This window comes from Siphateles boraxobius, unplaced genomic scaffold, assembly GCF_051911475.1.
Source record: "Siphateles boraxobius isolate OS27281-9 unplaced genomic scaffold, OSU_SipBor_1 7, whole genome shotgun sequence".
In the NCBI taxonomy this organism is placed as follows: Eukaryota; Metazoa; Chordata; class Actinopteri; order Cypriniformes; family Leuciscidae; genus Siphateles; species Siphateles boraxobius.
The window spans coordinates 32,681,958-32,803,853 of NW_027509197.1; the positions used below are offsets into that span (position 1 = coordinate 32,681,958).

General features: G+C 37.8%; 2 protein-coding genes across 8 annotated transcripts; one reads left to right on the forward strand and one right to left on the reverse strand.

Moving 5' to 3' along the window:
- The first annotated feature begins 5,172 nt into the window (after window positions 1-5,172).
- gulp1a (GULP PTB domain containing engulfment adaptor 1a) lies at window positions 5,173-75,978 on the forward strand. 6 transcript variants are annotated; one of them, XM_077216001.1, is made up of 12 exons: window positions 5,173-5,376; window positions 61,211-61,293; window positions 67,487-67,548; window positions 69,836-69,907; window positions 70,750-70,848; window positions 71,189-71,326; window positions 71,532-71,648; window positions 71,747-71,833; window positions 72,020-72,244; window positions 73,109-73,241; window positions 73,396-73,490; window positions 75,150-75,978. In XM_077216001.1, the coding sequence occupies exons 2-12, from the start codon at window positions 61,266-61,268 to the stop codon at window positions 75,219-75,221; spliced, it is 1,128 nt and encodes a 375-aa protein (XP_077072116.1). In that variant the 5' UTR covers window positions 5,173-5,376; window positions 61,211-61,265; the 3' UTR covers window positions 75,222-75,978. The 6 variants fall into 6 exon arrangements, with proteins under 6 accessions (XP_077072116.1, XP_077072110.1, XP_077072113.1 ...); XM_077215995.1 differs by lacking the exon at window positions 72,020-72,244; XM_077215998.1 differs by lacking the exon at window positions 72,020-72,244 and having other exon boundaries at window positions 5,205-5,376; window positions 61,214-61,293.
- A 1,754-nt stretch (window positions 75,979-77,732) lies between these two features.
- col5a2a (collagen, type V, alpha 2a) lies at window positions 77,733-107,533 on the reverse strand. Of its 2 annotated transcripts, XM_077215959.1 has the most exons (54): window positions 107,198-107,425; window positions 94,354-94,569; window positions 94,231-94,244; window positions 94,092-94,124; window positions 93,964-93,996; window positions 93,461-93,514; window positions 93,268-93,354; window positions 93,101-93,178; window positions 92,299-92,343; window positions 92,145-92,198; window positions 91,435-91,488; window positions 91,291-91,344; window positions 91,145-91,198; window positions 90,026-90,079; window positions 89,760-89,804; window positions 89,544-89,597; window positions 89,385-89,429; window positions 89,237-89,290; window positions 88,969-89,067; window positions 88,795-88,839; window positions 88,615-88,713; window positions 87,789-87,842; window positions 87,503-87,610; window positions 87,347-87,400; window positions 87,172-87,270; window positions 87,002-87,055; window positions 86,809-86,907; window positions 86,673-86,726; window positions 86,293-86,346; window positions 86,153-86,206; window positions 86,007-86,060; window positions 85,853-85,897; window positions 85,665-85,763; window positions 85,228-85,335; window positions 85,079-85,132; window positions 84,571-84,624; window positions 84,430-84,483; window positions 84,280-84,333; window positions 84,052-84,159; window positions 83,911-83,964; window positions 83,779-83,832; window positions 83,523-83,684; window positions 83,336-83,443; window positions 83,012-83,119; window positions 82,880-82,933; window positions 82,682-82,789; window positions 82,535-82,588; window positions 82,312-82,419; window positions 82,121-82,174; window positions 81,931-82,038; window positions 81,550-81,856; window positions 80,248-80,429; window positions 79,836-80,078; window positions 77,733-78,534 (listed from the first exon to the last, which is right to left on the reverse strand). In XM_077215959.1, the coding sequence occupies exons 1-54, from the start codon at window positions 107,292-107,294 to the stop codon at window positions 78,388-78,390; spliced, it is 4,479 nt and encodes a 1,492-aa protein (XP_077072074.1). In that variant the 5' UTR covers window positions 107,295-107,425; the 3' UTR covers window positions 77,733-78,387. The 2 variants fall into 2 exon arrangements, with proteins under 2 accessions (XP_077072074.1, XP_077072075.1); XM_077215960.1 differs by lacking the exon at window positions 94,231-94,244 and having other exon boundaries at window positions 107,198-107,533.
- Between the last annotated feature and the right edge of the window lie 14,363 nt (window positions 107,534-121,896).

A 121,896-nucleotide genomic window follows, 5' to 3' on the forward strand; every position in this document is an offset into this window, starting at 1 on the left:
ATTTTCATATAACAGTTTCTGCAGCTTTGAGTCATTCTACTGCCTCCCACTGCAGAATGAGTAACTCAGAATCCTATTGTGTCCATTTATAACTGGTTGTTTGGTTCGTACGTATATTACATCACAAAATACCAACACAGACTTACATTAAACGGTATGTTCTGAAACCCTTTTAACTTTTATTACTGTAAGGATAATTTTTTCTTATGCCAGCACACTCAGTACAACTTTAAGAGAGTGCTTTATAAATCAGTCTTAATAAGCACCTGCAAAAGTTCAAATTCCGGCAGTCCAACAAATCACAGAACCGTGTAGACTCTCACTTTTCAACCCCATTATGTTGAGCATTAGCTTCATAACAGCAACATTTCAAACTCCATACTAGCCTGACATTTGTCTATGCCGAAGTGCTCTCGCTATGGTTTGCTGTGGGTATAAGCAATAGTGAGGTGTGGAATTCTGAGCCACTTTGAGCAAACTGTGATCGCCTTATCAGTGGACCCTTTTTAATGGGATTTTCTGCTCTGCCCGCCAGTGCTGTTTTGCTGCTTGCTGTCTGGGTGTCTCAACTCATAGTAACATGCAAAGTTTGTTCCTTGAGAAGGAGAAGATTAAAGTAAACAGCACATAGTTCAGATAGGGTCTTGGTCCTCTCTGTATCTCTCTGCATAAATGGACATGTATTATGTTTTAGGGAACATATAAGGTGGCAAGCAATACATTTAGAAATCTCCTATTCTCCATGTCAGTATGAAGAAGTTTCATTAATAATGTTACAGCAGATAAAGGAATAATGCCTAAAAATGTATTATTCTTCATTTATCTTTACAAGAAAAAGAGGAGGTTTAATGAGCACACGTAGCACTTACTAAGATAATGTACATCGTTAACCCGTCTCATGACAGGGATTTCATTTTAATTAATCACTGGCTAAATAGTAAGACTACAAACTTTTCCTGTTTGAAAAAAAAAAAAAACATGTCTAAAAATAAAATGTGTGACATGCAGTATAAATAAAAAAAGATTATTGGAGTACGTTTTATGAGAAAATACTATTTAGGTCTTTCGGTTTTAAATGTGAAATTAAATTTCAAAAATTAAAATTAAATTTTAAAATTTTCTTTTAAAAAACATTCCATAGCTTCATATTTTCAGTCAATTCTGTTTAGAACATTTTTTTTCTGTTTTGTGTAAAATTGTGGGTTTTTTAAAGGTAGGTTAGGCAATTAGGGATAGGCTAGCAATAGCAAGCTTTGAAAGCATGAGATCCCACCCTCCCTTCAGAGCGTCTCCAAAGCCACGCCCCCAAAGCACATGATAACACAGCAGAGTTTGCAAAGCGTCACAAGAAGAGAGACCGTTAAATTACCTCATGTCTCAAAACATATAACTTTACAATAATAATGAACGTAAACAACTTACAGACCTCTTGTCCATGACCTCTGCTGTGTGTCAACAACTCTGCACAGGCTTACTGAACGCGCTGATGGTATGTCTGCACTAGGAGGGTGCATGGAGGTATGGTAATACATATGTTGACAGGCAGGTAGTAGGACATCGCATCATTGCATTTGAACCAAATGCAATGATTAGACAAACATTTTTGGGGGGGGTTTGAGACTTCCCACAGTCTACAGAAGACATATGTACATGTTTTAATATTTAGACCACTTATATTATGATTTCTATCAGGGTGTGAAGAGAGTTTCAACCAGTATAACAAAAAGAGTTTATAAAAAAAAACTTTTTTTTAATATAACCCATACCTTTAAGTCACTGTGGAGAATATCCAGGAAGACGAGGGGAGCAAGGACTGTGTTTTGCAAAGAGAGTTGGGGGTAAATAAATAATTTTGCAAATGTCCTGCTGTTGCTGCTGGTCATGCAAATGTTTGTGCTTTGTTTCTGTTTGATATAATTGTAAATATAGGCCTATGTATTAAAATACTGATATTCTGGTCTATAACTCCTCCCCGAACACCCTGCTGTCCTGTATCTTGCTCTCTCATTGGCTGTCGGTCATCTCCGATGTAGTTTTCAGTCAGAACACTTTTCACACAGCAGGATTGTGAATCGCCGACAGGTCCAGATATTTAGCATGCCAAATATCTCACGGGCGTCGGCGACTCATCGGCGATTCTCTCAGATCGCGTTTTTGCTCATTCACACTGCGTGATTGTCACTCGCGTGAACGAGCACCAATTTGCCTGTGATTTCGGGCATTTGTCTGCGATTTCTCAACCTGTCGGCGAGCCAAAATCGGGGCTAAAATCGCGCAGTCTGAACTCGGCATAAGAAATGCTGCATTTTCATTCGATTCACCCTTCATCTTGATTGTCGTCTGTGAGCTAGAAAAGAGTTTAAACTTGATTATATTTTCTTGGAACACATTTGTTCATAATGTAGCATTTCATACCATTAATCCATTCATTTTCAAGTTTTTGAGAACAATATTGTAAATTTCATTGAAAAGACACGTGATTACATGTAAGTCATTTTGGTACTTTTGGCTTCATATATCCATGGTTTGCTACTGAATATTGTAATTAGTGTGATTAAAGCATAGTGTTTCTCTTGTACATTTTTACAATGATAGTAATAAATCTACAGCTCCAACATTTTATGTTCAGTCGTAGTTAGACAAAGCTGTCTAAAACCTCCCTTACACTTTGTCCCTGCACCACTTGGCTGGCACAGTGCTCAAAAGTCAGCGTGATCTCTTTGTGAGAGCTCCTTTTGTGATGCTAAAGCAGCCATTCTTATTCTCCTTAGACTCCTCACCTGAGCATGGCACACATCAGTTTTCATTGACAGTTGATGAGAGGCCTTTTTATAGCACTGATGGCCTTTTTTATTATAATAATGTGAATGTAGGCCTATCACTTGCACACATCATTTCCCTATTGAACTGTTTTATAAATTATAATGAATAGAAAATGAACTGGTGAATAGAGGGTTTGCACCTACGTCACGATTTGGTCAGTTACCCTGATGTGCGGCCAGAGATACTCGGATGTAAACAACAGCATGGATTACACTGTTTATGTATTACTTAACACATTGTTACACTAATTTATGATGTCTAAACTATGAAAAAAAACACATGGAAGCTGCAAAATCATATAGAAACGGACTTAGTAAGCAGGAAAGTGCGCAGAATTTTGACGAACTAAAGTTAATATGTGGAAAAGATCTGAACGAGCTAACGTTAGCTTCTCTAGCCCTAACTGCTATTCTTCCTTCTATTTCTTAGCCCGATATAGGCTACATTCAGATTGTTAGTCCAAAAAAAAACACATGAAATCCGTCTCAAAATACATTCATATGTGGTTTGAAATCCTATTCAAATCACATATCAGGAAATCCGCTTCAGTCTGAACGCACTGATCGGATTTCGCGTGGTATGTGACCTTCTCACGCCACGTAAAATGTAAACGCCAGACGTTGTTATAGGGTACATACTGAAAGTTACCGCTGAAACAAGGCTGTGTTGTTGCAAAGTGTCGGACAAGCAGAAAATGATTATTTTTGAAACGTTTTTTGAAACCGGGTCAGAAAAGAGTGCGGAAAAAAGGCTAATGCTGAGCCTCTCTCAACCACTAAAGCCTTCTTTCATCTGTTTTTTGCACTCTTCTCTTTAACTTTTGGCAGTCTATAGAACTCGGAATGTTTTTTCCTGCGGTGCGACGATTAGTGAAGACCAAAACACAACCATTGTTCAGCAGCAATAATCAACCAAATATGCAAGTCTATTCAGTTCAGTGGCATTGTTTACGTTCAGTGCCTCCAAAATGGCCGACTTACGTATTGATGTATAGTGTAGTGAAAACCCCCTATTCAAAAATGTAAGGCACATCAGTTAAAAACACTTAGTCAACATAAAAACCGAGCCTTTACTTTTTTAATGCACATTCATACGATACAGAAGCGATAACGCAATAGAAGTTATTTATTTCACGTTAATCAGCTTAAACACCTGAGACGTGTACGATGCTACATTTAGTTTTTTGCTTGGAACTGGTGGCTCACTGGATAGTTGACCCACAACAAAAAACATTGCACTGTAGTACCGCTTCTATATTGTAAATAAACTATGGTAGAATAGAGACTGATTGTGGAAGTTTAAAAGCAGATATTATTACAAACCCCTAAAGTTCCGCAAGGAAAACTATAAAAAGAAGGAAGTTTGGTGATGCCTCACAAAAATCATGAAAATATGTGTTCTTAGTTTTTCAGCTGGGATATAGGCCTACGATGTCTCATTTCACAAAAGTAACCATTGTAAAATTTACCGTTATTCTTGTGAAGTGTAAAGTTCAATGGTCCTATCCTAAATGGCACACTTCATATGGACAAACAGTCTTGTGGACTTACAATGGCCGCGCAAGCGCGTGATCGTGAAGTCCACAAGACTTTTGTCTCTTTTATCATTTTATTTTTCATTAAGGGTGCCCCCCTCACGAGCACCCGCTTTGCTGTCGACAGGTCCACAGAGGTGGAGCTGGACTATAAAGCTCTACCCATTATGAGATGGAAGCTGGACATCATTAGGATCTGCAGTGAGCACCACTTGCCTAGTTAGGACATTTTGTTAATGCTAATATAATCCACAATCCAATCAATTCCTATAAATGTCCTGTTTCACTGTAAAATGGGTTGTGACATTTCTTAATTTAATTACATTTAATGATAATTTGGATAACATTTTTATAAATTACAAAACAACAATACAAAATTATATAAATATTATATAAAAATATAAATTACAAATTTATATGGAAAAAATTATGTTATCAAAGACATTTTAATCTAGAAATTCCTAGAATATCAGATGAAAAGACCTGCTCGCGTGCTAGATATGTATAGGGGTTGTTGTCACAAGAGCTCAACCTCAGTAAAGATGTTGAGTCAAAAGTCTAGTTACACAAATGTGTACTTTCCTCAACAGTGGTTTTGTATATTGTTTTAAATACGCTGTTCAAAACCCTCTTGAAATATAATGCAGTTTTTGAATTCCGAAATCATTTTTGATAGCTGCTGGTTGAACAAGAATTTATTTGTATCAGAGTAGCACTCATGTCATAACCCATATTCTGGCCCTTTAAACCTCCAGCTGGTTGGCGAGACTCCTGCGGTGGCATTTAACTGAGTGGGTGACGTCACTAAACTTTCCAGCGGGTTGTGTGTGTGTGTGTGTGTGTGTGTGTGTGTGTGTGTGTGTGTGTGTGTGTGTGTGTGTGTGTGTGTGTGTGTGTGTGTGTGTGCGTGCGTGCGTGCGCGCTCGCGTGTATGAATGTGTGGAAGATGAGAGATTGTGTGTGTTGAAGACCGCGTGTGCGTGCACTGCTTGGGACGCGCAGAGGATTTCTGTTTTTCGGTGAGTGGATTGTACGTTTGTCTCGGAAAGTAAGCGTTTCGGGATCGTGGATTGTGTTTGTAGCATACGGCGCTTCTCTTTAAAAAGAAACTTGAAGTCCTGGAAAGTGAGCGAGTCAGTCCTTGTAGAGAGAACATAGGCTACGTAGCCTACTAAAACTTTCTTTTACATTCTGTTTGTCAGATGTAGTTTAAGCCATGATGTAAACATTAGTTTGTTTAAAGGTGCATCCAGGAATGGTATGAACGTCATTTGTAAGGATGAAATGCGCTCGAGCAGGTTCATTCTATAACATGGATGCACGAGTGTCAGGTGGCGGGATCTTTCTGCTCTTTCCTGTGATCTTGAAATTCACAATTGGATTTAATTGTGTAGTTGTTGTTTGTTGGTGGAACTAGATGCTGAATTTCATAAAGCTTTGCGTTGGTTTTTAATTTGCAGAAAAAGTGCAGGTTACTGACGCGTCTGACAGCTTTTTGGTGTTCATGTTTCAGATTGATAGAGTATTGATGCGCATCATGCGATAGATTAAAATTGGGTCGCATATAAGTTGAATATAGGATAAGTAGAACAAGTTTTATATATTTCTTCGTTTTTCCCCTCTGTGTTGTGTGAGGGACAAAGTAATTTAGCATAGTCTATCAGACAGTTTTATATTTTAACTGTAATAACTTGCGAAGGTTTATTCGCCTGTCTTTTTATTTGACTATCTGTCTGCTTATTTGTCTGAGCTGTTTACATTTGTCGGTCTAGCTGTATGTTTCCTGTCGGATGGATGTAGGCTACTGCTCTACCTGTCTATTTGTTTTGTCTATCTACTGTATCTGTAGGCTATGTCAATCTGCATTTTTGAGATGTTGTATTTTCCCTATTTGCCCATACTTGTTTTCCCGATCTGTTTATTCTATCTGTATATCTGTCATCTTCAAATTAATCTATTTATTTTACTGACTGTATGTAAATCATGTTCTGTTTTTTATGCTCTGGCTTATCCTGATTCCTGATCATATTATTTTGTGTTTTCCATAGCTTGTTGAAGGGTTTCCCCCGCTTCAGATTATCAGTAGGCTAGTTAAAACTCCTATTTGGCCATGTGACGCCCCTGGGAGAGACTGGCAATGCCTGCATGGATACCAAAGGCCATTTCCAAGATGTAATCTGCATGACAATGCCTTTTCCTTTAGTGTGAGAAAGTCAGACTTACTGGATTTACAGTCCCTCTATGGGAAAGACAAACTGATCACTGAAAGTCCTTGTGCAAATATTCTGCCAGCAAGGAGACTTCAATTAATTCCCCATGCCATCCATTCTCTGACCATTCAGTCATTTGCGCAGTATAAGGTGGCAGTGCATGACTTTTTAATATTTGCATTCAGTCAGCCTGTTTAAAGGGGTGGTTCAGGATTTTGGACATCAGACCTCATTTCCAAGTTAGCCTGGGTGTTATTTATCAGTGGAGACAGTTTTCAAAAATTTTAATACAGTCCTTCCAGTTGCATAGTTCGCCGGTGCTAGGCTAGCGCGAGTCAACGGTATCTGCTAGCCTGCCATTAAAAACAGTTTTACCTAGTGCTGGGCGGTAAACCGGTTCAAGCCGAAACCCGGTTTATATTTTCGTCACGATTTTGATTTTGAATAAACCGCCATACCGGTGTATTTAATTACACAACGTTCGGAACGAACGTTACGCTGCGCGACACTGTTTCAGACGGACCCTTTACAATGTTGCACTTCTAAGCATCGACGAGTGAGGGTAAACAAACAGCAGTGCTCTGTTACGTTACATGGACGATGGATGCGGAGTGCATTATTGTAGCGCGAAAGTACATTAATATAATGCGCGAGCGTGAATCTCTCTGCTTGCGCGCGGAATATAATGTGCCACGCTCTCAGATACACGCTGCTCTTGTTAAAATAGGTCTATTTTCTCTGGGCTCGCTCAGAGAATCCTGCACTTAAAACGTGTTCAGTGCAATCGCGAATCTCTCCTCTTCCTCAGCTAACAATTTTAGGTTATAAGAATGTTTTCATAACGTTCCCATTAAGTTATAAAAACGTTAACGTTATTTCTGAATGTTCTAGGAACATTCAAAATGTCCAGTTTTTTAGACGTTGTATTAACGTTATTTGTTGGTTATAAGAACTCCATTCAAAACATTATAAGAACGTTCAATTCTCTCGTTATATAAACGTTGTATTAACGTTCTTGCTTGGTTATAAGAACATCATCCCGTTATATAAACGTTGTATTAACGTTACTTCCTGGTTATAAGAACGTTATTAGAACGTTAAGAAATAACAATTCTATTCTACAATATTCACTAATGACAGTAAAATAGACCATCCTAAGTCAATTTACTGCAGTAATTCCTCTCAACCAGTAGAAAATGCTTTGAACACCTGATTATGCATGAAAAAAAAAAACGTCATAAACCGGAAAACCGGCATAATTTTGAAAAAAAACGTGATATAAATTTTTGGTCAAACCGCCAAGCACTAGTTTTACCCACTCCACAGTACACCAAAAGCAAATAAATTATAACGCCAGATTATCTATGTAAATGTTTGTTGAGAGAATAATGTTAGAAATCAAACTACTCTTGCATCTCAATGATCACATTACATTTACTGGAGCTAATTTCTCAGCAGCGGCGGAATTTTACTTTGCTCCGGTTAGTAGTACTGCGCCGAAAAGAAAACACAGAACAGAAGCGTACTACAGTCGGGACATGTAGCTAGCTAGTAGTACCCTTGGACAACGATATATAAACATTTGATTGTAAACGAAGGAATTAGCAATATGGTGATATACTCTGCTTCTGTAGTGATGAGTGTCAGCGGCAGGTAATACACTTGCGTGATTGTCATGTGGACCGGCTCTCTCGGTTGCCTAGGTAACTTAATATCACTCCGCCACTGCTGCTGTTTTAATAAATACAGGGAACAAAGTATAACTATTGCAATGCGATGAAAGGGTAAATTATTTTCTAACATTATTCTCTCAATAGACATTTACATCTATAGTCTGGCGTTATAATTTATTTGCTTATGGTGTACTGTGGAGTGGGTAAAACGATACTCGGTTACTAACGTAACCTCGGTTCTCTCTAGAGAGGGAACGAGTATTGCGTAAGTTTAGCTTACGCTACGGGAAAGATTCATCTTCACGAGATACTGAAGCCAAAAATTATCCTTAATTTTGTATAACTTGTCAACACAGTGCAGCAGCTAGCAGACCGAGAGCAGGCCATCTCGCGTGCTCATTGGCTGCCCTGCGGGCAACTGCTGCAGCCTACCAGTGCGCCCGGCGTGACGTCACGCCCAATGAGGGGCGCCCGCGCCTTTATAGCGTCACAGCCCGGCAGATAGGCGTGGCTTAGCATATAAAATAGGGGCTGTAGGCTGAATTCTCTGGTTTTTCGACGACTGAAGCGAAGTCGCTCGTGGCGCGAGCACGGCCGGTTACGCAATACTCGTTCCCTCTCTAGAGAGAACCGAGGTTACGTTAGTAACCGAGTATCGTTCTCTTACGAGAGGTTCTCTCGTATTGTGTAAGTTTAGCTTACGCTACGGGAACACTTTGTCAACGCCGTGCGCGCCAAGCATCCACATGAGAACCCCGAGCTTGAGGGGAACCCCATAAGTGGAAAAAATAAGGTGTCGTCAGTAAACGCAAACAGGTCGACTTCCGCTCTGACTTTTGACGCAAACAGGTCGACTTCCGCTCTGCCGAATAGGCGCCACAATTTCTGGACCGTTTGGGGGTGCAGGGACCATTCCCCTGGGGGAACATTGTCCCTGGACAGTCTGTCTGGGCCGTCGTTCAAATGGCCAGGCACATGCGCCGCCCTCAGCGAGCGCAGGTTCGTCTGTGACCAAATAAGGAGGCGTTCCGCCAGATTGCAGAGATTTCTGGATCTGACACCGCCCTGACGGTTTACATAGGATACCACAGATGTGTTGTCCGAGCGGACAAGAACATGCTGGCCCTGTATGAACGGGAGGAAGCACTTCAGCGCGTTCTCGACCGCTATCATTTCCAGACAGTTTATGTGAAAACCCTTCTCCTGGTCTGACCACTGGCCAAAGGCCGGTCTGCCCTCGAACAGCGCGCCCCAACCCGAGTTGGACGCGTCTGTCGAGATGACCTTCCGATACACAAGTTTACGCGGCAAATCGTGGGCGGCGCCATAACTCTACACATATGCACTTCATTTCCGCCGGAAGTGGTTTGCACAGCGTCTGCCGGTGTAAACACAGCTATTAAGATAGTAGCTTGGGAACACGGTTACACTACTTTAACTGGAGATGGCGTTACTATCCCCCACCCGAATTCAGTACAGAACTGGGAGGATAACATGATGACGTGGCCCAGGATAACGTACAGTAATATTTGCTCCTACTTTATACAATCCATGGCAATAGACGGAAAAGCAATGGACAATCTGAAAGCCTCCGAGGCGTACCAATATCTGCACAGCAACAAAGTCGGTTGTGTTATGTCATACAAACATGATCACTTTATTTATCTTAAAGCAAATGTAGAGCCTAGCCAGTGTTTGAACAATGCGTGGCATAATGCTTGGGTGCTGGTAACTGAAGCTGGAGAAGTTAAAACTACGGGATGTACGTGTGTTGCTGGACCAGGTAGATCTTGTTCCCACTCAGCTGCTATGTGGAAGGTAACTAGATTATTTGACCATTGTAGCCTAGGCCTTTTTTATTGTTGGTATCCGAACTACATCATAGGCGACTTGGCTAGAGTGCAAAGTGTGTGTGCCATGATGATAATAATTAGGCGCGTGAGATGTGCGGGCGCGAACGTAACTGTGTGTGTGTGAGAGAGAGAGAGAGAAAGAGAGAGAGAGAGAGAGAGAGAGAGAGAGAAAGAGAGAGAGAGAACTTTACAGGCATGTTATTTTTTATTGTAACAAATACTTTTTATTAATGTGAATACATTTTTATTCATGTGATGCAATAAATGTGTTTTTACTTGATTTTAATTGTATGCATTTTCATTGTAAATGTATTTTAATTAATTGTGTATAGTGTTTAGTGTATATCTGAAGTTAATTCAATAAATACGTGTTTCATACACCTCAATGTAGTCCATTGTTGATTATTATGATTATTATCCTATGCCCTGATTCTGTAAACCCTACAATATAGGCCTGTCTTTTTAGCGCAGGGGATTAGCTACTGTGAACGCGCAGCTAAAACAACAGGAAAAAAATTGTGATAGAGGGTCCTTTGAGATAATTGGCCCCGGGGATTATCCTTGGTTGGTTTTTGGTCAACAAAGTGATAGGAACAAACAAAAACGGTGCGGGGTGGTTTCTTTAGATTCAATGCCTTCAGCCAGGTCCTTGATTCCGAGTCGGTATCAGGCTTGCGAAAAAATGTAAACAATGGAGCGCATGGACATTGCCTCTTCGTAGCTGGTTTGTGGTCGTAACACTCTCTATCTAACCACTCGTTCAGGTGCTTTCGCGAGTTTTTGCACCCCACTACCGCACACGTCGTTCCCGAACCACTTTTATTCATGTTGTAAGTTAATTGTTATCCTCTTTGTCACTGCGATATCAGTGCTTTGTCGGCACAACGGAGCTAGGTAGCATTACCAGCCCGCCAGAACGGAAGTGGATTGCATAAACGGGAGGAGTTTAGGATGTAGAGCGGAAACGGCTCAAAAACTTGTGTATAAGAGATGGTTCCCATCATTACTCCCTGCTGGTACCAGTTGGCCACTAACCAGGGCTGCAGAGCTGTTATGCAGGTCTGAGTCACTCTGATTTTCTGGCCGCCAGACACCCAGGCTCGGCGAGGCGCGCGAGCGTTCAACCAGCGTTGGAGCGGGCGCATGCGCAGTAGGCCCAGCTGGAGCACCACTGCAGCTGATGCCATACAGCCCAACATCCTTTGAAATGTTTTCAAAGGGAGAAAGCTGCCCTTCTGGAAAGATGCGGCTATGTGGCGAACACGGCGCGCGCGCTGTGTCGATAAACGAGCCGTCATGGTCACCGAGTCCAGTTCTATTCCTAAAAAGGAAATTGACTGGCTGGGCAGTAATGAGCTCTTGGTCCAGTTGACCGTGAGACCCAAGCTTTCCAGATGACTGAGAAGCACTGTTCTGTGAGATAGTAGTTCTGTCTCTGATTGTGCCAATATCAGCCAATCGTCCAGATAGTTCATTATGCGCAGCCCCTGACTTCTCAGGGGGGCGAGCGCCGCGTCCATGCACTTTGTAAATGTACGGGGTGCCAGGGACAGGCCGAACGGCAGGACGGTGTATTGATATGCCTGACCGTCGAAGGCGAATCTCAAAAATTGCCTGTGACGGGGTACTATCTGAATCTGAAAATAGGCATCCTTCAGATCTAGAGAAATAAACCAGTCCCTCGGGCGAACGTGCGCGAGGATTTTCCTGGTCGTAAGCATTTTGAACGGTCTTTTTGCAAGCACTTTGTTCAAATATCTCAGATCTAGGATAGGTCTGAAGGCTCCGTCCTTCTTGGGTACGAGAAAATATCGGCTGTAAAAGCCTGACTCGCTCAGAGAAGGCGGCACCTTTTCTATAGCCCCTTTGCACAGCAGCTTTGCTATTTCTGCGTGAAGTAGGTGTGCTACTTCCGCATTCACTGTCGTCGCGGTCCGGGCTTGAAAGCGTGTTGAATGTGTTTTGTGTTTTGTGATAACACTTAAACGCACAGGCGGGGCCCGGGGGGAGGTTTGTGTTAGCAAGCGTGAGCGCTCTCTGGCGGGCACGAGACTTACGTTCATAACCTGCTTCTTTGATCGTGTAACAGAGCGGGCAGATAGTGGGCACAGACCTGTGGACACATTTCTTACATTCAACACTCGAGCGGCTTTTCTGCGCTTTATGAGAGTGTGCTCTGTGAGTGACACGGGGTTTGGAGTGCTTATGTGTAGGGGTGAACACTGGGGCGTGGGCACATTCACTACACTTAAAACACTGACGGCGTGAGCCGGACCAGACATTATACTCTTTTTGAGAATTCTCTGTGTCGCCGTGAAAACGGCGTTTGTGTGCAGGTGAGAGGGTGAATAAACCGGCTCGTTGGCTGCTAGTTGAACCACTGCAGTAGCCTGTTCGAAGGGGACTGACAGGGAAATGAACTTTGACGGCGGTCCGGCCGCAGCGGGACACGCGCGTCTTTTCTCTCTCGCTGTTAGGAGGGCTTTGCGTGCTCAGACTTCAGCGTGAGTCTCTGCCGAGGCCCTCTGGGGGGCGGCGGTCTGCGACGGCTGTCTGAGCGCGATCTAGCGGCCGCCCTGACGTCGCTGCGAAGGCTGATGCTGAGGCTGTGCTGGACGCTGGGTGCTGGTTCGCACAGAAGGCTGGCTTTGTCTCTCGCGAGAGCGGCCTGTAGCGGAACTCGAGCGTCGCGGCTGGAAGAGGTTCATGGCCTGCGTGGTCTTTTGCACCATAGAGAAGCGGTCAACGATCCCGTTCACCGCTGGGCCGAAGAGACCAGTGGGGGAAAGCGGCGCGTTTAGAAAGGTGGCTCGCTCAGTTTCCCTCATATCCGCGAGCGTTAACCAGAGGTGCCTCTCCGTCACGGTTAACGCGGCCATGGCTCGTCCGATGGCTTGGGCTGCGGCTTTGGTGGCGCGGAGAGAGAGATCCGTAGCGCTTCTCAAATCCGTAACCGCAGCTGGGTCCCGGCCCTTCTCATCCCATTCACGGAGGAGGTCGGCTTGCAGGATCTGAAGCACAGCCATCGAGTGTAGAGCAGACGCGGCCTGGCCGGAGGCGGTATAAGCGCGGCCGACCAAGGCGGAAGTGGCTCTGCAGGCTTTAGACGGGAGGGCTGACCGTGACCGTCATCTCGTGGAGGGCGGGCAAAGGTGCGCTGCGACCGCCTCTTCCACAGGGGGAATCGCTGTGTACCCTTTCTCGGCGGCGCCGTCCACTCGGGAGAGCGACGCGGAGGCCTGTGAATGAAGTCTAGCAGAAAACGGTGAATTCCACGACTTCGTCAGCTCCGCATGAAGTTCCGGCAGGAATGGAGCGGGCCTGGTTTCTGAAACTGCGCGGCGGCGACTTTGAAGGAAGCAGCCGTCGAGCCTGTTCGGCGCGGGTTCCTTCGGCAGCGACCACTCGAGCCCGAGACGGTCAACCGCTTGCGTCAGCAGGCGCATAAGTTCCGCGTCAGCTCCAGCGCGGGTACGGGCGGATTCCTGGATTGACGAGGAGGCGGAGTGGAGCGACCATTCCTCGCTGTCTGATGTCTGATGCCTTTTGTGACATGTCCCACGGACTCATCCTCCGAAGTGACGGCAGTGAGGCTCGTAAGCGGCAGCTGCGCGTCGGTGACGAGAGGTGGGGAAGGCGAGAGCGAGGCTCGAGGGAGGTTCTCCGGCGAGCGCGTCGCTGTGGTCACAGGTTCCGGCTGTCTCATGGAACGACGCTTCTTTCTGCGCGGTCCCACAGGAGGCGGAGTGACCGCTGTGGTGTTGAATGCTTCGAGTCGAGCCCGCAGGGTCGACAGCGGAAGCTCCTCACAGAGCTCGCAGCCCCCGGACGCGAGGGCGAGCTCTGCGTGTTCCAGGCCCAGGCAGAGAGCGCAGATCCGGTGGCGGTCTCCGGCGCTGAGCGGGGCTTTACTCGAGCCGCAGGAAGTGCGAGGCATCTTTAAAAAGACGCTCGCTGCTCTTTTAGAATAATAGCAAAAAAGGATACGTCGCCGGATAGCGTAGCTCGCACGGATGGCTGAAGGTGGCGAAGACGGCCGGCTTCCTCAGCGCTGTCCTAGGCTGGCTGTTCGCTGTTCGACGGCGGCGGTGGCTTCTCTCAAATCCAGCGATGCGAAGAGCTCGCTGAAGAGTCGAAAAATCAGAGAATTCAGCCTACAGCCCCTATTTTATATGCTAAGCCACGCCTATCTGGCGGGCTGTGACGCTATAAAGGCGCGGGCGCCCCTCATTGGGCGTGACGTCACGCCGGGCGCACTGGTAGGCTGCAGCAGTTGCCCGCAGGGCAGCCAATGAGCACGCGAGATGGCCTGCTCTAGGTCTGCTAGCTGCTGCACTTCGTTGACAAGTTATACAAAATTAAGGATAATTTTTGGCTTCAGTATCTCGAGAAGATGAATCTTTCCCATAGCGTAAGCTAAACTTACGCAATACGAGTGAACCTCTCGTAAGAGAACTGTTTTTAATGGCAGGCTAGCAGATACCGTTGACTCGTGCTAGCCTAGCACCGGCGAACTATGCAACTGGAAAGACTGGATGAGAATTTTTGAAAGCTGTCTCCACTGATAAATAACACCCAACCACCCCTTTAATGACGGTGCAAATTGACTGCAAGGCTTGAAACTGCTACTTTAGTTGCTTTAAATTCCTATAGTTTTGCAAAAATTGTATGGGTACTAGAGAACTACGAGGATAGAAAATTAGACTTATTATAAAAACGCCAAACAAAAACTTAATGCATAACTTTTGATAGTAAACAAAAATAGATTTTTATTTAACCTGTTAACAGAAATTAAGAACTAAACAATGCTCTATTTATTTAATATATATAACAATCTTTAACAAAATAAACTATGTGTGCATATTGTAATCCTTTAAATATAATTATCATGACCTTCAAAGATATTATTTAATGTTCCTCAGAGATATTATTTTTTCTTCCTTTTTTGAGCAAAAATTGCTTCACAGTAATCAAAATAATGGGCCTCTCACAATTTAAAATATGGTCAGAATTTATCAGAGCAAAGTGTTTACTGATACCATAAGTTTAATATTTTTAAACGGACGTGTTTCTTTTTTGCATTTGTTTTAAACAAAGTTCGTATATGTGGAATGGCCTGAAATTTAAGAGCAGAGTAGAAGATTTGCAGTGAATAGCAACTTATAATTTTGGTCTCTTCCTCACAAGAAGACCTGGAATATTAATCATATGAGTGCTATTTGGTGTATTTTCTTTTTGTGTGTGTGTGTGTGTGTGTGTGTGTGTGTGTGTGTGTGTGTGTGTGTGTGTGTGTGTGTGTGTGTGTGTGTGTGTGTGTGTGTGTGTGTGTGTGTGTGTGTGTGTGTGTGTGTGTGTTTGTGATTAATAGCTGGATTAACTTTTCTTGCAACTTAAAGGGGTAAATTATGAATTTATGAATGTATTCCTTTGAATAGGACAAATATTGCATCATATGAACATTTTGATGTTCTCTCTCTTTCTCTCTGTTTGTATGTAAATGTCTATTATGCAATCAGACTTTGTTAGTTTGATGGAAAACGTTTTTACAGCATTTAGAGATTTTGCAAGGTCTGCTGTCCTGCTTTTATGTGTACTGACATGTTTCCTTTCAGTCTGAAGCATGTTACTGTGTTTTTCTGTAGATTGCATTTGATGCATTACCAATCTAAAAATCATGTTTTGTTGTTTTTGTCAGACATGAGATTCCAAATCTCTTTTTAATTGCAAATACCAGCTGTAGTTCATTATTCAATATAGGTGTTTTTAAAATGTCCTTAGTATTGGGATGAAGTTTATAAATGGGCACACTGTTAATTTCCAGTGATCTACTTATTTGCATGTTTCATATAGCTCCAAAGAAGTGAATGTTTTGTTGTGCTACACACACAAACGGTAATCTTGCTTACCAAAAAGAGGACATAGCATATGGCTTATATTGTTTTTAAATACCAACTAATCTTAGCCCCTAAATTAAAACGTTTACACTTTTAAGATAAAAAAAATGTTTATTTTTTTGTTTATGTAAATGTTAAAAAAAAAAAATATTTTTACATGAATTCTTTTTACTCTTTTACATTGAGACTGCGGGCGTCCCTGGATATCCCCAAGGAAGTATTTTTCATATTTAGCTCACTTCTGTGGACAAATGTGTCCCCAAAGTATAGCTAAGACAGTCCACATACACACATCAGATGTGCATTTACTGGCATACATTAGTCCTTGAGGAAACCATGAAGAAAGGAAAAATCAAATCAACAATCCGTTAATAGTCCTAACACATCTTAGAATACATAATCGTAATTGTATTACACATCGATTATTTCAGGGATGTTCAGCTCTCCCATTCTGCTGTCCTTTTACCACTGAAATCATACTTGAATAAGAAGTATCTAACTTGTTATGCCCAATTCTATTCTTGACATGACTCTACTCTTGATTTCTCAATTTAAATTTGACATATTTTCTGTGTTCATGTACAGTGAAGAGCAGTTTTAGCGGCACAACCAGCTCCATTTTAATTTCTGTCATCACTAAATGTGAAAAAATAACAATCAGAAATCTTTCATCTGCTAGATGTATTTTTGAAAGCACCGAATTGCAAATGAAGGCACACAGAAAAGGATGAAGCAAACATCCAATGACCTCATTACTGGTACAGACAGTGAATTGTCTGAATATAATGGCTCTGTCATGAGCGGCATGAATAAAAAAAAAAAATGTACAACTAAATCTGTAGCTGAAGTCCAGATTAGAGAAAAACAATTAGAATTTAGAAGTGCAAGTTAGTATGAATGATTGATTAAAATTAATCTTGATGAAAAAACAGATTAGGGCTTTTCTTTAATTTATATTTTTAAATGGATCATTGGGTCAATCAGCAGAATGAGCTTAGACTGGGGCTGTGTTTTGTCAGTTTGAAAACGATATTAACTTTGCAATTGTGTTTGGTGATGATATAACACTTCATTTTTAGATAAATCTTTTATTCAGAAATGTATATTCTGTCATTTCTAATGTAAACCCGAATCAGCATCATTTTCTTTGTTCCATAGAAGTGAACAAAAAGTGTCATTTTGCAAAATGGAGCGCTTCAGCAATTAAATGTGGTGCTTTTGGAAGAGTCCTTTCAGGTTTGACATCAATGATATTTGGCCAAGAATCATTTATAAGCTGACTCAACTCTGTGTTACTCGCCTAAAGGTATGCATGGCTTTGAAAACTATGGCTTCTGTGGACCACTGCACTTTTATGGTACTTTTCATTGTTGTTTTGGAGCTGGACAGCACAACCAGGTTATTCAGAAATTCACCTTTTGTGTTCTATGGAAGTAAATGATGATATTTTTTTCGATTTTAAACAAAATTTTCCTTTCAAGATTCACCACTGAATGTCATGGAAATATTTTAATCTCTAATGCCAGGCCCAGCGGTTTTTTTCCCACAGACTTTGGGGTAATTTATGGCATTTCTCAGTATAACAAACATTTATTTACACAGCATTTTCCCTATAAATCTATCATATCTTAATTAGATTGCTGTCTTTGTTGACCTAAGAGGAAATGCACCCCTGTGGAAAAAAATTGATATACTTATACTTGTGTGCCCGTTATGGTCGCTGATGTGTTCTAATCTATTCTTCTTGTGGTGACTTTTACCAAATGACCGTGGAGGTTTGACGTTTCTTGCCCCCAGCACTTGGCTTTACTTCTGACTCTCCACTTTTCTCCTCTCAACTTTGGGAATGTTTAAGACAACTCATGGGAGAGCAATCTTATTACATTGGATGCTTCTAGGTGCAGCCACTATTTGGAGTTTCAGGATTTATTCATCTTTGAGGTTGCTGACTACAAAGGGTAGATATTCTGCAGCCCATTATTGTCCCTTGAAATACTGCGTCTACTTTGGCTTTTAAATTTGTTTGACGATACACTTTTAAGATTTAAATTAGAGAACCATGTTTCCCCTATACTTTTTCTTTTGTCATTCGGATTCAGTTTTTGTGAATTAAAGTTTCAAGAATGAATTTAGTTTAGTTTGTTAATTAGCTTGGAAACCTTTCTCCCATTCATTTTCTACTTGCAATGGTTTGCTGACATTTTCTAAAGAGCATCTAAGCATTCACCAACAATCTGTCAATTACCTTATAGCTGTGAACAAAAAGACAGTGGTTCTAATACTGCAAAAGTAATTTTCTTAACTCGCCAGCATTTAAAAGGAAAAAAAAAGCTGCCATCCAGCACCAGCATTTTTGATCATTTTCACAAAACTTTCATGGCCCCTAGAATATTTGGCGTATGAATACATTCAATATAAAGAAAGAACAGAGCCTATGCTTTTAAACGAAAAATAAATAAATACAAATTCTAGCTTCATGCATTTTTTTAATCAACACTTGAGTGGGTAAGTTTCATTTAAAAAAAATTCTGAACAAAAAGCTACGCGTTATTGTCAAAAACTACATACCTTTTCATGGGTTTAAAATCTCTTTCGATAACATTAGGCAGTTTTTATTTATATGCTGTTGAAATTATATTAGGAGTGGACGATATGACCATAATCTAATTTTGATATAGATCTTTCTGCTTTAAATAAGGTTTTAATGATATCAATTTCTGATACCATTGAAATTTCATAATTCTTGCCACCAATTTCAATATTACAGAACAACTACATGTAAAAAAATCTCAAGCTTTCTGAAGAAAAGTAATGTAAGTGATAAAATAAAAACAAAGAAACTAATGACAAGCAATAGGACTACAAAAAAACTACAATAGAACAAACATAATACATACATTATATAGGCTAAAGTAATCTAATGTATAAACAACACTGCATAGTCTTCACGGTGTAAATTAAATATACATTTATTCTTAACGTTACAAAAGTGATTCAGTCAAGAGCAGCGATAGATTTTCTCTTTTGTTGGTGGATTAACATTAATGACAGTTGAGAAACTGAGCCTAACATACCTGCTGTTCTGTTTACATTAACTTAAGACATAACTTGCAACTTGGTTCTGTACTCACGTGATCTATGAGCTGCGGCTTCATATGCGCATATCTTTCTGTGGTCGATTTACACGACACTGTTTTCAACTAAAAACATTTTTAAAAAAATGCGTTTTGGGTGTTCAATTACACGACATATGTGTATTGGGGGCCTGAAAACGCAAACTCAATGGAAAATGCAGAACAATTGGTTCATGAAATCAAGGCTAGATTATTGTAATGCTCTACTGGGTGGTTGCCCTGCACGTTTAATACGTAAACTACAGCTGGTCCAAAATGCAGCCGCTAGAGTTCTTACCAGAACCAGGAAGTATGACCATATTAGCCCGGTTCTGTCAACACTGCATTGGCTCCCTATTAAACATTTGTATAAATTTTAAAATATTGCTGATTACTTGCAAAGCACTAAATGGTTTAGATCCCCTGTACTTGAGCAAGCTCTTAACACATTATAGTCCTTCACATCTATTTCAATCTCAAAATTCCGGCCAGTTGATAATACCTAGAATATCAAAATCGACTGCTGGCGGTAGATCCTTTTCCTATTTAGCACCAAAACTTTGGAACAATCTTCCTAACATTGTCCGGGAAGCAGACACAGTCTGTCAGTTCAAATCTAGACTAAAAACACATCTCTTTAGCTTAGCATACACAACACATTATAGACTTCTATAATTCATTGTTAGGCTGCATAGTTTAGATCAGCTGTAACCGGGAACACCCCCTATAAATCCTGATGTACTTTGTACATCATAAGAAGGACGGAGTCTACGCTAATATTAGTCTCTCTGTTTATCTCGAGGTTTACCGCAGTCCGCCGGATCCAGGCCGTATCCGGATCTGATGAAGGACGCCTGGACACGACGACAACGCAGTCCTGAAGTGTCAACTAGTCTCTTCCTTGTGAAGGCCTCCTTCCCTTTACCTCTGTACTGATAAAACGTTGTCGGGATAATTCCGATTCACGTGGCTACAAGGAACCGATTAAAAAATTATCAGAGCCACCAGACACTATTTTATGCAAATGAGCGAACGAGTCGCATTAAAGGTTTTCTGTTAGAACGATGTCGTGTTAGCGCCCCCTAAGTTAATAACTAATGATCGTTGCGACGGAAATGAATCAATCAAAACTAACTTTAGCTGGACAATAACTTTATTCTAGAGCTGCTGTAAAGCCAAAACAATCTCTGTTACTCTGTTAATTTCCTATTATCACTGTAAAGCTGGTTTGAAACAGTCCATATTGTTAAAAGCGCTATATAAATGAAGGTGACTTGAGTATAAGTTGTACAGATTTCTACGTTTCTTTATTGTTAAAAGAAAAGAAAAAAAAAACGGTTTCCAAATGGTTTAAGGAAACTTTACAACAAAGTTTATGCTCTGGAATATTGTCAAGCAATTTGCTTATGACACTTAAGTAAATTTATCTCGCTATAAACATGTTTGTGTGTTTTTTTTAAGCCATGCACAATGTCCCTGCTATTCATTTATCTCTATATCTGTTCTATAAACTTATTTTCATTAATGGCTGTCTCCATTTACCATTAAAAGTATCTGGAAGCATGTTTTTGAAAATAATTTCATGAAATACTGAATGGTTTTTGCCATCTGAAGCAAAGTTATTTAAAAAGAACAAATAGTTTTTTATATAAAATATTTTGCTAGGCATGTATAACTTGATTTAAAGTTATTTATTTGTGTGCCCTAATCCAGTGGTTCTCAAACCTGTCCTGGAGGACCCCCAACACTGCATGTTTCCTTTGTCTCCCTCATCAAACATGGGTTAATGAGCTAATGAGTTGAATCAGGTGTGTTTGATTAGGGAGACAAAGAAAACGTGCAGTGTTGGGGGTCCTCCATGACAGGTTTGAGAACCACTGCCCTAATCAGTATGTGCCATGTTCTTCCCCAGCTAGACCCATAAAACTCATTCTCATGAAACCAAATAAGATTTATTTTTCTTCATTACTAGGCTTGTCTCCATTGACATTTGCACCAGAATGGGATTTGCTCTGATTTTATGCAGCTGTTGATGCCCAGTCTTGAGATGTCCACACAAAGCAATTTACCTTCCCTATCCTAATGCAATGAAGAGATGAATCGAGTGTGTCTCCTCAGAAAAATTTGACTAAATCACTCAAATCATATGGATTAGTTTTATGATCTCTTTATGAAATTTTCAAAGCATCAAAGTGGTAGTTGCATAGCTGTCAATCGAATCGCTCAGATTTCATTAAAAATATTTTCTTATGGGGTTGGAACAACATGAGGGTGAGCAAATGATGACACAATTTTCATTTTTGGGTGAACTATCCCTTTAAAATGTCACAAATCACAGTATTAGCAACCCTGTGATAAACTTGCAATTTCCAGTCGTTTTTCGCTGCTCTTTACCTGACTCTAGAAAATTCACATGCCACTATGACTTCATCTGAGAGCCTGTCCCACATAATTCCCAAACCAGTGAAGCCATTATCATGTCTAATGTCACGCTTTTGCAATAAAAGGCCAGGTTATATAAAGCACGGCTGAGTTATTTGCAAACTAAATTACGTTTGCAGCTCTGTTCTTTTAAAATGGCTCACACTGGTTATATGCTCACTTGTTGCCACTGAGTTCCTAATTTACATATTTGAAAATGCCCTTTTAAAATGGGTCTTTTGGATGAGCAGGCATACTGATTTAGCGCAGAGTTGATTAAGGTCAAGTTGAAGAGAGAACAAAAAAAAATTGTGATGTATAGGCTTATCTCCAAAGGGTGTGTGATTTGTGCTTGTGCAAGGCAGGACGTGTATGCAGTTAGGATGCTGGAGTGGCTCATGTGAGAAGGGAAAAAGGGCAAAGTGGTGTGTGAGGAGAATGTGTGACCTCAGGTGATGGATTATTGAAACCTCTCCCACAGGAGACTATTCTTCAGTGACAAACTTACTGTATTCCAGTCAGCAAGTGTGCTTCATCCAGTGCTTTAGGTATTATTTACATAAGCCAGCAACTGGAGTGGCTGGTTACAATGAAGGAATGAACAAAAGAAAGAGATTAAGAGCCTAGAAATTAAAGTTCTGTCATTGTTTTCCATCCTCATGTTATTTAAAACCTGTATGTTATTTTCAGCTGAACACAAAAGAGGGAATTTTGATGCATCTTCACGCTGCTCTTTTCCATACAATGATAGTGGCCATGGAAAACTCACCATACAAAGTAGTCCAGGTGACTTTTTATTTGCTATATTGCAATTTAAGTGTAGAGCTACATATTATATTATAATTTTTCAGAAATGTCACCTCAGGCTAATTTTTCCACAGAGCCGGTTGGCTTTGTATGAGGAAAGGAGCCAACAGACTGCATTTTAACCCATTATTCACTGATAATTTTCCCCTCCGTTGAGCTGTAAACTTAGTTCATCCAAAAATGAAAGTTTTGTCATCACTTACTAACCCTCATGTTGTTCAAAACCTGAAAGAGTTTCTTTCTTCTGTTGAACAAAAAAGATGATATTTTGAAGAATATGGGTAATTTTTCTGTTTTTAGTCTCCTCTGACAAAACCTTTGCCTTTGCCGTCTAGGAAATATATAATGAAGGTTGAAAAACGACATAGTGTTGCTTTAAACGCCAATGACGACAGCTATTAATTAGGCTATTAATTAGTTATACCAGCAATTTGAAGACACAGTTGTACAGAATACGTTGAATTGAATGACTCAAACAATCTAAGACAACAAGTCAATGATTTCCATTTGTTCATTAGATTATTTAGCATCGTGGCTAAAACCTTCATACCACATACTGTGCAATAAAAGAGTGGTAAACACTGTTAAAACTTAGTAATGTATAAAAATTAATAAAAGCAATAGCCAAATTGAAACAAATTCTCTCAGCCAGTGACCTGGAAAAAGTTGTCCACACTTATATTTTTTTCCCCGTCTAGATTATTGTAGTGTGACCTATGTTGTGACCTATCAAACACACGTTGCCCACTTGCAGCTAGTACAAAATGCTGCAAGGTTGTTAATGAATGCTGGGAAAATGGATCATGTTACCCTTGTTATTTTTTTAGGTTGGCTACCAATACATTTTAGGATACAATATAAGATTCTGATGTATGTTTTTAAAGCACTTCACAGATTGGCGTCAGAATACTGAGTTTATTAAGCCCTACAGTTCAGGCGTAAGACTAAGATCTTAAAACAGTTTCATGTAACTATTCCTTGTGCATGTCTCAAATTGAAGAGTGATCGTGCTTTCTCTGTCGCTGGTCCTAGATTTTTGAATAATCTGCCATTGGATATTAGATCTTCCTTGACTCTTAAAGGTGCCATGTGTCAGAATTGAGTTAAAAATAGGGCTGGACGATTTTGGCTAAAATCATAATCGCGATTAATCGAACAAGTTACCTCGATTACGATTGAACGATTATTTAAAAAAAAATCTTTCTCATGTGTCACTGGCAACGCTTATACTGTAAATATGTTCACGGTTATTTTTTGAATGAAAGAATGCATAATCCTATCTTGTGATTATTGTGATTATCTTGTGATATCATGTGATTCTAAAATAAGGAAACACACAGATAGCTTTTAATGCTTACTTATTAAATATTTCAAACGATTGAATCAAACAAAGCATACAATGCTTGAAATAAAAACGTCTAATAAAAAAGTAATTAAGTTTTAATGTAAAAAAAGTTTCCTCAAAATGTAGAAAATAGTTATTTTTGTAAACAAAATAAATTATTGTAAATATTGCCATTTTAAAAGTAAAATATAACTTGTATAAAACTAAAAACACTAATCCTTTTCATATTGTTTAGCATTTGTAAATGCTTGTGTTATCGAAACCTGCTTTGTTGAGTGGAGGCACTTGTTGCTGGGCGTTTGTCAGTCTCTCTCTTTTTTCGCGTGTTTCTTTGGTACAAGCGGCTCCTGTTGCTGAGTTGACTCAGTGTTTGAGTTCCCTTTCACACAGAGATTCCGGAAAATACACGGATAAAGTGGCCCGGGATTTGACCCGGGTTCGTTGGTTCATTCACACTGCCAGTGATTTTCCGGAATCAAGAGAAAATCTTGTTCACACAGACCCACACATCCCGCAAAGACACGTGAGATGTCCCAGCGGCGTCTATAGTTTGCTAATGAGCTGCGATTTCTCTCGAGAAACTACGCTTGTGCATTTTTTTTCTCTGATTCGATCATAAACTAGCGCATTACGAATCGTTTCACGCTAGGGAAACGATCCCGGCTTGGCGCCATCATTACGACACGGCATTCATTACGGCTTTTGTTCACACAGCGCGCGTTCCGGGACTGAACACGGCAATGATACTATGTCCCCAACCTGGCATCAATCCCGGGTCGTGTTTGCGTTCACACAGAAGGTGTTTGTTCTGGCAATTTCCCGGGATCAACGCGCTGTGTGTAAGGGGCTCATGTTGCTTCAATGTCGCAGACTGGACAGGGCGGAGTTACGTGACTACACACACGGTAATATGTTTTAAGGGGAAAGTACATCAACACACAGTGTACGGAAATATTAATAGGATTAAAAAAACGAAATAAGCGACATGGTAAAATTACGTCGGTTATAGGCTCTGAATTTCGGTTTCGATTATTTTTCGATTAATCATCCAGCCCTAGTTAAAAATATACAAAAAATGAGTTACACGGATCAAAAGAATGAGAAGAAATAAGGGCGATGATGTTATTAAAAAAATGAAAAGTTATTGTGTTGCAGAGATATCAACCTGAATTAGCATGCTAAATTACTAGCCCCGGCCCGACAGATGTCATAATACCAGTTTCGGCCATGGGAGGCGGTATGCGAGCAATACCAGCCAAACTGCAATACATGAATAAGTCGCACGGCTTGTGGGGGTATTTGAACCTGATGTCAATCGTGTGGAAAGTACACCCCACTACTACAGTTCAGTTCAGGGAAGAGAGCGGAAGAATGGCGGAAGCCCTTGGTAAGAGACCCTTACCCCAACCACCCGCTGCAGGGAAAAAAACGCGCTCGGAATCACAAATAAAATCGGATTAAAAAAAAGGAGCAGAACCAGAGTTAACATTGGCACTGCTTTCCATCGTTGGAGACAACTAATGGAAATGAAAGAAATGAGGTTTGACTCCGAACTTGCAACATTTCTTTTGGATTGGTAAGATGCTGTTAGTATTTCACTAGAAGTTTGTTTTATATGTTTGTTTAGTTTTTTCGGGAAGTTATAACATAGAAATGTATCGAAGGCTGTTCGATATAATTCCTTAAGTTAGCGATGGCTACATTGAAAGGTGTAATGAGAACTACGTGAGCTATATAATGTTTACTAAATTGCTTTCCTGAGGTAAATCTGACATATTTGTTCTCCAGCTATGTTATTGACCTCGGTGAATGGTTCACGTGCGCTAGGGATCTGTCGTGTAACGTTAACATTTACAAGCGCCAAAACGGTATTTTTTGTTTGAATTGTGTAATAACATTGACAGAATCGGTGACGCTGAATTCGTGAGAGTTGGCAGCTCTGAATGGCGCTAGCTTGGTCAACAGCAGCGAATGCTGTCTGTCAAATTAATGTAATTCAAACTAACAATAAAAATGTAATTTGAACAAAATGAATATGAACATTCACTGGTGAAGGGGAGTAGCTTGAAGATGTTATTTAAAAATCACTTGACATCAACCAACGTTCCTCTGGACTCAAAACGTCCTCTATTAGGAGTTGGCTCGGCTTCGGCTATGGCTCTAGGGTTGTTGTGAAGGTTGGGGTGGAGCATAGAGACTATGCCGTTTCTCGTTTGTTACTCTAGAGTAGATCAATTCACTTTCTGGAGGTAGACTGCCCCCATCTGGTATGGAATGTGGAGTATGAATTGATTTTTTTGCGGATATTACACAAGGCACCTTTAATGTTTTTAAGGACCGCTTAAAATCGTATCTGTACTCTTTGGCATTTTAGTACATAGTACATGGATGTTTTTATGTTTTGTCTTATTGTTCTGTTGATTTTTATTGCAATGTACTGCACTTTGGAACTATGGGGTAGCCTGTAAGGTGCTATATAAAGAATAATAATAAAATAAAAAAAATCTGATGTTGGCTGTTAGAAACCACTCAGTTTTCACCTAGATTTTTTTTTTATGCTAAATTGTGCACAAATCAAAAGATGAAAGCTTTACATCAAATGCCATGTATTTGCATTTGCTTTTCAAGACGAGTTCATGGGAATTTATTTTCTTGTGCTTAGGGCTGGGACGGTATGGATTTTGTCTAACCGCGGTTGAAAAGCAAGAAATTCCCGCGGTATAGCGGTTATAACTAGAGCTCGTCTCATAAATGAAACGAAACTCAGCGTATAGGCTACTTGCCTCACAGGTGCGAATGGATGGAAGATGAGTTTTGTGAAGTGGTTGCAAATGAAATAATAGCCCGTCCGCATCTCTAATACGAATGGAATGTTATTATGATCTTGGAACATTGCACTCACGAAAGGTCAGATTTGCTCCATCTTTTGATACATTTTGTTTAGAAAACCTTGAATCCATGTAAGACACAATGTCATTAGACATAATCCATGTTATTAGAATCAATGAATCCATGTCATTAGACACAACGTGCACAAATGTGCAGGCCAATGTTTTTTTGCAGTGATGACGGTGACGAGCTCAGACCTGCGGAAGGCGTCACGTGACCACGGTATTGCGGTAATGAGGTAACCGTCCCAGCCCTAGTTGTGCTCATATTTTACCCTTATTAAGGAGCCAAAAATGTTTTAGTCAGTCAGGACCGAACTTAGCTGACAAGCCACCAGTGTAAAATGTACTTTGTGTGTACAGAGTATTAGTCTAAACTGCAGCAATAATGTCTTTTCAGGTTCATATCTTACTCAAGGCAAGAGAGTCTCATAGCTCTAGACACTCACAAAGTTATTAGAATCATTCAACCCTGAACTTGAGCTGTATTTACCTTCAAAGTCTCTCCCAAGAGGCTATAAGTCATGCTTATATGATGCCACATGATTCAGTTGATGTGGAGTGAGTTGGACCATTTTGCTGTTTCCATAACAAATGCTCTCACCCCTACTGAAATGTAATCATTTTAAGATATCCATTTGATTCTTACCTGAGGCACGTATCATTGATTAGTGGTATTTAAAACTAAATGAGGTTTTAGCCTGAGGAGTTTTTTGGCTGAACTTTTCCTATAAGAGGTGCTTATGTGACTAATTATGAAATGGTATATTGATTGAATTTTGCCTACTTTCCTATTATGCATGAGTATTTTTAAATATTTTTTTTTATATATATAACCTCATGATCAGTCTATTTATGTTTTAATCTTGTGTATTGTAGAGGAATATAGAATGTATATGTCACTGTGCTGTAATACCACAAAAATAGCAAGCACAATTGTTTTCAACTTTGATAATAATGATAAATGTTTCTTGAGGACCAAATGAGCATTATAATGATTTCTGAAGGATCATGTGACACTGAAGACTAAAGTAATTATGATGAAAATTCAACTTTGCCATCACAGGAATAAATTGCATTTTAAAATACATTTAAAACAGAAAACTGTTTTACTGCAGTTTGGTCAAATAAATGCAGCTTTGGTTAGCGATAAGATACTTTTAAAAACATTTAAAACCATCGTACCAACCCCAAACTTTTGAACTGTATGTCTATAATTGTTGTTGTTGTTTTTGTTGTTGTTGTTGTTGAAGTTTTGAATATAGCATTTATATAGCAAGTGATGACCACATTGATTCTTGTGAACCCGGTCAGACTAGCCAGCATAAGAGAGAAAAGAACCTCAAAGGGAATAGGCCTGGAGTTAGATGGCCAAGAGCTTGTGAGAAAACTGCATGGGACACGGTAAACACAGATCTATGCTTTGCATTGGAAAGATTAACTGGTACAGTGGAAAAGAAGCTGGATAAATTTGGGGACATCATTTACGCATATGGAAGTGAGAGGTTTGGTGTGTAAAAAAGGAAGCAAAAAGTACAAACTACTCCTGGAATGTCTAGACGGCAGCAGAAAATTGAAGGGTTAGTTAGAGAAAGGAGACAGCTGAGGAAGCAATGGAAAAGAGCAGAACAAAGTCAGAAGGAGGGACTCAATCTCTTACAAAGGGCAATAAAAGATAAGCTTGCAACATTATGCCGAGCTGAGCGCCCACGGAAACGCTACAAAAAGGCTAATTTCTATAAAGATCCATTCAAATTCGTAAAGCTGTTATTCAACAGTGAGAAGAATGGCCCTTTAAAAGCATCTAGGGTTGAGCTAGAGAGATATTTGGAGGAAACGCATACTAGGGGTGTGCCATATCATACCGTCCACGATAATACCGGTATACATTTTTACATGATAAAAAAGTGTCATATCGCGATATCAATGATATAGCGACGCAATGACGTATGGCGCATTTACGTTCCCTAGCACGCACAACAACAACAACACCCGTCTGAGCTCGAGAGCAGCCTGTCAGCCTCCGATGACGATTTAGCAATTTCACAAACAGCTTGAGTGTTCAGCGGGGCTGCCGACGCGCGTCGCGTGCGTTTAGGAGTCGGGACATGACTGAATGGTCTCTTGCGCAATCGGGCCATCAGTGCATCGTAACTTAAGTTTATAATTTTCAAGTCTTCTTAATTCTTATCAGTTTAAACATTCAAGCGGTTTTAAACTATCCAGTAAGCTACTCGCGCACTCTCTGAGAGAGTTGCACTGCGTGCATACATAGAGTAGCCTACAGCTCGCGAGAAACTAAAGTTATTTTTCGCGGATTATATCGCTTTAATGGGGGGAAAAAACGCAAAATTGTGTAAAACTTCCGGTCTTGGTAAGTATACTCATAAACACAGTCGGTTATGTATAAAACGCATGTGACAGTGTGACAGACAGTATAACGAAAACAGCAATGGATCCGTGCACTAGCTGTAAAAGTGACAGCAGCCATAGGCTATGCAAGTCTGTCATTAATGTTGTCGTCAAAACAACAAAAGATAGCTTTAATTGTAATGAAGGAGAATTATTAGCCTATGTATTTAATTTAATCAGGAAACAGAACTAAAAGACTATGTGTTATTTTACATTTGATTACTTTATTATGTTTCTGTAGTATTTCTGAATACTGGTGTTAGACCTACACACATTTAACATTTAATTCAAAGATTGAAATCAAGCTTCCTTGTGTTGTGTAAACTCTTAACAACAAAATTACCACATTTTAAAAACGCAATGAGTGAGCAAACATTTAGGCGAGATAAACATAATAAGAAAATTTTCAACAACAACAAAAAAAATGTCTATATCGTCAAAAATATCATTATCGCAAATATTCTTGAAATATCGTGATATAACTTTGAGGCTATATCGCCCACCCCTAACGCATACAGATGCAAAAAGGCAAGAGCCTATGTCAATTCCGTCAGACATCCCACCGATCAATCCGCCAGAATACCAAATGGAGGTCTGTGCACCTAAGTGGAAAGAGATAGAGCAGGCTGTGAGAAAGGCAAGGGCTTCATCATCTCCAGGGCCTAATGGAGTTCCATACAGAGTGTACAAGAGTGCTTCAGGAGTTCTACGAATTCTGTGGAAATTGATAAAAGTGGCATGGGAAAAGCAGGTTGTACCTAGAGCATGGCGCCGAGCAGGTGGAGTCTTTATACCTAAAGAAAAAGATGCTACAAGCATCAGTCAGTTTCATCCTATTTCACTATTAAACGTCGAAGGTAAGATTTTCTTCAACTTTATTGCTCAGAGATTGTCAATCTACCTATTAAAGAATGGCTTCATTGACACTTCAGTTCAAAAAGCGGGCATTCCAGGGTTCTCAGGATGCTTAGAACACATCAATGTAATCTGGCAACAATTTCAAGCAGCTAAAAAGGAGAGGAAGGAGCTCCATGTGACATTCCTGGATTTGGCTAATGCATATGGTTCAGTGCCACATGAGCTTCTTTGGGCAGCATTTGATTTTTTCAGGGTACCGATGTCGATAACAATTTAGCCGATTTTGGAGATTTGCAATTTAGTTTCTCAACTCCAGAATTCAGCACTACATGGCAATGCTTAGAGGTTGGAATAATGGCAGGATGCACCATTTCTTCACTGGCTTTTACCATGGCAATGGAAGTAATCATTAGGGCATCAAAATGGGTAGTAGGAGGCGGGCGCTTGGCTTCTGGGATGCGACTACCACCAATCAGAGCATATATGGATGACATGACAACCATGACTACAACAGTAGCCTGCACTAATCGGTTATTGGGTAAGTTAACCGATAACATTGAATGGGCACGGATGCAATTTAAGCCCTCTAAATCAAGGAGCATCTCGATAATTAAAGGCAAGGTTGTAGACAAAACATCGTTCATTAATGGTGAGGCAAAACCAACAGTTTCTGAGAAGCCAGTGAAGAGTCTTGGGAGATGGTACGATGGGGATCTAAAGGACACGGTTCGAGTGGTAGAAGTTAGACGACAAGCAGTGGAAGGGTTGAAGAGCATAAACAGCTGCGCTCTACCAGGCAAACTAAAACTCTGGTGCTTTCAGTTTGGTCTACTGCCGAGGTTGCTGTGGCCACTGACTGTGTACAAGGTTTCTTTGACAACAGAGGATAAGCTGGAAGCGTTAATAAGTTCATATATATCGTGGTTGGGAGTTCCACGCTGCCTCAGCAGAGTGGGACTTTATAGTAAAGGGATATTGCTGCTGCCAGTCTCTGCTTTAACCGAGGAGTTTAAGTGCGCCAAGGTCAGACTGGAAATGACCTTAGTAGAGTCACGCGACAAATGTGTAAGGGAGGCAGGACCTGTGTTAAAAACTGGTAGAAAGGGGTCAGCAAAGACATCTGTGGAAGAGGCAAAGGCGTCCCTTCAAATTGGGGATATCGTGGGACAGGTACAGCATGGAAGAGGGGGTTTTGGGCTCAGTTTAGCTCCTCCTAAATGGCACAAGGCAGCCCCAGCTCAAAGGAGGAAGCTGGTAGTCAACGAGGTGCGAAAGCAGGAGGAGAGGATGAGGTGTATAAATGCCATTTCCCAGGCCAAGCAGGGAGACTGGATGAGATGGGAGAGTGTGGAACAACACAAGATGGGCTGACAAGACCTTTGGTCAATGGAAGAGAGTATGATCAGTTTCCTTATCAGGTCAACATATGATGTTCTCCCGTCACCACAGAACCTAAACCTCTGGGTAGGAGAGGATCCCTCTTGTCCTTTGTGTTCTTCACCTGCCACATTAAGGCACATTTTGACAGGATGTTAGGTGGCTCTTAGCCAGGGTCGGTTTACTTGGCGCCATGACCAAGTACTGCGATGTTAGGCTTCAGCATTGGAAGATAAGCGTAACATGACCAATAAGTTTCCACCTGTTCTAGCAAATCATTACACACAGAAGACAATATTCCTCCGCCCAGGCGAGCAACCACCAAGAAAAGGTGTTAAAACCAATTCTATTCCAGGACAACTGGAAGCTGCTAGGGACTGGAAAATGCTGGCTGATCTTGATCAGCGGCTTATTTTTCCACCTGAGATTGCCACCACTAACCTCTGACCAGATATTGTTTTGTGGTCTGGATCAGCACGCATTGTTCAACTGATAGAGTTAACAGTGCCATGGGAGGATGCTGTAGATGAGGCATATGAGAGGAAGAAACTGCGGTATGCTCAGCTGGCCACTGAAGCAGAACAGCGAGGATGGAGAGTCGGGGTTTATCCAGTGGAAGTGGGTTGTCGAGGATTTGTGGCACAATCTACAACCCGGTTCCTCAGAGACGTACGATTTCGGAGAATTCTTGAACTCGAAGAGTCTGTTGGTTTATTTGTATAGTTTGCATTTTAATATTATGTTCCTGTGTATTTTGCGGGAATGAGGATTGGTGTCTAGACAGGTAATATGCCATACGGAACCGTTGCCACTGAACCTGCTTTAATGACGGCAGTGGGGCTCGACAGCCTTAGTCAAACCGGTTGGCGCGTAGGGTCGGGTTGCGGAGAGATTGTGAGAGATTGTGGTTAGGTCACATGTGAACTATGAGGAAGGAGCAACCTCAGCAGCAGGAGGGAGGTAAAGGTCAGTAAGCTGGGTTGAGTTGAGTGGGGGACGGAGGGGGGTGACTCTGGGACACCAGAGTCACTGTCGAGCCCTCTTGAGGTGTCGTGGGCTAGTCGACGAAATACTGAGGACGGAAGGTGCCCACTTGAAGACCCTAGAGTGTTCCCTACTCAGCTAAATCCAGAGGGTTGTTATGGGGGGACCGCACTGTGGTTGCAGCCATTGTGTGTGCTGGCGCGCAAATACACTGTATCTATTAACACCAGACAGAAGGAGGTTCACATCACCATATGGAAAGAAGCGTAAATGGATGGAGAAGCATAGGTTACTATAAAGCTACATTTTAGTTGGTGCTTATCTTGGCGAAAGCTGAGTACAAATCAGCATGAAGTTTTAACATCTACTCTCGTGTAATGGAAATCATTTATAGTCATTTCTGGCATGTTTCGTCTAGAGATAAAATCATTGTTTTGTTAACCTAGTATCTCAGTGAGGTTTTTGGCTTTTGGCATTTGTTTTTCTGAACTAAAGTATAATTTAAGGATACACACACTCTCTCTCACAGTGTGGGAAAACCTTAGTAATGCATAATCCCAGCCTTTATGCACTTTTTTAATGTGAATACCCTTTTATTCTCTTGTTTGAACTACTAGAAATGGGACATGAATCCCGCAGCTGCCCTTAAGAGTTTCATCAGAACTGCCGTATTTCACCTTCAGAGGGTCCTTAATTGTTCAGTGTGATTTATGTAATGTTATAATACTTTCTCCTTACTCAACTTTATGCAGAGATAACAAAAAAACATCTTAAGCTAGCTCAAGCTTCTTTGCTTGTCTCCCATTTAGTTTTTTAATCAATCCGACTAGCCTTACAAAGCAATGGCTTGGTTTAGAGAGGTACTGTCTTTTTGGCTGACCAATGAAAATTCTATTCTGGTGACACTGGTAGTGCAACAAAAAAAAAAAATAATAATTACACACTTAAATAAAACACAGAGACAGAGGGGATGTTCAGAAAGACCTATAAACACTTGTGTTCTGGAATGTTCCAGTCCATCAGCAGAATGAAGTTGAACCACACGACCTGTGCTTTTGACATCTGCTATCCGGCTGCAATCAACCCTGTTACTGGGCAGTTTTCTCAAAGCAGAAGTGTTTAGTACAGCATGGCCTTTTACTACCTTTGACACAGCTAGTATTCTGTCAGAAAAGTAGATCACTTCTGGCATTGCTGATTCTTTATTGCAGAGTCAAGATAAAGAACCCATCACCACCCACTGCTGCTTTGTGCTTCCAGCCTTTCATCTCACTTCTGGCCCCATGCTCCCTCTAGCTGGCCTGGCTTGGCCTCTCTTCTTTTGTCCTGTTGTTCCCCTTTGTCAAGATAGTTAGACAGGGTGTAAATACATTGCTGTGGAATTGGATTTATATTCCAGAAATTTGGTTGGACATGTAGATACTGCATGCATGCTTATGCTTGTATCATAGTTTAATTTTGAAAGCAGACCAGGATTTTTCTTCTCTTTTTGAGGACTGAGGGAGCTTATAAAATGGGCTTTGTGATTGAAATCTATATTTTAATGTGTTGTTTTTCTGTTCCATTCCAACATTCTCAATACCATATTATGCAAATGAACGTATCAAAAAGAACATAAATAATAGGAGAGATGTACAGTATTGCAGGTTTTTTTTTTTTTTTTTTTTTACCTGTTCTGTCTTGTGAAAGTGCTGCTGTTGTTTTTTTTTCTCATTTTTAATCTCACATTCTGAAACTCGGTTTAAATTTATAAGCAGCACATGTTTATTAGGACTTTGAATAGATTTTTTTAAAATGTAGCTATAGTGACAATTAGCAGTTTCACTGTACTGATCGTGTGAACTTAGACCCCAATGATTTGAGTTTTGAGACAAGCATATGTTGCTGGCAAAATCAACCAGGCTGCCAGGAGGCAGCTGCTCATATAGGGCATTTGTAGACTACCGTTTTCATGCTGGATAAGTAGTGTGTAATTAGTGTGAGCATATGACACTAGGCACAGGAAGTGGGGAAAACATTAGTAGTGTCTGAGGAAAGGGGGGGAAGGATATGCTGCTTTAATTGTTTTTATGTTGTCCACATTAATCTCAGAAAAACAATGTGTGAATTTTCTTCCCATTAATTTTCAGTGATGTGATTCTGTGATCATGCCTGTGATGTAATTTCAAGAATTATATTTGAGTTCTATCTTATTTTGTTCTGTTGAGTTTTTTTTAATCTTTGCGCTGTTAAAGTCAAAGCTTAAATCTTGAGAAATTCATATTTTTTCCAGTCATGCTAAAAAAATGAAAATTCTGTCATCAATTACTCACCCTCATGTCACTCCAAACACGTAAGACTTTCTTCGGATCACAAATGAAATCTCTTTGATGAAATCAGAGCGATTTCTGTCCCTCCATTGACAGCTACGCAACTGACACTTTGACGCTTCAAAAAGTTTGTAAAGAGATCGAAAAACGAATTCATATGAGCGGTTTAGTTTAAATTTTCTGAAAAGAGTCGATCGCTTTATATGATGAACAGATTGAATTTAGGCTTTTATTCACATATTAACATTGATCAACGAACATAAACAGAAGATTAACCTCAAATGTGCTGCGTAACACACGAGAATGAATCTCATTGGTTCTTGAAGCTCAAACGTTCTGCGTAACACGAGAATGAACCTCATTGGTTACAGCTCGTAGCTGTTAATAGAGATACAGAAATGAAAGAATTTGAATTTTTGGGTGCACTATCCCTTTAAAAGCCTGTTCTTTATTTACATTTGCTCAAAAAAATTAAGCAAATATATGAATTTGTGCACAGCTGCACAGATATTGAGCAAAGCAATTTTAATTAGTTTTTGAAACAAATTTTTGTTTCATTCCTTGAAACATTCCTTTTTCGTATTGAATAAATTATATTTAAAATCATAATTAATAGGCTAATCATTTTTTCACTTAGCAGTTACATTACATTATGAGATGGCCTTATCTGCTAAGGATATATGCAATGCTATTGGCCTAAAGTATGTGCTACATACCGTACCTTTTATATTTATTTTTTGCTCTCTATATAGACTGCTAACCAAGGGTGTGGAACATCAAAACAGCAGATTATTTTAATCACAGGATTTTTGTTTTTGCAAGAATTCAAATGTTCCAGTTTATGTCAAACCATGTCAACTAATGGATCAAATCTCTCATCAATGTCTCCTCAGTTGTAGGTCTTTTGCACTCTCATGTTTTGACCTTGGGTGTTTTCTGCAGCTCCCGTGGAGACAGAGCTGCAAGCAGCTGTAGGACATCTTGGCAGCCTGGTTTTATCTTGTAAGCTGTGGTCTTCTTTTTCATTATTGCCATCCAGGGCTATGTGCCTCATTATTGTCCTCTTCATCTGTCAGAGCTCCACCAGTGTTTGGGATAAAAGACTGTGATTGATGGTAATCATTCTGTTCATGTGACCATGTGAGTCTAGCAAAATGGCATGTTCTTTCTTACTCTTGTTTTTAAATTGCAACCCAGACTCATTGGGGAAATGTGCAAATGGCAACATTTCGGCATAATTATATTACAATACTGCTTGTATTTTTTTAGGACACTTTCAAAGTGAAATGTCCAGTGAAAGGTGCTAAAAAAAGTAAGTTTTATAAAAAACAAATTCGGCAACAAAACAGGCAACATTATATTACACTGGTTGTAGTACGTAACGTGGTAGTTTGGAAATAAAATGTCTGGTAATTGGTGCTAAAAGGTTAATGATGATAGTGTTAACAAAAGCAAATGTAAGATAAATGCATCAGCTAAAGCAACCATGCCATTTTAGCTTGATTCTACTCTTTTAGTGTTTGAACTCTTTTATTGTGATTTGTTTCACGGGACTCATACCTGAGTGCTCAGCAAAGGAAGTGCAATGCGGTACCAACCGTTTGTGTCGCTGTTGTCACGTTTTTTTTGTAAACAGTAATGTCATCATATTGCAACTGCAATGAATGCAGTACTAACTGATCTATCAAGCAAGTTCACTATGTCGGAAAAGACAATGTTGCCTTCAAATGGAACTCAACTGGTTATGTGATGCAAACATCAAAATATATTAGTTTGCAATTCATGCACTATGGTAAAATTGTCATAGCATAATATAGTGCAAGGAACCATGTGAAAATAAGTGTTTGTTAATGAATTATCTGCCATTGTAATCATAATTGGTGAGGAGTAAAATTTGTTGGTGTTTAACTGCCTCAAGTGTTCAATTCAGCTGAAAACTGCAGTGAATTCAATGTATTAGTAAGTTTTGGGTGGATTGCAAAAATGTAGGTAGATGCATGTTTTTCCAGTGAGCTTAGGTTGGTTTATTACATGTTTCTGGTAAATCTTTCCATGAAGTTATAATGAAAGTACCCAAAAGCAGCATAAAAGTAGTCCATATGACCTATGTGCTATTTTCCAAGTGTACTGAAGTCATTATGACAAAATGGCAGTTTGGCACATTAACTGAGAGTGTGGTCAGAGGTGTGTGACTCATCCAATCAGAATTTAGAACCATTTTATAATGTATTTGTTTTATAATTGCTTAGCCAGGATCAACAGATTTACCACACCACTCTTACAATAACACTTTATGGCATACATGGAAATCTGTTAAGTGCTAATTCACTAGGCCTATACATACAGTGCCTAGCATAAGTGAACACACCCATGCTAAAGTTGACTAAAATAAATAATAAAATCATCTTTTGGAATTTGATCTTAATGCCTTAATTTAAAAAAAAATTAGGAAAAATCCTACCTTAAGGACATCAATTTTCTTTGTGAATGAATAATGTATCGTAAATAAATAAATAAATAAATGTTCTTCCTTAAACAACAGGTTGCATAAGTCAGGACACCCTATGTTAAAGTCCCGTAGAGGCAGGCAGATTTTTATTTTTAAAGGCCAGTTATTTCATGGATCCAGGATACTATGCATCCTGATAAAGTTCCGTTTGCCTTTGGAATTAAAAATGCCCCACATCAGCACATTCCCTTCACCATATCTAGAGATTGGCATAGGGCACTTTCCATAAGATCATCTCTCAATGCAAATCAAACCAGGTATTAACCTACATGAAATTACACCATGTCAATCTCTAGGTATGGTGAAGGGAATTTGATGATGTGGGACTTTTTTAATTCCAAAGGCCAGGGGAACATTATCAGGATGCATAGTATCCTGGATCCATGAAACAACTGGCCTTTAAAAATAAAAATCTGCCTGCCTCTATGTTCACTTATGCTATCCACAGTTAGCAAGTATTTTGGCATCAAACTCTGATGCTTGGGGTTCCTGTATTTCTGTGTGTCAAGTCTCTTTGTCTTTTTCATATCTCACTCTCATTTTATGTATTGATCTCAGTTTCATGCAGTCTGCCTTTGCCTGTCTTTGTAGTGTATGCCAGAACATTTTGGAAAATTCATTAGGGTGAGAGGACACCCATCTTCCATGTTGTTAGGGTTGAGCCTTTATCTTATCCTGTATCTCACCCGGAATATAGACACTTTGAAGAAAAAGTGAGAGGCTCCGCATAGATTAAATTATTAGAATGTCACACAACATCATTGGATTATTAACACGGTCATTTTCAGTTAAGGTCTGTGTGGTACCATGAAAATGTTCCACATTTGCCCTGGATCATGATCCTGCTCACACTTGCCATGGATCTTGGATCCCCAGTATTCTTTTGGAAATGGTGTTTCAGCAGTTTTTTTGTAAACCGTAATGTCATCTAGTTATACGGGATATGGTGTCAGTTCTGCTCTTTCTGACTGCTGTTACTGTTGTTTACTACTTTGTCAGTGGTTGGCACTTTTATCCAAAGCGTCTTTGCAGTACATAGATGGCAGCCTTGGGTTAAGTGACTTCCTCAAGGGCACAGTGAAGATAGTTTATTGATTGGCCCTTTTGGGGGTTTGAATCAACAACCTTTCAGTTAATAACTCAGCCATCCAGTATAAGTGCACAATGTATGCACACATAAAGCCTCCAACAGAAGTTTATCATTCAAGTATTTAATTATTTTCCACTAGGCATAGACCATAATTAATCAAATTATGTCTCTAATTAATCTAAATTTTACCAGACCAATTAATTTCCTCCAGGAAATAAAGCTTTTCTAACTAAACTGGTATTCAATTTGTGAGATATTACGTGCTATGTGTGCAATTCATTGCTTTAGAGTTTTATAAAAGAGCCCCTGGCAAAAAGAACAATAAAGTTTTTTTTTTTTTAATGCAATGTATTCCAGGTTTTCCTTTGACAATAGATGACTTTAATTTATGGATCATTATGAGGTTGAGTGAAGACGACTTTGGTAATATGGTCATTTTGATCTCCATCTCCGCTATATATGACAGCTTTAATATCACAAGACTGACATATGGGGTAGCGTTACTGACTAGGGTTGGGCGGTATTTCGGTAATATCGTATACCGCGGGGTCTTAAAATAGCAACGGTCTCAGTTTCAATACCGTCATTACCGGCACTTATATATAATATATAAATATAATTTATTCAATGCCTAAAAATGCTTATGTAGTTGTCATGAAGTGACAGTGTGGAGGAGAAAGAGAGAGCGAGAGAAGGGAGAGGCGGTAAATACTGACGAGGCAATTTGTAAATGTTGCAATAAAAAAGGTGACCGCGAGAGATGGAAACACCTCTAACCTAATGTCACATCTCCGAAACAACCACCCACTCACTGCTGCGAGGATGCATTTTGCCCCGAGTTCATTAAATAAGCGCATTAGTTTATATTTGTTAAAATATTATAATGTTATTTTTTTTACGTTGATAATGAAAACTGAACAGCACGAGTAAGATGGGATGCATCGGGAGTCAGACATTGACCACTTAATTAAGTTTCATTTTGTAAAAGGCCTTTCTTTAAAGTGAATTTCGTTTTGTATAAATTGTATCTTAATTTTAAGAATTTTTTTATCAACCAATAATAAATAAGAATCAAATATAGCAGACAACATAATCATGACATGATCGTGCGCTGGCGCGCCGCGGTCACTTGCATTGAAATCTCATCATAAATTAACCGAAACTCAGTGTATGTCTCACACACATGACAGATAGGCCTATATCTAAATAAAGTTTGAAATTTCATTAAACGAAACAATTAAAAACGAAAAGAAATAGGCCACTCGCAGATTATTTAATCCATGATGTGCATTTCTCTCTATGCACGTTCATACGGAAATGGTGATCATCAAATTAAACGAAACTATTCAAAACGAAAAGAAATAGGCTAGCCTACTCTCTGATTATGTAATCCATGATGTGCATTTCTCTCTGTCGTTCACTATGGAGATGGCGATTCGTCAATTTCTTTAAACGAAACAATTCAAAAGGAAAAGAAATATAGGCAGCATACTCTCTGATTAATCCATGATGTGCATTTCTATCTATAGGCGCGTTCACTACGGAGACATCAATCGCCAATTTCTTTAAACGAAACAATTCAAAACGAAAAGAAAAAGGCTAGCCTATACCTTCTGATAATTTAATCCATGATTTGCATTTCTCTCTATATATGCGCGTTTACTAGTTGATGGCGATCGTCAACTTAATCTTTGCAGCACTGACAGAAAAGTTGTATTAATAAAAATCAATGGACGCGTGTCACCGGATTTACAAATTAACTTCTTGCTTGTTGCTTGTTAATTTAATTTAAATTAATTAATAAAATGAATACAATTGTCATAATTAAAATAATTAAATATTATTAATTGTCCCATTTTTGCTCATTTATAAATAGTATTCATATCTACCACCCCCTCAGCACCTGGGTTAAAAAATTATTTGCCGCCACCATATTATAACGGCCCACGTATTAAAAATAGTCGAGTCTAAATAGGGCTACGGCTCATATTACATTTAATGCCGTCAGCTGGGATCAGACACAACGTGCACGGGTTGGCCTTGATTTTTTTTTTTTCAAAAAACAGTTCAGTTTCTGAACGGGGTAGGTACAAGCCAACAGTTTGGTGACGCTGTCTGAGCCTTATGTCATAATTTTTAATTAGTCACGGTAATACCGTATACCCCGGTAAAATAGGGAGGAGGTTTGACGGTATCAAAATTTGGATACCGCCCAAGCCTATTACTGACACAGAAAATGTCAGTGATTTTTTTTTTCCACCATTAATTTTTTGACACACTATACTCAAGATAAAGGGCCCATGGGTTAGTGTTCAATGACTCTTTATTCGATTATTATCACCAGCTTCCATTGAGAGCACAAACATCTAAGCTAAGGAAATGTGCACATGGCTTGTGAGCATGTAAAACAGAAAATACTATAGCTGTACACGTCTGAGTGATCAGTTAATATAGCGGGTTGCCAGTCCACCACATGGGAAAATAATAGCTCTAATTCCAGCTTTATAAGTCCGTAATTAATACAATACCTATTTTCTAGTTGGATAATGTTCTGCTCACATCAAAAGCAATGGAGAAAGGACTGCAGAACGTGATTGATAGATGCATTTAAATGGCTTTTCAGTTTGAATGGCTCAATCACCAATAGCTTTTGAAAATATAGTCTGATCTTGCATAGTACTGTTGTACTGTTAATTTCGAGTGCTTTCTATTTATAGAAGCTGGAATAGTTCTGGAACCATTGCAAAACAAAGCTGAATGCTGCTTTCTTGTTGTTCACCGCAGTTTAGAGTTGACCGCCCTGCTGTGAACAAGCAGACAGACATACTGCAGAAAGGTTTTAACTGGGTCCATTTAGGGTCATCAACAGAGACTGTATATTGAATTATTTGAGTCATTTTCTTTGCTATTTGCACCCGTATTCACAGAAGCATGTCCATTCAAACATAATGGATTATGAGTGCCATTTGCAGCAAAAGTGCAACACAACTATAATTTTTATATTCATAAATATTAAGATAATTAAGTTGCACAAGTATTGGAGTTTGAAACAATTGTTTTGTCTATAATAAATGTAAAAAATGGTACCTTAAGGTTGTTACAACTTTCAATGTACACTGCTGTACCGTTAGCACACTCTAAAGTGATAATTTATCCAAAAATGAAAATTGTCATCAGTTTGTTCCAAAATGGTATGCTCTTCTTTCTTAAGTGGAACAGATATTTTGAAGATTAAAAAACAATATATTCCCAATATATAGAAACAATTCTATATTAAATTACAAATGGAGTTTAATTTAGTTTAGGTAGATAATAAAATATTATCTGTTTTTTTTTTTGTTTTCAATATGTTATGTAAACTCATCTAGTTTAAATACTGAAATTCAAGTAAGGTTTAATCGATAACGTGAATGCTCCCTGTCTTTTGTGTCTATGGAATTTTCAGCCAGAGGTATCCCTGTCTGCAGTTCAGGTTTGAAGCCTGATTAATTCCATTTTACTCTCTCGGAATTACTGCTCAACTTAACTTGACTCAGTTGACACGTGAAATTAATTATTCTAACTGGGTCAGGCAGTAATGTAGCCACTACCCCTGTTTCTATCCTCCCTCTTTCTCAGCACTCTAGACTTATTAGCTTTGGCTTTAAAATAACAATAATGGAGCAGGGCCTCTCAGAATATTAAGGTTCAGCCTGATTTTGATTCCTTCACAAGCTGAAGCTTCATTGAAGCTGTTTACAGTCAGAATAATCCATTTGTGCTCCTTAAGATTGCTCAGTGGGGGATGGTTGTTTGGCTCTGTTGACCTCAGTTTTAGCAAGCATTTGTAACTGGTTTAATAGATGGAAAGGTTGTGTCTGGCTCTTGGAAGCTTGTCTCCAATAGCTTCCAAAATTCATTATTTCGCAGTCTATGTGGCTGGTTTTGAGGCTCTTATCTGCCCATGCGAGAACATTGGCATTGAGACTGTGGTGGAAATGTGGCTTGGAGCACTTAGTAGGGTTAAAAGGCTTTCCATCGGCCAGAATCCCTTTAGAGTGAGAAATCTGTAAGAATAAGGACGTGTTTTCCATTTAAAACCTTGTAAAATGATGGAGGATTCTAACAACACACCCTTTCCTGCCCATTTCTTTAACCTTTTTTTTTCCAAACACAGTGCAACTTTGGCATGTCTTCACATCACTGCTTTTAACAGAAGCATGTGGCCAGTCCATCATTCACTGAATCCATTAGTTTCCTTGCAGTGTTAGTATAAGCCTTCTCCATTGAAAAGGGCTAAAGGATATTTTCCCTCTGTCCTAAATGTCACTCACATTTTCCTCCCCTCCATAAGTGTAGAAATTTTGATGTGCTGACATCTTCAAGTAGTATTAAAAAGGCTCTTGAATATTCTGCTGGTGTGTTTGAGAAGCCCTCAAACTACTTCATGTGAATCAAATGAAGACAAAATGCCTGTCATATCCTGTGGGCCCTTTCTGCTGATGACAGCAGAAAGATCAATCTATCTTGAACAGTCCTCAGGACAGCAAGGGCCTGTGTCTGATTCATACGTTCATCCTTCACTCTTTTCTTTTTTAAAGCACCTCCTTGACTTGCTATTTAAACAATCTTCATACTTTTAAAGGTTCACTCAGCAGGCCATTTCTGTGAAAATTGTTTGTAAACCATTATCCATTCAATAAAGGACTGAATGGTTTGCACAGGAACTTCTTGTGCTCGAGTTTCATTTTGCTTGTTTTTCACTGGCTCTTCTTCATCTCAATGGTTTCAGACTTTATACTGACCTGTCAATCTTTTAAAAAAATTTGATCCAAATACTTTAAATGTAGAATTATGGTTGACCTTAACAGTTTTCACTAATCACAAAAAATATTTTCACTGGCATGTAGAATAGAAATATAGAATAGGTCATTTAACTTAAGGTCATGTCTCAGCTAACTTCTATTAATGAGTCTATTTGATGCTAAACATACTCAAGGCCATCCAGTTGTCTGTCTATAAAATGTTCTGCCCCCTGCCTGTATGTTTTTTCTACATTTGAGGTGAATTTGTATGACTCCACCAGATGTGGGGGGATCATTGGGTTTTTGTGGGCAGGAAGTCAAAATGGCTTTTTCACATTCCTCTTGATTCTAACAGCATGTACACTGTGTTTTTTTGGCCTAATATTTGGGTGAATGCTAAATTTAAGACTAGGTTTGCTGGGATTGGCAGTATAGTCTGTCTAGGGAGAATTTTGACACCAAAATGTTTAAAAAAAATGAATTGGTGCAAAAGGTTTCCAGCGTCTTCCTTTTAAATGAAGTCTAAAAAGGAATGTAGAATACCTTCAAGTATTTCAAAAGGATCATCAGCAGAAAATCTCATTTCCTGTTCGCATACGGTAATGTGGTGCTTGTTCTGGAGTTTTGGAGTACTGTGGCGTTTTGTTGCTGACTAAGGCTAAAGAGATTTGTGATTCACTTAAAGGGAAAAAGTATATGGAATTTTTTTTCTCAGAAGAGGTGCAAGATGCCTGCTTTGCTCTCAAGACCATGAAATCCCATCTCATGCTTTATTAGCTGATGAAATCTTTTGTGTTCTTTTTGGTAATGTACTTTCTGACTGTAGCTTCTGGTAGTCACACTGCATTTTTACCTCCCATGGTTTCCAATCATGCTGTTTTCTATCAAATTATGAATTTGTCGACTTATATGATATTGGGTCATTCCATGTCAGATCACTCAATTTTTTAATTTGTTAATATTTTTTCTGTACAAAGATAACATATTAAATATCATGGATGCATATTTTACTGAGATTTGGAGCCAAATAACAGGGGTGTAAAAATGACTTTAGAAAGATAGCAGAATCATTATATTATTTTTACAAAGAGATTGTTAGGTCTATTAGTAAAATATGTTGACTTTAGCAAATTAGCAATCTTTGTTGCATATGCCAACAGTGACCGTTCAAAAAACACTTGTGTTTTTTCCCCTTAAGTTTGCATGCCTGTAACTCAAGTAGCAGTAAAGATATTTTAATGTCTTTTTAGATTTTGTTCTTAACAAACTTTTGCTATCTTCATTGTAAAGGCCCTCGATGGTTCAATCCCAGAGATATGGGATGTAGAATACAAACTAGAAATGTATCTTGTTTCCCTCAATCAAAAGAATTGCATAAAACATAGCACTCTTAGTACCAAAAATCTACTGAAAATGGTAAAGTTGAGGCACACATCGACTTGCTCTCAAAAGTACATTTTTAAGAATCGATATTTGGCTCAGTTTTAGGGATATTTGGAATATGGGATTTTATTCATTTTAAAGGGGTGGTATAATGCCCTTTTCCCAAGATGTAAAATAAATATTTGATGTCCCCAGAGTGTACATGGGGCGGGTTTAAATAAATTTAAGGGTTAGTGATGTCACTAACCCGGTAGGAATGTCGTGTAGTCCCTACCAGCCGTTTGTTGTAGTCCTTAAAAAGCAATTTCTTTTAAAGGAAATATCTCCCTTTGCTTTGAATTTGGAGCGTTGTAATTTTGCAGATGTTGTTTATTCTCAAACAGCAACATTACACACTAACTAAAGTTAGAAAAGTGAAATCATAATCAACCACCCCTTTAATAGCTTCTGAAGCTACCAAGAGTTCAAACACGCAGTATCGTAACTTTAAGTTCTCACATTGACATTCGCAATATCTCTGGGATTGAAACATATAGGGCCTTAAAAATTAAGATTCCTAAAGAAAAGTTTCATGAGAACAAATATCTAAAATGACATTAGGACATCTTTAACACTTGAATTAAAGACATAGGCTATAAACTTCGGAAAGTGTTTGTTTTTGGCATTCGGAGAGGTGTGTTGTATTCCATTGTTTTGATGGAGGGAAACAAGATACATTTCTAGTTTCAATGTTATTTGTTCTTCAGACATTCTTCTTTAAACACAATAATTAATAATAAACAGCAGTTTAAATTGGTACCTACATTGAAACCTACAGCTTCACATTGATTCAAAATATCTAAGTGAAGAATTGATAATTTTCTAGGTGTTTTTTCTCAGAACATTGTTTTGTTGTCTTCGTCCAGTGGTATGTTTAGAAATTATTTTCTCAGAATTGGAAAAGTGTCCATTTTCATTCCGAGTTATGACCAGTACCAGATTCATCTTTGGCTGTGTTTTATTTTTATTTTTAAATTTTTTTTGGGACCCTTTGGGATGAACAATAAAGCTACTTTTTAGTTGGCAATGTTTGTCTGCATAACGGCCGCAGTATTTGATTATACTTATACATGTGTCTCAAGTGGCGTTGTCTTAGAGTTACTTCTTTGCATTAATAACTGCATTAGACATTTTTTTTTCCTTTCTTTGTTGAAGTGATGCAAAGTTTCACATCTTATCCACGGTGGCTAGGATAGTGCAGTGGTGCTGTTCTAAACTTTGGTTGTAGAATTGCATGGTTTTATGTATTTTAATTAATTCCAGTGACATTGCATCTGAAGTCGCATCATATTCTGCATATTTGTCCCACAGGAAATATATTCCATTCTTCTTTTAAATGAGACAAAACTCTTGGTCTATATCTTGCTCTTTAACTCCACAGTCAGCACTGGTGCCACTTAGACTTCCAATTTTTACACTGAAATTGTCTTTAGAAGCATCAATTTCACCAATCATAAATATGTTTGAAAGAACACCGATTTTAGTAAAGGAAATGTTGAATGATAAATCAGATGCTCGCAGAGATGATCAAAAATGGCATTTCATCTGTTGAAAGGTCCTTCTTATGGTTGCAGCACAACTTCTGACAATTCCACTGCAAACTGACTCTAATTGGCAATTAGGTCTCCTTAATGTAGTGTTTACAGATTCTATACTCCTCTCTCATTAGTAATAAATGTTTGAAATTGTCTAGACCACAGATGGGAATATGCTGCATTTCAGAAGTGTGTGTAGGGGACAGAGAGGGTTATACATTGGTGGGTTTTTCTATGCTCTAGATTCACTTGATCATGATCCATTGGCTCTGCAGCCGTGGGTACATTGGCTTTGACAGAGTGAGCTGGCTGTAATTCAGTTTTTACAGATATAGAACAGCAGCCTCTGATTCTCTCACCGATGGACCACGTTATGCGACCTTGTATGGCAGAGAGAGGTAATCATGGGATATGAAAGGCTACATTTTGAGGGCTGTCAGACTGTACTATCGGACAGAGGAAACATTTTTATAAAATGAAATGCATAATTTATATTTTATGATTTAAAAACATATTTTTGAAAAGTATTATATGCTCACCATGGTTGCATGTATTTGAACAAATACAGTAAAACAGTACTATTGTAAAATATCATTACAATTGAAAATACCTCCTTCCTATTTTAATGTATTAAAATATAATTCATTCCTGTGATGGCAAAAGTTTTCAGAAGCCATTACTCCAAAATCCAAATCAATGTCCCATGATCCTTCAGAAATGATTCTAATTTGATGGTTTGGTGGTCAATAAAGGCCAATTGTGAAAACAGTTGTGCTGCTTAACATTTTTGTGGAAACCATGTTAACCCGTGTGTATCCTTGTGGACATGTTTGGCTTTTTCAGTTTTGTGTTTTTGATAACTTTGTCTGTTAATGCTAACTGCATAAAATTTGCCACAGGTGTGTATTTTTATTGGAATTTTAATATTTCACCCCATTTCCTTTAAAAAAATATATTTTGCACTAGGTATACAAAATACTCCCTCTTAGCGTCGTTTTGACAAAAATGGCCCCATTGAAACCCATTAAAACTGCGATTTCTAATCCCAGTGCCATTTAACTATAAAATTATGCAAACTTGGTTAACAGGCTTTCATTCTGTTGGCAAGGCTTCAAAATTTACATTTTTACTATTTTTTACCAGATCGTGTCTTTTTTTTCAGGTTTGGCCTATAAAGCAAATACTTCCTTCCAAATACTTTCTTTATTCCTGTTTTGTGCTTCGGCATATTATAGAGCCAATTGAATAAATTGTGCAATGATAATTGTGTGGGTGTGTTGGTATGGATGTCTGAGTGTGGTTTGTATGCCTGTAATAAAAAATAAGTGTGTGTGTGTTTGTGTGCTTGTAATATTTGAGAGAGAAAAACTCAACTGCAAATCTAAAATCCAATCACTGTGTGCACCAGTGGAGTTTTGCTGGCACCCAATGGGGAAAATCTGTTACTGCACCCAAACAAAATCTTACCGAAAGCTCATTTTTTTAGATATCGTCCTCAAATTTGGAACACAACTTGTTTAGATTTATGGCTTTAAATTTATATCAGTTTTGGAGTTAAACAGGTTTCATAAAATATATATTTTATATAAAATAATGATCATAATGTTCATAAATAATTTTCATAAACTTAAACCTCTATACAACATTTTTGGTTTCACTTTTTTCACTTGTTTGGCTTCCTCTTTAAAATGAGACCAAACTTAAGTCTTTGCTCCCAAGCCTAACATTTTTATGACAGTTTTTTGACATGGACATTTTTGTCCACTATCAGCGCACGCTCTGATCGGTAAAGGGGCACAGACCTCTCCCGAATCACCTCCAGCAGTAGCAGCCTCCGAAGCACCACTAACTCCGCCTCTGTTTCCCTTGTAAGCTGATATTAGTATTTAAACATTCTCTATGATATAAAATGTTTGTAAAAAATATTTTAAGACGTTTTTGGCGGTTATAGAATTCTAATGACGGTGTTCAAAAATACATAACATTAGACTAACGTTTATAGTTTATAGTTTCTAGTTACAGTTTATAGTATCAAGATTCAGTACACTAGTTAGTATTTATTTGAGATACATTGTTTTTTTTTATTAATCGAGCAGCAGAAAAATTAGTCTTTAGATTAGTCGACCAATCGATAAAATAATCGCCCAACTAATCGTTTAGTTAATAATTGTTTACCCCAGCCCTAGTATATATATATATATACATACACACACACACACTTTCATTCATTCATTCATTTTATTTTATTGTCCACAATGTGGAAATTTGCCTTCGGTCTCATAAGAACAACAATCAAACCAACAACAACAAGAACAACAGGACTAACACACAGACATCTCTGGGGCAAAATGCAGCACAGCAATAACAATTACGTTACAATACATCAGCGGGGCGTGTTATTCAGCGTCCGAATTGCATTAGGAATAAAATCATTTTTTAAAATGTTACGATTTGCCCTAGGTACTTTGTAACGTCTGGCAGAGGGAAGAAGTTCAAACTCCCTATTGAGTGGATGAGAGGGATCGTTTGCTATTCCAAAAGAGCTTATTTTTTCCTGAGAGCTTCCTCGTACACGGAACTTAATTGTTTCTGACTTGTCCCTATGATTTTTGAGGCGAGGTTTACTATTCTTTGCAGCTTATTTCTTCCTTTTTCGTTTAAATTACCATACCACATCTCCATGTTAAAGGTTAGAATACTCTCTATCAGATTCTTATATACTATTTACATAATGTGTTTGCTCACTCTGAATGAGTTGATCTTGCGCAGTAGATGGAGACGTTGGTTACAGGTTTTAAAAATAGAATCTGTATTTTCACCGAAATTTAGATTAGAATCAATATCTGTACCAAGGTATTTGAACTTTTCTACTACCTCTATTATTTGTCCCCTAATTATAAGGGGCTGCACAGGGTCCATTTCATGAAAGACAAGTTCCTTTGTCTTTGTTACATTTATCTCTAAGGAACTTTCATCGCACTATATCTGGAGAGATGACACATGTGCTCTATATACTTCCTCTCCAACTATGTCCCCCCTCTTTAATAAAGCAACCAGGGCCATATCATCTGCATACTTAAACAAACGAAAATTTTCCCGATCTAATTGGAATTCGTTTGTATAAATGGAGACGAGTAATGGGGAAAGAATAGTCCCTTGAGGGGCGCCAGTATTAAGGATGGCAGACCGAGTATTATTAACCAGAACCTGTTGAGGGCGATCAGAGAGGTAGTCCCATACAAAGTGGATAATACCACCATTTACTCCTATATCGATAAGTCTCTGCAGCAGGGTGTGGATCTGCATGCTGTTGAAGGCAGATGTAAAATCGATAAACAGGGCCCTAGCTAGGTGGGAGGGGGCTTGAAGATGCTTTGCCATGGTGTGTGAAACATACTAACAGTTGCATCATCGGTTCCCCTCATACTTTTTTAAGCAAACTGGAGATGATCTAAACTATTAGAAACTGATGCTGTAATATGTTTGCTTATAACTCTCTCAAAACATTTTCCTAAGATGGAAGTAAGGGGCTGATTTGGGCTTAATACTGGAAAGGCTGGCTATAATATCATGTTCATTCAGTGTAATAGGGGCATATCCCTTTCATAACGCGTTCATACTTTCTCTTTTTACTTGGCCTCCTTCTGTCTGTCTGTTACATATTTCCAATATTAAAAGCCACATCGTTGTCAGCCTTTTCAAAGCAAACATGCATATTGTATTGAGTGTGTACTATTTGAAATGAATGGATGAGGACTTAATTTCCTGCTATCTATAGTCTGAATGGGCAGATGGGTACATTTTCCCAGGGTATCCAGTGTTTCCCCTAGAAATTTTTCCAGCAGCGGTGCTGTTATGTGCCCGAGGTTGTTACCAAGCCGCACGTGGTGGGGTCCGGGGGCATGCACCCTGGAAGATCTTTTTTTTAAAATGACCCCTTAAACCATGACTTCTGGCAAGTTTTGTGGATAGAAATGGACATTTTGAGAAAAATAAATATGACATACCATCAACTTATTCAAGGCATGATTATTGCAGCACGTACCTTGAACTGCAGTCACAAACAGAAACCTTCATTTTATAATTTTAGACCGGATTGTTCATGTTTTCTTTTGTGTTCATTTTCAGCTTGGTAGAAATTGTTTAGGGGAAAAATGAAACGGCACAACCCAGAAAAAGATTATTTACAATTTATTGAAAATTTTATCTTAATGGGAAAGGCCACACCTAATCTGTGAGCACTTAATTTTTCTGGGCTTTTTATAGAAGATCTCTAAGGCTCTTTGGTAATTGAATTATATTGTGGGGGTATTTTTTGTTTTTGCAAGAAGTCTTATGCTCATCTAGCCTGCATTTATTTAATCAAAAATACAGAAAAAAAGAGTAGCCTAATATAGTGAAATATTATTACATGATGTTCTTTTTATTAATCAAAGAATCTTTAAAAAAAAAAAAGAAAAGAAAAAAAAAGAGCATCACGTATCATCATATTAGAATGATTTCTGAAGGACACCAACAAGTTTAGTTGACTCATCTGAAAAATTAAATATGATTTAACGTTAACTATGAGGACTATGAGCAGTAGGTGATACTTCCTCGTCTTCATGGAGACCGCAGTTCGTACCGCTTTCTCCTTTCCACAAGCGCTTGCTCTCCCGTGGGGTCTGTCGTTGCTATGCAACCATGAACAGAGGCGCACTTGAAAAAACGAGCGCGCCGGCCGCATTTGAAATAATGAATTTGCACGCGCAAAAAACGTGCTATGTGAACGGCCCATTATGGAAACGTGATATTAGTCTAATCGAAAATATTTCCATATGTGGCTCTTTCCTCCTTGTTAACAAGGGGATTCAGAGCCACCGCATGCAGCGCCGCCGGTCGCCATGACAGTGTTTTTAGGTGTGTAAGTGAATGAAGTGAATGTCGTGATATTGCTGATCATGGAAAGATTTTGCAGCGGCGCTGAAGATCCAGCCGCGGCGCTGCGCCGCTGCTGAATACATTGTAGGGGAAACACTGGTATCATCTGTGTATCAGTGTACCAAAGTGTATCATTGAGGCCGAATCCCACATTTCCTGCTCAAGATCCACTGGTGGTTGTAAACATATGTTCTCTCTCAGTACTGCTAAGGGATTTGCTTTAAAAGATCATTGTGTGGTTACTTCAGAAGGCCATGCTTTGTTCATTTAGGTGGAATGACCTGGGGATGTGGGAAAAAATGGTCCAAATGACCTTTACACTAATACTGTAACATAAAAAGCACGCTCGTGTAGCTCCTTTAGCACTGAGCATGTTGATTTGGATCTGAAGTGTATTGTTCATGTGTTTTTTTTTTCTTTTTTTTGAAGTGCCAAGTAAAAATTATGCACCAGTGGGTGGAAAATTCTCATGGAAGTTCAGTCTAATTAATGGTTTAAATTGAGTTCTGAACTCCTCTGATGTACTTTTATTCTAGCTTGAATATGATGCTACAAGATAAGCAATCAACTTCATTGTTTTTCACTTATATGCAATGACAAAACAATCAATAAATAATGCAACTCAGTTTCATAGCTGCTAAGAAATATTTTATATTCATTAGTGCTGCCCCCAACTAAATATTTTTCTAGTCGACTATAGTAGTCGTTAATTTATGCCATTGGTCAATTTATATTAACTCAAGCACACACATAAAGCTTGCCATAAAGCACTGGCAAAAGTAAGGATTATGAATGTGTCGGAAAAAATGCCAAGTAGACAATTCTTTATTAATAAACTAGTGTTTTCTGAGTCAGTGTCGGCTTCAAAGTTGAAGTTGACAATGCTGACTCGCCATCTCTGCAGTACAGTGGACGGTCCGGAGAAAAATGTACCTTTACGGATTACATAATCAGAGAGTATATGTTTAAAAGTAGACATATTTCTCATGTCTGTGTAGTAGCCTTTCCCAATTCACTTGTCACTAGTACTTGTGGCAAAATTTTAATTTTGGACCCTGCACTCGTGAGATTGGGGCTCCTCACTTGCCATTTGATATGAGCCCATAAATACTCTCTAATGATAAAGCACTCAAACTTTCTGCAGCAAAATGCCTCTGAAATTCTTAAATTATCTATTCATTGTTCTTTTGTCTCTTTTAGTGCTCTTGTGTGAAGCAGTGATGAGTCATTATAAAAACATATCAAGAGACGTTAGTAGACTGCCCTTTAAAGTTCTTCTTAATAAACCCTGGTGAAGAGTGTAGAACATCTTTGCTCAATGAATGAGCAGCAAGTTCTGGTCTATTTATTTTTAAAAAAAAATCTGTGTTGGTTTCCTCTGGCTCTTAAATCAGAAAATGTCAACAGCTGACCTATTGAAAACTGCTCTGTTGCTTGACCTTGGAGTTCTGCTATTAGTTGATGATATGGTTTGCCTTGAAGAGTTCTTCTGTAATTATGGCTCATCAAAATCTGTTTATCCTAATTAATGAAGAAAACCCCTTTAACTTCATAAGTGACTGATTTGAAATTTGATTTCCTGCTTACTAGCCTTCGCGTTCACGGCAGGCTCCGCTGTGGGGGAGGAGCTGTGGAGGGAGGGCTGTAGCGCAGCAGAGAGCAAGGGGGTTGGACCTGTAAGTTGTGCTTGTTCAAATTTTCAGGCTAAGTCAACATTTTCTCAAAACTCCCTACTGCAGCTTTAAGTTTCAAATAAATCAACAAAAATGTATATAATTTGCCTTTTATTGAGAATACAGGAACAGTAGCCTATTCTATTCACATAATGTGTATGTTGTGCTCAATTCACTGCAAATAGAACAGCAAATACAGTATAACAGTTAGGCTACAGTTCAAAACTTGATTCTATCGAATCGTGGTGCGTTTCCGTGCATCTTACGTCATCGCAAACGTGCACGACACATGATAGAAAACAGAACGTGGGTCAATATATTGTGTTTTATTTTTTTATTTGGTGCTATTATGCATGCAGCTGAGTGAATAACACCGGTTTACTGTGTGTCGCATGTGGCTTTTTCCTGATTGCAAACGCAGGAGACAGTGGATTTCCATTAATGTGTTGCCCTGAGTCCACGCGCTATGTGTGTGCGAATACACAGCAGACTCACTCGCTCTTATCCAAGGTAAATTATCAACACTATCATCCCTTACATGTGTTTTATTTAACTAAATACATCATAATCAGCTAAAAAGCATGCGCAGGTCACTTACTTCCTGAACAAGTGCGCACCCGAGTCCGTGATGCTTTCACATTCACGCGAGCCACGGCACGGTTCGAGTGCACCCGAATCAGCGCACCTCCTCCAGGCAGTCTCGGGTTTGGTACCCCAGTGCGCACCCGGGTCCGCATGACAGACAGCGTTTCCATAATTAGCGATTTTTCATGCAAACCGTGCCCGTTCCGTTCCGAGTTGGTGTGAAAGCACACTAGACTTTTCAAGTAAGCTGTTGAATTAGCCTTTTGTACACGTTAGCGCCTGTTTGTTTACGTTAGTAACTGCTAGCTTGGAATTCGCCGACTAAGTGATTGAGGGTCTATTCACACCGGCAGTTTAGTTCGGTGAATAACTAACGTTAGCCCAGTGCATAACAACAATCGTTTGTACGCATATGAGCGGATGCTGAAAATAGACAGGCGGCAAAACAAACACATTAATCGATACTCTTACGGACGCATCGATGCATCGTATCGTCGGCTGTATAATCGATGCATCGATACGAATCGATTAATATTTACACTCCTATTTGGCAGTGAAGCAACGCAACTGACACTGGCAGGTCACCTGACAGTGACAGTAACAGACACAAATTTCAAATTCAAATGTAGGACCTTCTCAGACAGTAGCCTGTGTGTTTTTGGACGTGCCAAGTGATTTTGAATTAATCTGATGAGTGAAATATTCACTGACTCTCATAAAGACATTCACTTGTTTCATCCCTGAATCCGTGTTTTTGAACAGATCGATTGAATGGACAATTGATTGATTCACTCATAAAGAAATTAACTTGTAACCTGCAGAAAGAGTTGGTTAAAATCCCTTTATTGCATTATTGCTCAAATGGACAGTCTGTCTGGAGCCCACACTTCTTTGAAAATTTTTTTGAATGGTAGCACAAATTAGTTATAATTTGGCAACTGTTTGAAATTGATTCATTAAAATGACCAGATGATCATTTTTGTACTACATTTGTGTATTTCTGCATTCATTATTAGTAGTTTAAGGACACATTGTTGATGCTGTTTATGCTAGTTTATTTTCTGACTCATCTGAAAATGTTATCAGATTTTCACAAGATAAACATTTAATTGTCACCTTTCTTACTAATGTCAGCCAGGTGCATGTAAGAATATGACTACTTCTGCACTTCTTAAAGCATATGGTCCAAACCACAGAATAAGTACTTTTAACTCACGAAATGGAAAATGCCAAAGTCTTAAAAGCATTACTTTCCCCTCCCCACATCTGTCCAAACAAGGCGGAGGGGGCGAGATGATGAATAGGAAAACAAATTTTAGGATAATAAAGGAAAAGAATCTTTTAAAATATTCTCAGACCTGCTGATGCCAAGACTTGCACCGCCCCACCCAGACAACTCTACTTTGTTTTGGAGATGAGAAGAAAGAGAATGGCTGTACTTTCACCATGCATGAAATACATACAATATATGAAATATATATATATATATATATATATATATATATATATATATATATATATATATATATATATATGAGCTGTACATTTCCATGTCTGCCCAGTGTCTTGGTCATCTATAACAGTTGTGATGAATAAGGCATAGGTGTCAGATTTCAGTGAGCATAACACCGTTAGCTGCCAAAGTCCACTGTCTTGCACTCAAGTTGCTCTGTGGCTGAAGTATGAACCAGAAAGTTTGTGGTTGGTTGATGTTGGTTTTTTTCTGTGATGGAAAACTTTTTTTGTTTTCATCTGTTCAGCAAGTTTTCAGTGAGTTAATGTCCTAATGTGAATTAATGATACTTGCATGTTTTTGCCTTGCTAACACTGACCAAATCCCGCAAGATACTTTTTGGATAGTTTTTTTTAACACTTTACAATAAGGTTCCATTAGTTAATATTAGATAATTTATTAACTAACAATGAGCAATACATTTGTTATAAATGTATTAATCTGTGTTAACATTAGTTAATAAAAATACAACTTTTCATTGTCAGTTAGCTTCCATTAAATAATATTAACAGATACCAATGTTAACAAATGGAAACTTATTGTAAAGTATTACCAACAATAATAATAATTATATTTATTGTTCTTATTATTATTATTATTTTTTAAATACATCTGGCAGCCTTCACTCTTAGAAATAAAGGTTCTTCATTAGCATCAATGGTTCCATAAAGAACTTTTAACATTCATGGAACCTTTCGATTATATAAAGGGTTCTTTATAGTTGAAAAAGTTTAGATTATTGAAATATTATTCACACTAAGAAAAAGTGAAACTGTTCACTGAAAGGTTCTTTAGGGAACCAAGAAGGGTTCTTGTGTGACATTGCTGTGAAAACTTTTGTTGGTCATTTACTGCAGTTTTACAGTTTCATTTTGAGTTGCAAGATGGTGCCAATTGTTTATTCTAATGTTGAAAAGGAAAATAAATGGGGAATATACCGATACTGTAACAATCACCAACTGGACTCCCCTCGAGAGCCACCAGAGGGCGCTCCACAATAGACTATTATCACTTCCTCACAAACTACATTTCCCATAATTCACTGCCCGGACTCATCAGCATTCATCATCTCAGTCACCTGTGTCTCATCACCTTGTTTCACTCACACCATAAATACCTGGTTTTCACATTCACTCGGTGCGAAGTCTTGTTGTATTGTCACTGCATCTCTGAGCATTATTTTCCCATGTTTGAGTTCTGTTTTTTCTGATCTTGGATTGTTACACCGTTTCCTGCTTGTTTTGCTGCCTGCCTCGACCCGGATTGTTTATTGGACCTTGCTTTCTGCTGCCTGCCTCGACCCTTGCCTGTAACTCGATTCTCCTCTGTGATTCTCTCCGTTGTACTGCCTGCAGTTGATTTACCCTGCCTGTCGACCCTTCTATAATAAAGCTGCATTTGGATCTGAATGACTCCTATGCTTTGTAACAGATACAAATATACAGTTTAGTTCGCATTATACAGAAATATTTGATTTTACAATGCTTTGATTGACCAATCGAATTGAAGTATTCCAGATATATAAATCTGAAAAATGTTCCCCCTACACAGCACTACTTATTTCTGTCTTTCATTCTTCCTGTCTCCTTTCTTTAAAGAGGTTCTCTCACACTCATGAGACACCTCGTTTGCTTGCAAACCCGCCGCCCCTCTTACTTTAGTACTTCACATAACCCCATCTGGCCCACAGCTGAAAACTATTAAGCACTGCTGGAACTTCCTCCTCAGTATCCCAGCTTGTGTGAAAGCGAATAAGTCGCCCCGCTCTGCATTTCACCCATCTTTTTGCCTTCGTCTAAAAACGCTCTCCACTGGCTTCCTCATTTGGTTCGTATTTGGCAGAAGACACTGGCTGGTGCTTTGGAAATCTCCTCTTTTTATTGGTAAGAATGTTGGCCTTTTTATGTGGAGAGGTCTGACAGAAAGGACATGAGTGTTTAGAGTATGGCTCCGAGCTCAGCGGTGAATAACAACTGATACATGGAAGGAATGCAGAGGGTTGAATTAATAAACATTGCTATTTTGCTATTTGAGCTCAGTGAATGGGGTTCTGTTGGAAACAAAGGATAGTTTCATTTATTTTTATTTTTATCAGTTCAGTTGAGGTGGTGAAGCAAAATTTTGTTGTAAATGCTGGCAATGTTGACTCTGATCTGGGTCATATCAGTGGAATGCTCATCAACTTTGAACAGCCTTAACTTTTATTTTTTTTTTATTTTTTTTTTTGTGGCTGTGGATGTTTACATTCTTCGGTTCATCCTGAGCTGCTGCATGCTTTGTGCTTTTAAATCTAAATTTTGGATTTTTGAACACCATCATAAAAAAGAAATTCTAATGAGAAAGTAGGTCATTTTATTTTATTTCCAAACATCTGTATGGTTATGTGAAAGTTTGTTGTCCTCCTTAGTTCTTACTTTACTTTCAGCTCATTGTTAAGGACTATCATTTGAAACATGTCCTAAAGTGTTTTGATAGTTGGATAGAATTTTCAAAGATACACAATTTCCTAATAGTCAGTTTAGGTTTTTAAAAGATTCTTTTTGAAACCAATTTTCTTCCAGAAATGATCATGTTGTAGCTTCTGCTTTGAATGAATGTGAGAGTAAAAGGTGCAAAAATTGTAGTATTGGTGGTTCTTTAAAGAAAGAAAAAAAAAAAAAAAATTCACTATCCGCTATACCCACATTTATTTTTCCATAAGACATTTTTGTTGAATTTTTTTTAATGAATATAAAGGTTTATTAAAACCTTTTGAAATGAAAAAAAAAAAGCATTTTGTGAGCTTTTGGGCTCAAAGATTAATTGGACTTGGTTCCCAATAATTGCTGTTTGCAACTATATTTTCATTTTTAATCCAGCAAAGAGGACCAAGGCAAAATCAGACCTCACATCTGGGGGACCGTAGCTTCTCCACCCAACAGTTATAAATGGCTTTGGCTTCTCTCAGACATGCCTAAGCCGGAGTTCACTTTGAAGATACTAAATATTATCAGCAAACTTTGCAGCTCAGCATAAAGGATGGTCTCAGGGTCTCCCCTGTGGGACAGAGTGACCGGCCAGGAAGTGATGAACGGAGAACAAACACAGCTGCTGTCAGTCAGGCAGGCGGACGGCACAGCCAGGTGTTTGCCCAGGTGTGACCGGCCACAGATAATATTGCGTAGCAGAATAACTGAGAAAGATTGGGACTTAAACTCTCTGGCTATATGTTGTACACTCTGTGAAATGTTGTTATGAAATGGTATGGGCATTTTTCCTGTGAAGTTGTGGAGCAAATGTGTTAGTTAGGAAATTTGTGTAATGGTGAACATAAGTGACTAAGTATATGTCAGCCCCTTTTCACTAGTTTTCTGATCTGTGACAGAACTCTTAATGATTTATGAATTCTTTCAGAGTTTTCCAGATCTTGGTCTCTTTAGGCTGCTGGAAGGGTTGATGTGACAAACTTGTGATTTTTACCTGCTCAGTCAGTAATGACCACTGTCTTTGTACGTTGGTTTGGCTCTTTATGACAGTTCAACTGCCTGTGAATAAAAATACAAGTGCCTGCCTTCCTGTTCAGCCCCTTTTGCATTTAAACTTGGCAGTCTGTAATGGTGATGTCTGTTTGCACTGTTCACTTGGTAGCCTAAATGTGCCTGTAGTGTATACGTGTACATAATTTCATATTTTCTGACTCTAACTGGCTTTACAGACAGACAGAGGCATTTATTTGCACAGTTGGTCGCAAAGAGCCTCATTGGCTCAAACCATTAAGCTGCTCACATATTGTCATCATCATACTGTACCAAGTGGGGTGAATGATGTTTAAGATTTAAAAAAACAAAAACAAAAAAAACATGCTTTGTTCTGTCATGAAACCTTAAATCACATTCTTCTTTGCCAAGATGTCATCCCAAAATACTATAATTTACTGCTTCCCTCCAATGACGCTCCACACCCTTCAAATGAAAACAGTATAAAATCACTTCTTAGTTCTTACACTGCTTATTTTGCAAGATGCTGTGTGAAAGGACTCGTTTAAAGAATTCTTGGTCATTTCAAAATAGCATTTCAGACAATATAGTTTAAATGAAGCTTACCATTTGCTCTTTGGACAGCACATAACAGTTTGCTTTTCTGTGTTTCAACCTTTCATTACTATTTGATCAGTTTACTAGAAAAAATTTATTGCAAAAAAAATGCACTTCAGATTCCCCATGTACAGTTGACAACTGATCTTAAGGTTACTCAGTTATTCATAACAAGAATATATTATTTCTGTGCTCATCTTCCATTGTGTAGAGTATTAAAATGCAGTTTTCTATTATTGTCTTACTCCATTTTGATATGAACATGATTAGCACCACAAAATAAATTCAGTGAAGTCATGCAATGATAAACTCAGCCAGGAAAAAAGATGAAGTGGGAGATTTATATCTCTGGGAGTGATGAGCTTCCACTGAAGTCATTATGAAGTTAAAGATGCATTTCTGTGAAGAGCCTCTATGGAAAGGGTTTGTCTTCACTGCATCAGGGAAATCTGTAATCCGCACATAGACCTCCTGGGGATGTCTTACGTTCTCTTCTTTCGCCATACATTTATCCGTCAGTGCTATTGTAATATGTCTGCCCATTGGGCTTAACATTTGAATAGTTTGTCTCATAGCCTATATAAGTCATTGGCTTAGCTTATCTCCTGATGTTTTACAATGCCTGAGAGGGAGAAGCTTAGGAACAAGCATGCAGTGAAAAGAATTTCTTTTTGACATCTTCCTCATTTTTTTGCTATAGTGTCACGCTTAAAGACCCACTGAAATGAGTACCTTTTTCTGTCTTGTCACATTGTTTTTCCTATTGAAGCAGGATGTTTTGAGTGGTACATAGGGTAGGGCTGCACGATATTGGAAAAAAAAAATACATTGCGATATTTAGTTTTTCTGTGCCGATATATTGCAATATATAAAGAATTACAGGAATTTTAAATAGATGACTTTAATAGCTATAGTTAGAATGAATAATTCTTGAGTGGGCAAGAAAAGAAAATAATATTTCTGCAAAGGAAATAATAATATTAATAATAATAATAAAGAAAAATATGAAAAATTACTTTTTACTAAATACTTTTTTAATGGCAAAATATTTTAGGGCTGAACGGGTTAGGAAATGCTTTACTGTAATAAAATATTTTATTTTTAAGTAAATAAAAACATTATTGGAATATGTTTTACAAGAAAATAGCATTTCTACTCAATATTTCACATTCACACTCAATTTCTTTGCGTTTCTTTGTAATTATTTGTGAACACATTCTATTCTTCATTATTTGTGAACACATTCTATTCTTCATATCTATTTAAAAAAACATGCTGAGTGTACTGTGCTAGACTAACTGTGACTAGCACATATAGTTGCCCTATTGTTGTTTTGATTGATTCTATTGCTCTCCTCATTTGTTAGTCCTTTTGGATAAAAGCATCTGCTAAATTATTAAATGTAAATAATAAATATAGATGAATTCAATTTACTTGCAATTTCTGAGTGAAAATTGTTTTTAAGTGGAAATCTACTGTAGTGTTGATTTTTAGATTTTTTAAATTTCATTTCACTTGAGTTTCCCCCTGATTTTGACTAAAATAAAAGTAATTATCTTGATTTTGTGATTATTATTAAAAATAAAAGTTTTAAACAATAAATATATTGTAATAACTCTACTGTAAAATAAAAGGGGGAGTAATACAACAACTTTATTCTACTGAAAATAATATTTTCATCTTAATTTCTTCAAAATAAAAAGGTAGCACATATATGTATTTAATTAAATGATAGCCTGCTTGTTTTGACAATCTCACGAAGTCTTGTTGTGACTTCGATTTTATTTAAATATATCATGCAGCCCTAGCATAGAGCTCTCCTCTTTTTCTCAATAGCTAATAGGCTTCAGTTTCACATGGTGGCATTGGGGGAAGGGAGATTCTCATTCTAGAGAATATTTAATTGGATAAAAATGTGCTAAAGTTTAGTTTGTTAACGTTTAAAGGTGCAGTAAGCGATTTCTGAGAAACATGCCCCTACCCAAAAGGATCACACCCCTATCTTGATAGGTCTGCCACCAATTTCATTAACACATCTTACAACACGGGCACCTCCCCCTAAAGAGTGTATACACCCTTTACTGCTGATTGGCTACAAATGTGTTTTGGTGCTCTGTCTGATCCCCTTTTAACAGTGTTTCTTAGAGAGTACATTAGGATAAAGATGCCCTCAAATTCATACACAGAAATCCAATTTTGTATTCATTGGGATAATAAGCAATTTAAAGTGTTTTCAACTTTTTTGTTTTGTTTTTATCTCTTACTGCACCTTTAATATCTGACTTTTGAAAACACTTTGCATCTACCATCCTCCACAAATACACGTTCAAATATTTGAACCATGAAGGGCATAGTTAGTTACCCATAATATTTATAGTTTTGACTGTTATTCCCCCTACCTGCTGCAGTACTTCTTTGTAGTAGAGATATTTGTTTTTTAAAGGGGTTATTTCTTGTGAACCCAATAGCTTTCAACCCAATAACATTTTCTGCAATAACACACCGAGATTTAACCTCAAGGCAAATTCAAAGAATCTTGTTTTTTTGAAGCATGTAGTCCTACTTCTCAGACTCCATGGAGTAAATTTCCATGCTCTCATCCCAGCAGGTAGAAGTGGCACATTCCAGGAAATCGCAGCCAAGACGGAGCGTTTTCAAGCATGAACCGTGCATTTAACAGAAAAAAAGGTATGTGTTGTAAATGTTTTTTGTCTTCCTTTCCTCTCTTTTCTCTGTCTGTCCATCGAACAGAATCTTTATGGCTGTCAAACGATACAAAAACGAATATGACTAAAAAATGATGATGATGATGATTAAAAAAATTAAACCAAATGAATCACACAATTAATCGCAGTATTATTTACATATATCAATATTAAATTGATCCAAAGACTTTGTTGTGTGTATTTGAATTCATTGATTCAATTCATGTGAACAAGCTTGAATTGCTCTGATGGTTGGAAATTACAGAAAATACAGATTTGACTACAGACCAGGGAAACTTATTAATTATGCTTTTTTAAAATAATTATTCACATTATATTAATGTGTTAAAATTGACAGTCCTAACAGAAACCCTTATAAAAAAAAACTATTCATAGTGGTGTCTGGCTGTTCTTTCTTTCTCAACCTCTCTTTGTTCCTTCCCTAGTCTCTCCTCCCTTTCTGTCATTTCTCGGTGGCTTGGAGCAGACAACCTGTCTGACTCCAGAGGCCTGTTTTTTTTTTTTTTTTTTTACAACCACCTGTCCCACCCTTCTTTCCAAAATGAATTAATGGATCTTTGATGTGATAAACCCAACTGGCCAGTCTTCGATCCCGGATGGCAGGGATTGCACTGGTAATATTTCTGTGTTAGGAGCTCCTGTTGCTCTGTCTGGCTCGTTTGAAGATATGGACTATAATCGCAAGCGCTGTCCAATGCTAAATCCCTTGGGATGATGGAAGATAGGATGATGTTTAGAGATACATTTTCAGATGACTGTAACACATTTGGTTTTTATAGGGATGCACAATACCATTTTCCAATGCCCTTCTGTTACCAATAGCGGAATTTTTTTATTAGTGCAGTAATTTTCAAGTATATTACATAGAGATTCATTATTTGAGGGTGGTTTTTTAATGTTTTCACAAACTGTTAAATATATTAAGTAGGCCACTATAGCTGATCACCAATATCATTGAATTTGTGAAATCATTATGAATCAAACTACTGTTCATCATTGTATTGTATCATGCGTATTGGTGCATCTCTAGTGTACTACATTCAGTTACAATTTGCTCATTTATCCAGAAAAAGTTGTAATCTGATTTCATAAAGAGGTTAGGCATAACAAAGTAATTATTTTGGCACTGAAAAAATCTCTTGCGGCCACAACACTTTTCCCTCCACTGCCTTGCACGGATGTTCCTGCTGTCACAATCGCCTTCTTTCTGGTGCACAAGACAGTGCTGTTGGACCGTGGAGAACACCAATAGCCCATCTGTCTGAAAGACAGCATTACATTCTCCAACTAACACAAAAAGGTCTATCCAGCCCGCTTATGAACAATAGCGACATTTACCAGAGAGGCGGTAATCATTGTATGGCCATGCATTCATTACCAGCAGTGTCTATTGTGAGTTCTGATGTGATGATACAGAAGAGGTTTCTGTCTAATGGAGTCTGACTAATGCAACCCTTCTTTAAAATAAGGTGGGTGATTCGTTATTGTTCTGTTAGGTAATGTAAATATGTCTTTCTTTATTGTTTCTTTTTGGCCATAAATTATAATTATTCTTTTTCAGAATTAATGGATGATAATTTGTCTCATAAAACTCAGCCTAATAAAAGCTACTAGGAAAAGTTGATAATGATGTTTAGGCCGGATGGATGGATAGAAATTATTTTGTGGTGAAGTAAATACTAGAGAACAAAACAATGTAATTTAGGTTACATGAAAAAGTTAGTTAAGGCTAGAATTAAAAAACCAAAGTAAATTCTATATTAGTACTCAATTCAAGTGTGTAGAAATGAAAGCGTAAATATTAACTATAAAATTAAGTAAAATTACTCAACTTTTCTGATACTTGTGTTCCCATCATGCACTGGGCCTTGAATAATTAATGAAGTTGATTTTTCACTGTTTTCCAGCTGTACTTACAGTTTTATCATTGCTTTTGATGTTAGGAGTAGCAACTTGCCATTTTGTGACATTTGAAGTTCATTTTCTACTCAAAATTACACATTCAAAAAAAAAAAAAACGATCCATCCAATGTTACCGTCATTGTGTATTGTCTACCAAGTATTGAGGTCTCTGCGTTCTATTAGATATAGCTTTTATAACTTAACTTCGATGTTTCTAAGTAAAGCATATACTTTAAGAGAGTGGTTTAATTCAATGTTATATTGTTTGAGTGAAATGTATTGCAAAGGAAACTTCAACTAAATAGATACCTTTTAGTAGCCAAGTTAAAATTACTTATTTACTTTGTTACTTTCACTTAACTTAGTTAAAGGGATAGTTCACCCAAAAATGAAAATTCTGTCAGTATTTACTCACCCTCATGTTGTTCCAACCCCGTAAGACCTTTGTTCATCTTCGGAACACAAATTAAGATATTTTTGATGAAATCTGAGAGCTGGATCACTCCTCCATACTCCTCCATAGGCTTTAAAAGAATTGAAACTTGCCGGCCTCGAAAAGTTATTAAAGACATCGTTAAAATAGTCCAAGTGACTACAGCGGCTCAATCTTAAGTTTATCAAGCGACGAGGATATTTTTTGTGCGCAAAAACAAACAAAAATAACGACTTTTTTTTCAACTATACATTTCCTTCTCTGTGGACCTCTAGTCAGCTAACTTAGTGTAATAGCGTAGAGCTACGTCACACGTAGGCTCACTATTGGCCGACACTGGTCATGTGTGTGATGCGTGTGACGTACAACAACAGAAACTCTACGCTTTTACACTAATGAACTGACTAGAGGCCCACAGAGAAGGACATGAATAGTTGAAATAAAGTCATTATTTTTGTTTTTTTTGTGCACAAAAAGAATTCTCGTCATTTGATAGACTTAAGATTGAGCCACTGTAGTCACTTGTGTTATTTTACACAAATTATTTTATATATGATGTAAAATCTATTTTACGATGTCTGTAATAACTTTTCGGGGCCTGCAAGTTCAATCCCTCAAGAAGCGGAGGAGTGATCCAGCTCTCAGATTTCATCAAAAATATCTTAATTTGTGTTCCGAAGATGAAGGAAGGTCTTACGGGGTTGGAACAGCATGAGGGTGAGTAAATACTGACAGAATTTACATTTTTGGGTGAAATAACCCTTTAAGTAGAATTTACTTAATTCCATTTAAGTATGAGTACTAATATAGAATTTACTTAATTTTTTTTGAATTCTTGCCTTAACTAACTTTTTCATGTAAATTAAATTGTTTTTTTCTGTAGTACTTACTTCACCACAAAATCATTTTTATCAGTGTAGGACAGAACACATATTGGGTTAATTGTACTTAGCAAATTAGGTTGGTTATTTAATCAAGTATATAATGGGTTGATTAAATATTGTTGTTTACAAAGCATAAAGTACATTACTATTGCACTACTAATACTATTTTTTATGAGGTAATTAAACAATAATAAGATTACAGACAATGAATAAAGAACTCACTATTTATATATAGCCTATTAATATATTAACAATGTGACTGCAATATATATATATTATGAATTAACTATAGGCTAATAGTTTGCAAATAATCGTGTTACCAAATAATGTTTTGATTCTTTAGGGTTATCTGCTGAAAAAATATAGAGTAATGAAATGTAAAGTTACATGTTCAATTACTGTTCGCTTACTCAACAGGTATAGACTGTTAGTTTCTGAATTTGATGGTTGGTAATTCACAAAGCTTGAAGGCAGAAACACTGTTTGTGTGATGACAAAGAAATAATTGGACCCAGATTCTTTCCAGACTTATGCATCCAATTATTAGACACAGAACATTAAATACCTACAGTGTCTGTTATTTAGAGCATAATAAAATCAAGTTTGAACCCACACATGATAAGTTTGAATAGCCTAAACAGCACAAAAGATTTAGCATAATCTCTGACATGTTTTTCATGCTTTTAAGCTCAGAAATCATTATGTTTGGGGAGGGCGGCTGGTTAATTAGTGACAATCTAGTATTCCCAAAACACTTCACAGTATCCTGTAAATAACCTTAACTAAATTATACACAATACTACCTAATTACTTATGTAACAGTTGTGCCATCTTTTTCTGTCTCTGTGTTCTTCTTTCATTTTATTTATTTCCCTGCGAAACGCTTGCAGAAAAAATTTCTTAACATGCCATCATCGCATTGCTAATACCTCCAGGCTTTCATAGCATGTTGCTGGAGATGACAGAAATACCCTGCGAATATGGATAAAACATAATCTTTCTTTTAATGAAAAATTGCTCAGGTGCTTGCGCTCCAGAACGTGTATTAAAATACGTTTTTCAACACTTAAATCTATTTCAATTGAAATACAACAAGGGCTTAGTGCCCACTTCCCAGTGCATATCTTTACTGTTTGTTAAAGTGGCTTATAGAAACATTACTATTCTAATAGATCATTCTTATCTTATTTTTGCTATAACGTCGCCTTATTGCCATTCAGAGCTCCATGAATCAAAGCAGTGAGCTGTAAAATTAGATGTGGAGACTACCAAGGCTCTTACGCTCCTCTGAATCCCTTGCAGAGGAATTCTTTTAAGAATATGCCAAGATGTTCTGATTTGGCAGACTTGATGTTCACTCATTGATCATTGGATATTATAGTGTGGGGAAATTATCGATATTTTGCCACGCTTCCAATTCAGTACAATTCATTAAATGCACAACACACGCTCAGCCTGCTATTAGTAGGGCAAAGAGAGAGTCGAGATGCTCAGATATGCACAGAAATATTTTGATGGCACCACCGACACAATAATTTTTGACATATTTCAGTGCTTTCTCTAATGACCTTTTGTCAGATTTTTCTCTGTTACCCATTCTCCATTCATATTGGTTTCCCTTCAAAAAATATAAGAATAAGCAATGCATTTCTTCAGACACTTTGCCATCAGTTTCTGTACCACTGTGATCACCTACCGTTCTTACACACGGATGTACGCAAGAAGAACACTGTGACATTTTGAGGTGTGCTTTCTTCATTTGACCTATGAATCACACTCTATGAGGAATCTCAGCGTACAAACTATACCCTGACAATCCATGGAAGAAGAAAAACTGGCAGATTTTCAATAAGCAATGGATTCATGATAAGAATGAGATCAAAATACACAACAATTGAACCTTGATAATTAACTTTGAAGTGCATGTACTACAGGACACATTGTATCTATAACTGACCAATTTAAACCCCTTATTTCTGAATGCCTCAAAAAGTCTGGCTAAGTTTTGAAATGACCGCTTATCTAGGAGTTACTTATCTTTCAGTCCGTGGGGCCATTTCTTTTTCTGTATATTTACTATTGACTGCTGATTAAAATCGATCACTGCTTTCTTGAAAATGCCAGAAGAGGTTTTGAGTCCTTAGGGGTTTTTTATTTCGATCTGCCTGAGTTATACTTAGCTAAATGGGAGATTATTTGGTCGTTGTTTCCCTCTAAATGGCTGTATGGCCGATGTCCAGAATAGCGTTGCATAACACTCTCTCAGAAGCAATTAAAGCAAAGTTTAAAGAAAGAATTGGGGGAAACGAGTGTGAGTTACAAATGTTGGCCAAATGGCTGACACCCCATATGTACTATATAAGAAATAGGGAGTGATTTCGGACACACAATGGTGTGGCTAACTCTGTTCATGAGCTCCTGGTGTTGATGCCGAGTAAATCGGCAGGCGCTCTGAATGTTGTGACTCCTGCGGCTTGTTTGTCACAGTTAGGCCTTGCAGTTTCCTCTAAGCTGTCACACAAGCACAGGCACAGCAGTGTCTCCTGTCCATCACATCTGACCCCTGTCTGCACTCCTTTAAGGACAATTTCAGTAATTCCCCTTCTGACAAGTCAGGTTGAGCTACATTACACTGCAGCATTAGCTGAAATCCTTCTTGTGCACGGGCTTTTGGCTGTTCTTCTTTGACAATCTTTGAAATTGCTTTCTTCTTCTTCTTCTTCTTCTTCGTCTTCTTCGTCTTCGTCTTCTTCTTCTTCTTCTATTCTTTGAAGATATTTACACGGGTTTCCCTGCTAAGAGGTCTGAACAGCAGCTGATTTAAAGGACTGACTCCTTTTTATATACTGTTTGTCTGAAACATTGAGAATATAATTAAGATATTGCGTACTTCATGAAGTGCTTTATTAAGTTAATAGTGTTATGTCTCTTTCTAGATAAATCATGGATGCACACTCCAGAAGCTCTGGCCAAGCATTTTATAGCATACAATGTCAAGGTATGTGTTATGAACCTATTTTTCCACTAAATATTTTCACCAAATAAATAACACTAAATAACACTAAATGTGTTTGTTTCAAAAGTTTGGGGTCAGTAAATAATCTTTTGAAAGAATTATCTCAACAAGGTTGCATTTATTTAATCTAAAATATGGTAAAACATTGTGAAATATTATTAGAATTAATTTGTTTTAAAAATGTTGTTTTAAAGGCACAATATGTAAGATTTTTGAATTAAAATATCCAAAAAACACTAGAGCAATGTTATATATTTTGTAAACTTGTGTACTTAGATTATCCCAAATACTTCCAACAATGTTTAAATCCAGAGAAATCAACAGTTTTAACCAATGTAACGGCCAGTGTCATTGCATCGCCTGTCAATGACGTCATATCTGCGTTAGCCTCGATTTTCATGGAAACAGCAAACATCCTTTAATCTATCCCTTTTACAATTTTTTACATTTTAGGACTCTTTGATTAATAGAAAGTTAAAAAGAACAGCATTTATTTGAGAGATAAATCCTTTGTACCATTATAAATATCTTATCTGACCATTTTAAGGCTTTCTGTCTTAACTATTCATTTAAAAAAAAAAGACTTAATGACACAGGTTTGAACGGTAGCATGTATATCAATCTTTTTTCATTTATAACCAAATTTATATTTTTTTGTATAATTTTTATACATTAAATATATCTTAACTATATTTAGTTTATGTATAAAAATGTAACAAGATGTACAAAATGTACAAAAACTCTTGTACTATGAACTATGACAATAAATTGCTTGGCTTTATTTGAAATAACAGTGAAGCTTGCAGAATAAAACCAGAAATACTGTATGTATGAAGAAAGAAAATGGGGTCAGTGTTGATTTCATGTTGACTTTAATGCTTGTCGTCATAAATACAGGAATTTGTACAACAAATGAAAGAAAAAAAATACAACAAATATCCAGAAGTCTAAACAGAGACAGCCTCAATGTAAACGCTATATCAATTTTCTGTTTTTCTGTTTTTTCACAAAACAATGAATTTGTTTGTCTCTTTTGTTATTCATCAAACTTCTTTTGGGAAAGAACATCTCTTATACACTGTCAGCGCTGTTTTATGCTCTGTTTCACCAAAGACTCGTCTTCTGTTCAGAAGCTGTCTGCTACCGAGCAGTGACTCTAAGATGTCTTACTGAATTCCTCCCGAAAACAAAACGATTTTGATTCTCAGAGCTGCTGAAGTTTCAGCTGTGTTGTCTGCCTTTGGAGAGGAGAAGAGAAGAGAACAGACAAAGAAAGTGAATTAAAGAAGAAAAAAATGGTATTCTGCCAGTGTAGGAGGTGATAGATGAGCAAAGGCTGGATGTCTTTGGCAAAAAAAGAACACATTCGGACCAGCAGGGAACAGTCGTCAGGAACAAGAGACTCTCCACCCAGTGTAATGTAGTGTATCTATCACTCCTGCCTCACTTTCCTTTCCACCGTACTCACTTGCCCTTGAGTGTGGACGACATCCATCATAACTACGTGCTGCAGATGCGTTTACGGGGTCTGATTGGTTTAACTCCAGTTTGGAAGATGGTGCAGTTCTTGTCCACCTGAAGAATATAGTATTACACCTTTCACTTGTCTGTTCAATGAGTAGGACTAATCATAAATCCATTACTTTCAATGCATTCTTAGAAAGAGGCTGACCACCAGTAATGACTGAATCACAGAATTTAGTGTTTGGAAAGGTGGAGGGACCTTCTAAACATTCTGTTTATAGCCTCATCAGAATAAAGTAATGTTTTTGTGAGTGAAATGTTGATTTAATGTTATGAGTGAAAATAGGTCAGACAAGAAAATCACAGAAGTATAGTCTGGAAATCTTTGTGGTTACTGTCAAAATACTGTTCATTTATTCATTTAAATAGAGTAGCCATTAGACTAAAGTAATGGCAAGGTGTAAGCCATTAGGGTATGTTTGTTAAATCAGCTAGCACAGCATCTTGACCACAAGGACTGGGTAAAAGGTTAATAGCTCCATCTGTTGGAAGCTGAATGTAGTGTTGTTCATGTTGGGTAATGAATGATTATTATATTAACATTATAATTGAACCCAAAATAACTGAGAATGTCAAAAAAAAAGTAAGTACTGGTGTGGTTTGCTTTGTGTTCAATAATAAAAAGAAAAAGTCTTAAATCTCATTCATGTACAGCTTATTGTTTCATTGACACACTTTATTGATTGATTTATGGATTTTATTTTAAACTGTGTTTATAAATATGATTTTCATGTTTGTCCTGTAGTTTCTGGGAAATACAGAAGTTGATCAACCTAAAGGTACAGAAATCGTGAAAGATGCTGTCCGAAAGCTCAAGGTAAGTTACTTTAGCTTCACATGGGCCGCACACAATAGGTGCCATTGTTTTCATCTGGAAACAGGAAGTGGTATTACTCTTTAGAGGATGTAATATCAGCACCCTCCAGCTGTTACAGACCTTACACAGTGGATCACAGCTGTTTAATGATGCATAGATAACTCTATTTTATAAACACTCCTCTCTTAAAGGGTTAGTTCGCCCAAAAACAACATTAATTACTCACCCTCATGTCGTTCCAACCCCTTAAGACTTTCGGAACACAAATGAAGATCTTTTTGATGAAATCTATGAGATACGCTCCATTGACAGCTACGCAACTACCACTTCGACGCTTCAAAAAGTTCATAAAGAGATTGTAAAACTACTCCAAATGAATTAGGGCTGCATGATTAATCGAAATGAAGACTAAATTAAATCTGTTCATCGTATAAAGTGATCGAGTTTCTTTAGAAAATGTGGACTAAACCGCTCAATTCATATGGATTAGTTTTACGATCTCTTTATGAACTTTTTGAACCGTCAAAGTGGTAGTTGAGTAGGACCGAAATCTCTCAGATTTCATCAAAAAGATTTCGTGTTCCGAAGATGAACGAAAGTCTTACGGGTTTTGAACGACAGGAGGGTGAGAGTTTTCATTTTTGGAGGAACTATCCCTTTAATCTTACATTATCGTTTGTAAGGGGTTTTGATAAAATAAGAAATGCTATTGAAAGACATATTTAAATAAGAATGAATAATAAGAATAACAATTATTTTTATTATTAATATTATTATAACTATTATACATATTTGTTCTCTCTTAATGTGATTGTGGTCTTTCTATCTTTCTCTATGCAAAGTTTCAGAGGCATATTAAGAAGTCAGAGGGACAGAAGATCCCAAAAGTCGAATTACAGATATCCATTTATGGAGTGAAAATATTAGATCCTAAATCAAAGGTAAGTGTATAACTAACAAATGCATTTATGAAACAAATTGTGTCGAACATGAGCCATGATGTTTAAGTAGAGCCAATTGAGAGACTATAATGGCCCTATAAAAAGCATTTGGACACTTTCTGGTTGTTAAATGTTAGTGGATCATATTCATAGTTAATATTATATACTACACCTGTTGTTACTCTGCTAGGGCACCCATGTGAATCTGAGGTGAACTCGCTTTATACATTTGCCAAAAAATCACCGTAGGACATTAAAATAAGTGTGCCCTAATACTTTTGGTTCCACTGTATGCTCATGTCTATCTAAAGATCCTCTTATCCTGTTTTCTTTTTCACAGGAAGTACAGTACAACTGTCAGTTGCACAGGATATCCTTCTGTGCAGATGATAAGACGGACAAAAGGATATTCACATTCATTTGTAAAGATTCAGAGTCCAACAAACATCTCTGCTATGTGTTTGACAGTGAAAAATGTGTAAGACAACGGATAATGTCATAGTCCTAATAATTTTTAATGAAATGATTCTGTCCCTCTTTCATATTTATAGCTATATTAAAAAATATACTATATAACTATATTAACTTTTAATTTAAATAGATACTTTAGTGCGTCTCAAAAGACAAATAAACAAAACACTGCTGATGATGTAAATCATCTGCAATTTATCTGTCGATTCCAGGCAGAAGAGATAACTCTGACCATCGGCCAAGCATTTGATTTGGCATACAAGAAGTTTCTGGAGTCCGGGGGAAAAGACGTAGAGACAAGGAAACAGATAGGTGGTCTACAGAAAAGAGTGAGCATGATATATCGTTAGAGAACGCTATAACTGTAGTTACTCAATGACTCAAAAAGGACTATTTGTGTATGAAAAATTGATATCTGTCTTTATAGATTCAAGATCTCGAAGCTGAAAATTCTGAGTTGAAGAAGCAGTTGCAAGTCTTAGAGGAACAGCTGATGATTGCTCAAGTTCCTCCTGTAAGCGCTGCATGGACTTCGTCAGTAGAGTACACCTAATTGTCTTCACCATTCTATTAATTAGCTGCATATAGACATCAGCTATGCCTAAAGATATTTTCTAAATTCATGAGCTTTTCCTTTTCTAAAGAAAAAACAGCAGGAAAACTAGAACACCACCGCTGACTAGTTCTGATCTTTCCACAGCTTCTCCACATTAACTCTTCTAATGAGGCCTATATGCTTCAGAGACCCTCATCTCTCTTCTGGTGTCACAACGTGACATCGTTCTCTTGTCTCGAAATCTCTTCTGTTACACTAACGCCAATGAGCTCACCTGACTCTAACCTTTCTGCTGGTCTTCTGACTCCTCCACCTGCTAAACCTGCTCTGTCAAAACCTCCCAGTGGAGCCAGTGTTCCTCGGCCTCCTGTTAAGCACTTTTCCGTTTACTCTTTCTCTATTTGTGGTCTTGGTTGTTGCTGTCAGTGTTGTTTCTTCTTTTTTTTCACAGCTTACAAGTTTTACCCTCAGATTTTAAAGGCTAGTTACACAGCCTCAACAAACACCAACACTAGATTCCAGTGGTTGTTGGGTTTTGTTGAACTAGCCTTAAGTGGTCATGAGTTTTGTCTAAGACCCATTTTACTTCTGTAAGTTGACATATTTACAAGTCATTCAGTTTATCAAAAAAAAAAAGTTGGGGCTTGAATTTATAATTTGGGAATTGATTGGATCATGAAAAATATGAGGAAGTGAGAAATTTGTGGCTTCAGCGAAGAAGTTTTTTATTTGATTGATTTATTGAATAGGGTATATTCTGATTTCATGTTCACTTTAACGTTCTAAATAGTCTTTAATAGAATAGTACAGGTATGATGTCAAAACCTGGTTCCTTCTAGGTTTTTCATTGGGTTTCTTATAGGTTACATTTTTGTATACAAGTCTGTGCTAAACATTACTTGACGATATTTTGCCGTTTTGTTCTACAACCTAAAGTGAACACCCATGGTGAAAAAGCAAATTTTGAAACAGTTCACGTTTCAAACGTACGTTTTTAATAAGTAACTAGATAAGTGAGTGTGTGCAATGTGTGGTATAGAACAAAATGTCAAAGTATCAAGTTATGTTTACCATAGGCTTTATTTTACACACCAATCAAAAACCCTTCCGGATTCGGACGTCATACCTGCACCACTCTATATGTAGCACTTTATTATGTTTTAACAGATGAAAAGGGTTTTTTAAATGAGGTGTTCTTCAGAATGCTCATCTACTCATTATTCATATTTGCAGGGAAACGGCATGTCTCCGAAGAACCCCACTGACATATTTGACATGGTCCCATTTTCTGCAATGTCCCCACTTGGTCCATTACCAGCAAGTAATGGCTCTGCTCCTCCACCCCCAGCAAGGCCTACAGAGATGAGTATGTTTTTCTTTACCAAAAAGTTGAAAAATGTTGGCTCATTCAACCATAAGGTCAGGTTGCGTAGGCAGTCTTTTTACTGTCCTATATTAAAGATGTTAGCTTTAGTGGCATGTTAAATGAAGGAAAAAAGACTCCCCTTCTTCTTCTTTAGGGAGAGACATATTTGGTGCAGAGCCATTTGACCCATTCACCTGTGGGGCAGCTGACTTTCCTCCCGACATCCAATCTAAACTGGATGAGATGCAGGTGACCGCATGTCTGTGAATTATTAGCAAATGGACTGGTGTGAATGATTAGCTATGGGAACTGATGGCTGGCATTGCTGCAGCTGTTAAGACACTCTTCATTCAAAAAGGACCAATAGGATGATTTCATAAAGTTTTGTTTTATGTTCATCTTGGATTTGTCTTGGGAGTGAGTGAAGTGACGTGAATGCCAATTATGGTAACCCATTAATGCATTTAACCCATCCAAGTTTAGTGTACACACATTAGGAGCAATGAGAAGTGAACACACACACACACACACACACACTTAAAGTTACTAACATGTAAGAGCAATAAATAAACATGGGTTAAGGAGAAACTAAAGACTGAAATGAGCTTGAAAGTTAAAGCACAATAAACCATACAAGAGAATAGAGTTCTTTATGAAATGAAGGCTAAGTATGGTAACCCATACTCTGAATTTTTTCTCTGGATTTAACCCGTCCAATTTAGAGCACACATATTTGGAGCAGTGTGTAGCTAGCACACACACACACACACACACACACACACACACACACACACACACACACACACACACACACACACACACACACACACACACACACACACACACACACTGTAAGCCAGTGAACACACACACACCCGGAGCAGTGGGCAGCCGTTTGCTGCCATTCCCAGGGAAGCCCGTAATGCTATATGTGGATACAAAACTTTCAAGAGAAGTGCTAAGTTTGCTTTTTTGTTAAGTATGCTGTGAACCTGATTAAAATAAGACTAATATGCAGGAAATTTTGCATACAGAGCAGTTACATGAAACATTTATATCATTTGCCAGTTTTGCTCAACTAACAACTTCAATTTTCCATCTCTTTGCTTTCTTTCTGCTTGCAGCGGCAAAGATGGTTTGTATTTTGAGACATTTTATTTTTTTTCAGATGGCATAATGCTGAGGCCTAATTTGGCATGCTTAACCTTTTTAAATGGATAGTTCATAAAAAAAAAAAATCGGTCCATTTCTCACCCTCATTTTCTTCATGTCCACACTTCTCTTTTCCATGCATTGAAAATAAATGGTGACTGGTTTACTTAAACTTGAATCCAATATACCAAGTCTTCTAAAACCATACAGTAGTTTTGTGTGTGGTACAACCCAAATGGTTGAATCAGTTGTTTGTGATGGTAATGTGTAATGTCATTGCCAAGCATAAATACTGTATGTACATATTCAAATTGGCCATATGAAATTTGAGAGCTGACAGAAGATTAACTTTGGAATGGGTTAAATTTTATTCTATGGCTTTTTATTGTTTTTGAAGCTTGATGGCCCCTAGTCACCATTCACTTACATTGTATGAAAAAAAAGCAGTGTCAATATTCTGCTAAACATCTCCTTTTGTGTTCCTTGGGACGAAGAAAATCACACAGGTTTGGAGCAACATGAGAGCAATGTGACAATTTTATTATTTTTATTATTTGAACTATCCCTGTAAATGAAGCAAGATAAATGATTTACACCCAGACATTAAGCCTTGTGTCTTTTTCATCTTCCTCATGCCCTGCTCAAAGTATTTTCACTTGTATAAATGTTTTTGTATAATGTGGGTGTTTTAGAAGGTTTTGGTTTGTTTAGATGTAATAATATTACCTTGAATTTCCTGTTGTTTTTCCTCTCCAGGAGGGGTTCAAAATGGGACTAACAGTAGAGGGCACTGTCTTTTCCCTTGATCCACTAGAAGGTCGTTGCTGATGCCAAGAAGAAAGTTGTGTCACTTTAATGTTAAACCATTTGTATTAAAGTGCCAAACTCGGGTTTACAGTCAAGATGTCAATGTCTTATCTTACTTACTTTTTTTATGTATTTGCATTTTGAGTTTGGTTTACAAAAAGTATATTGTGTAATCAGAAGCAGTAGATCACTATTTTTGTAAGAACTAAAAAAAACTAGTAATGTAGTTTTAACACCCCTTGCTTGTACAGGCAATGAAGGATGTAGAAAGTATGTCCAATTGCACAGTCTGTGTCAAAGTTTCATAATTCATAAAATTCTTGAAGCTTTTGTTACACATACAAACTGCTGTTTTTATATCTCTTTTGCATATTACAATTCATAAAATCCATCAATCTTTATCACTTTTCATCCCTTTACATTATTTTGTAACTTTATTTTTAACTATTAATGTTTTAACATGCATCGTAACCACACTTCGTTTTTATCAGATCACATGTAAAAGGATGATAATTTTGTTTATAGCAGTGAATCCATTTAAATACAGTATTTTTTAACTGAACAGCAGTGCCATAAATTGTAAGACTGGGCTGTTTCCACATTAATATGTACTTGTATTGCAGTTTAATTTTATATTACATATTTTAGTATACTCTTGCACAAGGAAGCACTTTGGAAGAGCTCTGTTTATGTTTTATTTTTCATTCAGTTTATAAGCATTATTTTAGCCTTTGCTGTTGTAGTCATTAAAATAAAACAGTACATATTCTCTGTGTAAGTTGTTTTGTAACATGTCTGTCTTAAACCTTTACCTGCATTTAATATATAACAATATGTATGAAATGCTTTTTGGTGGCTCAACATATTGTCACTCACGTGCTATAGTGTTTAAGTAATTTATTGCAAGTGAAAGATATTGTATAGAAATCAGAAAATACAATGTTAAGAAATTGTAATATTACAGTAAAATAATCATTATATACTTGAGCACCATTCATTTTCAGTACACTTGTGTTTGTTTTAATTACACTCTCTTAAAATTAGCATAAAAGCTTAAAATGTGGTTTAAAATGTAATCCACATTTGGCTCAATTATGTATTCTTTTGTGTGCTGTTCATCATGATGCACACTGCAGTGTTTCTTTCTGAAGAGCACCACATTCTTCTCGAATCGCTGCTCTTCCCCATCCTTCAACAAAAGTGTTTTTTACTTTCATAGTCGTCCTTCACCAAGATGTTTCAAACGGTGCAATTGTTGTAGAAACCTGTGGAAAGTCTGTCTGAAGAACATATACAAGGCTTAATAACATTCACTCTGGATTCATAATAGCACTTCCTTAATTAAAGGTGCAATAGGTGATTCTGAAACATTTGTTAAGTTGGTTGAAATTCTCCTCATATGATAGCAATCACTATGTTAACTGTCTAAATGTTATAAATATAGATTGGCTGTGGACCTTAAAATGTTTGTTCAATCATTCCATTCGGTCCGAGTGTGACGATCAAAGTGTGTTTGCATACCACTGCGCAGCCTGTTCACGCAGACATTATACGTTATCAGCACATTCACGTACGCTGTGCAGACAGAGCAAGAATGGTAGGCCAACAGCAACAACTCACTGTACTGTAAAGATTTCTAACTGGTTATCTCGCTCCTGGTCTGTGTGCGTTTAAGTGTTTTGGAGGCGGCGTGACTTTGGACGGCGATTTGCAGGGAGGCTGGGATCGTATGCTTTCAATGCTAACAAGCTAAAGTTAGCATTTTTGAGATCACCTATTGCACCTTTAAATAGCCATGTTTTTTGCTCATCCCTAAACACTTTTAATTTACCAAAGCAGTCCCCGTGATCCTAGACATTTATCGGTCTGTTCTGAGTATTATACTTAAATGAGTTTTACACTTAGAAAGAAAAAAAATTAAACTGTATTATCCCTGCCATTTCTTATTTGCTCAAAGCAAAAATAAAAATAATAGAAAATAATAATTAAAATAAAAATATTCAGACAAATTTTAACAAATAAATCACTCTAGCAACTTCGATATCATGAAGCAAAGCAGTATCTTACATTTTTATTCATCAAAAAATTTATTTTCATGCTTAAACGGTGAGTAAAGAAACAAGAATTTTGGAAAAAAGGAGGAAGAAAAATTTTGATTCAATAAAATGGTAAATGCTATTGAGCATATGTTTAATTTGCAAAGCAAATACATGAGATTAGCTTCAACGCCATTCCAAAAGGCTTAAAAGAGATCTAAAATAGAATAAAATAATAGAAGAAAAAGCGAAAGAATGATAGGTATACCTGCATGCTTTAGAAAATATGACATAAAATTGTCAATACTGCTCTAATTTATTTAACTGCTCCAGCATTTTACTACATTGTGCCTTTAAAACATAAAACTAATGCAAGGGCTACTTTTAGGTCAGTAGAGGACAAATATAACTCCTGCATTGTTCTTGTGGTATACTTAGATACTTGGTTTTTATTTTGGGAAAGAGAAATAATAATGCACCTTTTAACAAAGCAGTCTCGGATGCATTTAATTTTATTTGCATACCCTGCTTTGCACCTTTTGATGAGAGAAATACAACCAGTCGTACAGCTCCTTATCAATTCCCATACAGCAAGTCTGTTGTCAACTTTCGCCAGTTTATAGAAACGAGGTAGCTTGCAGTGATGAATAAATGTTTTCATCTTTAATTGTAAATTCGGTTTGAAAGTAATTACAAGGTGAATGTTCAAGAGTGCAGTTATGGGAGTCAAAAAATACTCAACTGAATGTAAACTTCCTCTATAGCACCATTTTTGTTTGTAAAAATAATAATAATAATAATAAACATACTTTAATGAAAACAGGCAAATCCAGATAATTTTAATTGCAAATAGTGTTGGTACAGTGTGTAGCGTCATTACTCTATTGCTTGCAATGGCCATGTCAATTTAAAACAGCAGTTGATGGATAGTCGTGTAGTATAAAAATTCAGGTGAATTGAATTTCTTTTTTCAGGGGACCATTCTATAAAAACCTTGTGGAGCGGTTGTTTTCTTGAAACGCTTGGAAGGCACAATAAATATCTAGCTAAAGGGCCAGAAAAGTCCAATGCTCTGTATGTACAAGGCTGATCTCGTCAGCAGCCGCTTTAAGAGTCTCAGCATTCTCTTCAATGCATCTCTACTCCTTGATTTACAAGAAGCACACAGGTCCGATATCAATACCAAACTGCTGGTCTGAACCTCCAATGTCCACAGGTGCAATATCCACAATAGGTAGTCTTGGTGTTTTCTGGGTCCTGTATTCAAACACTGTCTTGCCCCACTTACCATTTGCTTGCTGTGAAGAGAAAAACATTAATTTAGGTTTGTATGGGGGCACTTTTAATGTTATGAGGTATCTTATGGACTGTAGTACTGATTCTGTAGCACATTCTGCATATGTGTTAAATCTAACTTCCTATGGCTCTGTTCCAAAACCTAGCAAACTGTCTACATAGTTCCAGATATGAAACATATTCCAGAAGGTATAAGCAGTGTAACTATAACCTATTTTTGGATAAATTCTAAGGCAGCATTACTTCCAAAGAGTTCTAATGTATATAAATGTTTTGTTTATCTTAGCAACATGCTAAAATAAACTAGTGCTAATTGTTTTGATGCTGGGCTGCTGTCTATGCAGTGTCTTAAATCCTGTCCTCACTTACTAGGTTCAGTTTTGAGTTAGGCTGCCTTAAACCCCGTTCACACCCCCCAGCGACACGCAGCAACAAAGCTATACAATCCAATTAATTTTCAATGAAGTGCTGGCGACTTCCGGCGACAGTGAACGTTGGTGACAGAATGTAGGCGTGTAAAGTGATGCGTGTCAAGCGATGCGAGACAAGCGACAAAAGTTAAGAAATTTCAATTTTATTCAAATGAGAAGCTAATTTCGCTAACGACAACCAATAGGATTGAAGACGATTCACGTCACCCTCTCGAGTGCAGGCATGATAGGATAGTTCCAGAGTAAGTTCACTGTTTTATATGATTTGACTAAAAATCACATTTATGAATATAATAAAATTATGCATGGAAAAGTGAGTTTGATTCATACAGTGATAGTTTGTGTGTTGTTATATTATATGATGCAGTTCATATTACAGTTTCTCCTGCATTATGTTGATTATTAGGGACAAGAAAATGTATTAATTGTCAAATTCAAATGACTTTTTAGTAATTTTTGTCAGTATGAGTGAGTTTAATTTGTTGATAGATTGATTGTTAATCTAGTTAATGATTTAATGCACAGATCACTGCGGTGGTTAATATAACAACACTCTCCAACAGCAGAACACTAATTTTAATTCTTTTAAGTCTAATTCCTAGTCAAATTAGAAATATATCTTAGTTGTATATATCACTTGTGATTGTATTTAGATATGGACAGATGTACAGTCTACCAATAACATTACAATTACAGCACTGGGAACGGCCACAAGCGACTCACATTACAGAGACTAGCGAAATACAGCGACGAAGTCGCTGGCGGTGTGAACGGGGCTTTAGAAAATGTAGGCAGTGGAGAGCAAGACAACGTACTAGGTTTTAAAAAAGGGCATATGCCTTTACACAAATGATGTACTGGAGTGTACTTACTGAGCAGCTGTCCTCAAGGACAGTGTATCTAAAGCGATTATTTCCCTCAGCTTTAAGCTCTAGATCATTTGCAGCTTTGAGGATGACTGCTTTCTTGAGGTTTCCAGATGATTCATCCTTGTAGCCCACAGTGTTCTTGCAGTGGTAAGTGATAGTTTGTGATGCCTCTTTGGAGAGCAGACGGATGAAAGTCATCTGAACTGTGACAGTGTTGGCTGGCTGGTCTTTGTTCCCATAAGTGAACTTCACAAAGACATAAAAAGAAATAAATAACAGGCACGTACAGTTTTATGTAATAGATACTTTTCTTTCCACATAATGTTATCTTATACTAAATACTATAGCAGTAATTGAATAATTACACAAATTGCATGATTAAAATATAATTTTCATAGTGGCTAAACGTGCTTACATATGTTCCTCCATTCATGTTGGCTCCAAACCACACAGGTTTTTTTCCTGGGGAACTCCACCATGACTTCCGGGGGATGCTGGAAGGGATTGCGGAGATGCATGTCTCTCCAGTGTCCATATTGCAATGAACTTTAATGGCGTCCTCTGCACTGCCCTGGTTTGGATCCACCCAGTATTCACCTATGATGCAGAGATTTGGGGATGTTTGATTTTACAAGTGTCTGTAACACTTCATAATAAGTATACAGTAATAAAGTATTTATAAATCATTCGCAAACGTTAATACATTAATAGACTATATACAAACACTGAGTTCTTCATCATTGTCACTGTAATTAAATTATTATTGTTCAATTAGCTCTTAAATATAAAGTTTTTTTTTTGCTTATTTTTAACAACTTTTAACAACTTGTTTTAAAAGTCCCCCTGTAGTCAATAATTGTATCCCTTAAAACTTATCTTTGATCACCAAAATTACATATTTAATACGTTTTTCCTGTGATTTTTTTTTTCTTCATGCCTTAAAATAGCTTGATGTATCTCTACATCCTTGCTTAATTTAGTATACACAGACAACATGAATATGCTAATTAGCCCCGTCTCTACTCACACCAGCTCATACCCATTTTTCATATTAACAGAAAAAATACCGGGATAACCTGGCTTCTCTTGAGACTCCCATGCGCATAGTAATGATATGCTAAAGCCTCTCCCCACATTGACGTTAGGTTAGGTAGTTTGTGACGTCAGAAACACCAGCGGTTTCAAACCATGTTTTTCAGGCTGTCTTTAGATCACTGCAGTTTTAAAGAGAAAATACTCAACAATGGTGTTGACATGAATTTGCAAATGGTTTGTCTTAAAGCATATTAAAAAAAAAAACAGATAGACATAAACAACAACGTGCTTTATTTGCACCACAGGGGGACTTTAAGTGCTTTAAACCAACCTTTATTGGACATTAGTTGCGAGTTCCTTAAAATATTTACAAATACATTAAGACTATCCCCAAAGCTAACGACTTAAATTTTTTTAAAAAATAAATAAATAAATAACATAATGCTGTCTATATGAAATACATACAATTATTCATTAGATCAAGTTGTTAAAATCCATCAGTTAGGGGACTAAATGTCCAATTTGTACAGTATTAAAAAATATTATTTCTATGGAAAATGGAAAACCATTCTAATGAGCCTCAGTTGGTATATGTAAGCCACTGAGAGTTTACCAAGTCACTGGCCTACTTCATACAGTTGGTTATAATGAATTACGTGCATGTGCAATACTATTAACTTACCACTCTTTTTTTGAGGGTAGCATTGTCTCAAGTCCTCACAAGTTCTGGCAGGATGTTTTCTACTACCGTCAGGGCTACGCATGCTATCAATCTGGCTGCTCAGAGCCTTCAAAGTAGCCTGAACTCCAGGATCAGCTTGGAACATGCCTGTAGAGTTACTCTTGGGAAGAGCCTCATCCTCACTGAACTCCGGGGGAGGAGGACCAGCATCATAATCTTGAGGCCCACCAAAAAAATCTTCCATAGCCGCAGTGGGAGGTCCAGGAGATCCAGGAAGGCCAGGTGGGCCAGGTTCTCCAGGAGGTCCCTAAGCATGATGACAAAAATAAGTGGGCATCTAAGTTGTAATACTATGTGAGATGCGATGAAAGTTTCTCTTGCCTCTGGTCCAATATCACCACTAGTCCCTCTTGAACCAGGAGGTCCCATAGGTCCAGGCTGTCCAACGTACCCTTCCTTTCCAGGTGGCCCAGAGGGCCCGGGAGGTCCCTGTGAGACAAATTATTTCATTGACATCAATCACCTTTTGACTAGTTGTAAATCACTCACATTAAACAAGTTGATCGAATACCCTTTGTCCGCTTGGACCAACAATGCCTGGGGCTCCCTGTTCTCCAGTTGTGCCCTAAAAATGAAGTAAATGTAAAGGGTTATAATGGGAAAAGAAACCTTTATATTGCTTGATATTATATACTCAATTATTGATAGACTGTGTACAGATGATGCACACTTTGAAAAACCTTTTTCTTTGTTATAACTTACAGGTGGTCCAGGAAGACCTTGTAAGCCTGCAAATCCTCTGTGACCCTTCTGTCCTCTTTCTCCATGGTCACCCAGATCTCCCTTATCTCCTCTTGGTCCTTGTGGTCCCTTAAATAGATTGTTGGAAATGAAGGAGCAGTTGTGGTGTTTTTTTATCAGCAACTTCATGGTAAATAAAGCCTTTCTAATTATGTCATATTGTGTTATTTAATAGATTTCTTACTATAAGTCCTCGTTTTCCAGCAGGACCTGGAGGGCCAGAGGGCCCTTTTGAACCCTGATAAGACAGTGTGAAAAAAAACGTAAGCCAAAAATGCTTTAGAGATGTCATTATAGTATACATTAAATATAAAGAAATTATGAGACCTACAGGCTCTCCTCTCTTTCCAATGCCTCCAGTTGCACCGACAGGACCGGGGGAACCAGGTTGTCCTACAGATCCAATCAAACCCTCTGGGCCTGGATCTCCTCGATCACCCTTTAAAAATTAAGCAACTCTGTAAGATCTGCTTAAACAACTTGGATTAAAGATTCAGATGTGGGTCATTTGATGTTTTTTGCGTCTCACCTGGGCTCCTATGACACCTTCCTTTCCTGGTGGGCCATCAGATCCAGCGGGTCCCTAATGATCAAAATTTTCATTAGCATTGTATTTAATATGTGGTATAGTTATGTAACCATTATATTAAATTTATTTTACATCGGGTCCAGGATCCCCCCGAGGTCCATTAGCGCCAGGCACCCCAACTGGGCCAGAAGGTCCTTTGTCTCCTGGGGCTCCTGATGTGCCCTGTTTTCCTGGAGGACCCTACATGAGACAGTCGTGAGTAAGCAGATTAGAGGAGGTCTTATAAAAATTATGTTATCTCAGATGTCATTTAATATGTACACCATAGATAACAGTGAAGTATTACCTGAGGCAAAACTCAATTTCTATTAATTATTTATTTAATATTTTAGCATGTTACAACTAGCCATTTTCTTTAAAATTGCAGAATGTTTTTTTTTTTTTTTGGATACTAACAGCTGGTCCAGGGAGTCCCGGCATTCCACGTTCTCCTCTTTGACCAGGAAGGCCTACAATTCCTCTTTGCCCTGTTGTTCCAGCAGGACCTGGTGGACCATCAGGTCCCTAATGAAAATAACCGTTAAGATTCAGTTTCTTGTTTTTACATTTAGGATTTTAGAAGAGAAACGACTGGTGCCCTTACCGGTGGTCCATCTTCTCCAGAATCTCCTTTGTCTCCAGTGCCTCCAGAAGGCCCAGGGGGACCTCTCTCTCCCTGGCGTCCTGGGGGTCCATGGTCTCCTCGAAGACCAGGTGGACCCTCTTTTCCAGGAAGACCAAGTGGACCTGGCTCACCAAGAGGACCCTAAAAAAACAAATACTTAAAGGTTTGAAAAATGTTAAGAGTTTTCTTAATTTCTCATGTGTAATTGTAAACTTCTGTAGTCCATGCAACATACCGTTGGACCAGGTGGGCCAACTCTTCCAGCAGATCCAGGGAAACCTGTTGGGCCCTAAACAGTATGAGGTGTGTTAACTGACTAGTCATTCAAAATGCATTAAACCGTAATTGTTATTAAAGCTACACTTACAGGTGCACCCTGTGTTCCTCTACCACCCTTTGGTCCAGCCACACCAAATTTACCCTATAGTCACACACAGGAGATTATTAATTTACTAGCATCTTCATAGCATCTTCTAAAAAAAAAAAATGTATGCAAGTATTTGATCACCTGTGGTCCTGGAGGACCAGACAACCCTTGAGGGCCAGGAGATCCAGCATCACCCTTTTGTCCAGGCTCCCCTGGTGGTCCTTTCACACCGGGCTGACCATCAAGACCCTGTTGTTTTGAAAGTGTACCTTGTTCAGAACCAGTTTACTCACTGACCTGAAAAAAGCTTAGTGCACATAATATCAAACAATTGTGAGTTTTCTGTTAGATTTCAAATTTTCAACTTACAGGTGGTCCAACAAAGCCTACAGCACCTATTGGCCCAGGTTCACCACGGGATCCCTTGGTATTAGCACAAATATTTGTTAATATATCAATTTATTCAGCTAATTTGAAAGAATGTTGTCTTCTGTTTTTGGGTCTCAAATTTCAACTCACTGGCATTGCTCTTGATCCTTGAGGTCCAGGTGGTCCCTTGGGGCCTGGTTCTCCCTGTTAAAATACTTTGTTAGAATTAAGTGGTCCTTAAAAGAAAACAATATTGCATTAAAATATAGACGATAATATGATGCTATGTACCTTTTCACCACTTGGACCAGCCGGTCCTGAGGGGCCAACTGGGCCTGGCAAGCCCTATATGAAAAAGGAATAATATCAGTATGAGATTATTCTTTCATGCATATCAAGCATGAGTCATAAAGAATCTTTTTGTGTGTGCATCTGTGATCGGGCCTGCTTGAACAAGTCTTGTACAGGTCATTCTCTGTTTGATTACTAACATGAAATTTTGTTTAGCTTAATTCTGAGATTTATGTTTTCTCTCAATGTTCCTTTCAAATATAATTCACTGAAAATCACAGAGAGATAAATTAAAGCAGTGGTTCTCAACTAGTTTTGCTGAAGAAAAATAGTCAAAATTACATCTAAATAAGAATAGTCAAAATTGGCTATTATCATAGCTAATTCATTTTATTCATTTCATTTCATTTGTATTGTTTATCCATGGCACTTTCAGAATGACTTGCAACCCATCAATTGAGAATAATTAAGATGTTTTAAAAATGGGATAATACTTGATGGTAATTACCCTAGCACCGTCACTTCCTGGAGTTCCCTCGGATCCTTTCTCTCCAATAGTGCCCTAAATGTGTGGGAAGAGGTTAATTAAAAAAAAAAAAACCGACACTGTGCAAATATCTATGTACATACTGTAATTCCAATTGCATTACTACTCACTCTGTCTCCTTTTGGACCTGGTGGGCCAGAGATCCCTCTTTCACCTGGCATTCCCTGCAGACCAGGAGGGCCTGGATCACCCAATGTACCAGTAGGCCCAGGGCTACCCTACAAAAAATTCAATAGAATGATGAATTTGCATTTTAAAGCATTAATACAAGATCTTATCTTAATTACACGTCAGGATTATAAATTCAACTGCATAGTAAAAAAAATGAAATAGGCTTATTTCTAAAGGTGTGTTCTGTCTTCAATATACAGTAAGTTAAGCTCCATCAACCATCGGGGATGTTGCTGATCACCACAGAAAATAATTTTGACTCATCTGTTAGATTGTTAAAACAAACATTTCCCATTGAAATCTTTAGGCCATATTATTGTGAAATAATTTAAACAAATATATTGATAATAAACACTTAAACAGCATTTAGTTCTACCTTTGGACCATCAGGGCCAGGTGCTCCTGGGATACCTTTGGCTCCAGGCAGACCAGCAGATCCCAGCTCTCCTCTCTCTCCCGGAATTCCACGTTCACCCTGTTAAATGCATAGACTGACCATTAATTACATGTCTTGACATCAACAATGTGGGTTTTACAGAAGTTACAGGTAAAACTAGAACTTACCCGTGGCCCAATTTGGCCTACAGGGCCGAGCTCACCAGGGATACCCTTGAAAAGAGAAAGTGGTAATTAGCACAATTTTATGCTATTAGTCCCTTCTATGTCATATTTTTTTCCCCAAGAATCTGTCATTTGATATGTGTTGAACTAAGTGTACCTGATCACCAGGTTTTCCTCCCTCTCCAGGAGCACCTGCTGGGCCCGGCAAACCCTGAGAAACAAGTAAGGAGATATTATAAAAGAGCTTAATAACAAGAAAGAAAAGAATAATTTTGAATGATCAAATAGTCATTGATCAAGCACCTGGAAACCATGCATTCCGGGAGGTCCCTGTTCGCCTCTCTCACCTGCTGTACCCTAAAAATCATTAAAAAAAAATAGATTGGACTCTAATTGTACTTTCTAACTGAAAATATAATAAAGAGACAAAATAGAACACTTACATGTGGACCTGGTGGACCAGCCGGGCCTACTTCTCCATCTTTCCCAGGTGGGCCCTATGAAAAGTTGAAGGGAAGATGTATATTTTGAGAATTGTAAAATATTAGTGGAGCTTGGCCATAAAAAATAGTTGCCATTATGTTACAGAGCTGCAATGAACAGGGCATCGCAATGTGGTTGCTTGGATGTTCTGAGACTTTTTTTGTTTTGTCATGTTGCTATGCAGTTGACTTGGGTGTTGCAAAAGTCATGCACTCGTGTTTAATACTGTGTGTTTTATTTATTTGTGTTTTACTATTAACTAAGTATGAGCAATAATAATAGTAATTCTTGCTTTATTTAATTACACCAGTGATTACTGCGAGCAACTGCTGTTACTCACCCTCTGCCCAGGAACTCCAGCAGATCCCTGCTCGCCTGCCTTTCCTGGATCCCCCTAAATTATTGTTAAAATTATAAGTTTTGAAAATATAATCAATAAATAAATAAATAAATAAATAAATGAAAATTCTACTCACGCTAAAACCCTTTGGGCCTATTGGTCCCATAGTTCCGGGAGGGCCTCTTGTTCCAGTTGACCCTGCCGGCCCTGGCCGCCCATCCTCACCTGGACCACCCTGTAGAAAGGTGAATGGAATAATTTCTTTATTTGCTGTTAAAAATTTGGATATTTTATTCCAGCTATGAATGGAAAACATCTGATAAATGTACCAGTGGTCCTGGCTTTCCTTCGGCACCCTGAACTCCAGGTGTCCCTGTCAAACCCTGAGAGAAAGTCGATGCAAAAAAAACTATTAGAGCTGTATTTGAAGGAAAAGTTATTGCATTCTGCCCTCATCTTTTATATTATAAAGATACATTGCATTAGAAATTTAACTTACTCTTGCGCCTGGTAGACCTGGTTCACCTGTTCTCCCTGGATCTCCAGTAGAGCCTTTAGGGCCAGAGGTTCCTGTAATTCCACGGTCACCTTGCGCACCCTAAGATGAGTATAAACAAAAGTATTATTTCATTAATCAGCCAATTATATTCATCTAGTAAATAGTCTCTAATTACCTTTGGACCCTGTAAGCCATCTTGACCAGGGAAGCCTCGGTTTCCAGGTGCCCCCTAAATTAGACAATAAAAACCCCATGAAAACAGAATTGGTTTTGCAGTTACATTCACGTCAGTTTGCTATAGCATAGGCAATAAAAGGAAAACTAGACCCACTCTCTCGCCAACAGGTCCAATAGGGCCAACAGAACCAGGATCTCCTCTGGTTCCACGTTTTCCTTCCTCTCCCTGAGGTCCAATTACTCCCTGTGCTCCTGGTGGACCCTATGACAAAGGTAATTTGTGTCTTTAAAAAAAAAAAAATTCCTAGTTTTTACTAGTTAGAAATATTTTGTAATGCATTTGATGAGGTGGTGCACAAATTGCATATACTTCACCATTAACTTGAAAACATTTGGGGAAACAGTTATATAGGTTTACACTATTATCAACCAAAACTTACAGGTTCTCCTTTAGGTCCAGCCTCTCCTTTAAATCCAGGAACACCTACATCTCCCTAAACACAAAACAAAACAAAAGGCTGATTGGAGATCAGTTTTTAAATCATTAGTTTCCAGAGACATTTTAGGGCACAAATAGTACATATATATGATGGAGTGATTCTTTAATTGGAGACACATTTTGCATTTCAAAAAGTTAAGATAAAGTGAAAAAGCATAAAAGCGTCAGCTAAATGAATAAATGTAAATGTAAATGTAAGGTAAAAACTGTTCACTAATATCAATTATTTCCAGTATCTTATTGAAAACATATTCAATTTCAATAATTCAGTGCTTGCCAAACACAAGTTAATTCCTTTTACTTTTAATGAAAAAAACTATTTCTGTATTTGTCAACTCTATTACTGTCTATTGTGTTACATACTGTCAACATTGTTAATCTACCTTGGTAATTTTAAAAATTGTAACCAAAATCTCCTCTTGCTAGCATATGGTGTAGAATTAGGTAAATTACTATTTAGGGCTTTTATAAATAAAATAAATAAAGAATATTACCAAAAGAAAAGTAAAATGAAACATTTTGATTACACAATGATACATGATGGGAAAATACAGACTAATTTGGACACAAGAAATTTCATTTTCAACTATAAAAGACACTTTTTACAGAAAATATTATATTATAGAAAACTGACTTTGGACACCAAATGTACCTGCAATTATAGAATCACACAAATATATATAGCATGATGATTTATGTTATATGAACACAACAAATCTTCAGTCCATAAAAGAATCATGCCACAATGTGAATGAAGAATGCCTTACCCCTTGACCTTTGATCCCAGGCTGTCCAGTGCTTCCCTGAGGTCCTGGTGGGCCGGTTGGACCAAGCAGACCAACAGGACCCTGAGGACCAGAAACTCCCTGGAGAAAATAATATTTTGTCAGTTGCCAATATCTGTATTCGTTATGTATAATATTTTAACATTTAACATCATAACATACCACTGGCCCTTTGGAACCTGGACCACCGTCAGTGCCCATAGGCCCCTGAAAAATTCAGAATCATGTTTCATTTGCATTTCAGATTAACAAAAATAGATAAATAAATAAAATAAATAATAAATTAAAGGATTTGTGATCATGTACTGGTGTACAAAATGAGTATCACAAACATACTTGTAGTCCAGTTGGTCCAGATCTGCCTTGATGTCCTGTCTCTCCTCTCTGTCCCTGTGGTCCCTCTGGTCCCCTCACACCCGTAGGTCCTGGTTGACCCTGCAAAGCAGTTATATTCCTTTTTAATATCAGATTTACCAACGTTTTAATGTTCAGCTGAACTATTACAATTTATTAAAATATATAAAGGTATTCATTGGTAGCTACATATATATTTAATAAATTATTTTTAAAAAAAACAACACATATATAGAGTCTCATTGCCAACCTTCATGCCTGGAGTTCCGGGATACCCTGGGGCACCATTAATTCCCAAAGGACCCTTAAAACAATTAAACAGTTAGAAACTAGCATCATTAGGTTTGAAGGTGCTTGGTATTTCACACTTTATCTTTTGGTTGATTAAAATGTTTTACCATTGGACCTGGTTTTCCAACATTTCCTTGAGCACCACGCATACCCTGAAATACAAAAGAAAAAGATAACTAACAGTGTTAAGAATAATAAGAAAATCAATACAGCTCTGACTTAAGTCATGTGAAGAATGTTATCACTCTTAATGTGTTTGCCCTCACCGGTGTGCCACTAGGGCCTGGACGTCCTCTTTCTCCTGACATTCCCCTGGGACCCTGCATTTAACAATAGGCCGTTTTACTTTTATTGGAAATAAGGCTAGAAGCATTTGTGGCAATGTAAGAATGAAGAACGTCTGTTATTATGTACTGGACTCACATCGATAATGATTTTTGTTTAACAGAAGTTTGTATTGTATTGTGTTGCAGTCTTCTTACCATAGGACCAGGGGCACCCATTGCACCGGGTCCACCAGATTCACCCTAAAATAATAATAAATAATATAATATATGGTGAATGTACTTAGAAACATGAGATGGTTAATACAATCACGTTTAATATGTGTGTGTACAGTATATATATATATATATATATATATGAATAGACAACTGTGAAGTACTCAAATACAGTATGCGGTTTTAAAAGCTATGGTCTAAGTGGCTACTTCATAATGAAATTCATTTTATATTTGCAAAAACTCAACCTTTGATCCCACAGCTCCATGTTCTCCTTTAAGACCAGATGGACCTTGGTGCCCCTGAATTATGAAAGGAAAAAACATGATTATTTGTTTGGTACATTCCATCTACAAACCTAAAATAAACATTAGGAATACAATTTTGAACTGGTAACTTGAAAATCATTCTTTGTACATTCTGCAAAGTATTTTTTTTCTCAACCAAGTGAACAATAATTGGTTGGTGCTTGTGCAAAATAAGCTGCAATTACAAACATGATTTAGTTTTTTTAACATTCTGTGTGTGAAATCTGACTGTCTGGCTTGCAGGTGTTTCGTGTGGCATGAGCATTCAAGACAAAACTGATGGCCTGATGGATGATCTGTAAGTAATTCCAAAACAATGATGTTTTGAAAATGCAAGCAAACTCAAAAGATCTACAGACCAAGAGAATGCGATTCTAACACTTGACAAAAGTGGTATATGATTTTGAAAGAGCATATAAATCAATGCTTCTACTTTGTATTCTTTTGGTAACACTTTAGTTTAGGGTCCAATTCCCACGGTTAACTTGCTTATTAGCATGCATATTACTAGGACATTGTTTGTTTATTAGTACTTATAAAGCACATATCAATGCCTTATTCTGCATGACCATATTCTACATTCCTAAATCCTACCCAATAAACTTAACAACTACCTAACTAACTATTAATAAGCAGTAATTAGGAGTTTATTGAGGCAAAATCCGTAGTTAGTTAATAGTGATAATTGGACCCTAAACTAAAGTGTGACCATTATTTTCTAATTTAATAAGTTCACTTGGTCAATGTCACACATTAGCTTATTTGATTAGTGACCTGTAAGGAAGCACTTTATTTTTACAGTCCTGTTCCGCATGTACATACTATGTCCTTATTATAGCAACTACAATAACTGGGTTATAAGTACTAAACCTTAACCCATGTAGTTACCTTATATTACCAGTACTTTTTTGGGGTAACTACAATGTAATTAAACTGCAAGTACATGTACTGCTAAATAAAGTGTAACCTTTCAATATGAAGTCAGAATTTTAGACCCCACCACATGCATGTCAGACTTGTCAATCTTAAAAGGGGCCTGGAGATTAAGAATTTACTCACTCTGTGACCCTTTAAGCCTGGAGGCCCCGGTGTCCCTGGAAATCCTCTTGCACCCTGAAACACAAAAGTTATTTAAACATAGCCTACATGTAAATCCAACCACCATTCAATGATAAAAGCTGCTAGTGGGCAATGTCAAATATTACCGCAGATCCAGGAAATCCCATTTCTCCTGCACTTCCTGGAGTCCCTGCATCTCCCTATGACAACAGAAAATTCCATTTCAGATCCTCTTTAGTTTTCCCCACATTGTTGTGAGGATGCCCATGGTGACAACATAGAGTACTCACATCTTCACCAGGCTTCCCTGGAGGACCCTCTGGCCCTCTCTGGCCAGTGCCACCCTATACAATGAAGAGAGTAATTACCACATGTTGATTAAAAAAAAACATAAAAACAATGATGCATTGTACAGATTGAGTGCTCTTTTAGTAAATAAACAAAGCATTAACACCAGAATCATTATTGTAAGGAGGCTTGATTAATATTATTTTGGAATTTATAAAGGGTGAATCTGCAGCACTGATGGGGGTAATTCAGCTATATTAGTCACTCTCATGATCTCATGCTCAAAAACTGGTGCACACCCTCAGAGTATTGTTGTATATTTCATTCTTAAATAATACAAAACTATCTATTAAGTCACTTTAGTTAACAATAATCTGCAAAGTATAGCTCCTGCTGACTTCTGTGCATCAGCTTATGTTGATAATTCGTGTATCAAATAATTTGCAGCTTAATTAAAGCACTAAATGATGGGAAAAGAATTGTAAGTACATGTATAAAAACACTACAACAATTTCTTTGAGAATGTGAATATCCAAAGATGTGGTTCCCTTTAATAAATGAGCCATGAAAATTGACCGCAGTTTGCAAACAACCAGTAGTTTTAGAGTTCATCCTGGCTAATGTTTGCACTTAAATAAAGAGTTTGGGACAGACTTCCCCGGTAAATTATGAAGTCTTCAGAGACCGTATACAATTAATCATGTTCCCTCACCATTGGCCCTGGATCTCCTACATCGCCTGGAGATCCTTGTGGTCCTGCTGCCCCCTAAAGGAAATTGTATAAACTTGAAATATGCAACTGCTGGAAGTAATATTCTTTCGATCAGATATGTGTAAAAAAGATTTCTTATCAAATAAATACTTACTGGTGACCCATTTGGCCCAGGTGGTCCCCTTGTTCCAGCCTCACCCTATTGAAAAATAGCTTTGTTACTGGAACAATCACGCTACAGAAACAGCATTTTTTGTGTAGTGTGACAGAACACAATGGTCTCATTATGTACAACTCTTGCTTGAACTCGACTTTGCAGTAAATCAAGTATGATACAGTATGTAAATCAAGTATGATGTTTCTCATTTGTAAGTGGCTTATATGCAGTGTTGGGGAAAGTTACTTTTAAAAGTAATGCGTTACAATATTGCTTTAACTAATTGTGTTACTCTGTTACTTTTTATGGAAAGTAATGTTACTTTTTTGTATTGCATTCACTCACCTGGGCATCCTACTTCAGCAATAAAAAGGTACACACATGTGATATTTATTTAAAGTAATTTTGCCTATTAGTATCGTTTAATGGGATCATTTAGTCTAGAACTACAACAACCATAACCATCATGTTTACAGCACACCTCTGCATCTGATTTCTCCCAACATGGGGACAGAAGAGGTGTCAGTCAATAAATGGAAAAACAAAGTAACTTGAGTGACACATGGAGGCCAAGTATGGTAACCCATACTCGGAATTCTTTACACACATTAGGAGTAGTGATTAGTGAACACACACAACATACCATGGACACACACATCCGGAGCAGTGGGCAGCCATTTTTGCTGTGGCGCCCATGAAGCGATTGAGGGTTAGGTGCCTTGCACCTCAGTCATTACATAAGAGTTCTTAGATATAATTTTTTTTATTGTTTTGTTTATATTACAGAATCTCCACTTACCCGAACTCCAGGCATCATAGCATGCTGAGCTCCTGTTTTGTCAGCAAATCCCCCGGCCATATGCGAAGACAACTCACCCTAAGTAACAGAGGACATGAGGCTTTATTTATTCTGTAACTGCTGTAACACTTTGTTAGATGTTGCTTGATCTGTCTGGTAACACTCACTCCTGGGGTATGTCCTGGGGGCCCTGGCTCTCCTGGCTGTCCTGGAATACCGGGCTCTCCATCATATCCTGGGGGACCTCTGAGACCCTACAAGAGACATTTAAGTCAGGCTAAAATAACATAACATTACAAAAATATTACACAATATTTCACATCTTTAATCACATTATGAAATTAATTAGTTGTTTCTTACAGGTCGACCTTTCGCTCCGCTGTCTCCTCTATATCCTGGTGCTCCTGGAGGCCCCTATATAAAAAAACAAACAAACAATCAAAAAAAAAAAAACATAAGGCAAATAAAAACTGTCTTTATAGCCATTAGCACTATTGCGTTAGTCTGTCTAAGATCTTGTCATAGTCGTACACAAAATTTTGACTGTAAGATGATTGGATGAGTTATGAATAGTCAGTGTAGAAGGTTTCAACTTCATTTAACAACATGATTACTTAAAAATATGTTCAAATAAAGACCAACCCAGCTTATGGAAATACACAGAGCTGTGCTCTGTCCCCATCTAGTGTCCAGACATCAGAAAACATAGAGCAAGTAAACCACTACTGTAGATGCTGTATATGTGACATAAGCATGAAAGCACTGGTTTATTTTACTATATGTTTAATTGTATAACTCGATCTGTTTGATTTATCCTTTTTTTATATAGTGATCAGGACAAAAGTCAATGGAGGAAAGCTCACCATCGGTCCAGGACGACCTCTTATTCCAATAACCTGAAATCGAGATGGAATTTTTGTATTATTTACAAACTGTACACATATATCCGTCCTCATCTTCAAATGTAAGGTAAATGTTAATTCAAACATACATGTGGGACATCTCCAGGTTCTCCTTTCTGACCCTGAAATTAGGAATAGTGAAAATGTGTCACTTGAAGTCACTTTTTATGTATCACTTTAAATAAATAACTGCATATTGGCAGTGCTGAGTGAAACTATATAGGTTACCTTGGCAACTCTGTCTGTTGACAAGAAAAAAAAATAGTAGCTGTTTATCTGTTCTCACATTTCAAAACACTACAGATTCTTTAAATTAATTTGTTTTCGTGTTTCTGTGGTGCTCATCCTCACCTGGTCTGCCATTGCCACTGTCATGTGTTGTGTCACAAACAGGACAGCACTCTCCTTCTGGGATTACTACCTTTCCACAGTTAGACACTTCATCACATTGCACCTCATCGCACAAGATGGTCCCACTGTCACAAACACAGATCCTGCATGGTTCAGGTTTCCAGATGTCTCTGTTTGTGTACACCTGCCCGTTCTCTGTACAGCTCAACTCATCCTCTACAAGCAAAAAGAAGGTAAAAACTATGTAAATAATGCACATAGCATGAGTGTGTGTGTTAAAAATATAAGGAGCTTATATGACACATCTTTAATTAGGTTAGACATGTATTATTTTAGCTATTTTTCTAAATGCATCAACAAAATACGCTAACTTTCTTTTAAAATGTTTTCCCCTTCTTCTTTTTCCCATGAGAATGTCATTCGGTCTTTTTCAAGCCATATTTTTGCCCGAATTTTGAATTTATTCTTCATATTTTTTCATTCTGTATTTGATCAAATGTTTAAAATCATACTTTTAAGAATGGAAAAGGCAGTCACGGAATCACCTTATGTGTGTAGTGCAATTATGTGTGTCATGCCATGCAACTAGTCTAGAAGGCCAGACAGAAGACTTTACTATACCCTGAGAAAGTGGCTGGGAATTACTGGAAAATGTGATCTCTTGTCTTTTAGAAAGGCTTTTGTGGGAAGACATGAGCTAATGCTCTCCACTGAGTCTGATCCACATACTGTTTCCAGCAATGTGCTATTCACCCTATCATTGAAATAAAGTTAAAATATTTATAATAAACAATGTCCTAACACCTTTTTTTAAGCAATTAATTACAATAACTTTTCAGAACAGCTGTGGCAAATATTTGCTAACATTTAGGAATGCAGTTTGCTGCTGTAACACCAATACACCAGGTGGCGCTCTTGAGCTCCATTTAATGAAACCTTTTGGTATTTCTCTGCTCACCTGAAAACTTCACTCTGAAGAGGATGTTTTGTACCCCGCCATGTGAGAAAGTGGGTTAAAATAGTAAGGACTATGATGTATCTCAATATACCGTAATACTCTAATCTATACAGACAAGGATCACCAAAAACTACATACTGTAGCAAAAAAGTAGGCAAAGATGTAAACCTTTTTAGCACTGTATAGGGAACTTATGAGGAACGATCATCGTATATTGACTCTGGGATGCAGATCAAATGTGACTAAAACTTATAGCTTAAGGGGACACACACCCATTAAATTCTGAACGTGAGCATGCCAAAAGTGCGTGCACAAGCTAATGAATAAACATAGCATAAATGAATGAAGCGGATGTATTAGGATGATTGGAAATTGTTGATACCTTTTTTGACCAGAGGGAATGAATGTCTCAGGGAAGGATGCCAATGGAAAGAGAGATATTTTTTCTGAACACACACCTGCTGACAACCTCAGAGAACACACCAGCAAACATACTAGTTTATATGTAAATATAGACTAGTGTTCAGGCTGATATATTCAGTAATTGTCACTCTTTGCATCATTCCAGGCCTAAGTGATCATTGCGGATTGGAAGTAGAGCAGGATTTGAAGATGGATATATATTGTTGGAGGTTAAAAAACATAAGAACAAGCTAGTCAAATTTTGTTTATCTTGTTTATAGATCTGTTGCATAACAACAATGTTATAGTCACATTCATGGTGTGAATAATTACGGTAACATATTCTAGCAGTTATACACATAAAAACCACTTTTCCATTGTCCCAGTCCATGGCATTCGAAGTAATAAATGGAACTAGAATGGTACATTTCCAGAAGAAAATGTGAAGGGGTGCTTGCAGTGGCAAAACTCGCCACACGGTTGCTAGAGTGTGGTTCATGATTGCATACGAACCAACAAACATGTCTGTATGATGTTTTGGTGCTGAGATATGGCTTATTCATGTGTTCAGGTGGTTGCTAGGTGGTTGCTAGGGTGTTCTGAGTGGTTGATATGCGGTAGCTAGGGTGTTTTGGGTGGTTGCTAGGGTATTCTGGGTGGTTGCTAGGGCGTTGCTAGGGTGTTCTGGGTGGTTGCTAGGCGGTTGCTAGGGTGTTTTGAGTGGTTGCTATGGTGTTGCTAAGCGGTTGCTAGGGTATTCTGGGTGTTTGCTAGGGTGTTGCTAGGATGTTCTGGGTGGTTACTATGAGGTTGCTATGGTGTTTCTAGGTGGTTGCTAGGGTGATCTGGGTGGTTGCTAGGGTGTTGCTAGGATGTTCTGGGTGGTTACTATGAGGTTGCTAGGTGGTTGCTAGGCGGTTGCTAGGGTGTTTTGGGGGGTTGCTATGATGTTGCTAGGTGGTTGCTAGGTGGTTGCTAGGGTGTTCTGGCCTGTGGCCTCGTGCCTATGGCCTACGGTTGCTAGGGTGCTGTAATTGGTTGCTAGGGTGAGGCTATTAAGATTTTAGGCCATTACTTATTGGCTGCTTGATAATATAAATCCTCTGAGGGAGAGAGAGAGGGAGAGAAACGCAGGGGTGTCAGGCCCTTTGTGTCTGTGTGTGTGAAAAAGTCGGTTGGGATTTAAATTTCTGAACATTCCGCAATGTTAAGTCAATGCGACTTTTTTGGCCGCTTTTTCGTCCGCTGTGCGAACATCGTACACCCGATCGCTTAGAAAAGTCATAGCACACCTCTCCTCAATGAGCCGGTCGATTTGACGCCTCACTCAGGGGTCTCTGACACTATTAACACATTCATTTCAGGGGCCGTTCACACCATAGTAAGTCAATGGAGCAACTTTGGGCAGCTCCTGCCCCCCAGGGGTGCAACTTTTACCCCATTGTGAGGTATGTTCTTACAGAACCTGTCAGCCTCTTCAATTGTAGTGACCCACACATTTCTGCGAAATTCTTGCTCAGAGATACGAGTGGTCAAAGTTTGTCTCAATGTTAAGTCTATGGGATTTTTCGGCCGCTTTTTTGCCCGTGGGGCAAACACCGTACACCCGATCGCTTATAAAAGTCATAGCACACCTCTCCTCAATAGGCCGCACGATTTGACGCCTCATTCGTGGGTCTGTGACAAAAGCTGCGGGACTAGCCTTTGGCAAGCACCACTAATAAGTATGCACAATAACAATAGTGATGCCTTGCCTTTGGCAAGCACCACTAATAAGTATGGAGAAGAACACTAGTGATGCCTTGCCTTTGGCAAGCACCACTAATAAGTATGCATAATAACAATAGTGATGCCTTGCCTTTGGCAAGCACCGCTAATTACAAAACATTTGAAAAAGCAGATTCAACCCAGATAGTCCATGCACATAGGGTAATAAAATTATTCAGTGGTAAGTATTTTAGTCAATACAGCTGGAACTGTCTATTCCCCTGTGAATATTTCATTGAAAATGTGTTTGAGCCATTTCAAATTTGTGGGAGGAGAACAATCTTTCTCAAGCCACCACTGAAAACCTTACCATTAAAGGTGAAGAGAAAGCTCACTCTTTCCCTATTTTATTGCACACTCTGCGCTTTCAAAAAGCAACGCTTCAAATCCCCTAGTGATAATGATAGCAAAAGCATGGTCCTTTGTGGACTTATGACGTACATTTTCCACCAGTCTTCCAGTCTGGCCTGACCTGACCACACTGAACATGCTCAGCATTACTCCATGTCAGCTAAAGTCTGTGGTTCCCTCCCAAATGCTTAGGCTTCCGTAGGAACGGTCTAGGAAAACAATGGGCAGCTTTTTTACAATTTACATCTCCACCAAGATACTGCATTGTGGGAGTTTAACTAATATAAATCACATGTATTTTCCTTTGGTTTATGTGGAAATACTCATAACTTGCTTTGTTCAGGGACTTTGTTGTTGGAACAAGGCTGCATGGGTTAGAAACAGTGGAAACTTATGGAAACAGTGACTCATCTCAGTCTGTCTTTCCAACACCAAGTATATGAGTTTATGTGTGTGAGAGAGCAATCTTTTATTCAATAAATATAAGAGTTTCATCTGAACACCGGACAATGTTAAATGATAAATTGATTATATGATGATTGTAAGAACTTCATTGATGAATGCTACGGTAATCACACAATCCAGGGAAATGCTTTTTTTTTTCCATGAAGGAAGCATCTGTTTAACAGTTAAACCAGATAAGTTTCATTCAAACTCCAGGGAAACTTTAAAAGGTCTCCAGTCCTGCTTTTTAAAAGTCAATGACACAAATAAATTGTGTTTCACAGACCTCTGACCTCTCTTGTAATTAACTGATAGAGTTCCCCGCAGTTCACAGTCACACACAACTCCCTCTTTTTGAAGAAGAATCTGTGTGAAAATGGGATGTTGGTGATTTGTCTACATTGTAATTTAGACTGTCACTCCAGACATATAGACCTCAAAGTTACTGTGAAGCCTATGATTATTCAAGCCTTTACTCTATGTCCTTGTGACAACCCTTTACTGAGATACAAATGAGGAGTCACACTGGTTTCAGTCTAGGGAGAACAACCTTGCTTGTAGAAGGAAACATGGTTTCCTCGTTTGGACACGTCTTCCACTTTTTTTTCTTTTTTTTTTTGCTTTCGATGATGTGCGGTGAGAATAATTTTATTGCCACATCACACTGTGCTCTAAAACTCTTACCACCAGTTCTTAATGAGATTTTACCACATGTCTGAGAAATCATGAAATTCACGGTATCATAATACACTTGGCTAGAAATAGAGCTGGTCTTTTCAGTATATGGAGGACTGAAGTAGATACAAGTCTGTGCTGCAAAGAAATTTAAGAAAAATGGCAAAAACTGCTCATGGCATATTGTTATTTATAGATTCCTTAACTTTTTAATGTGTACACAAATTGAACTCCTGCCCTTTTTATACAAACTTAATATATGTTCAGACGTTGAAGGGGTAAATGTGTCTCTGTGTGAGTGTCAGGCAAGATATTTAATTTATGCAGGTCAATACCAGTCACATTCTTGGCTGAAATCAACAAAATCTCATGACCTGAAATAAGCCTACTCATTGCTTTCCTAGCCTGTTTTCATGCATCAGGAGTGAAACATCAGGGCAGTTAAAAAATTAATCAAATTTACAATATTAATGATTCGTAAGAGAAAAATATATATATTTTTTTCCAGGCTGTGGATTTCATTAATATTATTATTTTAATATCTGTGCATCCTGTGAGGAACAACTTACTAATTTTTTCCAGGAATTGGAAACATCCCTCCCTCATGTTTCTTTTCGTAGTGCTTTTCCTCCTCTTTGCTTTGTTTGGATGTTGTGCGAGCTTGCAGAGCTTCCACAGCTGGCCTGTCATGGTTCTAGCTTACATTACACTGTTTTGGATGGAGAACCTCGAGGCATCAGCGGAGTGGATTTATATAAACATTACTTCATGTGACCCCACACCGTGATACTTCCATTTCAGATCAGCCTCTTTCCCCTTTTTCTTTTTTTTCTACCTTGGATTAACTTAAGCTTCAAACTTTGTCATTAGAATCAACTGTAAACTTGAAATGCATATTACAAAACATATTTCAATAGTATCTCTGGATTTTGTTTCTCTTTGGGCATGAAATTGAGATCAAAAGAAACACTTGCATTAGATGTGACGAATTAGTCAAGTCAAGTCACCTTTATTTTTATACCATTTTATACAGATTGCTTCAAAGCAGCTTTACAGTGATAACAGGAGAATGATGCATTTTACTTCAGCTGAAGTCAGTTCAGTGTTGATTCAGTTCCTTTGTAAAGATCATCAATTATTACATTTGTTCATTTCATCTTTAAAGCAGTTAAGGATGTCATCATCCAGCTCAGTTCAGTTCTCATCCAACAGCGTCAGTACAGTCAGATCAATAATACTGTTGAATATGAAGTGTTCCCAACGCAAGCCAGAGCCGTCAGTGGCAAGGAACCAAAACTCCATCAGGTGACAGAATGGAGAATAAAAACCTTGGAAGAAACCAGGCTCAGCCAGGAGCCAGTTCTCCTCTGGCCAACGAGCGAACACGGAGTGATTATGATTCAGGCTGCATCACAAGTCACAATTCAGAAATCCTCATATGTCTGTTGTAGATATTTGAAATCGGCTGTAATGAACATGGTTTTAATCTTATAAAAGTGAGACTGCCGACTGCTCCACTAGAAGGCATCCCACACTTGCTCTGGAAACCTTTGAAGTTTATGGCGTCTTATATCTTTTTAAAGCATGACGTTTTGAATGGTCAAAAGGTCAGCTGAAAGGTCAGTTCTTGCAAAGGCCATAAATTGTATAGACCGATACTGGTTGGTTGTGTTTTAACTTTTAACTTATGTAGCCTACTTAATAATGTATTGCAAACTCATCCAGCATGTATAATATCACAAATTTAACAAAAAATACAAAGTACTGAATAGAAACAGATTTGGTTACACTTTATTTCAATGGTCCACTTTAAACTTTCAACTAACTATAAGTAACTTTGCAAATACATGTCAACTAACTCTCATTAGTAGACTAGTAGACTGACTGTTAGGTTAGGGTCTGGTTAGTAGAATGGGGGTAGTAGATGGGGGGGCATCAAAATAAAGTGTTAGCAGATATTAAGCAGACAGTACCACTACTCTAATGACTGGTAAAGTTGACACGTTGCAAAGTTACTCATAGTTAGTAGAATGTCTAAAGTGTACTATCGAAAAAAACTTGTTACCACAGATTTGATGTTTTATTTAATGTATTTCTGTCCGATCTAGTTTTATAAATGAAAGTAAACAGATGGACTAAGTGAATCTTTTCAAAAACTCAAATTAGAGAATAGGAAGCAGAAGACTCATTGTTGATTAGATGAGAAATAGACTCAATGCTTTGTCTCCTTTTTATTATTCCATGGTTATAGAGCTCTTCTCCTTAGAGCTTTTGAAAATGTCTGATTAGTCATGAGCAGCTGGTTTGACTGCAGTGTTTTGTGAGAATGCTGGTTGGGAAATAAGTGATTAACCGCAGATTAATTTCAACAACTCTAATCGTTTGACCAGAAATCTATGGTACCTAGAAATACTTTACGCTCTAGGTAAAACAAAAATCATATACTGTCTAATTTTGTTTAGAGATACAAAATACTGTAAAATATGTATTCTTATATATTATATTTATTCAGATACATTATATTAATTTTATATTATTCAAAAATTTTCATATAGAGCCTATGAAAGTTAAATTGGCATGTGTTAATCAAGCCTAATCGAGCATAGAAGCTTAGATTAAACAGCAGGGTAAATATTTAAATTATTTCCTTAATGACTAAGAGGTATAAGGTAAGGGTTTTAGAGCACAGTTTGATGTGATAAACTGAAATTATGCAATAAAAAAGCAATTTAGATACCTCATTGAGGTCATATCAGTTGCACTTTTAAAGGAAAACTGCACTCATCAAGCAATTGCATGAGGTCGTTAAGTACACTAACAGTAAAAATACTTCATTATTAATATACACTATTTTTTAATGACAAAAAGAGCGTCCTTATTAGCTGACTAAAAATGTAAGACAATAAGAAGAGGTAGATTTGCTGTAACCATTATGAGACAGCAAGGAATTATATCATTGCTAAGACCTAGACATTACTCAGCGTTCTGTCCAGAGGAAATGCCGGAGTGAGAGACTTCCTGCTGTGAAGATACGAAAAAGAACTAACTTACAAGGTGGAAAAATGTCTCTTTCGTGAATGTGTTTTTGAACTTTAAGCTCCTGCCAGATTGAAATTCTGTGCCTGGATCACATTTTCTTCCTTAATATGATATATGAACTTTTTTGGCAACATTGATCTACTGGATACATACGGATTGTAGCTAGTTTATTAGAAGGATACATGAACAATGTTTAACGTCGGTTTAATTTAAAAAGAAAAACCGCGTGAGGAAGTAATTGTTATAATTGGCCTAAAATTTACAATAATTGAGTGTACACTGGATATACAACAAATGGCTTAGCAACAGAACAAGAATCAAACTCCTTAACAGTAATTTGGTACATTATTTCTTGATTTTCATTTTGAGAACTATTTCAAACTTCAGCTGCTTTTTAACCAATGGATATTACACACAAATAAAGATTAAATATGTAATTTTCTAATGGACCTCTGACATTTACAAACTGAAATGTGACTGCCACATGGCATCTCAGGATGACTTTGTTTTTTATAACTATTAGAATCTAATCTTATTGTGTCCATGACTCAATAAACTGTGCAGATGTTTCCATACAAACTGGGCGGACTCAGATGGCCTAGTTATGATTGATTGAAGTGCATTAGTTGCTTGAGTTGAAAATCACACTGTGTTCTCATGTTGAGAGTTCTCATTTTTCTATTTTCTTTTTCAAGTAAATACTACAGAAAAAAAAATCTATATTGAATGAGTTAATTCAGGCAAGCATTAAAAAAAGGATATTAAATATTTGTAGTACTCGATTCAAGCTTCAAGATTCAAGAAATTATATTTTACTTGGAATTGTTTGTTATGTTTACAATGATTCTTTGAGTATCAAAGTTATAAAATTAAGTTAAACTTTCTGATACTGGTGTTCCCATCATGCAGTGAGGCATGAATATTAATAAGGTTGCATTTTTAAAACAAGGAATGCAAAAAGTGCTGCATGGGGTGTAGAATCCGTATCCCGGTGCTCTTTGGGTGGGACAATTCAACTCATAAAAACATATCAAGCCAAGCTTTTTATATATTTCCTTAAATTATTGAGTGTCTTGACTTGATATGTTTTTATAAGGTTGCATTTTTCCCTGTTTTATCAGGGAATCTATTAGTCACTGTCAAAAGTCAAAAGTAATGTGGAATAGTTATGTTGATTTGATCTTATGGCGCGAATTCAAAACCTGTCATTTCATCTTGTCATAATATATGTTCGAGCTTGGCAGCCACAAAGGACTTTATGTACTTTAAGTATTGGTATCAACACCATCATGGTACAGTAAATTTCTCATAGTGTGAGAAGCTTGAGAATGGTATGGCTGTATGTTAACTGTATGTTATGGCAGACAACTTTGTAAATATTAGTCACTTCCTTAGTAGAGGATAATATTTTTGGGGGATTTTACCGGACAGGTGGGCTAATAAAAATGAGGCAGCGGATGTGATAAGGTTCAGTTAGTATAATGACTTGTGGCATTGAGCATGTTATCTGTCCTTCAAGGATAGTTCAAAAATGTTAATTCTGTCATTATTCTACTAATCCTTTTGTGATTTTCTTTCTGCAATGAAACAAACAAAGTTAACTTTTGAAGATAAGCCATATTGATAGTGAATATGGGGATATCAAGCTCCAAAATTACAAACTGCAAAATGACAAAAAAAAAAAGTAGTCAGCTCAGTATGAATATGTGCTGTATTCTAAAACTTTTAAAGACATGTAAAATTTTTAAGTTTTGAGTTGTGTAATTTTTAAGTAATGTAATTTTTTTTAAGTACCCCTAAGTGTTCATGATAGAAATAGCAATGTCTAATGTGAAAACAAATAATTATTTTGAGTCAGATCTTATCAACAAATCTTTGAAATTTTAATTCCGTTCACAATACCTGTCGAAATTATTCATTGACGCCTATTGCATTATGAAAAATTGTAATAATTTTCGTGTGTTCCAAGCCATATGGGTTTGGAACAACAAGAATGTGAGTAAATGATGACACACATTTCTTTTTTTGGTGACTATGGTTTAGCCTATATCCACAAAATAATCAGTATATTAAATCTGGCTTCTACTTTTATCCATCAAGAAATGTTTTTGGGGACTAGTGTAGCATTAACAGACAAACAGACAGGACTAAAAACGTATAGACCAAATCCAGATGATATACAGACCACCTGGAACAGCTGTGTATAAGCTTATGAACCATCTCAAGGGGAGATCTCGTCATTTCCTCCACTGCCAACCTCTGCGTTCTCTACACAGTCATGTTTGGCATACATATGTCTCATCCTCCTTGCTTCCTGACCCTGTAAGACTGCCAAAAGTATGTTTGAAGGTTTTTCACTACATCTATTGAACATGAGGCTGAAGGCTTGCTTGCACATGACAGACTTTGCTGAGCTATTGTAGTTTAAAGTTGTAAAATGTCTGCATTTGCTCTCATTTTCCAACCCCAATTGTCCTCAATGCTGTTCGAAGACACAGTGTTCTTTACATCGGCTACATAACTTCCTCCACAACCACATTTTAGCCAACATTTGTTTTAATATTTTACAAATACTGCCAAAGCAACCAGTTTAACATCTGGAAGTCATCCCCAGGGCTTGCATTTACTGACTGCCATAATTTACTTTATAAGTAGTTCCCATGGAGCAGGCTCAAGAGCGCGCTAAACATTAAAAATCCATCCTCTAAATTGTTTATTCCATGGAGAACCCCAGAGCCATATTGGAGATCAAAGGTGCTACGGATTGTACAGTAAAGGTTAATAGTGTTAGAAATTGGTGTCATGGAGAATAGGGTTATCTCTCCCGCTCCCTCTTTCTCGCTGTTTCCCTCCCTCTTGCAGGACCAAAGAGGCATGTAATCAAGTCATAGCTCAAAAATGCAGCACATGTTTTCCATCAGCACATAAGCTGTGGACTCGGTCGAATGCGCATATTTGGATATTTAGCTGTAAAGTGAGAACACTCTCTTTGTTGTAATATAATTGATGTGGCAACAATGACTGAAACCAGTTTTTAAACAAAAAAGGGCATTCATTCATGTAAAAAATATACATATAGAAAAGTAGAATATAGCACAGAAGGCTACACAACCTTATAATGAAAAAATTAAATTAACGGTATAATGCTAGAAAGAATCTTCTGTTTGGGTCAGAGAGAAATTACAGTGTTTCTCACTTTATTGTGAGAAGTAATTTGTGTGGATTTGTTTAACCAAATCTACACAAAATGACACATTATCCAAAAGATTAGGGGTATTTAAAACTGTTCCATGTGATAACGTTCAGATGAAAAGATGTTTGATCACGTGGAATGGATGAAGAACAGAACAACTTCACTTGGACTTTATGTGGTGCGTGCTGGTATTGAAATGTCTGTGTGAAAGGACAGGGTGAGAGAAACAGCATCTTTTATGCATTAGATAGAAAAATACTTGCAACCTAACCACATTTTTCGAAAAGCACATTTAACTTTTTTGTTGTTTTGCTTTTCTAAAGTAATTTTCTACTCTTTTACATTACATAAATATTACTCTTGTAACAAAACTGTTTAGAAAGAAACATCTGTTTTCAGTTAGTCACTTTAACTAGCTTGAAACCCAACCAATTTAGCCATTTTCTTTAAGTAAGGAATAGTAGGTTATGTACACAAACAGACTTAAGTTAAGTTGGTAACACTTTATTTCGATGGTCCACTTTAGATATTCTACTAACTATAAGTAACTTTGCAACTACATGCCAACTAACTCACATTAGAGTGTTAGTAGACTGTCTGCTAAATATCTGCTAACACTTTATTTTGATGCTCCCCCCAACAGACATTTTACTGACTATAAGTAACTTTGCTATTACATGTCAACTTATTCTACTAACCCGAACCCTAACACCTACCCCTAACCTACCAGTCCACTGTAGTCGACTACTACTCTAATGAAAGTTAGTTGACATGAAGTTGCAATTGTTTTATTAATTGTACTGTAGAGATTAAAATATACATATAAGACTAGTTCTAACTTGTTTATAGAGCCTATTCAAGTGGGCAAATATGCAGTTTAGCAGGAAACATAGTCAAACATAGCCACCAAAATACATAGTTTTAGAGAAATGCCACCAAAAATTACTACAAACTTTCACTTAAATAAAATATTATTATCGCTTAACTTAAAGTGCACAGACCGATGTGAAATATAAAATCTCTTTTTACATTGAAAAAACATTATAATTGTGTATGTATGCTATATTATTAAAGAGTTCAAATAAATTTTAATTATTATTATTTTTTTGGGTGTAAGGATCATTTACCAGAAGGTGGCGTACTGCCTGTGAAACCCCAACAATAGGTTTTGAATCCAGGAGGCACACGTAAAACTTGTTGCTCAGAGGCATATATCAAAATCTGCTAAACATTCAATATCAAGAGAACCTCCCTAGAAGTGTTGTGTCTGGTGACATCATTTAGGGAAAAATACACGTCACATGTTTGAAATGCTCTAAACCGGGGCATGACTGAGGTAATAGCACTCAGGTGTTTTCTCGGCTGGGTTTTTTTTTTCTCTCTTTCCCTGCATGTTCAGAGTCAGAGCCTTACTCATAATATCCTTACACATCTGCTTCGAATTAGGATGCAAGATGTGTTCCTGTAGAGACATGTGAGCACAGTACTAAAGCTGAAATCGATTTAGCAGATGTGAGAGGAGGATATTGGTGCAAGTAGACAACAAGTCTGATGGTGAATGTTGAAGAATTAAGAGTAAACTGTGCCCTTTGCCCATCCTCATGTCACAAAACTCAAAGTGACATCACCCTTAATCATGTTACAGTATGGGAACCACATGGCATAGCTAGTGATACTTGCTTGTCAAAAGTACTAGGCTACCAAATCTCAAACTTATGGCATAGCTAAAGATGCATGCTGGTCAAAAGTACAGCCAAAATCTTATGCAGATATATGCAACATCCTTTAAAATTAAGCTCAAATTTTAAACAGTTAACAATTAACATATAACAAGCTTTAAATTCAAGCCTTTCAAGACAATTTCACTTTATATACATAAATAAACCTTACTGGTAATCATTTATAAAATTAAATAAAAAAATAATATTAAGACTAGTCCCATGTCATTATACCAAGATCAAAAGCAACAGCTTTAGCATCAGCACAATTAGCTTCATGAATAAACAGCAACTTACCACCGTTTTCGTCTTGGCATTTCACAAATTGTAAAAAAGCCACGGATAAAGCCAGAAACAGGACAGTCCTATAAGGCTCAAAGATCATCATGCCCATATCAAAGACATGAGCTGTTCTTGTGTGCAAAGTAACAGGGAAGAGGAAGGGAAAAAAAGTCCAGGTTATCGCTGCACCATGAAAACAGACTGAGGTTTTTCCTGCTCAGAGCAGCAATCAGACCCAGCCCCACTCTCTGTTGCCTCTTTTTTAACAGCTTTAAGTAAGAAGAATGCTGCCAACCCTAATTTTCCTCCCCCTTTTGTCAGTGTTCTCTCATAAGCATCCACTCTGGCTCTGTAGAATTATGTTCCTCATGAGTCATGACTATTCTTTAAACATCGGTTGTTCTATTGTAACAGTAATTCTTGAATATGTTTTTGGTGATAATTCACTGATATGTTAGAGTCTGTTGCTAAGAAGGACAGTAAACTGGCTTTATGACAGTCTTAACTGCACTGACTTTACTGCTGTTGCTTATAGGCTCTCTTTTTACAAGGAAACAATAAAATAATTTATATCCCAGTTGTCTTGGGTTGCAGATGACAGATTTAAACAAATAGTAAAACAAGAAGGGGAGACAATGGTGAAAGATAAAACTTTGGTAAAAACGAATTTTCTGCTGCTGTGAAGGACTTTAAATTCATTGTTGCTCATTATTGATTGCCTCAGTATAAACTAGACGATAGGATCAGCAAAACCTTCCCTTTGCTGGTCAGGAATCTTTTACAGTTCCACAGACTTGTGCAGTTCAACATTTTATTAAGTGTATTTCACATGATGAACACATGCGTATGTTACTGTGAATTACTCCATTAACACAAACATTTATGTGAAAGATGACCAAGATATTACATGTGGTTTGGCTGAATGGCAGGTTTTGCTCTGTTTTTTTAATTTTATTTCAAATTCAATAAAATTGTATGGCGTGCTATCAGTGTTGGGAGTAACGCGTTACAAATGTAATGCATTACAGTAACGTATTACTTTTTGCTGTAACGCAGTAGTGTATTTTACTCGGTACGTTCAGTAACGTTTGCGTTACAACACACTTTTAGTCAAAAATTTTATTGTTTAAAAAAAGGAAAACAAAAACAGCAAGACCGCGAGTCATCAACGAATGAAAAATGCAAGTAAGTTATTACCTGTTCATGGTCAGTCAATAGCCACGTGTGGTGTCCAAGTTTGTAAATAAAGACTAAACGACCTCTTTTGATATACTTGTATAGTGATTTATTTCATTCATCTCCCTCTTGCTGGTGTACCTTTGTATTGTGTGACATAATCCGTGAAGGCGGGTTTTACAGGAGTGCCTCGAGCCATGATTTCGGCCTCTCTGCTCGCGCTGGCCAGTGGAAAAGCGGCTAATGGGTGAAGATGGCAGAAGAAGACTGTACATTCGTGAGATGGACGTATGCGCATTACTTCGAGTTTGGCCTAAGGGTCTCTATTTGTTATGGGTTTTCTTTCTAAGCAGTTCGGCTATTTTTATGTTAATTTCTATGGACTAAAATGACTGAGGTTGAGGGTTGGTCCTCCAATTGCACTTTATACTTCCCGAGAAAGCATAAGCTATGTTCATCATGCGCACTTTGTGCATGACAGTTTTGTGTTGTGAACCTCTTGAATTCAAAGAGAATAAAATAATGGCAACAATAAGAAAATAATAACAAATGTGCCTCTTGTCATGGCATTAGAGTTGACGTTCTGTTGTGTCAAATATGAATAAGTATACAAAAGTATACTATCCAAGCTATTCCCAGATATTGCCAGATAATCACTTTATCAGACTTGGATCATTTGTGATTCTGTCTGTCATCCTTTCTTGCATTTTCTTGAGCCTTCACTTTGCCAATTATATGCTATATTGTTAGTAGCCTGGATAGCCCACAGTTATTATGCTACATCATATCGCCTTCTACTGGATGTAAAATGCTCTGAAATACATTTAGTCATTTTAGAATGTAAAGTACTACTTCTGTAGTTATTTTGGTGAAAGTAATACAGGAGTAATGTAGCACATTACAATTCTGAGACTGGAATTTTGTAAGGTAAAGAATTACTTTTTAATAACAGTAACAAGTAATCTATAATGTATTACAGTTTGGAAGTAACTTGCACAACACTGCATGCTATAAAGTAAAAGAGGACGGTCATCTAGTATAATTTATACTGCTTAAGGTCATCAGTGGGTATTTGATTAAGTTTCCTCACAAAGTGAAGAGCAATAATTAATGTGAGAAATTATGAATGAATGGTCACAACTGACAATGAACAGTAAATATTCCAAGAATGAAAGGAAATTGAAAGCTCTACCGACTGACAGGTATCACTGATGTAGGTGTCCTGAGGAATCACACCTGTTTCCTTTAGCTGACACCTCTAGGCTCTGTATAGAAAAAGAGTCAGGAAAGCATCCAGTTTATTTCAGCCATCAGAAAATGCTCCCTGCGTGTTCAGATTTGCTGACGTCAGGTTGGCTGACATGTCTTCGGAGGGCAGGCTTTTACTGAGAAGGCGTCTGGGATTGGGATTGGGTGATCTAATTCTAGAGGAAGTAAGTGAAACAGCTGAAATAGCTCACAAACATCTAGCTATCTATCTATCCATCTATCTAGCTATCTATATACGTTCAATTGTTCTGTCATTCTATCTATCTATCCATCCATAAGCAGAACTGTCATTAAAAAAATAAAAATTCAGCTAATAACAAAATATGCCCTGAACAGTTTTGTCCAATTTTCCATCAATTTCTTTGCAGCAAGATTTGTATCTTCACCAGGCCTATAATGGATTTAGATGTATATGGTATGTATATGCAGTGTGTTGTTTTGATCAATTAACTATTATTTAAGCAGATAGTAATTTTCTAAAATAAATTTTAGAAACAAAATATGTTTTCACTATTGATTCTTCTCCTTTCCACACCCTCTTTTCATCTGAACATTATTGGCAGACACATTTGAGCTTGAATTGGAATTATTCATGTTGCCAAACTAAGCTTCTAGTTACTTAACTAGAATAAATGTCTAGGACATTTATGCTAAATGTGAACTGGTGTGTATGTATTTTTTTTTTTTGTACTGAAAATATTTCATACCTTTTAGGAGTACATTCAACTGCTAAATATGAGATTATCTCGTATAAGGTGAACCAGAAGATTTAAAGTATTCAAAATAATGCTTGACTAATGCTGTATTTGAATCCCCCTTTGTTTTTACAAACTTTTAAGGGAAGGGGGAGGAAACAGCTGTGAGCCATGTTCTTCGAGCACTTGATTTACTCTCCATCACCAATGCTTGTACAGCACAGAGGAGCAGAGGTGAGGAGGGGGTGGGCTGAGTCGCAGAGCAGCTATTCTTGTGAAGCCCAGCCCAATGGAGTGGCCAATAGCCCTTCAAACCTCTGCAATATTGCTTGCAAGAAGCAATACTGTCACGCCAAGGACAGGAATGGGAGGCTGTTTTTTTTCTTCCCACTGTTACAATAGGCAGCCAATTGGATCATAAGAGAATGTAGCACAGAGGAAGCTAAAAGCTGTAGGGGCAGACAAGGGCAGCTGTTTGCTGCTTTGGGATGTGTGTCTGTAAAATGTACAGCAAGTGTGGTTGTCTTCTGTGTGGTTAAATATTTATTTCAACACAGTATCTATAAAGTCATCACATATATACGCATAAAAAAATACACAGCATTAAAAAAGGGAAATTAATAGTTTTATTTAGCAAGGATGCATCCAAGTGATCAAATGTGACAGTATGACTTTTGTACAAACAAATGCACAAACATAAAGCAGCACAACTTTTTTTTTAACATTGATAATAAGAAGAAATATTTATTGAGCACCAAATCAGCATAAAATGATTTCTAAAGGATAATGTGACACTAAAGACTGGAGTAATGGTGAAAATTCAACTATGCCATCGGAATAAATTAGATTTAAAAATCAAATAAATGCAATCTTGGTGAGCATACTTATTTAGAAAATATTTTTAAAAATCTTATACTGACCCCAAACTTTTGAATGGTATTATATACAATTACAAATGCACACTTCTATTTCTGAAATCTGTAAGCATTGTCAGTTAAAAAAAAATTAAAAATAATTATATATATATATATATATATATATATATATATATATATAGATATATATATAGATATATAGATAGATAGATATATAGATATATATATAGATAAAATGAAAGTGCAAACTGCATTGAAAAATCTCAATTAAGTATAGTAATATGTAATATGATAAGCACAATAATGGCAAAATATATTGGAATGCTTACAACTTGCACTTGTATATCCATTGGGCAGGTTTGTAACCATTGATATAAAAAAAGTTATTGTTTTTCACATTAGCAAGAATGAAGTGATAATGATAAGTTTATAGGTAACAGTGACTTTGTTTATACATTTTAACAAACCGCTTGACCAAAGTTTTCCATAGTTTTCATCAATAATTCTTTAAAATAAATGATGGTGCACCTAACACTTAACAGAAGCACTTAACAGAAAAATCTGTTAAAAAGGCCATAGTGTATATGTCAATATGAATTAATTTACTGTATTGATTTTTCAAAAGGTTTCATATTTGTAATCATGTACCGTGTTGTGTTTTAGGGTTAAAGGGAATGTCTTTTATCTTAATTGATAATGTCCGGTCAGAATATGACCAGTCTTTTTTTTTTTTAAGTGTGGTCTGAAAAAAAGAAAACTGAAATGTATTTAATATCTATTGAAAATTGCAGACTGATCTTTCGAACTTAGTAGGAGATTCATGCTTTACTGACTGTGATGAAAGGCATTGAAAATGGTGACAAATGCTGAACTCTTTATCGCACCACCAACTCAAATACAATGACTGATTTATTCAAAGGAATGTCTTGTCTGGAGAATAGCCAGATGCTAACTTGTACTGGCTTGTTTTTTGTGTTCACTTTCCCCCAGTAAACAGATAGAATATAGAACCTCTGAATGTGATACTGGTGTTTTGTTATTTAAGGGAAAAGTCAAGGCCTTGGCACAGTCACTCAAATTTATGGTACAAGAAGAAACAAACAATCATATTTTTTTAAAGAATACACTTTTTTTTTGTTTCTACTCCAAACTAATTTTATGTTCACTATCATATTTGCAATTAAAATTTTCCTAAATAATGACTCTGTACACAGTTTAATCAATAACAAAAGGCATAGATTACTTTATTCTGACAGCTGAAATTTCTTTCCAAGATCCTATTTTATGAAAGATAGAGAACATTCAAAAGGGTTGTGGTTCTATTACAGAGACACATTTTTCCACAAAAGAACCATGAGGAAAGTAAACTAAAGTCTTTGTTTTCATGCTTTTAAAATGTGGAATAAACTGAGATCTTGTGTGGTAGACTTAGTAACTAGTTTGTGTCAGAAGGTGATTATCATCTCGATTGACACATATACACAGACACGTTTGCAAAACAGAAGACTAGAATGTACACCAGCCCCTTCATTTGCCACGCACAATATGAAGTCCCACTGAGTGAGAAAATAAAATTGTGTTGCAATCAGTCAGCAAACATTCTTTTCTAGATAACCATACTGTATAATAACTTTTTGTTGATCAACGGGTACTTGTTGCCCTGCCAGAAGGAGTGATGAACACGATCACGCAGTCTAGAGCTCCTTCCACGGGAAGGCTCTACGCGTCTAAATGCGAATCTACGCACGGCCAGTCACTGGGAAGACATGAGTTGGTCATCCGCTTCCTTAGAGGAGCTAGAAGGATGAATCCGCCACGCCCCCCGTCGGTTCCCATGTGGGATCTTTCATTGGTCCTCGAGGCCCTGAAAGCTTTTCCATTTGAACCACTAGACACCGTGGGGTTGAAATATCTATCACTGAAAACCGTCTTTCTGACTGCACTGTCGTCAGTAAAACGTGTAGGGGACCTGCATGTGCTGTCTGTCAGCACGTCGTGTCTTGAGTTCGGACCGAATTACTCTAAAGTCATCCTCAGACCTAGACATGGCTATGTCCCTAAAGTGATGGGCACTCCATTCAGAGCGCAAGTTATTTCGTTGTCAGCTCTCCCAGCATCTGACAGCGAAGGTGATGTGAATCTCCTCTGCCCTGTCAGAGCGCTGAGGTTTTACATTACGCGCTCCGCCTCCTTCAGGTGTTCGGAACAGCTTTTTGTTTCGTTTGGTGGGCGCACCAAGGGTCTCGCCTCCTCGAAACAGAGCCTGTCCAGATGGATAGTAGACGCTATAGCGGCCGCTTACGCGTCAAAAGGTCTGCAATGACATATGTGTAGCGGCGGACTGGAGCTCCCCGTCTACCTTTGTCAGGTTTTATAACCTAGAAGTTCCTGCCTTGCAGGCTAAACTGTTGTCAGTCTGAAGGAGAGGTGTATTCTGCCCAGATCTCCTGCTCAGATCACTCTCACGTGACTCAGCTCTCCTGGTTGAGCTGCACTAGTAGGGTATGTGCCATGTGCCTATACAGACCGGCGCGCTGCTCTGTATTCCCTATGTGTGCTTATGTACAAGTGATGGCCCGCGTGGCTGGCCACCTTATTTTTTCCACTTATGGGGTTCCCCTGAAAGCTCGGGGTCTCATGTGGATGCTTGGCGCGCACGGCGTTGACAAAGTGTTCCCGTAGCGTAAGCTAAACTTACGCAATACGAGAGAACCTCTCGTAAGAGAACGATACTCGGTTACTAACGTAACCTCGGTTCTCTCTAGAGAGGGAACGAGTATTGCGTAACCGGCCGTGCTCGCGCCACGAGCGACTTCGCTTCAGTCGACGAAAACCAGGGAAGTCAGCCTACAGCCCCTAGTGTTATACGCTAAGCCACGCCCATTCTGGCGGTCTGTGACGCTATGAAGGCGCGGGCGCCCTTCATTGGGCGTGACGTCACACCGGGCTCACTGGTAGGCTGCAGCAGTTGCCCGCAGGGCAGCCAATGAGCACGCGAGATGGCCTGCTCTAGGTCTGCTAGCTGCTGCACTGCGTTGACAAGGAATACAAAATTAAGGATAATTTTTTGGCTTCAGTATCTCGAGAAGATGAATCTTTCCCCGTAGCGTAAGCTAAACTTACGCAATACTCGTTCCCTCTCTAGAGAGAACCGAGGTTACGTTAGTAACCGAGTATCGTTTTATAATGTACTTAGAAATGCCCAACCAGGGAGAGGAGTTGAAAATTAGCATTAGCCATAAACTCTACATGCTGCGCATTAGTTGCAGGCTTTGTATTGTAACTATGTTTGACTGTATGGTCCCTGTTAAATAAATAAATAAACTAAACTAAACATTGATGTTTGTGTTAAATTTTTTAAATAGCTTTTTTAGAACCTCTTTTCTGGGCTGGACACTTAAGGCCTCATTATGCTTCTACGTCAACTCCACGGCGTAGCTACGCCGTCACTCCTATGGCGTCGTGGCCGTTTTATGGTTCTGCGTCCGGTTGAGTTGCATCGCTGTGCATCTGACCAATCACAGCCCTTGTGGTCTGCGTCTCCTCGACGCGTAGTTACAATTTTTTCGAGGTGCACGTCAAGCTAGGGCGGAGGAGTTCGCGGCGACGCAGAGGGGTCTGCGGGGGTACGCCGTCGATTCGACGCAGAAGCATAAAACAGGCTTTAAGGCCATTGCACACTGAGTCCGAAATTCGCATCCGAAATTTTTGCACGTTAAAAAAAAATTCGACCTCACATTATGTCAATCACGCTTGCACACTGTCTACGAAACTTTCGTCCGTCATAAAAAAAATCGGATCGATTTGATTCTCTGCGTTTTTCGCATCCGTAGACAGCAGTTTGCATGGTGTTTGAATGGAGTTTTGACAATTCAGAGCCACCGAATCACGAATACGAAAAAAAGTATACGGAATTTTCGGGCTCAGGCCTTAACAAAATGGCCTTACCACTGGGCAGTTTTGCTTGTTTTGAACTGCAAGAAAAGAGCAGTGTATTTTTTTTTTAAATGAAAGAAATTAAAGAAAATAAAAAGTTTTTATTTATTTTTATATTTCAGTTATATTGCTACTTTCTTTTGCTTGACAAAAAAACGTGTATTTTAAAAGAAACCATTGGACTGTAGTGATGATTGATAATTTGCAATCATTTATATAATAATGTCAATTTCCAGTGTATGTTCAAATACATGGATGACAGGCAAGAAGCTAGTTTATTGCACTTTTTTCGATTTCTATTTTATTTCATTTTTGATATCTGGATGTTATCTGAAGGTTATCTGCAAGTTAACTGTGTTCAATCAGTGCTGCTTTAGTCTCAATTTTATCTCAGGAGTTTTTATAAATGGGGATGGAAAAACAGGAGTCACAATATTATAAGTAAAAACGCAGTGATGTTCTACATTCTCGCACTATTAGAGCAGTTTGCAATCACCAAATAGCCCACATTTATGCTAACTGATTGTTTTGATCTAATGCTGATGAATAATGAATATTTTAATTGATGGTCTTTAATATCAAGGAGCGGTAGATTTCCTGTAAACTCGCATTTTGGCCAGGAAAGTTTTGATGGCACTTTTCATATTACCTTCGGATAATGCCTGTAATAACGTAGTGTTTATAAGCGCAGCGATTCTTTGTTTATGTAACCTCTATAATTCTGCTGTTCCATAAACGCCACCTACTGGCAAAGAGTGAATATGCATATTCACCTATATTTGACCCATCTATACACCATACACACAGTGTTGTAAATATTAACTGCTGTAACGACAAGATAAATTTCAACATAAACAATTGGTAGGAAGCTAAAAAAAAAATTGTAGAAGCCCAGGGGCCTCTGGTTATCTTGAAGCGCCCCTGCTGGAAATTGCATTGATATATTGCAGTTAATGTGCAATGTTGGTAAGAGAAAGTCTGCTAGAAATGTAAATGCACATGAAATAAAATTACGAAACCTTGTAGAGATACTGGTGGTGCTGTTTGATCATATTTAATCAAGGTTGTTTTGACCCAATGCGAACGCTAACAGAGAATGGAAATAATTAGTACGGTTTAGATCTCCAAGGAAACAGCTGCCAAATACAGCTATAAACAAATTTTCCAACCAGTGCTTATAATCCCATATTAAATGAAGCTGTCTTCTTAGACTGCTGCCACCACCACTCAAACTGTTTCCCAAAATCTGCTTTGTGAACATACAAGTGCATTTTCTTTGTATGTTTTAACCCTCTCCTTTCAAACAATTCTCTCATGTGAGCATTTATATACACAATCATTTTATCATGTTGTATAAATAATTTGTTGTTTGATTATTTTTACTATCAGACATATAGGATTGAAGCAACCCCTAACCCCTCAGAGGATTTCGAATATAATATAATCTGCGCAAAGACTTGTTCCTGGTTGAATCCTCCCACATACTATGTTCTACTAGCCTGCACTAACTATTTCCGCACATGGTGGAGATCCCCAGTGAGGATCCCTCAATGTCAAATCTTAGGCCATGTTTTCCTGCTATAGTCATCTTTACTAGATACATCTGCATCCAATCAAAGCACAAATAAGTAACAGAAATACAAAACATGAGACTGTCCATTCATTCAAGATACAAATATGTACATGTTTTTAAATAAATAAATAAATAAAAATATTAATTCATAAAATTGTAGTTTCAGTGCAAGTACATAGAATTTTTGATGTGAGAAGAAATTTCATGGCCATGGTCTCATCACAAAGTTACTGATAACTTTTGATTTTATGAACTGCAGTCTGCCAGGTCTCCTGGGACCGTTTGTTTCCAGAAACATGTTGCCACCACATGTAAGGAAGATCCTGGTTGTCCATATTTTCCATGCATGAACATTTTGCAAGGTATGTGAGGAAGTTTCCACATTCATATAATGGTCTTTAACGTCAACAGTATTCCTCAGTTTCTTCATGAACATCAGTGATAATTCTTCTTTTGAACAAGAGGTTTTATTTGTCCAATGCAGCATTTATGAACTCCAGCAACTGTATAACTGTACAAACTGTATAACTATAACTAATAGAAACTGTTAAAAACTATAAAACTTTTTAAACTATAACTAAGGGGCTGTTTACACCTGGCCACTTCTTGCGTTTTCTCAGATCGGATAGCTATCTGATTTATTAAAATGATTCGATATACACCTGGTCACATAAATGTGTTTTCGCAAAACGGATATAAATTTGATCTTCAATTCCGCTATATGCAGATTTAATGGAGTTCAGGCACCGAAAGCAACAGATATGAGCTGCATTTTATTGATCATCAGCTAAAATCAAAATCAAAGGCCGCAATAAAAGAGAGCGGCAACAGCACTGGTAAGATCATTTCGTTTCTTTACTTAAATTAATGATGATGACTGTGTGTTAAGCGTCTGCGACTTAGGCCCCATCCACACCACTGCGTTTTCCTTTATAAATGGAGAATTAAAACGATTTCGATCTCCGTCCACACCAGCGTTTTAGCTGCGTAATAGAATTGATCTCCGTCCACATTAAAACGACTGAAAACACGGATCACGTGACCATTCACCTACACTGGGCATGCGCATGCCGGTGTAAACAGGAAGCAGATTGACTATTCCTCAGATTTCACTGAGGTTGATAAGTGCCGATCTGGACATTCGAAAGTTTTCGCACCATTCCTCATGAACCACAACATCATTGATAAAATTATCCCACTATGCGCTGGTTCTTTCCGGCTTAACCCAAAACCGACACTCCATGTACGGTCGATACCGCCGCTGCACACAGGAATTGTCACAGATTGCTCGAATAATAGCTTGCCTCCGGCGCATGTAGGCAGTTATAGCATTGTAAAATGCAGAGTTTACTTGCACTAACGTAACTGGTAGTCCAGGAAGTTGTTGTATGTTTTCTTCCATTGTATTACACCCAATCAGAGAGCCGAGCGTGAGCCTCAGTGTCATCGTTTCTAAAGTCCTCTCTTTTGACCCGTCTTCACTAAAACGCCCTCCGGAGATTCAAAACGCAAAACGGGGTCGGCAGCGTTGCTAAACTTCTTCGTTTTAGGTCTTTGTTTTTGCCGTTTTAGTCTGGATGGGAGGTGCAAACCTAGCAAAAGGTCTCCATTTCTAAACTAAAACGAAGTAGTGTGGATTTGGTTTTTGGGGCTTAAAAACGCAAAAAAGTGAAACCACCCTCCAGAGTGGAAATCTTAAAAACGCTCCACCGTCGCATCCCCGTCTAAAGGGTAAAAACGCAAATCTGCTCACGGTGGCTCTCGACGCTTACGCATTTACCTAACAGGCATGCGCCAGTACAGGAACATAACCAACATGTCGGATTATTTCCATACGTCGGACCCTCAAGTTGCCCTAGCAGCTCTGATAAACGTACAAGAGTCTTTTTGCAGTTCGCTTCGCCATGTTTTGATTTCGCACTGCTAGGGAGAGAGGTAGAAGGAAGGTTGTACGCAGGCGCGTGGTCTTGGTGTTGTTGTGTGGCAGTGCTTCACATTGCCACCTAGCCGCCTGGAGTGCACACTTTTGCGCCACCATGTGCACGCAGATTTCCCCCCCATAACGCTCGTTTAAACGCAGAATAATAAGTGGAAACGCAACCCACTTTTCCGTTTACTCTTCAGATCGTTTCCGTGTAAACATAGCCTTACTTTCACTTTGATTTGCAATAGTTTGCTCGTTGGCTTGATGTATAGTTGCTCAGTTTCTCATCTGCGTTTTTTGCATGTTGCAGTAGCACCGTCATATCTGGCAATAACATTACATATAGCCTATAACACGCTCTCACATGTTTATTTTTTAGCATTTTTGGGAGGAGTAAAATTTACATATGTGGTTTCAACAACCAGATGCGTTTATACTTGTCCAGTTTCGTCTGGAATGTGGCCCAGACCACCTCAAGTGGTTTGAGCGATCGGATTCAAATCCGTCACGAATGCGTTTCTGAGGGCATTTACACCTGGTCTTTTCACGGCCAGTGGCCAGGTGTAAACATGCCCCTAATAGAAAGCAAAGACGCATTGCTGTTTTCACCTGGTATTGACTTACGTTAATTCAACTTCATTAAAACTGAATATAATGATCAAATTGCACTTTCAAAAGTCATACATTTGTGAAAAAAGAAAAAAAAAACTAAATAACGAATATACAAAGTATAATAAATAAAACCGGAATCAGTCCAGGAAACATCCACAAATTCAGAGGAGCAAAGAAACGAATGAGACTAAATAGCAGACAAATTAAATGAAAAACTAAACAGTGCGAGCAAGGCTACATTAGTCACATTAGAAAATGAAGTTGTAGGTTGTGTTTGAATAATTACGAATCTTATTTAGCTGAGGAAGGCTAAATTAAACGCAATACTCATGTATCCTTGCTCGATGAAGAATGAGACAACAGAATGAGCCCAACAGGCGGTTGAAATTTAAAAGGCTGATTTTCGCGCTTCAGGGCAGTGACGAGTATGCACATCCTTAAGCAATGGCCCTGCCTGAACGGTGGTTTAATGTCTACATTGTGACAACGCTGTAACAACCTTGACCACACAACGTAGTTATAGCAACCTTTTGGCCATGTTGTTAAAACGTTCTTACAGGGTTGGGTACGTTGTGTCAATGTTCTGTGTTTGCTGGGTCGCGTAAAGGAATATTGCTTCTGCCTTCAGTTAAAGATGATCAGATGCATTGTCGAAACTTCCCACATAAAATGTTTTCAAGTTCATAACTGTGAAAGGACATATTAAACATACAGACACAAATACAGTAAAATAATAATAATAATAAAAAATGTATTTAGACGTTTGCTTAAGCAAAAGTTGTAGACTATCAGTATTGACCATTTTGCTATAGGTATTCCCTCCATTTTCTTTTGCCCTTCAGCCATGTTTTGGTGATGACTACCTCCAAAACACATTACCACTGCAAAACATTTTTTTTTATCAAAATTTGTCTACAATGGTAAAAATAAGCTAAGTTAAGATACTGCTTATACTGTAAAGCTCAAGTCAGTTAGAAGCTGGTGTTGAATGAATATGATGTGGTGTTTTTTTTCTGATGGTAATTTTAAAGTCACTTAAAAGTGAAAACACTTTAGAATAAATTCAATAAAACATAAGGGATCCCTATTTTTCTATGTTAGATTCATGCAGTGCAAGTAGCCTAAAGGAAAAATAGGGGGACGATTATTTTGAGGTTTGTGCTCCTAACTCAGGAACCACAAATGTAATTGGTATTTCTTGGTCAGGGGAAATGATTTGCACCTACTGGAAAATGTTAGCAAATGCAAGATGGCTGGATATATGACTCACTGCTGGGATATCTTGGGGGGAGGGTCGTGGTCGTCTACTTGAATGTGGGGCTGAGACATTTGTTTACTTTCCAGACAGTTTGGCTCGGAGGCTCCAAAAGGGGACCGCCGTGGAGAGCATGATTTTCCAGAGCTTTGTAAAACAGGGGAGGGCTGAGGTCAGAGGTGACACTTCAAAATGGTTTCAGTATAGAAATAATCTTTGGGGAGATACTCAAATGAACAATATTCTCAATCTTCTCTTTTGCTTTCCAGCAGTTTTTATCTCAATCAATAATAGGTGCACAGAGTACAGGCTTCAAGTATGCATGCTTTTCATAATAGACAAAATAGTGTGTCACACACTTAAATTTTCACAGGAGTTATGACTAAGAGGTCAGTCTAAGAGCATAAACCACATTTTCTGAAACTGAGTTTGCTGCTTCTTTCATCTGAGCAAAGGTAATTTATGCAATCTCCATGTGGACCATCCAAAATGGTCACCAATCTAATGCTTTAGTTAAAAGCAGTTGTCTTGATGATGTTTATTTTAGGCTACTTTATTTAGGCTACTAAATGTATGTTGCCTAATCATTTTTTTATAGAACAAGGAATTTCAAATGATGGAAGCTTGACTTGGATTATTCTTGTTTTATGTGTCTGTCATAGGCTAAAAAGTTTTAAGAAATTCCTAGGCTCATTTTTTAAAACTAAATGATGATACTTGAACAAATGTAAATAGCCTTGGCGGGTGAGATTCACATTTCAGGGTCATGTTAATAGAATTTTTTTTATTATTATTATAAAACTTCTAGTCATGCTGCTGATGTCTTTTTTATGTAAAAGAAATACTAAGTCTTAGTTTAAAGGCTGATTTATACTTCTCTGTCATTGTCCGCATTGACGCGCAATTACACATGCAGAGTGAGCATGTGAAACCCGAGGGAGGGGTTCTAGCAGACCAATCACAGCAATTGCGTCTGCGTAGAATTGACGCGTTGTTATATTTTTGGAGAGGTGCACGGTATGCCGAAGGGTACAAGCGCTACACACGGCCGAGGACGTAGCTACGTCGTGAGTTCGACGCAGAAGTATAAATTGGGCTTAAACCTCCAACAGTAGTCATGTCCCCTTACCCTCCCCCCACCACCCTCCATTACAGGAACGCGTGGTCAGTGTAGATCTTCTCTTGCCTGTTCCATTGTGGGGGTGTGATTGATAACTTCAGAGTTAAAGTTAAAATGCTTAAAGTTAAAAAGCACAAAAAACAATGAATAGCCTTATAGAGATATCCCAGGGTGAACACCAGCATTTGCTAGCTGTCTTAAGTAAATGTATTTGAAACAAAGGATTGTGATCTTTAAATATTAGATTATTGTGCAAAGTGTTGGTGATGTCAATCTGAT

Excerpts from the sequence above, each read along its gene's own strand:
- gulp1a (XM_077216001.1), top strand. The coding sequence starts at position 61,266 with ATGAACCGTGCATTTAACAGAAAAAAAG. Across the intron at positions 67,549-69,835 it reads TTATAGCATACAATGTCAAG|TTTCTGGGAAATACAGAAGT; the intron begins GTATGTGTTATG and ends TTTGTCCTGTAG. Across the intron at positions 72,245-73,108 it reads CCAGTGTTCCTCGGCCTCCT|GGAAACGGCATGTCTCCGAA; the intron begins GTTAAGCACTTT and ends TCATATTTGCAG.
- col5a2a (XM_077215959.1), bottom strand. The coding sequence starts at position 107,294 with ATGGGCATGATGATCTTTGAGCCTTATAGGACTGTCCTGTTTCTGGCT. Across the intron at positions 87,611-87,788 it reads CTGGACCTAAAGGAGAACCT|GGTCCACCAGGAGCACAGGG; the intron begins GTAAGTTTTGGT and ends CCTTTGTCATAG. Across the intron at positions 83,444-83,522 it reads CTGGAGAAGATGGACCACCG|GGACCTGATGGTCCACCAGG; the intron begins GTAAGGGCACCA and ends TATTTTCATTAG.